At 36.4% G+C, this 120,087-nt stretch overlaps 5 protein-coding genes across 10 annotated transcripts; 3 read left to right on the plus strand and 2 right to left on the minus strand.

Moving 5' to 3' along the window:
- Positions 1-16,259: 16,259 nt before the first annotated feature.
- LOC120412491 (uncharacterized) lies at positions 16,260-17,186 on the plus strand. Its single transcript, XM_039572987.2, has 3 exons — positions 16,260-16,460; positions 16,519-16,884; positions 16,942-17,186. The coding sequence occupies exons 1-3, from the start codon at positions 16,364-16,366 to the stop codon at positions 17,109-17,111; spliced, it is 633 nt and encodes a 210-aa protein (XP_039428921.1). The 5' UTR covers positions 16,260-16,363; the 3' UTR covers positions 17,112-17,186.
- Positions 17,187-19,329: 2,143 nt separating this feature from the next.
- Positions 19,330-24,071, plus strand: LOC120412481 (DNA replication complex GINS protein PSF1-like). The gene is made up of 3 exons (XM_039572972.2): positions 19,330-19,508; positions 19,567-19,631; positions 23,235-24,071. The coding sequence occupies exons 1-3, from the start codon at positions 19,437-19,439 to the stop codon at positions 23,680-23,682; spliced, it is 585 nt and encodes a 194-aa protein (XP_039428906.1). The 5' UTR covers positions 19,330-19,436; the 3' UTR covers positions 23,683-24,071.
- A 5,673-nt stretch (positions 24,072-29,744) lies between these two features.
- On the plus strand, positions 29,745-39,535 carry LOC120412468 (NF-kappa-B inhibitor cactus-like). 2 transcript variants are annotated; one of them, XM_039572945.2, is made up of 5 exons: positions 29,745-30,684; positions 31,173-31,525; positions 37,407-37,495; positions 37,839-38,099; positions 38,238-39,535. In XM_039572945.2, the coding sequence occupies exons 1-5, from the start codon at positions 30,269-30,271 to the stop codon at positions 38,238-38,240; spliced, it is 1,122 nt and encodes a 373-aa protein (XP_039428879.1). In that variant the 5' UTR covers positions 29,745-30,268; the 3' UTR covers positions 38,241-39,535. The 2 variants fall into 2 exon arrangements, with proteins under 2 accessions (XP_039428879.1, XP_039428878.1); XM_039572944.2 differs by having other exon boundaries at positions 38,857-39,535.
- Positions 39,536-50,950: 11,415 nt separating this feature from the next.
- Positions 50,951-68,172, minus strand: LOC120412462 (glycogen phosphorylase). Its single transcript, XM_039572936.2, has 5 exons — positions 67,742-68,172; positions 58,003-58,234; positions 57,644-57,940; positions 55,978-57,584; positions 50,951-52,053 (listed from the first exon to the last, which is right to left on the minus strand). The coding sequence occupies exons 1-5, from the start codon at positions 67,982-67,984 to the stop codon at positions 51,904-51,906; spliced, it is 2,529 nt and encodes an 842-aa protein (XP_039428870.1). The 5' UTR covers positions 67,985-68,172; the 3' UTR covers positions 50,951-51,903.
- A 10,345-nt stretch (positions 68,173-78,517) lies between these two features.
- Positions 78,518-117,464, minus strand: LOC120412448 (reticulon-1-A-like). 5 transcript variants are annotated; one of them, XM_039572906.2, is made up of 6 exons: positions 116,229-117,464; positions 107,862-107,897; positions 79,631-79,838; positions 79,360-79,568; positions 79,189-79,294; positions 78,518-79,114 (listed from the first exon to the last, which is right to left on the minus strand). In XM_039572906.2, exons 1-6 carry the CDS (start codon positions 117,073-117,075, stop codon positions 79,060-79,062), a joined length of 1,461 nt encoding a protein of 486 aa, XP_039428840.1. In that variant the 5' UTR covers positions 117,076-117,464; the 3' UTR covers positions 78,518-79,059. The 5 variants fall into 5 exon arrangements, with proteins under 5 accessions (XP_039428840.1, XP_039428842.1, XP_039428841.1 ...); XM_039572908.2 differs by lacking the exon at positions 116,229-117,464 and adding an exon at positions 110,965-111,470; XM_039572907.2 differs by lacking the exon at positions 107,862-107,897 and having other exon boundaries at positions 116,229-117,463.
- Positions 117,465-120,087: the final 2,623 nt, after the last annotated feature.

Below are 120,087 nucleotides of genomic sequence, written 5' to 3' on the forward strand. Positions count from 1 at the left end.
CATACGACTTGGGGCAATATGGGTATCAAAATTCATGGTTTTTGATACTGGTGATGAAAATGGCCATTTTGACAGGATTGGCCACACTCGGAATGGCCATGGCCCTGAGGGAAGGTTCTACCGGGGGGGACATTTATCGAACCATACGACTTGGGGCAATATGGGTATCAAAATTCATGGTTTTTGGTACCGTCCCAAGTCGTATGGTTCGATAAATGTCCCCGGTAGAACCTTCCCCAGGGCCATGGCCACTTCGGTTGAGGCCAATCCTGCCAAAATGTCCATTTTCATTACCAGTATCAAAAACCATGAATTTTGATACCCATATTGCCCCAATTTATATGGTTCGATAAATATCCCCCCGGTAAAACCTTCCCTCAGGGCATTTGAATAAATTGATTACTCCTTTATTTGACCTCCTAGCCAAATGGTGTCTTGGGAAGAGTTGTTGTACTTGATAAGGGCTATCTTTTAAAGTTATTGACATACAGGGTGACGACCTTCCAGGGTGTCAACCAAAAACTAACTCTGTTGGATGACGTTGTAGGGCTTTGGTGTATTGCGCAAAGTTGTAGAGGAGAAAATTTCATGAAAGTTTGTCAAAGGCGCCAAATTTGTAGCTCTTAATCTACTACGTCATTTTTGCAAAAATGGTAAAAAAGCACTTTTTTGTGATAACTTAAAATGTTAGCATTTTAGCGGCCTACTATGTTCTGAAGAGTTGTTTATGACATAAAATTACACATCTTTGCCCAAGACAGCAAAATGTTGTGAGCCTTTATTGAGGAGTTATAACCATTTGTAAGTGATTTTGAGCATATTTTTAAGTTGCAATGTTTTCGAAATGGCGAATTTTGGCGCAAAACCGAACAATGCACATGAAAGTACACACTTTCAACTACATTTTCTGAAAATATCTCCGTGTCTATCGGTGTCGATTTAGAGATACAGTGGACTCTCTCGTTGTCGATCTTCTCGATATCAATATTACTCCAGCTGTCAATAAATTTTTCAGTCCCTTCAAATAGATTGCTTTGATTTTTTGTTCTATAATTTCATAACTCCTGCTCTCGACGGTCCCTTCAATATCGACAACGAGAGAGTCCACTGTATCTCAATTTGAATTTGACGGTATTTAATCAATTTATTTATAATTTTTAAGCGAAATCTTATTGAAACGTGGTAATAATCGGTAAATTGAAAGGGTAAATTGATCGATTTTAATATTGCTTATTGCGAGATAAAATCACGTTTCTCCTTCGCTGTGAGTGACAGGAGATTATTGCCGCCTTATTACCGCAGTGTAAAAATCAGCAAGTTGAACTGAAATTCTGGTTGATTTGGCTGTCAACTTGGTTTGTTTTCAATATTTTCCAAAAAGTCAGCTCAAAACTCCAGGCAACCTTTGACAACAGCCAATTTGTTCTGCGGTTGTCTTGCGGCTGTCATGTGACCAGTATCTTGCGGTCGTATCACCGCACGTGAACTCTAATTATTGACGCCCGCAGTAAAACATTGTTCATGCTTAAAATTATGGTACACATTTTAAAATTATCAATAAATACATGTTTTTCCCAAAAATAATGTAAGTGAAAATTTTAAATAATTGTTCGTATTTAAAATTAAGTATTTCCTTTTATATGTGGTCACTCTGGAAAGGTTGTCGTATTTTTTCATAGACAATGTAATTTCCATAAAAATCGATCACTCCGGGTGTGGCCAATCCTGTCAAAATTGCCATTTTCATTACCAGTATCAAAAACCATGAATTTTGATACCCATATTGCCCCAAGTCGTATGGTTCGATAAATGTCCCCCCGGTAGAACCTTCCCTCAGGGCCATGGCCACTCCGGGTGTGGCCAATATCCTACCAGTTTGTTCCCAACCAGGGTTACCAGGTCAAAATTTGAAAAATCTGGCAAAATATCGATGAAAAATCTGGAAAAATCTGGCAGACAAAAATTCAACAATTCTGAATGGTAAAGTTGAGGGTGGATATGAATTGATTCAAAAAATTGTAGAATTCAGATGGTTTAACTCAAAATATTGAGTTCACATCTTCTTTAAAAAAAAAACACTTTCTATTTTTATTTGATTTTTAATTAAATACGTTGATTTTAATCAAAAATATGTTTAAAATGGGCAAAAAGTGAAAAATCTGGCAAAATCTGTCAATATCTGGCACAGAGAAGGGTAAATCTTTATTCTGGCTGACACTTGAAAAATCTGGCATTCCCAGATTTATCTGGCAACCTGGCAACCCTGTTCCCAACCCCATTGCCTTGAATCATTCTGGTTTCCGAGTGACCGTTCTAACAATGTCCTTTAGAACAGAATTCCTCCCAAGTTGGTGCACAACCTGTGTCTTTCAATGTGTGTAGGTGTGTGTGAGCAATAAAATTACCACCGTCGATCCATCTCTGACGGATTTTCGGTCAGAACTAACTGTTCAGAGGCTATCTGTTAGCTTATATAGTTCGCATGAAATGTGGCAACAATGGTGCAACATTCTCGCGTGACAGTTCCAAGAAAGCAGGAGACGAGGCAAAATTTGCACCTTGTTGCCACATTTCATGCGGACTATATAAGCTAACAGATAGCCTCTGAACAGTTAGTTTTGACCGAAAATCCGTCAGAGACGGATCGACAGTGGTAATTTTATTGCTCACACACACACATACACACATTGAAAGACACAGGTTGTGCACCACCTTGGGAGGAATTCTGTTCTAAAGAACATTGTTAGAATGGTCACTCGGAAACCAGAATGATTCAAGGCAATGGGGTTGGGACCAAACTGGTAGGATATTGGCCACACCCGGAGTGGCCATGGCCCTGAGGGAAGGTTCTACCGTGGGACATTTATTGAACCATACGACTTGGGGCAATATGGGTTGTACACTGTTTCTGGAAACGGTGTGAAAGTTCACTTTTGCTCGCGCTCCGTTGTTTTCTGTTATTTGACGTGTTAATTGTGCCTTATTGTAGCTTAATTGTGTTCTAAAACTCGTATAACTACGTATAGTAGTGAAATAGAGTGGTTTTAAAACAAATATCGTGGTTTATTGAAGGAAAAAATCGAATTTTGCGTGACCAGTCCAACGCGGTTTAGTTTGTTTTTGTTTTCATTAGGGAGGCACCGGGGAGCTTTTGTGCGATTTCGTTTTCTGCTGTTCCTCGGCGAGAAACGTCAAAAGGGTGTCGTGCGTTACAGGAGAGCTTTTGGGTCAGGGATGCCAGCCAGTGTTTTTGAATATCTGTACATTCGAACTGTTATGTTTGTACAAGCTAGCAATGAGAAAAAGTGAACAAAATAAGAAATTTAATGCAAAAGAAACTTTTCGCGCGCGTTTTTTTGAGTACGAATCACTTTTTTGGACATCTGTGCAAAGGAAGAAAAAATATGCAGCTGCTCTTGTGGATTTGATAAATCAGCCAATGAAGGATGACTCCGGTGAGTTCGTTCCATGTTAATGCCTGGTGTGTGTGTGTGTGTGTGTGTGTGTGTGTGTGTGTGTGTGTGTGTGTGTGTGTGTGTGTGTGTGTGTGTGATTACTTGCGTGATACAAAATATGCTGTTTTCTAGCACCGGCAGAATTCTTCAATATGAATCAGGATACACATGAATCGCGCGTTTACAGCATTATCTCCTGTTGGATTATTAATCTAAATTTTCTTTAAAAATGTTCATGTTCTTTTCAAGAATTGTGTACAGATTAGATTCCGTAGGTTTCGCAATTTCAATTTTTTCTATAAACTTTCTTTAGTAATCTTAAACGGGATAGCAAATGTCGTTATCACTCTGTCAACAGAATTGATTTACTTATAAGATCCTTTATTTCCACAGCCGGCTGTCTAATATTGGATCATAAACAATTATTCGCGTCGGGATTAAACATTTAAAAATATTAACAACAAACTAAATAGAAACTGATTCGACAGCAACATTTAGTTGCTTTAGAATAAACCTTCAATCGTTAAAATTTTGATTCCGCACATTCACTAAACGGGAAATGTCTCAACAGCAGCATCCGATTGCTTGCCTTGAGAATAATAGTTTATCCGTTAATCTCACTTATGCCAATGGTCGTATCGCTTGCTTAGGGCGAATCCCAGACCTTTACCTATCACAACTACCAACTCCCCGCGACACTTACGCAACCTTGTTGTTTAAATTCGATTAAATTTGGTCAAACGGTCAATTTGGTCGAGTTCCACAATAGGGCTGGGAAAAAGAGCCTGCGGTTTCGCTACCTTTTTCTTCACACTAAAAAATTTGGAATATTACATTTTATGGAACCGCTCATTTGACGTAATATTTGTTCATGTAAATGAGAATTTAATGTGAAATTAGGTTTGTTTTGACGTAATCAGCCCAAATTTACACTGTCATGCCTTTGCCAAACATTTCATTATGCGAAATCCAATAAAGCATTAAGTTTAACCTAATATTACATTAAATTTGATGCACATAATTGGAGCGTGTTTTTAGATGTAATCTTACATCAGATAAAACAGAATATCACGCACTTTTTTCATTCCACGTGTGCCGAATGTGTTGTGCAAAAAAGTGACAGCCATATTGAAAATCGTGGAAGTAGCTGTGACTGGAGATTTCCCCCTCAATATTTGCCGGTATTGTGACGGAACTTGCATCAAACGACCAACGGAGGCATTTACAAGCAGTCAGCAAAGGTAAATATACTATATTTCTGTATAAATCGGATCAATTAAACCTCAATTAACTCGGGTTCTCATTACAGGTGGTGCTTTGTTTACTTTCTTTCAGACATCTTCCAGAAAGCCGGTTGACCAGGAACCAAGTTCTGGACGCCGTGGATCTGCAGTTTTTAAAGCGGACTATCCGGTCGAAGAATTTAATGTCTCGCAAAGTGAAAGATTCAGTGAAAAGTGACGATATGGTGAAGCTGCTAGGTAGAAGCAGATTCCCATGAACAGCGGATTCCTTTTAGCAGGGCGACCAACAATATCTGGTGAATGGACGCAATAAAATACAAGGTGATTTCAAACAAATAAGGAAAAAAGCCGGAAAGAATTGTTGTGGTTGTGAATTAACAAAATGTGTATTTAATTATAATGAGGTCAAATAAAACATCGGTTTTGGTCAAGCTAAACATGTGTGTATTCGTCTTATAAGAAACTGTAATTTCCAATAAGAATATCGTCCCACCAAAATTGCGTGAGATGTAATTTTACACGACCTCGATTGGTGGGTTGGATCGTGTAATTTAAAATTTGACGTAATTTTACGTCTCATTTGATGCTCCAGTTATGTGCATCTAATTTAACGGAAAATTACACGATTTTTTCGTAGTGTGTTAGTAAGTCAAGCATCAACATTTCCCGTGCTCCGCATCCTTTTTCCTTCCCGGTGAATGGTGGAGATGGGAGCGGCCGGCAATGGATGGCTTTCATGGTGCTGCCTGTCCTGTTCTGGTAGAATTGGTTTTAATTCCCTTTAATCAATATCTAAGCAACCTGGGCTGGACAATCATCACATATACATGACGAAATCCAGTCTGCAACCCGCTAAGATCACCATCTCCATGCGAATGCGAATGCGAATGCGAATACGACTTGGGGCAATATGGGTATCAAAATTCATGGTTTTTGATACTGGTAATGAAAATGGTTATTTTGACAGGATTGGCCACACCCGGAGTGGCCATGGCCCTGAGGGAAGGTTCTACCGGGGGGACATTAATCGAACCATACGACTTGGGGCAATATGGGTATCAAAATTCATGGTTTTTGATACTGGTGATGAAAATGGCCATTTTGACAGGATTGGCCACACCCGGAGTGGCCATGGCCCTGAGGGAAGGTTCTACCGGGGGGACATTTATCGAACCATACGACTTGGGGCAATATGGGTATCAAAATTCATGGTTTTTGATACTGGTGATGAAAATGGCCATTTTGACAGGATTGGCCACACCCGGAGTGGCCATGGCCCTGAGGGAAGGTTCTACCGGGGGGACATTTATCGAACCATACGACTTGGGGCAATATGGGTATCAAAATTCATGGTTTTTGATACTGGTGATGAAAATGGCCATTTTGACAGGATTGGCCACACCCGGAGTGGCCATGGCCCTGAGGGAAGGTTCTACCGGGGGGACGTTTATCGAACCATACGACTTGGGGCAATATGGGTATCAAAATTCATGGTTTTTGATACTGGTAATGAAAATGGTTATTTTGACAGGATTGGCCACACCCGGAGTGGCCATGGCCCTGAGGGAAGGTTCTACCGGGGGGACATTAATCGAACCATACGACTTGGGGCAATATGGGTATCAAAATTCATGGTTTTTGATACTGGTGATGAAAATGGCCATTTTGACAGGATTGGCCACACCCGGAGTGGCCATGGCCCTGAGGGAAGGTTCTATTGATTGAATGGTGCCATTGATTGAATAAATTTAATTAGAATTAATTATTCAGGATTAAATAAATAGGCAAAGAATTAAAAAATATAAATAAAAATAGCATGATTTTTAGAGTTTTGTACAAAGTTCTTTGTCATATTGGTCATGTAGAACATAACCACCTGCACCTTTTTTGCCCCCCCCCCCCCCCCCTCGGCTTTGGTCAGAGTCGAGGGACATAAACTTTAAAAAATATTTGCAATGGCCTTAGAATGAAATTTCAATAAATTGAATTGATTTATTTTTTACTTTTTAACTCTTCTTCTAGAAAGTTTTCCTCAACCCGATAAAATTTTATCATGCAAGAGTTTTCTTATAGGTTTCAATCCGGGGAACAACTTTGTAGAACATCGCAAAGCGCTAGGAATTGATCCCGAAAAGATACAGGTTAATTTTTTGAGCATATTTTGAAATTTTGCCGAAAAAAGGAAACTCCAAAAACATCCTATATCTTTTCAGGATCAATTCCCAGCACTTCGCGATGTTCTACAAAGTTTTTTCCCGGATCAAAACCCATAAGAAACTTAAGAAAAGGAAAATTTGACAGGGGGTTTGGGAAATTTTCTATTAGAACTTATAAAAAGTTACAATTCTTCTTAGTAAATTGATTAATCTTTCATACTTACTTCAGATCAAAACTGGAGCTAACCTCAAACTAAATCTAACCTAATGGGCTAAAAAAACTAAATGAGGTTAGCTTCTCGGCTCAAAGATCCGGTTGATGCAAACGAAATTGAACATTTTTTATATATATCCGTGAACCACGCTAGTACACAGCAATCAAGGAAGTTGTTATCTTATAATTCCAAAATTGTCGAACTTACGGACTCAATCCTGGAATAATTCGATTGTAAAAATAGCGAACTTTGTTGTACATAATTCTATAAACAGTACTAAAAGGGATGAATTCTCGAAGTTTTCAATATACTCGCATGGTGTAACAGAAATCTCAGTGCTAAAAGCTCTGTCTGTTTGATGTGCTTCGTTAAAGTTTTTTTAAAAAATATATTTTTGCCCTTTTTTCAACCTTTTTAACTTTGAAACTTTTTGCAGGGTTCTTTATTTTCATCGAACGCTATTTCTATCAGTATTTAAACCAAGAAATAAAAAAAAAACCTTTAAAAATATCTTTAAAATCTTAAAATTTATTTTCGGTTACCTTGTTTCCTCATTCCTAAACAGTGCCAGTGCCATCCCGTTTTTGGCAAGACGAATTACTCAAACATTTCTGCTTGGAAAAAAATCAACGTCAATTTTCAAATTTTTCATTATTGTGCGAAGTTTTAGATTACGTTTCGATCAACAATTTAGAACAAAAATTAAGTTAGTCTCATTCATATTCATCAAACATGTTTGGCGAAAAAAAATGTGTCAAAAAGTCAGGTTAACACAAACGTGATGGCACTGTATTCCATTAAAAAAAGATGAATAAACGCAGAATTTTTTTAACAAATTTAAAATTAGTTTTCTTTTGGACATTCAAGTTATTCATATTTCACATTTTTAATTAAATTAATATTTTGTTTTTTGATATCATCTTGCAATCAGATAATTAATTCAAGAAATTATTAAATAGTTTGAATTGAAAAGAATAATTTATAAATGATTTTGGAATTAAAATATTGTGTTGATAAGAGACAAAAACCAAAAAAAAATGTTTATAATTATATTTTCTATGTAAAAAAATCGATCTCATGCTCTTTATTTAAATTCAGACACTCAAATTAAATATTAAATTTTTCATTAAAACGGCCTTCAGGACCAGTAATTGAAGATTTTTTTCAAAAGCTGTCGTAGGTCGAATAGTAAAGCTTCGCGGGACAAGTGTTGTGTACATCATATAAATGTGAAGTAGAAGCATCGAATTATTTTAATCAATTGTATAATATTGATAAGCATTGCAATTGTCGAAACTTGTGTTCCAATATTATTTGCTTGAATTAAGAAAATATGTTATTCATTTCCTTCGGACACACCTAAGAAATTCTGCCCATGCCTGAGCCATCAAAGTAAGTCCTGACGCCACCAAAAGACTAGCAGCAACAACAACACCATCAACACCAGAAAATCCCGTGGCCTGCTTGGATCAGCAGCCTCAGGATGAGCAGCAGCAGCACATGACTCGAAGCCAAAATCAGCAGGAGCCTTTCAGCACGCACCACCAACCGTGTGCTGCTGCTGCTCCCCAAGCATTAAGCATTACCCCCCTACTTCCCCCTCCACCCCCCTCCCCCCGTCACCAATACTCGCGCAAATTTTCTCATGGCGCACTCCGCGTTTGCTGCCGCCGGGAAAAAAAGCTCTCCTCTCGTTGAAAATCACACACAACAAAACCACCGCCAACTTGGATGATGATGGTGGTGTGCTCTCGAGACTTCGGCTCAAGTTCGGTTCGGATCCACCCGTCATGCGCGAAGGCGGAGCAACACGGTCCAAGTAGTCTGTGCCCCCAACTCCCCCCTCTCCTTTGCTTTCCCCCCTTTGGCAGATTGCTTGGATTCGTTTTTATTTCTTTTTCTTCTCTTGTGCTTTATTTCCATTTCTCCCATCGCATCGGAAGAAGAGACCAACCGACCGTCGAAGCTTGCTTGGATTCGCCGCTGCTCAAGAAAAGAAAAACATAAACTCTCTGTGGTTGTGTGCTGCCACTGCCACTGTGCGCTGGGAAGGTGGAAATGGAAATAGTTTCCGTCGTCGTTTTTCATCCGAAGAAAGCAGTAAAAAAAAAAGTAGGAAGAAAGCCAATCAAGAGGTGTGGGTGGGTGGTGTTGGGTCGGAAATGGCGGCGGCAAAAGCACTGTTCGTTTCCAATTTTCATCGCAAATAAAAGTGCGCTGCATGCAAAAACCTTTCCCCCACCCACACCCATCAGAGGATGGCGCCTTCTGTGTTACTCGTTTTCTTATAAATTTCGAGATAAAACTTTTTCGTCGGTACCCACGGAGCAATGTGTGTGCGGTGGGGGGTGAGAGCTCCGTATACAACCCGCGCCATATTTTATGTACCACACGCTACCACCACCGAATGAATTTAATTTCTTTTCAAAATTCCTTTATCTAGGAATACATTTTTCATATAAACTTGGGGGCAAACACACACACTCATACACGCTCGGTGGAAGCAATGGAACGTTCCGAAAAAGTTGTAAATGACTTCTTTCTTTATGTTATTTTGTGCCCTCTAACGAAGAACCAATTTCTGGGATGCTGCACTGGGCGGAATTGCTCCTCACAGCATCAACAAAAAAACTACGTTTTTAATCAGGAACAAAAAAAAACGCGTCCTGCAGATCGTAAATAACACACGCGGAGATAAATGAATTGGACGGGAAAATAACAACTAAGTTTGAGTGTGAAAACTGAATTGAGTTTGTTCTGAAAACATATCAACTTGTAAAGAATTTTAATTGACAAATTTGTTTGAAAATTCAATCCACTGGAAACGTTTTCTTTTCTTACTGATATTCAACGAAATTATGATAAAATGTACTAAATAATTAGGCAGTTGCAAATATTTTTTGAAGTTTATGTCCCTCGACTCTGGTCGAGGTCGAGGGGGGGCCAAAAAATAAAAAAATACCAAAATTTAAATTACAAGCCATGGTCTCAAGATTTGAATGAAAAAAGTGTTTCAAAATGCACTTGCCCCGTTGTTTTCCAATCATTCAAAATATGTTCAAAATATGAAAATATTAAATTGATTTTTTTTTCGCCGAAAAAAAAACTTTTTGCGGTGCTATACATTAGATTTACACCAAAAAAAATGTAAATATTTTTGATCAATCCCAGACAAGCTAAATATGACTTTTAATGCGGGAAAATGCATTTCTAATTGTTTTCAGTTGGTTAGAACTTTATTGCCTTTGAAATTTTGTATGGAGCGTGGACAATCGCCATACCCCCCCCCCCCCCCCTTAATTGTCCACGTGGTTTATGGATGGTCCCTTATTGAGAATATCGAAAAACCCAATACTAAATAAGGAAAGGAGGCAAAATTCCTAAAGTTTTGTATTTCTTTATTTATATCATTAAACAAAATAGAATGTAAAAAAAGTAAAAAAAGGAAGTATGAACTCATTTATGCAATTGTTTGTGGTGTGAATTAAACAAATTCTGAATCGAACTTTAATGCATTTTCTGAATTTTTTATCACTTAAAAAAAATATTATTTTATTAAAGACATGGTTTCAACGTGTTCACTTTAAACTGAATAATTCTATACAGTGTCACAAATTTATCGAGATTTTTTACGCTTTTTATCACTAAAAGATGAGTTCCCAAAAAACGTATTGGGACCATCCATAATCACATGGAAACTTTTTTGGGAATTTGCATATCTTTTCTTTTTTGGGTGGACCCCTGACAACTCCTCCTTCCTTAAAATGTTCACTTACGGAAAACGGAGAAAAAAGAGTTCCCAAAATCGTGAACAAGCATTCATGAAAATGGAAACCACGAACAAAGTGTTCAAATGCCATGGTACGTTTTTCAAAATCGTACCATGGGATTTGAACACTTTGTTTGTGGTTCCCATTTTCATGAACGCTTGTTCACGATTTTGGGAACTCTTTTTTCTCCGTGTTGGTGCATGAATGGCCCCATTTTTTAATTTTCGAAATGTTTTGACTAAAAAAACATCTTTTGCGCTACAGTTTAGGATTGTGCAAAACCTGGTTCCAAAGAAATATTTTTTTGAAAAAATATTTTTGCTTGGGAAAAAAATTAAGAATCGAACTAAATTTTAAATAATAGTTTATACAACAAGTTGCAAAAAGAAGATTTTTTCAGCACGTGTCGTACATTTATCCAACGAGGTTTACCGAGTTGGATAAATACGACAAGTGGTGAAAAAATCAAGGTTTGCAACGAGTTCCATACAATTTTTTTTGCATTTCTGATAACGTTGAAAGTTGAACTTTTCAGCACTTGTTTCGAAAAGTAACACTTTTCAACATTTTTTTGATTTAAATGATTTATGAAAATAAATGATACATGAAAATTTGACTTAAAATTTCACTCAGTGTGTGTTTTTTGGAATTGCAAAAAATGTTGTATGGAACTCGTTGCAAAACTTGATTTTTTCAGCACTTTTCGTATTTATCCAACTCGGTGAACCTCGTTGGATAAATGTACGACTCGTGCTGACAAAATCCTCTTTTTGCAACTTGTTGCATAAACTACTATTTGTAATCGCAATGGCAAAATGCACCGTTTTTTCGTGTGTTAGGCATTTTAATGTAAATTATTTTGAAAAATATTAACTTTTTTGCAATGTAAAAAGACTTCATGAAGGAAACGCACCCCAACAAAAAATATTTTCGAAAAGCTGTGAAAATTTTTTTTGTTAATTTTTCAGACATTGTTGATCGGAATGCAGATTGCTGAGACAAGGGCTCTTAGAATTCTAATGTTATTAAAAATTATTTTTTCTTAGCCGATATTTTTCATCTCAAGTGAATTCGTGAAATTCTGCTCTTTTCGTTAAAAAAATATTTAAAAAATTAAAAAATAGCCAAAAGTTTCCGAGAATTTGAGATGAAAATGAGAACTAATTAGATAACGCTAAGAAAATCTCATCGGGGGAACAAAACACCATCATTTTTAAGGTGAAACAGGACAGTTTATCAACCATGTTTATTCGCCATATTTTACACCTTAAAAGCCTGTATCTCACCAACAAACAGTACGATCAACAATCTCTAACAAAATTTGCAGAAAATTGTCTCAGCTATTCGATTATAATTATTTGTTAATGTAGCGGAGCTAAGTTAAAAAAAAAACAATAAAAATTCATTGTACTAGTTTTGCTACTGACAAAAAATAGAATAATCAATGAATTCATATTAAAAAAGCAGGTGTTTTGTAAATTTCTGATAATGTAAAAATTAAACAAAAAAAAATGTTTATTTGCCAAAAAATGTTCGGGAATATTCTGGAAATGGTTTGAGAAAAAACTTTGAATAAATTTGTATTATTTCTATTTAAAAAAAATATGTTGACATGCTCCACCATGAAGTTTAAAAAAACTAAATTTCTCCTAGCACATCAACATGAAAATTAGGAAATTTAATAAATTGCATGTTTTGATCCGAAAGTCATTACTTGAATCTATTATTTTTTTATTTTTTTAAACAAAAAATGTGCTTATTAAATAAAAATATATTTAAATTATAATTTGAAGTAATAAATAACTTAAAACGATTAACAACTTGTTAGCGTCTTCTTTGAAATAATTCAAATTTGATCAAAGTTAGGCAGTTTAGAGCATTTTTGATTAATCTTTTAAATTGAAAAAGTATTTTAAAATGCATTATACACCATCTCAGTTGTTTTGCTTTCATTAAATTCCAACATTTCAAAATATTGATAAAACATAGCAGAAAGAAAATCCGGTACTGCATATTGTAATTCCTCAAGAATTACCAGTAACGGGCCATTCCTGGTATTATATTCAAGGCAGAAGTTAAGAAGTCAGACCAGTGTTAAAGGCAACGTAAACTTAACATAAAATATTTGCAACGTGCTAACTAAGAAGAAAATATTGGAACAATTTTAAGTTTAAATGTCTAAAGTAGGTATGCAAATTCAAATCCTTGTGCCAATGATTTCAATCCATCAGCAGTAAATCGCAGTATGCTGGCCAGCAAACCATAGCTCAGTGACAACTTCGCGGAGGTCGCGCGTCAGGTATGCACATTATTAGCCGAACCAATTAAAGTCATAAATCAAGATCTGTAGTAATTTGAAGTTTGGCCGGGCAAGTAGGCTATGCAAAAACAAACCTTGTGTAGTAGGCCACCAAGAGATTGATTGCGTGTGCAGTGTGTACAGAGGAAAATGTGATTTTAGCGATCTCGACCTTTATTTATAATAGTTCGATAATGGCAACGCCTACTTGGTTGTACCAAGTAAAAATCAGGCTACTGCGATCATCTGGTTAATGGCTCCCAATTGATGCTTATTAATCAATATAAAAGTGATTATGCTCCGATGCGAACGTGATTTAATTCTCCATCTAAGTGGCTCGACATGGACCAGGAGTCCTTGTTGACTACGTATGTGTAAGAACGATTAAATCGCAAATTGTAAACCTCACTCACAGATATATATATATCTGCGCTCAGAGAGGTCGAAACGACCGCGTCTTCTATGCAAACACTGCACTGACTGCGCGGGCAATCGATCGATTTTCCATCCTCGTGACGGGCGACGGTGATGAGAGGAGATGATTCGATGATGATAACCAGCATGAGCCTGCGAGAAATTACTTCAGAGTCGTCGTCGTCTTCGTCGTAGGCAAAAAGGTCCCTCCCTCCCGGAGGGCACGAAAACCAGTAGCCAGGGCCACCATCGACCGGTCGTCGGTTTTAATTACTATTAATTTTAAGTAGATGCAAGAAACGCCATGGAAAAAGGAAAAAAAATGGCGGCGTTGCGCGATGTTGCATTTCAACGACGAGGAAAGCAAAGGAAATCAATAAGAAACGTTGGGCAGTGTGTGGGCTGTGGGCTTGGATTGGGAAGGAGCACTGTGGCACACACCAGATTGCATGAAAATTAATGAATTATATTTACATGAAGTTTGCACACATGGTGGGAGGGAAAATCTAGTGGCCACTCGGCCATTTTTTTATGGTGACGAAGATTGTTAGTCATTTTTAATACAAAAAATACATGGAAAGAACAATAGACAATCCTTTAACAAAAAGTAAAAAATAAATAAATTAAAAAAGGTGATCACCATGCAACACTAATCTGCGCTACAAGGAATTTTTGTAGCCGACTCGGTCCTAACCAGGTCCCAGTACCGTAAAGGACCTAATAAAAATAATTTTATGAAGAAGGCATTTTTGTAAATTTATAACTTAAGAAACGTATTTTTTAATATTAGTCTATCAATTTTAAATTTTTAGAATTATATAAAATGATCATAGAAATGGAGTCTCAAGGGTATGGAAAAAATGTGCATTAAAAGGAAATAAAAAATATTTAAAATGCCAATTATTCATAAATTGAGATTTTTGCTCAACTTTTTTCTACGATACTCACTTACTTACTTTCTTCAATATTTCGTGTTTTATACGATTGTAATGAATTTGCATGAAACTGTTCAGAACTATATAGAAATATTTAGAAATATTTCGAAATAAATCACTACGTCCAATTTATTTCTATCTATACCTAATAATGTTGGTTGAAATATGGGGCGACAGATAAGTGAAAAAAACACTTCGTTTTTTTTTGTCTACAGTTTCAACATAATGTCCTAGTTTTAGAATGAAGTGCACATTTTTCAACCCTCATGCGAAGACCTGTAACGATTGTAAAATTGATTTAGTGTAAACATATTGCAAAATATCACAATTTGTCCAAGAAATCAAAGTTTTCTCAAATATTTCTTCAATTTCCTACTTTCAAAAAATTTTCAAAAACGTTAATCAATTATTTGAATCATCATAATTTTAAAATGAATTCTGCCATTCTATTGTGTTTGTTTTCAAATAATTTTGTTTTTTGTTATCCGAAGTTTCGATTATTCGAAGGTTTGTATGGAATTTCGGATAATCAAATCAGGATCTTTTTTTTTCGCTATATTTTTTTTTCTTTGATTTTTGAAATTCCAAGTTTCCTTCTTTGGCGCCATCTTGGTTTTTAAACAATCTAAATTAGTTTAGAGTAGTGTAAGGGGGAACACTTATGTTCAACAATCACACATAAGAAAACTAGAAAAAAAATCGATTTTACAAAGTGAAATTTTCCAAAGCCAGTTATTTATATTTTTGAGAGTATATTTCTGGAGTTTTTTTGAAAAGGTCCAATAAACCAAGTTCTCAGTTTTTGCTTTTTGGGTGTTTTTAATACCCCTGACTTAAGGCGGTTTTAAAAACACCCAAAAAGCAAAAACTGAAAATTTGGTTTATTGGACCTTTTAAAAAAAAACTCCAGATTTGACTGTTAAACATGTACAAGATTTAATTTTGTTTTATTTAAGTATCCTACTTTGATAAATCAAACGGATTGATATCCTGTTTTTTTTTTGTTTTTCAATGCTAGATTTTTTAAGCGACAATTTGAAAACAATGATTCTTTATTTCATTCAGATAAAGATAAATTAATTTACATTGTTTATTTGCAGAAGCTCTTATTGATAAAATACACAATTTTTTAACATAATTTTGCAAATGGTCTTAAGGAAAGTGATTTGCCAGATTTTTCCAGATTTTTTGCTGCCGATCACTGTGATTTTTAAATTTTATTGTATCCAATTTTTAGTCCGAAGTGATGATGGCACCAACCACATGAGACGATTAGGTTAGTTTTTTTTTAAATAAATCGATGATGGATAAATTTTCCACCTACAAAAAACTGATTATTAAATAGAAGTTCATACAACAAGTTGCAAAAAGAAGCCTTTTCCACTCAAGTTGTCCATTTATCTCACGAAGTTTAACGAGTTGGATAAATACGACGAGTGCTGAAAAATCAAATTTTGCAACGATTTCTCGGCAGCACTTTGGGCGAAATGCAGAATTTGCGCCAAAATGACGATGATGCGATACCTAACACAGCTACTCTCTCATAGATGGCACTAACATCGTTCGTTTTGTAGTGCCATCTATACATTGAAGCAAACGATCTCCATTCTAGAATAATATTTGGAGAAGGCGTAGAGCCTATAACCTAATTATTTCTACCATTTCTGAAAAAATGAAGAAAACAGCAGAAAAAAACCTAAATAGTTTATAATTGTTATTTTTTGATATTTTTCTTATACGCTCTTTTCAAAACCTACGATTGCCCACGGACATTCAAATACGAAACGTCAACGCCGAAGCAAAACGTAAACAAACGCGACCTTGCCCCTCAGTGTAACGGAACTTTACAAGATTTACGAGTTTATCGATAAAACTATGGCCATTCCTTTGGACGCGCGCGAAATCCTGAGCCACCTGAACCAGCTCGGCTACCGGAACATTACGCCGGAACAGCTGAAGGAGTTCCAGAAGGGTAAGTTGTTTGAGAATCTAGCTGTTTTTGCTGTTTTCATAAGAAAGAATCTTTTTAGACCTGCGAAAACTGATCAAGTTTGACACCCGAACGCTCGACACCCTGGTCCACCCGGAAGCGCTGAAACAGGCAACCCAACATATGAACACCTTCCAGCGACTGCATACACTGACCACAATCAGCTACAATGCGAAAATAAACCGGAAGTCGGCTGGTGGTTCTTCCAGGGGACAAACTGCTCCCGCCAGTTCGACGGCACCACCAGCGGAGAAGGTTTCCCGAGGAGGGACGCCGCTTCCGGATGCGGTGGACAATCATTCACAGAATCGGGAGCAGGAAAAGGAGAACCAGCTTCCAACTGCGACGACGGTGAAAACAAAGAAACATCAAAAAGAGAAAGATACTGATCCGGCGAACAAAATGTGTAAGATTTGCTTTGAAAATGTTTTAAACGGCAGAATTTTAATCACACTTTTTTCAGGGATCCGACCGAGAAGCACCAGTGCGATGGGCTTCCGCAAGAATGATCCGGTGTCGCTGTACCATGCGTACCAGAAAGAGTGGACCAAGTTCAAAAAGCAACTTCCAGGAGAGAACAGTCATTCCGACCTTCGGTGGCAGGTTCGGACGAAGCTGCTTGCGGAGAAGTGATTTTTCTTCTTCCTGAAGTTATTTTGCGTTTTCCGTCCAGAAACTCACTAATTTTAAGTAATTGACTGACTATTAATAAAAATAATTATGCATATCATGAAATATTTGTGTTTTACTCATTTATATATCTTAAATATTTGTCAGTGGAGAACACAAATATCGACCAAATTTTAGTGTGAAATTTAGTTTTTATTGTAAATATATTCAGTTCTTGGCTCTAAATCAACTTTAACGACAAAAATCATAAATTAAATAAATTATTTTAAGAGGCAGTATTTGTAAATACTGCTCGGTTTGTTCTGGAGGTCGTATCGAGGTGCTCCGATTTGGATGAAACTTACAGCGTTTATTTGTCTATGCATGAGATGAACTCATGCCAAATATGAGCCCTCTTCGACAAATGAGAGTGGGGTAAAACGGGCTTTGAAGTTTGAGGTGACAAAATTGAGACCAAAAAATGCCGCTATGGCGGCCTACAGGGCAAAAACTAACGTTGTAAATTGTTTGTTCTAGAAAAATTGATAAACTATGAGAAAAGCTGCGATTGGCCAAAAAGTTAATACCATAGGCTTTTAGTCCATGAAATTACCTATCTTTTGACCTATAAGCGGTTTACACACTTCGGAAGGAACCGGTCAAGAAAAAAATCAAATGGACAGCAGCGGCAGCGCAAGCAAGTCAGAGAGGGTGAAGAAAAGCCCCAAGAAATCGCTCCGTCTCCTTTGTTCTGCCGTTCGTAAAGCTGTTTCTTGACCCCTTTCCTTCCGATCTGCATACTAGCCTATAGGAGTATGGGTGTTGGAGGCTGTTGCAAAAAGATATTAGGGTTTTAAAAAAATCAATTTTGACAGTAATTTGCAGAGGCTAAAAGAAAAAGTCAAACCAATCCTGGATGGGGCAGCGAATGACCGAAAGGTTAAAGCTGCCGGAAATAAAGTAATTAACAACAACAACAATCCTGGATGTCTATGACACATTTTGAAGTGCTTCATAAGACCTTTCGAATGCATCAAAGAGAGCTTTACGGAAATGCGAGCAATTTTCAGATTTTTTTATGTTTTTTTGACCTCAAACTTCAAAGCTCGTTTTACCCACGCAGAAAAATGTTTTGTAGAATCAGCCTGTACGAGGTTTGTTTCAACAAAAATTTTGTTGAATATAAACAACGCCGATTTTGCGTTGAAACAAACCTTGATTTTCTCAATTCAACAATAATATTTTGTTGTTTTGAAAAAGTTGCTTTGACGTTCTGCGTTGATTCAACAAAAATCTTGATTTTCAAATCAACAAAATGTTTTGTTGATTCAAATATGCCTTATTTTTCTGCGTGCCCCACTTCCCTTTGTCGTAGAGGGCTCATAATTGGCATGAGTTCATCTCATGTATAAAGGAGAAAAGCTCGGAACTTAACCTCAAAGGTAAACAACCGAATGAACTTTTTTGACAGGTGTCAGTTCCGGGACTTAGCATTTAAAATTATAATTTTGCTCCGGTTGTTCCGTTTCACATGGACACAAACACGGCCAGGAACACGGCAAGGACACGGCCACGGGAATGGCCAGAAACAGGCACCTACACGGCCAGGGACACGAAAACGGCAGGAAGCACGGGCACGAACACGGGCAGAAGTCCGGACAAGGACACGGCTTTGAGCACGGCCACGGGAACGACCAGGAACAGGTACCTACGTGGTCAGGTACACGTATACGAACACGGACAAGCACAAGGACACTGATACGAAAAAAAATGGGTTATGACGTTTCGCGCAATCGGAAGCAAATTCAAATTCTAAAAATTCTAAGTCTCGATTTGACACCTGTCAAACCACTCAAAAGGCACTCACAAAATGAATACTGAGTTCTTTGAGTTCATTTGCTACGTCACGATTTTCTTGCCTTATAGACAAACAAACGCTGAAAGTTTCATCCAAATCGGAGCACCTCGATACGATCTGTTACACATTGGTGAAAAACTCGCTCTTAATTCATGATATTGGAAAAAATCATAAAAAAAACTGTGACTGTGATAAAAATAAAACACCACAGAGAAAAATATATCAATAAAAAATAAAATATATTCGGGTTAAAAAGTTCCCATCTTACCCTATCCAATTCCCACCATCATTTTATCAACCTTGTGCACGCTGCTTGACGTTTTGACGCAAAGAAAAGACAAACAAAATAAAGAAAGCGCGCGAATTATTCAAAACAAACTAAAATTAAATTAATGCAGTTGCGAATTTTAGCAAGTGGACTGATGTATTTCGCGGTGATTAAAGTGATATTACTTTGTTGATTAATGTTAAATAAGTAAAGAGAAGGCAGAATGACCACCGACAAAGGTTTCGAACTGGTGCGGGAGTTGACGCGGTCCACCGAAACGATTCCTCCGTTTAATGTAAGTTAATAGATTAAGTTTGAAAGATTGTTCCCAGAATAAATAATAATTGTTTTAGGATGATGGCGTTCGTTCCGTTTTGGAGATCATAACAGAAACTTACGATAGCAACTACACCCTTGCGTAAGTACAACCCTTGCGTAAATAATTTTTTTTTTGCAGAATGGTCCGCCAAAGTAAAATGCACCGAAAACCATAGAAAAACATATAAGTTTATAAATTTAGTGAAGTAGGTAGGTATACCATGTACATTCGGCGAAGAAAAGCGAATAATAACAAAGCTATCTCTCTATTGACATCAGGGTGATATAGACGTTCGTGATTTCAAAAGAAGTTATGCTTGTTTTTCTTAAATTTAATGACAGAAATAATGTTTTATTGAATGTGGATGATTAAGTATCATTAAAAGCAACGTTTTTCATCGTTTGTTATCATTAGAACATGATCTTTTGCTTTTATATTAATATATCAACATTCAAATGCGTTTTTCTCAAAACGCATGGTTTGCACTTGATGCTTTTTTTGAAATATTGGCGTCGAATTGTGACTTGAAATTAAATAAAAGTTTGAAATAAGTTTTTTTTTTTGTTTATTGAATAGGCTTTTGGCATCCATTAACCCCTCGGTCATTTCGGTTTGTTTTGGTTTTTTGACGTTTGTCTGAATTTTAACTGGTCTACGTTATGGAGCGCCCAATTATAAATCAGCCCAGTTAAACAACGCCCAGTTTCCGAACAACTACTGGAATGCCGTACAGATAAACTGAATTTTTGTGGTTATAAAAAGAAATTAATATTTTAGCACATAATTCAAACAATACAGAGTAATTCCAGCTCAAATCAGGATGTTTTCTGGTACTTTTGTACCCGACCCTCTCCGATTTCAATGAAACTTTGTAGACATGTTATCCTAGGCCTATATAAGCCATTTTTGTGCATATGGAGCAAATAGTACTCGAGAATAACATTTGAGAAGGGCGTAAGGTATTTAAATATTTTTGTATTCTGTAATTAAAAAATTACTGTATCTCGAAGCCGTTGCATCGTATCAAAAAGTGGTCAAAGACAAACTTGTAGGAAATTGGACGGGCTTTCTGAAAAAAATACACTGAAACAAAAATACACGCCACTTTTATGTCATTTTTTCAATTTTTAAGTTTTAAAGTTAAATTTGAAGGTGATGTCACGATTTTTTTCGCTCAAAATTTTTGAGGAAATACCCTAAGATGTTACCAAAAGACTGACGAAAAATGCAGGATGGTATGTCTCTCCTAAAAAAATACAAAAATCATTTACTAAAACTGTTTTATTTTTGAAAAGTGGTCTAAACGTCAAAATTTTTAAAAACCGGTAGTGGGAATCGATTCCCCAGATAATTTTACATAAAAGTCTCCGTATTGACCATTGTCCTATGTCCAGTCCTTAGGAAGATACAGCGGTTTTAAAAATAAAAATGTTGAAAAAACGGGATTTTTTGTGGTTTTTGGCATTTTCTATATGACAGACTTGGTTTTTCAGTCTCGTAAATATTTTTACCGGAAAGCTCGTCCAATTTCCCATAAGTTTGCCTTTGACAGCTTTGACAATTACCTTCAAATTTAAGTTTTAGACTTAGGCCGATGCAAATATTTAAAAAAGTTTTTGTCCCTCGGCCCTGGCCGAGGTCAAGGGGGGGGGGGCAAAAAAATAAAAAAATATAAAATTTAAATAACAAGCCATAATCTTCATATTTAAATGAAAAAAGTGTTTTAAAATGCTTTTTACACTAGTTCAGTTGTTTTGCAATCATTAGTTTAGAAAAAATCTAAGATCTGACAAAAACAAAAATTTTATCGAAAAAAAAGATTTTGCATCGAAAATTTTCAAAAAATCTTATGATGTTTTAATAAACCCAAACATGCTAAAAATGATTTTAAACGCAGGAGAATGTATTTTAATTTGATTTCAGTTGGTTGCACTTGAATTTTCATTGAAATTTTGAAGTTTATTGTAAAAATATTTTTTTTGCCCCCTGATTTTTCGGACCAATTTTGAAGGGGGGGGGTGACAAAAACTTTTAAAAATATTTGTACCAGCCTTAAAAATCAAAAAATCTCATAGATAAGGCGTGTATTTTTGTTTCAGTGTATTTTTTTTCAGAAAGCCCGTCAAATTTCCTACAAGTTTGTCTTTGACCACTTTTTGATACGACGCAACGGCTTCGAGATACAGTAATTTTTAAATTACAGAATACAAAAATATTTAAATACCTTACGCCCTTCTCAAATGTTATTCTCGAGTACTATTTGCTCCATATGCACAAAAATGGCTTATATAGGCCTAGGATAACATGTCTACAAAGTTTCATTGAAATCGGAGAGGGTCGGGTACAAAAGTATCAGAAAAATTCCTGATTTGAGCTGGAATTGCTCTACAATGAATTCAAACGTCGTTTTCGGAATGGAGATGTTCCCAAAACCAAGGGTTGCCCATTCTGCCCCTTGTCTATTCTGAATGTTCATAAATATTCCCCGGCAATCAGAACAGATATATTCTGATCGTAATTAGGCCCCAAAACAACCCCCTTAAATTTGAGCGCAATCGGTGCATACCCGGCTTTCTGCAAAGCATTTAAATTTTGTATGGAAATTTGGATGGAAAACCTTTTGTTTGTTAATTCATTTTTGTATTTTTCCTTTTTCTACCGAGTGAAAAACTAACACAAAAGCGTTCAAGTTGAGAAAATTTGCTATAAATTTGTCGAAGAAAGTATGATGCTGTCTTGCTCAGAACGGTACACAATTTTAGAATTTTAGAAGGTAGTTGAGACCAGAAAATTGATGTTCTGTTGGAGATAAGTGAAAAATAAGATTGAAAAATGACGTCCTTAATAGTAGTTTATGCAACAAGTTGCAAAAAGAAGATTTTTTCAGCACGAGTCGTACATTTATCCAACCAGGTTCACCGAGTTGGATAAATACGAAGAGTGCTGAAAAAATCAAGTTTTGCAACGAGTTCCATACAACATTTTTTGCAATTCCAAAAAACACACACTTAGTGAAATTTTATGTCAAATTTTCATGTATTTTGTCAATAAATCGTTTAAATAAAAAAAAATGTTGAAAAGTGTTACTTTTCGAGACAAGTGCTGAAAAGTTCAACTTTTCAGCACCCATTTGAGTGCTGAAAAGTAGAACATTTCAGCATTTATTTTGAAAAGTGTTGCTATTCGATTCTGTTATTTTTGGTACAGAAAAATAGGCTATTTCGTCGTTCAAGAATGACAGGAAAAGTAAGTAGTTTCACGACGGAATTGCAAAAACGGTATTTTGATACGGTTTAGACCGAATTCAAAAGTTCAGTAAATTAACGTTCAACTTGAACAATTTCGGTTTTTGAATGAGATCTAAAATAACGAATGGTTTTTTTTAGAACTAACAGGTAATTTATATGCATATTCATTCTAATAATTTAAGCAATTTTATTTGCGTTGCGTAAAACAATCATTCATCAGTTGAATCTCATTGAGAAGAACCAACCCACCAAGTGGATCAACTTTGCTCACATTACGGCGCATGCAAAACGATCATCATTCTGAGAAAGTAGTGACGCATTTTTTCGCGATCACAACTGGGACAGACGGGTTTTCCGTTGTTTGATCGCGCTGATTGATGCTGTTCCGGCGTGAGTGATTTAATGTTTAGTGGGGGTTTTAAATTTTTCTTTTTCTCCGGCCTTTTTTTTGCAGGACAACCTACAACCAGTCGGGCGAGCGCAGGTTCTATCCGCTGATTCTGTACCGGCACAAGCTGATCGGTCGCCAGAAGCGCTGCCTGATGGCCTATCTGTACAACCGGCTGCAAAAGCTGAAGAAGGTCCGGTGGCATCTGGGGGCGACCCTGCCCCAGGACATCAAGGCCAACCTCACGGAACCGGAGCTGCAGTGGTTCAACAACTATTCCAAGATTCTCGCCAGCTACATGATGACGATCGGGGACGGCCAAGGGCTGAATCTGACCAACGACATCAAACCGCCAAAGTCCCTGTTTATCGAGGTTCGCTGTTTGACCGATTACGGGAAATTCGAGCTGGAAAGTGGCGAGATCGTGCTGCTGAAAAAGAACAGTCAGCATTACTTGCCAAAGCTGCAGTGCGAGTCGCTCATTCGGCAGGGAATTCTGCAGCACATCGTTTGATAAGGAGGTAAATTAAAGGATAAATATAATTTTATTGGTAAAAAAACGAATGGTAATTTGGCTGAGAAATTCCTATGGGAAAACAACAACTGCTTACCATATGCGGGAAGTTCGCCGAGGATTTCCACGGTTCGAGAGAGACAGATAGAGAGACAAAGAGGTGGGCAATAAATTATTTAAAGAGGCAAACAAACCCAAAACCGAAGAAAAGAAATCCCAAAGTCATAAACATAAACGGCACAAATCATCTGGCCAGCTTCTGCTTGGCTGGGTAGAAAATCTCCCCCCGAAGATCATCCCTCCCTGGCGCCAGTATCTCTGGTCAACGAGGGAAAATTTAGAAATTATTTTATTTACTTAATAACTACGAATAGGATTACCTATTCTTCCCGTGAAAACATCAACACAGCTCTGTTTGTCCATGTGTGTGCCGCTCTGCTTTCCTGCGTGCGAAAGCGGAAATAATTAGGGAATTTCCGCCGAGGAAAACCATCCGGGCTGGAATTCCGGCCGGCCGGGGCAACCCTTTTCTCCGGGGAACCCCTCACTCACAAGGAAAAGAGAGAGAAAATCCAGGGAAGAAAGTGCGAACGAGCGAGATGGGCATAGTTTTATGGTAATTATGTATTTAGCATAGGAAGAGGCGCCTAGCAAACAAAAGGAGCCCATTTTGGAGAGCTGGGATTCCTCTTCCGCATAAAAGTTAATCAACATAACCGTGTGCCGCATGCGCCTACATCTGGAATTCTGGGTAGAGGATGTTGGGCTTTGGTGGGGAGATTTGTGTTTGGATTCATGTCACTGTTGTCATTTATTTGATGGAACTGTTTTGTTTCAAAATAAAAAAAAAATGAAATTTCAGGCCAACGTTTCAACATTTGGATGAAAAAAGGTGTTTGAAAATGCATTTTACACCAGTCAAGTTGTTTTTCAATCATTAGCGTTTAAAATATCTAGGTAAAAAATCAAAATGAAAAAAATACATTTTTTATGGACTCAACTTTAGATAATAAAAAAGTTAAATAAAACATCAATTTTTTTTAGTGTAACCTTTTTTTAAAAAAATGCTCTACAGCATTGCCTTGGTGTTCTCGATTGCGAGATTCCTACTCGAAACAAGGTGCCGAAGGCTTGATTGTTAAGGCAATTGCAAACCTCTTTTTACACCTTAGCTTCCATCCAACCCGGGATTCGAACTGATTTATATATTTGTATTTCACAACGAAAAAAAAAGAAATTTCGCGGCATGTCAATTTAAAAGCATTGGAATTTTACGGTTTACGGTACTGTAAAATTTGCTTTTAATAAATGCAACTATTTGTTATTTTAAAGTTATTCAATTCAATTACGTTTATTTCTGTAGTTTATCAACTAAGAGGATTGTTGAGTTCCGAGCAGACGGAAATAACTTGGGAATAACATTTTGTGTTATATGAAAATACTAGGCCAATAACATTATATGGCATTTATAACAAGATTTGTTATTCGTCGCTATGATTTTTTTTGTTATTGGATTGTTATTGTAATAACAGACAAATAACATGTTTAGTTATTCTTTGAACAAATCTTTGTTATTATTTTTTGTTATTTTATCAACTAATCCGATCATCCCAATAACATTTGTAGATATTCTTCCATAACAAGAAATGTTATTCCAAAGTTGTTTTGGAGTTCAACCAATATCAGACCAATAACAAATTTTGTTATGATATCATAAACGGTTATTATACCCTTATGCAAAAAAGGATTTTTTAAGAAGATTCCATGACAATTTCTGTTATTTTAACAGTATTTGTTATTAAAATGGCATGAATTTTGTTATTACCGTCTGCCCGGGATATAATTAGAGTTTGTCACAAAATTGTCAACTTTGAAAAAATATTGACATTCACTTAACCCTTTCAGGCCTGAATTTATTTGAAAAAAATTAGGTTATGAAATATAGGTTAGTTTTGGAAATTTTAGATTTTGAATCATATATCAGGCCTGAAAGGGTTAAATGGTTAAATTTGTTGTAGGAATAACCCGGGCAGATGGCTATAACAAAATTCATGCCCTTTGAATAACAAATACTGTTAAATTAACAGAAAGTGTTTTGGAATCTTCTTGAAAAAAACATTTTTACATAAGATGTTGATAACAGTTTACGTTATCATAACAAAATTTGGTACTGGTTGAAATAACATTTTTTGTTATGAAAGAATACCTTCAACTGTTATTGGGATGATCGAATTAGTTGCTAAAATAAGAAAAAATAATAACAAAGATTTGTTTGAAGAATAACGAAAATACAAGTCTATTATTACAACAACAATCCAATAACGAAAAAAATAATAACGGCGAACAACCAATCTTGTTATAAATATCATAAAATGTTATTGGCCTAATATTTTCAAATATCAAAAAATGTTATTCCCCAGTTATATCCGTCTGCTCGGGAAGCGATAAACAGGAAATAAAAAATTAGCAGTAGTTCAAGATACAAATTATAAACCCTGACACAAAATATTCATTGTAAAAGCAGAAGCAAAACTCCATTTATAGCAGTTTTTTACATTAGATATTTATAACTCCAGAAAATTTAATAAAATATTAAAAAAAGTTATCAAATTTTCCTTCAAGATGTATTGATTGTATTTTAAACCAAGTCAAAAAAAAAAAAATACTCACGTTGCATGAAATTTGCTCATTTTTTTTCTATTTTTTTTTTAAGTTTGCCATGCATTTTTATACCACTGCTTCGAAAATGTTAGTTTATGATCTTGAGGAGTGCTTGAATTTGAAAATCATATAGTTTAAATACACCGGGGATCAATTTGACAATATATTCATTCGAATTTCGTGGTACATATTTCACAGTATTTACCAAATTTCACGGATTACGCGGCTGCCGCAAAATCGCGAATAATCACTAGCCCTACCCATTTTGTTTGACCAGCCCGTAAAATTTTATGGAGCCTTGTATGAGAAAAACAATGTCTTTTTACGGGTTAAATCCAATCAAAAATTGAAATCCACAGCGCCAAACAAGCACCGGAACAAGTCCCTGAATTCCCGCAAAAAGTCATTTTTGCTACTCTTTAATAAAAACATCATCAACATTTTTAAATCGTTTTTTTAAATAACATCTTATAAGAAACATTTTTGAGATTATTTGTAGAATTTGGTCATGTAAACAAAAAGTTAGCAAGTGATTGAATAAAGATAGGTATTATTCAAAAACTTCGGAATATTTTCTAAACCAAAAAAAAAGAAAAAAAAACTGTTCTTTTGATTTTAAAATGATTGCAAATTTATGAAAATAAACATAATTGTATAAATTAAAATGATTCGTCTTTTGATAGAGACATTATCCAATTTCCTCCTCAATGCCAAAACAAAAATTATTGCATGCTTTGAAATTGATAGTCATAATCACGTTGTTATTTTAGGACAACAATGAAATTTTTTGCAAATTTGTCATCGAAGAATGTTGATATCATGTAAATTACTCGTTTCAACGCATAGAAATATGTTAAATAAAATAGCCACAATTCTTGAATGATGCGAACATCATGTGCGCCAAGTATAATTTGAAGAACTCTTTTCATAATTCATATATGTATATTTATTTCAACAAAATTGTCAACTTCGAAAAAATATTGACATTCACTTGACCCTTTCAGGTCTGAATTTATTAAACATATTTTTTTAGTTAATGAAATATAGGCTAGTTTTGGAAATTTTGGTGTTTGGGTCATATATCAGGCCTGAAAGGGTTAAATGTATTTAAAAAATCTTGGTTGCAAACTAAATAAATATGTGAACTGAAATAAATTCTAGTTACATTTACCTGCTTTTTAATTTCTACAATCAAATGAATTCATTGACATACCCCTCTCAGAGGTACCACCAAACGGCCACCATCCCCTACATTACATCTGTTTATTACAACCTGGGTTTTTTTTTCGGAAGACGCTCGAGCCGGAATCGGAAATACCATCACGGTGCGGAAAAACAGCAGATGGCCCTCCAAAATCCAATATCCAATTGCTTATGCTAAAATTTTCCCAGCCAAGAGCTGCTGCGTGCGCTTGCTAGCTTTTACCTAAACCTAATTCATAAAAACCGGCGCAAGGTAGACTTAAATTTGCAGTGGGTGTGTTTGTGTGTGGTCCCTAGTCTTGAGAAAAAGTGAAGAACGATGTGGGGAAAGCGGAGAAGATTCTTTCTTTCTTCGGTGCGTCGGAGGTTTCGTCCTTGCCAAGATATTTGAGATAGATTACTTTGTGTCTTGCCGCTGTACTCAACGCATCGTGTGCGATATCTAAGAGAAAATTGTTTTTATTTTGCTGGAATTGCATTTCGAAGTGACAAGAAAGTGAAAAGTTGAATTTGTTTTGTTACAATTTATAGTTGGAGATACTTTTAAAAAGTGAAGTTATTTAAAAAGTGTTAATAATTGTGAAAGCTGCTCAATTTGGATTATTCGCAAGGTAAGTTCTCAAATGATTCGCGACGCTCTTCAAATGATTCGATCTCTCTGCACAAAACGGTTTCATTGCACAGCAAAGCTTAGCCACGACGACTTCCCAACATTATTCACATCGGTCAATACGTGTTACGAGTTTTCCCTAACGAGATTGGCTCGAACAGTATCAGTTACAGTTAGTTTTTTTTCTGTTTTTGCACAGAAAAGAACGCTCGGATTATCCCACCAAGTGTTCTTTTAATGGCTACGTGGTTTGAGATAGTACTTTGGGATTTATGTTACGAAATATGTGGAATTTTCAGATGGAAATTTGACCTGACAATTAGACTTTGGTCGGTGAAGATTTCATAATAGGGAATACCACTTTATGTATTGATTTGTCCTTTTAAAATGATTTCACAACCAACTTGTTCCCCATGAATAAAAGGGTTCCCCATGTAAATTGTCTTCAATTCAGACAGACAACTTTTTAAGAGTTACGTAAATGGGTAAATTTCAGTTTCTTAAGACTGATGCAATTCCAAGCGATTCATCTTCATTTTTCGGAACCACAATTTCTACTGGTTAAATAGGGTGATTCATATTTGAAACGTGATGGAAATTCCTTAAAGCTAGGCCCATTTTACCGCTCCGCATCTGCGCAACAGTTGGAACTGAATTCGTTTCAAAAACTACGACTTATTCATCAAAACTAATATTTACTCAATCACCAGCATCGGTTTGCATTCACGCGTGTGTTCAGTACCACCCGCGAGAAAGCACGTGCTGGCGTTGACGCGTGTAGAGCGCGCGCAACGCCAGCTAAAATCAAGGCAAGCTTTGATCTAAATTTTGTTTTTATGACCGTGTCGTGTTATTTTTAAGAAGTTTGATTCCTGTTTTATGTTTTTTTATGTTCAACAAATTATATTTTTATTTTTTTTTTAAAAAAAAAGCTTGTACAAAACTTGATTCATACAATAATGCGTATTTGACACCATATCGAAGAAACTTTGAAAAAGAGTGTATCCTGCGCACTTCATTGGATGTTTACATTAGGAGTGAACTCTTTGTTTACCAACTAATACTCATTTACATTGTTTTGATAGAGATGCGTTTTTACACAAAAGATGATGTAATAATGCAGATAACATGATTTTCTACAGTTCAAAAGGAATAAACCTTGTTTAAAAAAAATCATTTAAAACTTAAATTTCCAATACATAATTATATTCATCTTCATTGCAAGTTCAGAGAAAATTGAAGGAAAAAGTACGTTTCAAATCTTCTTACTTCAAATCTAGTGCAACTTTTCAAAACGTCACGTGCATTCTTCCCGCACTGCGGGACACACCTTCCCCCAAACGGACCCACATGGTCTCAATATCAGTCGCAAATCGCGCAATAATTCTCTCAAACTCAGGATTTCCCTGCTTTTTACGCTCTTTACTCACACACAATATCTCGCAGCCAGCTTGGATTGTTTTCATTCCCTCGTGATTCCGCGCGGGGGTTTTCTCACCACACCGCATCGCATACTTTGTTGGGCCTTCATTCTCGCGGCCCGTGCACACTCGACGTTAGTTTCGATCGGTCTTTCGCCAGGTTTGGACGTGCTCGTTTTACGCTGCCGCCCCTAAGGGAAAATCTCCGCATGTGCTCTTCACCTTAAACTTGCGTGTGTACGCGGTACGGTTGTGTTTGTAGCTGCGTTGGCGCGTGTTTGTATTGGTGTATTGGGCACTTGACAGCAGCAGCACACTGTTGATTGTGTCATTCTTGCAGCCAAGTTGGGTCTGATTTGACACGGGAAGTGAATGTATCGAGGAAGAAGAGATATATTTTGGGCTAATCGGTGGAATTTGAGGATTTTTGGAGGGTGATATATCGGATTATTGAGGTTGACTGTGGTTGATAACATGCGGAGTGCGTTAAATTGGTGGAAAATTACTTAAGGGAAAACCAGCCTGCTACGCCATTTTGTGTTTGTGACAGTCGAGCGCCCATAGGGTCAGATACCAAAACAGCTGTCTATTGTTTTATTGGGGGCCCTTTAAACGCTATTGGAGTGTTGATTGTGTGCGTGTGCAGCACAAGAGATCGAATCATTTGAGTAACGCTTGCGAAGAAGAAAAGATGTATCCCGCAAGAGGAGGAGCAGGAGGACCAGCAGCTGCCGCCGGAGGTTTCATGCCCCATTCCCTTGCAGAACAACAGGACAAGGACAAGCTTAACACCGACAGCGGCGCGGTCGATTCCGGGTTCCACTCCGGGTACAACCTGAGCTCGGACAACTTTACGTCGTCCTCGTCGGTGGCCGCGGAACCTGCGATCCAGCAGAGCAGCGCCTCCCAGCAGCAGCAGCACAAGCAGGTCGTCGAGGAAGACTCGCAGACGTTCGACTCCGGCGTAGCGCTAGACTCGAGCGACAAGATGCGGATGAGCGACATGACCGACCTGTGCAAGAGTCTGCTCCAGCTGCAGATGTCCCGGAAAGAGGCCAAGTCCAACCCGTGGGAGCCGTACTTCCTCCAGAACGACGATGGTGATACGTAAGTGTATTGACTCTCTCACTCTTCTTTCTAATTACCCAACAACAATGGCCTCTTTTGTAACTCCTTGAAGATGGTGTTGTTGGAACAACACTGCCTTAAGCACGTACGCCACACACTTAGAGGCTGGAATTCCCATTATTGGAGCAATCTGCTCCAATAGATTGAGGGATTTCCCCGCGCGCGGTTTAAAGTTTGTTTTCTCTCGAACGTTTGATCAGCCTCTTTTTGCTGCTGCTGCTGCGCGAAGCGATTAGCATTCCTTCAAGCTGTGGAGAACCTTCCAGCAATGATAAGTCATCCCCTCGCATTTAATGCCGTCATTCGATCCCAAGGACGAGCTAATTGCCGCGCAAATCCGAGAAAATCACACTCGATTCTCCGTATCGAGCACCCTTTAGAAACGGGTTTGCCTCTGACGACAGCGGCGCGCTCCCCGTAACGGGTGAAAGGTTCTAACGATGAGTTGTTCTCCCCATCCCCTCCAGGTACCTCCATCTGGCCATCATCCACGAAAACGTAGAGGTCGCGGCCAAGCTGATCCGCGGCGCGACCCGCACCTGGCTCGACATCCAGAACGACATCGGCCAGACGGCACTGCACCTGGCCGTGCTGACCGAACAGGCCCGCATCGTGCGCTGGCTGCTGGTCGCCGGAGCCAAGCCCGGTGTCCGCGACATCGAGGGCAACACCGCCCTTCACCTGGCCTGCCTGCACCGGCGGAACGAGTGCGCTAAGCAGCTGCTGACCCCCCTAAGCCTGGCCGAACTCCAGACCAGCCCTGCCGTTCAACAGAGCCCAACCAAACTTCCACAAGATCTCGAACAGTGGAACTACAATGGTAAGTGTGCCTTCTTCCTTTTCCCCCGTTCCAACAATCCCACGCGCGATCAGTTCAATGGATTCAAGCTGCTGGAATTTCCAACTCCAGTTTGCGCAAAAAAAAACAAGCCTTTGTCTCTATGCCTCAACCCCCGCGCTTACCACCCAACTCTCGTTGAGTCGAGCTGGGAAAATACATAATTTCGCATGACGCCGATCGTAATGATCTCATCTGAGACGCGCTGCGCGCGGTTGGTCATCCAATTGTCTCACCACCACGACGCTCCGCGATGAATGAAACTGGGAAACAGGACTTTTTATGGTCAAAAGTTGGTTCCCAAGCTTCCCTCTTGCGCTCATCTTCCCCTTCAAGTTGCTGGTAAAAATAGAAAATCGCTCTGTGCGCGAGCGCGCGCTGTCTCGAAAAAACCCAAATTACGCTGCTGCTGCTACCGGTCGTCAATCGTGGGCAGGGGTGTCCGAGCTCGAACACTTTTGTTTCTCAATAAATTTTAAATCCATTCGGAATGGTGTGAACTGACCTTAACGACGGGTTGGATGCGGGTAGGTGCGAGTCGACCATAGCCGAACCCAACCGCAACTGGAACGTTTGTTTTGACAAAGAACTTTGACCTACGGGGTTAGCAATCCAAAATTTCACGAAGCGAAAGCAAAATTTACGAATTCTAGCATTTTCACGTTAAAATTGTGCAAAATTGAACCTCACTTCAAACACACTTGACACTTGCAACGAAAAGCCTGCTGTTGGGCTCGCTGCGCGAGCCTCCTCTGTGACGCAATCTGTCAAACGCACCTACACTGCGCTAAAAGTCCACCCATATTTCTTGTTCGATTCAAGATGAATTAAATTTCGCAAACCTCAAATTTGACAACCCCTGACAACGCCTTCACGATGACGATGGCGATATTTTGCCAACATTTTTCCCCCTCTCTCGCACAAGAAAAATAACCCGTCGGTGGAATTTTCGCATCACGCGCGCCGCAGCGCGCTCTAAAATTAGGTTTTCCCGACGATTTAAAATTAGGAAATTTTTGCACTTCTTCAACTTAATCTAAAAATTCACCCCACTAAAAGATGGAAAGAGGAGGAAATAAGTGGGACGATGACACTCTCGCCACTCCGGTTTTGTGTGTGTTGTGGTAAAATTAGCTGGGAAGTTTGCGGATCTTAAGAAATACCCAAGAGTGCGACGCTCGCGCGAACGCGCTCAGGTATCAATAGTAAAGTCATGTGAATCACGAGCATCGCAGCCCGGTAAAACCGCCTTTGCCGCGGCGGCGATGGGAAAATTCCAGCTTCGTGCTGAATTATATTCGCGCTGGAAAGAAAGGAAAGGCAAGGCGGAAGGCGCTTCTCGCGTGACGACTCTTTCACCTGGCGGTTGTGGTCTCTCTCTTAATGGTTGGCTTTTCCCAGCCCGCAACCCTAAAATAACTGGCTGGCGTGAGATGCAATCGAGGTCAATCGTCCCGGGGTCTCGCTCTGTCTCTTTTGGGAATTCCCTGAAATTGCAGCTGCTTGCATAATGCGTCCAGTTTGGACGACCGACGTCGCGGTTCACGTCGAGATTCGCCTGGTCGTCTGTCCCCGCGCGCGCTCGCCTTTAAAACCGTTAAATCGCATTCAAACAGACCTCGACTTCGTCGTCGTCAATTGTTGGGTTTTCCCCAATGTCGTCGCCTCTCTATCTCCCACGTGGGAGTGTGTGTGAACGACCCACACCACCTCAGCAGGCCATCATTGCGGTAGGAAACGCACACAGAGAAGCAGACATCGTTGAGCAAGTATTTGCTATTTTTGTTTTGATTACCTCGGTTCGCTGGGGCGAGCATAGTGAGGGGGAGGTTTCCCCCCTTTTCCATCGGAACAACCCCCCCTTCGGGTGTAAAAATACCGACATCAATGAGGGCGAGAGAGTGAGCAAGCGCTGTTCGAAATAGAAAGATATTTATTATCGAGCGAAGGAAAAGCGTCCAACATTGGAAGGTGGTTGTGCCTAAATACTTACCTTTCTTCTTTGTACCTGAAGGAGAGCACACACTTACACAAATGAAAAAAAAATACACCTCTGTATAAATAGATTGATTGGCGCAAGTCTGGGGGTGATAAAAAGTGGTTTTTCCTGACACAATCACTTTGTGCGGTTCGGTTGATTGGGTTTTTGGGCACCGACCAGCGTTGCATCACGGAATCGCGCACACAAATCATCGTAAATTCACGTGTTCACGATTTAGTTCGTGGTCGTGATCCGATTTCTGGTGCGATTTGTAGCTAGGCCAGATTAGAGCCGGTATCGATTTTCTATCGTAGTAGGCTGCTTCAAGTTGGAACTTGTCACGCCTAGTGAAATGTGTAAAAGACGAAGCATAAACAAACAAAGTATCATTCTTTTGTCAGTTGATATTTACACTTGGACGAGCTATTTGTTGATATTTCATCTTTGACATTTAGCATTATTTTGTTAGAAAGGACCAAAATCGATTTGCAAGACGTGATTGACATTTCGGGGAAAGAACGATTGAAAAACATCCAACTCGAAGTTTTTGAAATTTGGAGTTCCAAATACTAGCCTTTTAAATTCACTGATCACTTTTTGTCCAGTGTAGTCTCAAACTGACATTTCTCACGACCTTTCTATAGACCATTCTACATGCGTATGTATTGCGTGTACGTACACGAAAATAAAGTGAGGTTAAATTTTGTCAGCCGGCAAAACCAAATGGTGCGCTAGTGTGCGTACGCGAAACGTCATAAAGCTCTATCGAGAAATTAAAAGTGAGAATGTGTGCGTGCAACATGGAGTTAAACTTTTCAAAGTGCCATTGTAATCTTCACTGCAACTTCACAGAAAGTTTAACTCCATGTTGCATACACTCTCACTTTTAATTTCTCGATAATTTGGAGAGGTTTGGAGCGATCCGTGAAGTCCGTACTAGCTGTCAGTCGTCAAAGTTGTAACTAGTTACAACATCATTAAGCTAAACATTGTAAATTGGCCAATGTTATTTTGCAAACAATGATTTTCTACTGCTCACACATAATGTCGATTTTTTTTAACTTTTTTTGTTGTTTTTTTTTCATTTCAATATTTTTTTTCGTAAAATTAAAAAAAGTGACATTTTTTTCTTTTTTTCTATCCGGAAAACGTATTATTATTGTGATTTCGGAAATAAATCGAAATAACAGCGCGAGTTATTTCCGTCTTGCGAAGCTATTTTATGTTGTTTCTTTTCTGAGTGTATCTCAAATGTCACTCTCGAAACCAAAACAAAATTTCGCCGCGGCACCAAACTGAATTGTCGCGAGTGGAGTAGCGAAGCGACTAGCGCCGCGACCAACAAGAATCACAGAACCGACCCCAAGTATTGCCGGAATTTGCTCTATGGATGTGGATTGGATGGACCATGGCATGAAATGCAGCCTGAGAAGGATGTGCAAGGTGCTTTTAGGATTAATAAGGGTGACTTGGCATCCGGATCAGCTCATTTCTGACGGGACGTAACGAACCAAATTGACGACGAATTTCGAGGCCAGATAGCACTCTTCGTATTCTGCCTCTCCTTCTGAATCTGGGAATCAATTGAAATTCAATATATAACCCCACTAAACGATTCGTGTGGTAGTTTAAGCTCCTAATTTATCGGAACATGAGATTCTACTCAATAATTTTAATTTTTTGTTTTCATTTCTCCTTTATTTCGCTGATATCAGCGTAAAATCTCCAATTTATACTTCAATAATTCAAGCAATGCCAAGCAATCAAAACAAAACAACCTACCACACTGATTCAAAACCGCTTAAACGTGTATGACAGATATTTCGCGACAAAAAATCGTCGCGAGAGTTAAACTCGCTCAATTCGGTTTAGTGCTGCGGCGACAATAGTTCTTTTTCACATCATTTACTCACTTAACACAAATAAACACTTTTGTTTATTTTGGTGTTTAGCGCCAGCCTGCCGTGACTAAATGTATCGCGAACTAAGAATAGTGTGTCGAGAGTTCTCAAATATCTCGAACTTGTCCGATAGCATTTTTATAAACAAAAAGCACTTGCATTCCTCAGAGTCGGATCAAAACTCTTAAAAACCACAACTTCGTTATCGCTCATTCTTTCCCCGTGTCAGTATTTTGGGATTTTTTCTCGTTATCATCCCCCAAGATTGGCTGCAGCTCAGCTGTTGTTCATTTCAATTTCCTCGAATCGGCTTATTATTAGCGAAAACTTCGCGCAATCTCTTCTCAGAAAGTTGAAAAATCTCAAAGAATGTCCGCGTTGTAATGACCAACCCTTCTTTTCAAAATTCCAATGAGTCTCGCGCAGCAAGTTAACAGTCATCATCCCCTTATGACTAATGCAAGTGACTGCTTAGAGCGTGGGATCTTTTACCCAACCCGACAGCATAAACAACAACAACAACAACAACATAGTTCTTGTCTTTGTGCTGCAACGTTCTTATCAGAACAGTGGTTGACTGAAGTGCCTTGCCTCTCTGGAAAGTTCTTCACTTGTCTGATTAGAACGGAAATTGCGAGATTACTAAAGTGGCCTCATGACCTCGCAGAGCGTGCGAGTCATTATATGGCAGGGAATCCCTCGAATTTTTGTTCGGTAGATCGGTTTGTGCTGTGTCATTTTTCAAGATTTGGTTGAACTTTGCTGTAAGAATTTCTTGGCAAGCTATGCTTTGCTACTTAGGACGAGAATGCATATATACGCCCTTGTTTACTTTAACTCAAGCAAGAAATCAGCAAGAACGATGTGTTTTATCGGTAAACAAGGGCGTCTATGCGTACTCCCAATCAATTTCATCCTTTGAATGTGACGATCGTGATGAGAATTTTAATTTCAAAGATTCTACTAACTTGCGTCAGGAGTAGAACTAAGCCGTTTTAGCAAACACTCCTTCCCAACCGGCAAGTCTGCGTTTCATCAATATTCATAACCCTCGAGATTTGCGTATTTACGCTCGGCTTAACTTGCATCAATCCTAACAGCTGCGTTTGAAATCAACACTCTCTCGCGCGCGCTGTATTGCTCAAAAACGAGTATGTTTTAAATATAGCGTGATCGAGCGCTCTTTCGAGGTTGATTTTTCAAAAATATCCCGCACATTCCACAGTGACAGCGTAATCGACTCTGCGTCGTAGTCGTCGCCGCGCGACGATGATGAATTTGGGGATATTCCTTTTGGTCGACCTTACTTGGAAGTAATCAGCGCAACAATGAGGATGTTTCTTGAGTACCATCAGCCACCTCGTGTGGAAGTGCTTGACTCCCTGCGAGGTTGAGCGCCGCCAGCACACGTGAACACGTAGTGGCGGCGGGTCTGGGAAATCCCGGAGGGTTTTCACGTCGTTCGACCACTGTTGTTGTTGTCTCTGTTTCGCTCCTGCCTCACTCTGATCAACTGGTTTGAGTTTCGCAAAGCTCAGGTATCGTCGCACACAATGGCACCTGGAACCGAGCGCGCGAGCGCGATAGACAAAACCGGGCCTTAGATAAGACCGGCTGGCTGGCTTGTGTTCCGTCAATCAGTACATGATTGAGCGATTTATTTATGATTTTTTTGTTTGTTGTGCGAAGAAGAGAAGCAAAAAACCGTGGGCCTGTCCCAAAACCGGTCGCGAACCGGTTCTTGCGTACGTGCATCTCCGTCGCCTACGTTTCCCAATCATCAAGCGATCAATTTGCGTTGTACCACTTTGCACCGGGGCTTATCTAACCGCTCGCTTAGCCAATTCTACTTAAAATTTCGCTGATTGTTGCGGCACATTCCGGAGGGGGGAAATTTCGGGTGACCACCTGCGTGACGAGTCACGCCGCGGATTAGTGTGAACGGACTGTTACTAATTGGGCTTCTTGTTTCTTTTTGCAGGAAAACGATGTGTTCATATTGCCGCGGAAACGTCCAACATTGAGCTGCTGCGGTATCTGGTCAGCGCCGGAGCCGATGTCAACTCGCGGGTAAGTTTCACACAAAATCACACGGATTTTGGGAAATCTTGACGTTTGATTACAATTTTGGACTTTGAACCTTTTGAATTGCAACGCTCGAGTTTGGTTGAAATCAAAGCAGGCTACCTTGCTTTGATGGATCTTGCCAGAGTGATTTTTGACAGTTGGCGAGAGAAGGTAAACAATGGCACGTGTTGGATCCGTTGGATCCAAATCCGGCAGACTTTTGGTCAGTTGGAAGTGTGTTCATGTTGTAATCAAGCAGTAGGGTGTTCCCTTGGTCGTTCGCTGTGAATATTTCAAAAAAATGGGAAACCGGCATCTAAGATATCTGTTTCTTTTCCGCATTCAGGAAGGCAAAGCCGGCCTCACGCCGCTGCACATTGCGATCGAGAACGGCAACGAGCCGCTGGTCAACTTCCTGCTGGACGAGTGCCCCAAGCTGCGCCTGGAGGCGGTAACGTACGCCGGCCTGACCGCGTACCAGCTGGCCGTCATCCAGCACAACCAGACGCTCCAGAACGGACTGAAACGGCGCGGCGCGGAACCGCTGAGCCCGCCAGAAAGCGACGAGGAGACGGACGAGAGCGACGACAGCATGGATGATGAACAGGTAAATTGGGCGGGAGATCAGCTGAGGGTCGATCTAAGCGAGGAATGAATCGTTTAAGACTTAAGGGCAGGGCATCTTCTAGGGAACACGGGAATGTTGTTACTAACGCTTATGTTTTATTTTCTCCTTTCTCTTCAGTAATCGCTGTGTGTCTCTGTGTACTAAAGAATAGTCGTTATCACTTCTGTATGCCTCTTCTGTCTGCGTGTGAATGTGAACTCTGTCGTATGTGTCCACGCGAAAGATTCCAAATGGTGGCGGCATCTCTTTATCGTCGGTGGTGTTGGTCGTCGTCGTCGTCGGAACTGGGAATGCGTTCATCTCTGTGTTGTTAACTAGTTGTTAAGGGATTCTTTGTGTGGAGGATCAGCTAGGTTTCTATTCCACTTGTAAATACAAAAAACAGTAGTTTAATGCAATGCTAGCAAGCTAAGCAGTCATGTTCAAATATAGTCTATCTAAAATAGGAAATTATTTATGTTAATAAGTACTAAAATCACACACACAACACGCACAAATTTCTCGCTAGGCTAGGTAAATGGTTTAAACACTTAAAACAAGCAGAGTGCGCGTGTGCGAGCAACAGCAAACTAACTTATCTGTAATAAGGACAGTCGTTTTGTTTTCTTAAACGATTCATTTCCACTACCCACTGATTGTAATCTACTGTCGAAAGCGGATTGTTGTGTTTTAAAAATGCGATTCCACAAAATCAAACTAAACGAACTGTGTGTCTGCTTGTTTCTATTCACCACAGATATCATCGTATTACGGATCCAATGCATTTGGTAGCAATTTCGCAGGACTTTCCACAATCAATGTAGCGTAATTTTGTTCTCCCTCTCCCCCACTTTCTGTCAAACCTTTCTAACCGTTTTGTTCAGTGACAGACAAACAGAAACTATGTAATCACAGCGGAAGAGATTGGCCCCAACTACAAAGCGCTGACCCTTCTCCACTGAAGAGTTCTGGTAAACGGAATTTTCCGTGTCAATTTCCACAAAAAAAAAACTCGCTGGAGTTGGGGGCAATCCTGGACGAAACACACACAAAAAAAAACTTTTTATTGTACCAAACAATATACAACAAAACAGTTAATAAAAAATACTAGCAAAAAGAGATGATTCAAGAGCATCTAGAACGAGCGAGATTTTGCGTCTAATCTGTAAGTTTCCTGTTTTTATGTTATCCACCCCCAACCCCTCACTTCCCTCTTCGTATTTATATAAACATACCCTAATTTAAAAGTAAGACAGTGAAAATCTTAAAACAGTTAAACAAAACAACTATACACAGTAGCTATGTAAATTAACACAAATACACACACACAAAATTAAAAACAAACCCAAAATAAGGCGGTGTGACTCGTTAGGGGGTCCGCGCGCGCATCAATGTTTTAAGCTGTAATAAAAAATAGTTTATTTTTCGAAAAAAAACAACAATCTTCCTCACTGATTAAGAAGCGAAAGAACTGTCCCTTTAACCTGCTGACCTGGATTCCCACAGAGAGACGAAAAATGTGACTCAAGGTTGACCGCACCTCAGGTTGATTTGAAGTTGAAGCCGTTATCAAAATTGACTGATTGAGATATTTCGAATAAATTTTATGATCGCTTAAGCGAAGATTATTCGCTCTGAGTCATCGCGATTTTGGGTTTATCGCAGCAGGCGCTGATTGATTTCGATTGTAGATATAAGATGATCTGACAGAAAGGCTTTGGGGTGAATTACAGATTTATGCACATCAATTTAAATTTAGCATTCAGCATGCTGCTCATAATCGCGTATCAGTCTCATGTGCAGTAGGCCGTGAAATCTTGGACACGTTTTTTAACTGTCTTCATTTCCGAAACAGTTAAGGCTCTAAAGGCTATAAAATTACTTCAAATGTAAAAAAAAAGATTTTTAAAATTTAAATGGGACCACAATGCAATTATGGCATACACGTACCGAAAGGCAAAACTGCCGAGTCATCGTGACTTGCTGAACCAACAGATTTGGGAAGCCGCTCTAACCGGTTTACATCGTTTTTTTTCGATTTTTATTTGGTTTTCATCGCTTTTTAAGCATAACTTTTTGGAATGGAAAAGACCTTGGCAGCAGCGCTGCGGCTGGATCGGCTGGGCATTAAAATATGAACGTTTTTGGTTAGAGAGACCTCATTGGGAAGAGGAAATTTGAAGTGTCTCTTTTCACATAAGCGTCCGATTTGAACTTGGAGGTGATAACGCTGTTTGGGTTTTGTTAAAAGGTTAAAAAGATAAACATTAAAATTGCATTTTCTTTCTAGTAAAAAATCACTTAAATTAAACCAGGGTCTTGAAATTTGAAAATAAATTATTTTTCGTTGTTCTCATTCCAGCTGAACCGCAAACGCTTTTAGTTGAATTTCATTTTTCCAAAATATATGTGTGTTTCAAAAGTGCTCAATTTGGCATGCACAAACCCTCATCAGAAAAAGCAGGTGAAATTTGCATGGAAAATGATCAAGTATACACTTTTCTGAAAATCTCCATATAAAATCCGGCTAACTATTTCGTCATTATGGTCCAAAATGAGTTAATGATGACGTTTTGTTAAACTTAACAAAACCTACAAGATACTTAAATCCGATTTTAGAAATTCGCTTCCGTTTCCTGGATATTGCAATAAACATTTGACTTTTTCACAAATTTATGCTGATATACTTTTTCAAAAGCAATGTCATCTTTTGTTTTTAAATATAAATTGGGTACTAAAGCCCTATGTAAATTTTTATGTACAACGGTAAAAAACACGATTAAAAACCATTTCTGATCACTTTTTTCATTTTAATGCAAAAAAAAAAAATATATATATTGACAAGACAACATTTTTTCGATGGATCAACTATGGTCCCCTTGGAACGAGCTGTCAAGTAGGAACTTTTCTGTCAAGAAGGACCTCGAGGTTAATTTTTCAAAATTGATTTAAAAATCCATTTTAAACTCTTTGTGGACGTACAAATGGTCATTGTACTCAGAAAAATAAGCTTTATCGCTGTAAACAATAATATCTGCAATCTATGCTTCATTTTAGGACCCAATTGTTTACGTCGGTTAAACTATTGATTTAAGCTTATCTTAGTTTGTATGGGAATTCTGTGCACTCTTGTGACTGACACGTTGTACATTTTCACTTTCAAGATCCGCTTGTGGCACGTGCTTTTCTGTTTTTATTTTCATAATTTACTGTATCTTTTAACAAATGTAACTAAATTAGTAGAAACTTGGAGTGTTTGTTGAGCGATAGTATACGAATATACAATTGGTTCAAAAAGCTTGACTGCATCGTTCATTGTTGTTAAAAAAATATTATCAAACTATAAAAATCGTTTTTCTTGTAAAGAACTACATGGTCGTTGTCAAAAGATGGCACACAACAGACGATTTTTTGACAAAGTTTTACTACCGAGCTGCAATATTGTTTTTTATGTCCCAAGAATGATTATATCTTTAAAAATTGAGCCTTTTTTAATATGACAGAAGTCAACTCGAGAACGAACACTAATGAAGTTCTGCAAGTAGGTAGTAGACGAAATATGTATTTGTCAAGATATTAAAATATATAGCGAAACTAAAAGGAACGCTACCAAACTTCTCCAAGAAACTCAATCTGCTGATGATTTTTTGTGAATTTCCTTGTCAGCACCACTTAAAATTATGTAATTCTCTTTGTTTACACACATTGTCCATCCACAGAAAGTGACAGGTCATTTTTCGACGTGTGACGTTACACTTGCAAGTTTAGTAGTGAAAAAGATGTTCCGCCGAATAATCAAGGTGACGATTTTTGTAGATTCCTTTTACCGATCTTTCGTGCGCGAGAGAGGAGAGCCATGCTCCCTTCGGATTTTTTCTCTTGATAAACGTTCAAAGATTTTCTTTTGATGATGATTATTCCATCGCTGATCCATAGTAATGCATTCAGCTAAAATGCTCAACCAAACCACAACTATAAAATCACTCGAAAAATGAACTTACCAATTTGACCTCGTAGACCCATTTTCATTTATAATTAACGTCATAATTCGAATTCCCGGACGCTTCGAAACCCGGACACCTCATCTTGTTTTATCAATTATTTGGATATAAGTTCGCATCGTGAATGTCCAAACTGTGTTATTTGATGAATTCTAACGTCAACATTCATTTAAAGTTTGTTTGAACGTTGTAGTTAGTGTCAAAACAATTTAATAAAAATAAAATTACAAGATTACCAAAAATGTGAAACATTTCACTGAAATCTTTCATATGCGTTCGAAGCACCGGGAAGGCAAAGCAGAAATTTATGGTTTTGATTTCCTTAAATTCTAGCAAATTTTTATATAAAATATCGATTGTTTTGATGTTAACAGCTTGTTTGAGACCTAAAGATTGCCATTCACTAACATTTCAATCCAAATTTGTGCAATTCAATAGCAAAATCGAGTGTCCGGAAATCGAAGCAAAAGTGTTCGGATTTCGAATCAGTTTTTATCAGTGTCTGGGATTCGAAGCACAACAAGTCATTTTAATTTTCAAATTCTGATGAACAATTGTTAGAAAAAAAAACATATTTTGCATGCATTCTCTTATAACTCACTGTTCATACTACATCCTGATGCACGGCGTGTTTTGTAGAACAACCTTATCATGAAAAAATAGTCATCGCCACTTTCAAATATGTCTTAAAGGAAATTTCCTCAGCTTTCCAATGCTTCTAAAAGCGAAATGTTTCATCGGAAAATTTCTGAGATAACTCTATTTTAAGTTTTTTGGCTTTAAATTCCTTTATTTTTTATTGTAAACCTTATACTAACAGTTCAGAAAACTTATCAAATGATGTGTTTCTTGAGTCATTTACTCATCAAAATGTTTTGAACTTTGTAGAAGTTTGCAAACCGCTAAATATTTTGAAAATTATGTATTTTTCTAAGTTTTTGAATATGTGGGATTTATTCAGAAATTTAAATCATTAAACAGTGTAAAAATGTATTTTTTACAAGAATTATTCGATAATTACATATTTTTTGTGTACAAATATCACGTGTCTACTCTGATTTAGCTTGTTCAACTGAAACTTTGGCAGGTTTATGATTGTTAATGGTATTATTGAATTTTAATGAATAAATTAGAAATTTTCTTAAGCAAACATTAACCAGGAACATAAATACAAATATGATTTGAAATCGAAAATGTACTACATATTACTGTAGCAAGCTTCAAAAGTCATATTGTCATGAGTATAAAATAAAGATAAAATTTTATAGAATGTTTTCTGTAGAAAATGCACTTAAAAGTAGCAATAAAACTCGAGTCCTCCAATTCAGAATTCTGAAAACACCGTCACAAACATTTATTTTTGTTTAAACAAAAATTAAATAGTATTTTAACAAATAAAATCTAACAGAAACTTTCTTTCCAAACTATTTGATCAAAAATCAAGACATATATATATTTTTTAAGATGAGATTGAAGATGAGAGTCTTATAAACTTCTAAAATATTGCTGATTCCTTGATCATTTAATACAAAAAAAAAACTGAAACATTCATGTCATACTAATGAAAAGTATTTCTCCTAAAGCTGGCAACAGTAATTTACAGTATAATTTCGAGTTTAAAACATTTTTTGTATCCATGCAACTAGTTAGTGTTTGATTAAGGAAATATGATATTTATTCTTAAAAATCTTGTAATACCCTATCAATCTCAAATCTGTAGAAATTTCGGTTGTATCAGCTAATTCCAAGCTGAATCAGAGCAGACCGGTGTTATCTGTACACAACAATTATGTAATAATCTATTTGTTCTTGTAAAAATAAGATTTCAATACGGTTTTATTATTTTATTATTTGAATAAATCCCACATATTCAAAAATTCGGTTAAAACTTAATTTTCAAAATGTTTAGCAGTTTGCAACCTTCTACAAAGTTGTTTCTTGTCTTATTTTGCACATTTTGGTCAGTAAAATACACATGAAACACATCATTTGACAAGTTTCCTGGACTGTTATTTAAATGTTTCCAATAAATGATCAAGGATTTTAAAAGAAAAAACTTAAAATAGAGATATCTCAGAAATTTCCCGATGAAACATTTCGCTCTTAGAAGCATTGGAAAGCTAAGAAAATTTCCTATAAGACACTTTTGAAAGTAGTGATGACTATTTTTTCTCCTTAAGGTTGCCCAGAAAACACGCCGTGGATGATATTCCTACATTTCCAACTTATTACATAATTTTTGCCAGCTATAACAAAAATGATATGCTACTAAGTGTCCAGATTTCGAATCATGACGTTATCGATTTGGAATCTTGAGCCGAGCAAATGTCTGTGCGTGTGTTTGTCTGTAAGTCCGTGCTCCAAAAAACATGCACCGTAAACTGGGGTCAATCGGGACACATGGGGCGAATTGGGACAGCAGTTATAACCATGTTGGAGCACAATATTTTGATTTTTCTGGTTGGTTTCGGTTAGAACAGACTCAGACCAATAAAATGTGTACATCCATTTCCAAATTTAAAAGCTTTAAGTGCTCTAAAAACTGCTGTCCCTATTCAGACTGTAGTCCCGATTCGCCCCAGATTACGGCACTCGATTATCTCCGGGCTGGCTGAACCGATTTGGTCCGTTTTGGGCTCATTCGATCCGTCTTTGGGTCACATAAGACCCTTGTTAATATTATGAAGTTTAGAAAAGTACTTCAAAAGTTATGCGATTTTGACTCAAGTTCGGAAGATTGTAAAAAGGGTGGTTTAAAAAAAACAGTCTTGTTATTTATTTTTAGAAAGGTATTTATAAAAGACCTTTCCAATGAGTCGACGAATACATTGAAGATCTGAAAACCCTATCATAAGTTCTTAGTACTTAAGTGATATTTATACACTTTATAGAGGGCGGATTTCAGATACATATTATGATGAAGATGATATCCAGGTCTATCATGCGACTAGTCGTCAGTTAGATAATTGAAAAACCTTTCAAATGAGCCTAAACATCGAAGATCTGATCACAGTTAGGAGCACTTAAGTCTCAAAAACATATCAAATTTGAGTTTTCGTGATAACCTATTGTATCGAAATCACAAAATTGATCAAAAAATCCTTTCTGTCACTATCACTATGGTGTATGAGCTCCGTATAAAGAGATTGTCGATCTCAAAATGGACTCCGATGTTTTGACAACAATTGTTGTCAAAACATCGGGGGTTTGCTGTATAGTTCGACTCTCCAAAATGTACAGAACTGCTCAGTACTGTCATCCAAAAAAATTAGAAATAGGTATCTAAGAACTAGCAAACATATTTTTATGTGAAATTTAACATTCTCGTGTGAGTGAAAACCGTTTTTCAAGTAAGTATAACTAAACCATAACCTTTTATAGGACGTTTTTCCCTTACAATTTTGGGACCATCATGTCTTCATCCACTAACATCACATGCGGTTATTTAACCCGGGAGAGGTTATTTCTAAATTTAACATTTTGCGATTCTGAAATCACCATTTTATTACTGTCAAATCAAGTTTAAAAGACCAGTTGATCAGAACGAAACCAAAGCGAGACATAAAAAGAATTGCCATTTGACTCAGAAGGATATTCTTGGGCGTGGAACCTGCCTCCACCTTGAATGTTGGGGATTTTTGGGTTTATAACTAGTTTTTTTTAGATCGGAAGATCGTTGAATTTTTATGGATTTTTTATTTATTTCAACACCTGACGAAAACTAATCAATTATCTAAAAAAAACTATGTTATCAAAACGGATAAATCGTAATTGTCCACGAAAAATGTCCAGCATTCTGTTAAGATTAATTTCACTCAATTTACTTCGCTTGGAAAAAAAAGTCCGTAAGCCGTTATCAAAGATGCGTTGTCAGCATTTCTGCCGAGTCATCGTGAGTTTGCCAAAAAATGCGAAATCGGGAATCACCCAGTCGGGAAGCCGGGGAAATTCCAAAACCGGTTCCGCACGCCTTTGTGAATGGTCGAGTTTAACCCTTTGTCGTCTTCCAGTGGAGTGGTGGAGTTGGTAAATATTTGAACTGCATCCTGTCTGTGAATAATAATTTTAGCTCGGTGTAGACTATAAAACATGGCTTCTTGACTAACAATTAACATTCAGGGTTTGATCCTTATTTATAAATCAAATGTTACTAAGAGAAAGATATAATTTTACGATACTAACAGTTTTTATTGAAATCAAGCATTCGTAACAGAAATATGTTATTTACACTAACTAAAAATATTTCAAAGGTTAATTTCAAAAGTCTTTTTCGCTCTTTCACCCAAGAGCATGATAAGAACCACAATCTACATGGCAGACAAGATTAATTAGGCATATTTGAGATATATTTTTGTGTGACACGTGTTTTAAAGTCATGCTTTATAAAATAAGTATAAATTAGATGCCGTTTCTGTGCATTATTTCAAGTGCTTTGCCTGTTCTGGTTTTGCCTCCGTAATTACCCAACCACCGGTAAATGCACCGAACCCGGAGCTCTGGAAAGTACTGCACCTGATGATGGCTTTTAAGTGCAGTTCTTTCCTTGCAAATACACTAACAAACGTCGAATACGCATCTTTTTCTTTGTGAACTGTACCTATATTTGCACCCCGAGCCCCGGCCGGCCCTGAGTGTCACGTTAAACCCGTCCGTGGTAAAAACCACCAGCCCTCAGCGAGTGCTTCTTGTCCATTCGTGAAATGTATAAATATAACAAGTATCGCTGGAAACCCAAGTGCATCACTTATCAGTTTGGGGCAGCCAAACCACAAAGTGGTTGTTGGTTTGTAATTGATGGTTTGTTTTCGATTTTATACACTTCTTGTTTTTGTTGTAAATAACATCTATTCTATAAACTTTTTTATTATAATAGGATTATTCCTATTCAACATAGTTCAAAACACTTTATTTAAAGTGTCATCCATAAAGTACGGATCCATACGGAACACAATCAGCAGAATTTGCAATACCTAAATTTAATAAATATAAATGTAAAATATATTAGGACGTAGTAAAAAGTGGCTCACTCTAATCAGGAAGTACCAACTGACTATCACCCTCTTTTTACTAATAGTTTGCTAATCCCACTTAGTGTCATCCTCAAGTGCAATCGTACGATTAGAGTACAAACAATTGAATCATATTGTTGCACCCACCCTTGCTTACGACTTATTTATCACCGGTAAAAACCGGTTTCACAAACGTTACCGTTATGACTTCACTGACAGTACGACGTTGACGTCCAAGTGCTAATAATCGTACGCGGATATTGACCACGACCACGTGTGTGAACACGGAATTTCCAGGATTCGGCTTGCAGCCTTTATTGTCTACTGTCTGTGGAAGTCTCTAGATTTGGAGGAGCGTGATGGGTCGTTGTTTATTATGATTATTGCTATTAGCAGTAATTGGTGCTAATTTCATATACATTAACTTAGCATTTCAAGTAACAATGGTTATTTTTGTAAGAGTTATTTATGGACAAAAATTGTTTGATACTTGAAAAGAAAAATCCAGCAATTTAATTTTGCCATATTTTTTGTTTATAATCAAATCCAGGAATTTAAGCGAAGATGGCGTTCGAATGGTGAACTCCCGAAATGTCAAAATCGCGCAGTGGTACCAACATTGCGAAAAAAGTGTGCAATGGCATGATCGGCAGATTTTTTTTTCTAATGTTGGTGCTACTGTGCGATTTTGACATTTCGGACGTTCACCTTTCGAACGCCATCTTCGCTTAAAAACCTGGATAGTCTATCCTGCCCGTTCCTCATGTTGACAGCAACTGACGTGAGCAGGATAGATTCTTTGTTTACAAGGTAAGCTCTACGGAAAAAAATAACCGCAATCCGATCAAATTTGAAAGAACCAGTAATAAAACCCTTTAATCCAGAAGTAATTTCCCCTGCCTGGTATTTCTGTTTAACTATAAGAAGGGACAATCCATAAACCACGGTGACACCTTAGGGAGAAAGGGGGGGGGAGGGGGGTTTGCGATTGTCCACGCTCCATACAAAAAGGTTTTTTTTTGCATAGACAATTGTCCCCGAAGGATTTGAGATTCCCAAAAAAAAAGTGTCCACGTGGTCTACGGTTGGTCCCAAACCCGCCAGATTTGGTGATTTTGTAAAGCAACATGTACTTTTCTATATATTTTTTATATAAAAAATGTAATGTTTTGCCGAAAATCACAAAAAAAAATCTTCATTTTGTTCTTCAATATTGCAAAAACCTGCATCAATTTCACAGGCAATTTTCACATATATGTTTTGAGCCCCAAACATGCCTACTTTGATTGAAAATTAAGAAAACCTCAGTTTCATACAAGATCCATCATGATATTTCATGATTTAACTGTGTTAGAGACGATTTAAACTCAGAATTTGTAATATGTGGAACCCCTAGGGCGATGGATTCCCCTGAATGGATTGGTCTAAAATTTCGGCCATCGGCCTATTTTTGCATGCAGAATCGACCACAAAGTGTACAGGACGATCCGTGAAGTTTTTTTTTTGCGAAGCGGATCACCCAAATATGTAACTGCAACATTTTTGGAATATTTCCCAACTGGTAAGTGTTTTCTCAAGACTATTATTTTTTAAACATTTAATAGGGTAGGCCACACAAGGTCCATGCACTATTTTTGGAAAAAAGTTTTTTAATAGTGTTTAAAAAAAAGTTGATTTTTTTTTATTTTGAATACCGGGGTGACTTTGATAGTCATACTTTTGGTTGTTTAAATCAGGTAAAATGTGTTCAAATTTTATTTTTGCGTCGAATGTAACATCGCTAAGGTTGCTGATAAAGTTTTTAACAAAAAAATCAATGTTTACATTTAGTTAACTAAGTTTACAAGCTTTTTAACAAAATACATATAAATTGTAGGTAAAATTGTTAAAAAGTCAAGATTTTGCACGAATTTTGTTAAAAATGGTTTGTAAAATAATTGATTCATTTTGTATGAAATTTGTTCTACTGAAAATGCCTTCAAATTTTGAAATTTTATTGAATAATGTTTCAAAAACAAACAATTTTTATTATTTACTAACATTCTTTTACCTTCTCCTAGTGGAAAATTGTCCGAAGAATCCGAAAATGCATTCCGTTTTACGATTTGAAATTATGTTCATGGAGAAAATCATGACACTTTGAGAACATGAAATTAATGCTATTGATCAACGTTTTATTAACTATGGTTAACTAACATTTTAAACTTTTCAAAATTTAATTAAAACTTAATCTAGAAGTACCTTGAACCTTTCTCTACTCCGGTCAGTATGGTTCCATGCAATTCCGTACGTATTTTATTTGTACTCTTCATTTTGCGAAAGAATCTCAAATCTATCAAAGTCACCCCGTTTTACGGTACCTAAAAATTGACGAAATTACATATGGGACGAACTAGCTTGGAGCGGCAGATACCTCTGCACTATGCCACTTCACTAAACAAATTTGACTTGACAGACTAAATATAAAGTGTTATGCTAACAAGTGCCCAATAAAACAACAAATTACAAAAATACAACCATTGTTTCATATTTTCAGAAAAACACTGCTGAGATGAAAATGACCACTGTCACTTCTGCAACGGGACCATCCATAAATCACGTGGACACTTTTTTAAAAAACCTAGATTTTTTTTAATGTTTTAGAAGACTAAGACATTTTTTTTACCACAGCGCACGATGTTTCCAGACACGAGATTTAAAAAAAAAATGTGATTGTTAAAAATATCTAAAATTTGGTCAGCAAAAGTAACAATTTATACAGTTATACATTCCAGATTCGATAATCCGAAGGCCTTGGATAAAATTAACTTCGGATAATCGAATATGCTTTGTAATCAACTATTCAAATTTGACTGAAACCGATTCGTAGAAATCATTTTTTCGTTAATCGATTATCCGAAACCTTCGGACAATCAAAACATTGGATAATCGAGTCTGGGCTGTAGTTACTTTTATGTTATAGTTTTCTGGAATTTTAACATTACTGCCCACCATTGAAAAATCGATTAATGTCCACTTTTGGCAAACACGAGTAATTAGCACCAGGTGGTAGAGGATGTTCCAACGCATCTGCTGAAACTTGAATTATACTAAAATAATGTTTAGATTTAGCTGCCGATGCGAAAAACCAAACGACTACATATGCCACTCTTATGGGAAATTGCCTTGACGAAGATTTGGTGACAAACACTAAAACGCGTTGCCGAATTTTCAATTATGGGCAGATTACTTTTTTAATACTTTATGAAGGAAAGCCACCCATGAAAAAAACATGTTTTATTTGCGGATGAAATTTCATAGAAAAACTCTGTGAGAATTGAAAATGGAAATGATTTTTTTCAAATGTCACTGTTGAAAACTGTTGATTCGATTTAAATGTTTAAAAAATGAGTATAATCAAAAAATCAAAATAATTTTAAAATTTTGAAATCTGGTATAAAATATGAAATAAGGAAAATTATCTTTTGTAAACCTTTTCAATAGCTATGCATGATTTATAAATTTGGAAATTATTTTGATTGAAAAGAAAAGAAAATGTAACTACAGATTACTTTTTAAACATTGAAAATCGAACCAACAGTTTTCGAAATATCGTCAGTTGAAAATTATATATTTTGTATTTTTTTCTAAAAAAAAATAATGTGTAAAAAGTGATATTCCTCAGAAATTGATGAGAATCATCCAGTTCTTCTTCAAAAATTACAGGTTGTTTGACACAAAATCGCACAAAAAGGAGGGATTTTAAACCTTCTTTTGTAAATTACATATTATTGTTTCAAAAACTGGTAATTTTGCTGGATTGGGATGTGTATCATCATTTCAAGTAGTAATAGTAAAACGCTTCATTTTTGGTAACTCCAATTTATTTATTTATTTCGTAAAAAATAAAGGAAATAATATTATTAACAGTAAGATGCTCCAATTTTGCAACAGAATATTATGGGTTAGTTTCTTTTGTTTTCGTCTTCTTCTTTTCTCTATGATTTCGGCTTTGCTCGTAGCTCACCTATTTAGTCACATGGAGTGCGTTAGTAAACAATTTGTTTTTTTTTTCTTTTCATCGAACCTAGTTTTGCTGCATTTTTCCTCTATTATAGTCTCAAATATCATTGTTTTGTATGCTGCGGTTTGTTTTTTTTCTATTTTTTTTCTCTCTCTCTTTTTGCATAGCCGTTTGCAGTAAACAGGTAAAAAGGAAAAAAAAGCATTTATAATATCTAGATAAAATGGCACCCTAATCTCAATGTTTCCGCCGTGATTATTACATAATCGAGTGATTTTTCTTCTTCTTTTATTATGTGTGTTATTATTGTGTGTGTGTTCTTCACTATGTGTTGTTTGTTTCATTTTTCATGCATTTTACTACATCTAGGGGACATATTTAATAACAATTTTCACTTCTTCTTCTCCTAACATTTTTTCTCATTGCATTTTTTTTTGTAAGGATTTCAATTAACTAGTGTTTTTGTTTTGTTTTGCGTTCGTGCTTTAACGATTACAAACATATTCGAGAACATTGCAGCTGCAAGGTTGCGAATGTTTTCCCGCACAATTAGAGGTGTAAGCCCGATACAGACACACAATTTAGATTTTTTTTTGTTTTAAAAATGAGAAACAACACAACTAGAACGCGGTTTGGACGCCGAATTTTGTAGTATGTAGATGTTTTTGAAGTAGATTTGTTTTTTGTTTTTCTTTAGTGTTTTTTGAGTGTTAAATTTGTTTGCACGGTGGCAGTGGCAGTTTTAAGCTGCACGTGGACACGACGATACACGACGACGATAGGGACGACGTTTACTTGTACTCGCCCGGGTTGGGCAGCTTCTCCCACGACGGCTCGACGCCCCAGATTTCGCGCGCGTACTCGGCGATTGTGCGATCACTGGAGAACTTGCCGCTGGACGCGATGTTGTTGATCGACATCTCGAGCCACTTGGACTGGTTCTGTGGTTTGGAGAGGGATTCAAGAAAAAAAATGTTAGTGGATAGTTCTCAATTTCATATAGTTTTGTAATCAAACTCAATTTTTGTATTTATTTATTTAAAACAGTGTTAATGACCGGTCAAAATCTCAGAATATTTTGAAACCAAACTAACTATATTGCTCATCAACATTCTTATTTCCAACTAAATTGTCCAATTAAATTATCGGATTTCGGTAAGTACGATGCTGATCCATCAAAATAAATTCCAAGTACATATTGATGGTGACGCGCGGTGCTTTATGTTCAATTCATATTCCAAAACGTCCGAAATTCGATATTTTCTTTTAAAACATCATCCCTCGGAATCTTGTGGAAATACACCATTTTTGGATATGCCAATAAAAATCATAAAAAAATATTTTCAGCTGTGAGCGTTTAGTTCCTGAGACCTTTGAATCAGTAAATAAGGTTTTCATTTGATCTATAAGTCAGCATGGTCACTCCGAGAAAAAAGCGGGAAAAATATTTTAGATTTTTTTCAAGCCTGATCATGACCTCTACTCGCAAAAAAAATCACATTTAGGTGAATACCCCATGAAGAGAAACAAAAAAAATGTTGCTTTTAGATTTGGTTCTTCAACTGAATGAAAAAAAAAATGGGTTTACTACATTTAGCCAATTTGGAAGATAACAATTTGCTCAAAAACTTGAAACACTGCCAAATGATTAATAACCATGTTGTTATTTAACTCAAAAGATGATAATTTCAGTAATTAAAACAATATTTTTCAATTTTGGTTACATGCTAAAACTTTAAATTATGTGTTTAAGGCTTTTTTTAAATACAAACTCAATCGACCCTCTCCGATTTCAATGAAACTTTGTAGACATGTTATCCTAGGCATATATAAGCCATTTTTGTGTTTATGGAGCCAGTTAAACTCGAAAATGACATTTGAGAAGGGCGTAAGTGTTTTAAATATTTTTGTATTTTGTAATTTAAATATTGCTGTATCTCGAAGCCGTTGCATCGTATCGAAAAGTCGTCAAAGACAAACTTGTAGGAAATTTGACGGGCTTTCCGAAAAAAAATACACTGAAATAAAAAAACACTCCACTTTTATGAGATTTTTTAATTTTGAAGTTTAAAAGTCTAATTTGAGGGTGAGCCCACGATTTTTCTTCGTTCAAAATTTTTGTTAAGATAGCCTAAGATGTTACAAAAAGACTCACGAAAAATGCAGGATGGAGCAACTCACCTAAAAAAATACAAAAATCATTTACTGAAACTGTGTTTTTTTTTTTTGATAAGTGCTCTAAACGTCATAATTTTCAAAAACTGAACACGAGAGTCGATTTTCCAGACAATTTTACATAAATGTCTCCATATTGACCATTGTCCTAAGTCCAATCCATGTGAAGTTACAGCGGTTTTAAAAATAAAAATGTTGAAAAAATAGGTTTTTTGATGGTTTTTCGCAATTTCTATATGACAGACTTGATTTTTCAGTCTTAAAAATATTAATCGGAAAGCTCGTCCAATTTCCCATAAGTTTGTCTTTGACCACATTTCAATTGGATGTATGGGCTTGATATAAGCTAATTACATTGCTCATAAATGAAAACATAATATTTATTCAGTGTAGTATAATAACCTAGATAGTAAATTAGCTTATATCTGTAAGCCCATGCATCCAATTGAAAAGTGTTTAAAGACAAATTTATGGAAAATTGGAGAGCTTTCCGGTAAAAATATTTTCGAGACTGAAAAATCAAGTCTGTCATATAGAAATTGCGAAAAACCATCAAAAAACCTATATTTTCAACATTTTTATTTTTGAAACCGCTGTAACTTACAAGGATTGGACTTAGGACAATGGTCAATATGGAGACTTTTATGTAAAATTGTCTGGAAAATCGACTCTCGTGTTCGGTTTTTGAAAATTTTGACGTTTAGAGCACTTTTCAAAAAAACAGTTTCAGTAAATGATTTTTGTATTTTTTTAGGTGAGTTGCTCCATCCTGCATTTTTCGTGAGTCTTTTTGTAACATCTTAGGCTATTTTCACAAAAATTTTGAACGAAGAAAAATCGTGGGCTCACCCTCAAATTGGACTTTTAAACTTCAAAATTAAAAAATCTCATAAAAGTGGAGTGTTTTTTTATTTCAGTGTATTTTTTTTCGGAAAGCCCGTCAAATTTCCTACAAGTTTGTCTTTGACCACTTTTCGATACGATGCAACGGCTTCGAGATACAGCAATATTTAAATTACAAAATACAAAAATATTTAAAACACTTACGCCCTTCTCAAATGTCATTTTCGAGTTTAACTGGCTCCATAAACACAAAAATGGCTTATATATGCCTAGGATAACATGTCTACAAAGTTTCATTGAAATCGGAGAGGGTCGGGTACAACCGATTCCCTATTTGACATGGAATTGCTCTTATGTGCTCTAAACACTGCTGTCCCTATTCAGACTGTAATCCCGATTCGCCCAGATGGCGGTACCAATTTTTGAATTGTTTTTTTTTTTTGGCTTTTTTGTACGGAACAAAATTGTATGTAGGTTAGTATGAACGTAATAATGATGCAAAATTACTCTTTTGGTCAAAGCAAAAGTACAAATTTTAGCTAGTAAACATATTCTAACTAATGTTAATTCTTTTAAAAATTACTCTTCTTTCATTTATATGAGATTTTTTTTTCAAAAATGAAGGCACAAACATTGTATAATATTTGCATACATGTTGTTAATTATTTTTGCTTTATCCAAGTTTTAAATTTAGATGATAGCCATTTCCAGCTATTTTCAATTCTCTGAAAAAACGATTTTTTATTGATTTTGAATTTGGAAAATTTAGAAAGCATGTTGATACTCGACTCAGATTATAAAGCTTTGTAATCAAATGTATCTAATATCTGGGAAAATTCGTTCTGGTCCCTGGAAAAATTTTAAATTCAAAATAAAAAAAACAGCATTACTTCACTTTACTTGAAAATGACATCTGTAAAAAGCTGAGAAATCGATTGTAAACTTTTTGCTTTGTGATGGTTTCATATAATGGCGACTTTTTAATGGGAAAGGACACGAATTCGTTTCCTAGAACCTAAAATAATAATTTCTAACGTGTTGTAAATTATGTTTATATTGTGTTACCCTGTAATTGTATTTTTTACCAAACCAAATCATGTAGACCACCTAAACCACTCTAACGTTTAGGACATTTTATAAGAAATCTATTTATTTTAAATTGCTTTGAAAACAAGTTCCGGGTATCAGACAGCGGCCGAATTGTTATTAATAGCAGTAAAAAGCCTATTGAACCATATCTGGCTACTCCAGGACCGATTATGGATACCTGGGAAGAGGCCAATTTGCCATTCTCGGCTGCAAACTTCGACGTTGGACCGAAACCGGTGTTGGAGTAGCCAGATATGGTCCCGTTTTATTTTTACTTTTTTCAGATGGCGCATGGTTTCATGAGGTTTGATATGCCACATGATAGGCTTGTACCAACATGGCTATTAAGCTTCTTCTAGGATACCTGGATCCGGATTCGAAGTGCCCAATTATGATCCAATTGGTTTTTAACCGGCTCCGGAGAGAATAACTGGTATTTCCAGAGAATTTATTAGTTTATAAAGAATTTATCAATATCAAAATATAACAAAACTTATGGAACCACGTTTACCAGAAACCTTGTTCCTTTGGAAACGATTCCCAGGGCCCAACGTGGCTAAATTGGAGTCCTCGCAACATAGATGCTTTTCTAGCCATCGTTACCTTTCATTTGCGCCCAAAAGAGCGAAAATCAGTTGGCATTGTTTTCAGACTCTGTTATTACCACCTTCTCAGGATGACAAAAAGCAGACTAGCAAAAGCTAACCTCAAAATAACCCGGCGAATCACCGATTAACTGCACCGTACTCCGCACTTACCTGATACACAGCGGACACCTCATCCTGGGTCTTGAGGTACGATTCGTAGTCGGCAAACAGATAGTAACGGTCGTACTTCATCAGCACGTTGGCAATGTCCTGGAACTCGTGCGGGTTGCCCGGGCTGAAGAATCCACCCTGGATCTGGTCGACGCACTGCTTAATGTCCTGGTTCGTGTTGTAGTAGTGCGTGGCGTCGTAGCCCTTCTTCTTCAGCTCCTCGACCTCGTCGACGGTCATACCGAAGATGAAGATGTTGTCGTTGCCCATTTCCTCGGCCATCTCGACGTTGGCGCCGTCCAGCGTTCCCACGGTCAAGGCACCGTTCAGCATGAACTTCATGTTTCCGGTTCCGGAAGCTTCGGTACCGGCGGTCGAGATCTGCTCGGACAGATCGGCGGCCGGCATGATCTTTTCGGCCAGGGTCACGCGGTAGTTCTCGAGGAAGATGACCTTCAGCTTGTCGCCGACGATCGGATCGTTGTTGACGACGTTTCCGACGGAGCAGATCAGCTTGATGATCTGCTTGGCGATGTAGTATCCTGGGGCGGCCTTGCCACCGATCATGATCGTACGCGGGGTGAAGTTGGCGGTCGGATCGCGCTTGATGCGGTTGTACAGGGTGATGATGTGCAGACAGTTGAGCAGCTGACGTTTGTACTCGTGGATACGCTTGACCTGGATGTCGAACATCGAAGCCGGGTTCACCTTGACTCCGTAGTCCTTCTCCAGCAGCTGGGCCAGCTTCAGTTTGTTCTCCTGCTTGACCTTGGCGACGGCGCGCTGGAATGTGGGATCCTTGGCGAAGGCCTTCAGCTTGGTCAGCTGCTCCAGATGGACGGGCCATTCGTCACCGATCTTCTCGGCGATCAGATCGGACAGACCGGGGTTGCACAGCAGCAGCCAACGACGCGGCGTGATACCGTTGGTCTTGTTCTGGAACTTTTCCGGGCACATGGCGAAGAAGTCACGGAAGATGTCCTTCTTGATGATCTCCGAGTGGATGGCGGCGACACCGTTGACGGCGTGCGAACCCACGATCGACAAGTTGGCCATGTTGATGCGCTTGTCTCCGTCCTCCTCAACGAGCGACAGGGAACGCATTTTGTCCCAGTCTCCGGGGAAGTGCTTCTCCACATTTTGTAAATGCAAAAAGTTGATGTGGTAGATGATCTCCAGGTGACGAGGCAGAATCGACTGCAGCAGCGAAACCGGCCAACGCTCGAGGGCTTCCGGAAGAACGGTGTGGTTGGTGTAGGCACACGTGCGAGTGACCACATCCCAGGCCTGTTCCCAGGACAGCTTCTCGTCGTCAACGAGAATGCGCATCAACTCGGGGATCGCCAACGAGGGATGGGTATCGTTCAGCTGGATGGCAACCTTGTTCGGGAAGTCATCGAACGAGGTGCGCACGGCGGCACGCGATCCGAACTTGGACGCCTTGTAACGGCGCACGATGTCTTGCAGAGTGGCAGCGCACATGAAGTACTCCTGCTTCAGACGCAGTTCCTTGCCCTCGAAGAAGTTATCGTTCGGGTACAAAACTCGCGAGATGTTCTCCGCCAAGTTACGGTCCAGCACGGCCTGGATGTAGTCACCATCGTTGACTGTAAAACCAAAACATTAGTAAACAAAATCTTCAACTGAACGTCAACTCAGCACTCACAGAACTTCAGGTTGAAGTCAACCGGCGACTTGGCCGACCACAGACGCAGCGTGTTGACCACGTTGTTGCCGTATCCGGGGATCGGGTTGTCGTACGGCATCGCGAACACGGTCTGCGTATCGACCCACTTCTTGCCCTCGGGCGTGTCGATCACGCGGCCGTAAAAGTGAATCGGAATCATGTACTCCGGGCGGGCCTTCTCCCACGGGTTTCCGTAACGCAGCCAATCGTCGGGCTCCTCAACCTGCTCGCCGTTCTTTATCTTCTGGGCGAAGATACCGTACTCGTAGCGGATACCTACAAACATGAAAAACAATTAGGCTTCAATGTATTCGCTAACAATCATTAAGCGACATTACCATAACCATAAGCGGGCATGCCAAGGGTGGCCATCGAGTCGAGGAAGCACGCGGCCAACCGACCCAAACCGCCGTTTCCGAGACCGGCGTCCTCCTCGAGGTCCTCCAGCTCCTCAATGTCCAGACCCATCTGGTACATGGCCTCGTCGCAGGACGTCTGGATGCCCAGGTTGATCATGGTGTTTTGCAGCGAACGACCCATGTAGTACTCCAGCGAGAGGTAGTACACGCGCTAATGGACCAAGGGAAAAAGAAAAATCGAATTAATTAACACAATTTATTTAACTTCTTTTGCATAATGAGCGTGGTGGTGGAGATTGTGTAACAGAGATTCTGATCCCAAAAAGAAAAATGGAAAGCTTTGACCTTTTTCTTGCCCTTGAAGCGAATTGTTACAGTTTCACGCAAGAGCTCTGGCGCGTATCGGGCAAACCTGGCGGCAAAGGTGTCCCATTTCAAACCGTAGGCAAATCTTCAATAGAACACGTGATTCCAGAATTTCGCAGAAGCTAGCGGACTTTTGTATAACAAAAAAAATACAAAATTGGCCGGCGTACTGAACCCAAATCCCAATTATGAGCTTAATAGGACGAAACAAGAGCATTTGAATTTTCAATAGCGATTTTTCCGTAAGTTTCGATTTTTATTTAATGTTCTGAGTAATCATGAGCTTGGTACAGTCCTACAAAGTTTGTTTTTATTTTTTTTCCAAAAAATCGGTCCTAAAATCCAGAAATCAAAAATTCTGGATTAAAGCCACCATATACAACGGGATTTAATTCAAACTTGATCACTTTTATTCGATTTTCGTCTACGTTTATATTGCGGTTGCTGGCAGTACGGGAAAGATCAAACGACACTTCTTTAGCGAGATTAGACCCTTTGGGAGAGTATTCTACAATTGCCAAACGTCTAACCCGCTAGAGAAACATGGGAAAAGGAAAACAAACAAATACCGGAGACACATAGACATTAAAAGTGGATTCCAGATAAACGTTGATTAATTTAATTAATCCTGATGTGCTCAAACAAGTGATCCTCAAAAAGCAATTTAATAACAATACTTGTGTGATAGGGCAAACCAGCACCAGCAGCAATTGTTGTGGTCGAACGATAAGGATTGCACCTACAGAGGAAGACTTAATGTGAGAATTTGATTATTAACCTATTTTGCTCTACAATAATAACAATAAATTGTTTCAGCTTTGAGCTGCGGCTAAGAACAGAATCGATGTAGCTGCTGCAAAAACTTTCTTTAGTTGATCCGAAATTCGTCGTCACAACAGTCTGAGTTAAAAAAATATATTGTGGTTCAAAAAGTTACAAGATTTTACCAAGTTTCTGTTCCCCCTCCCCTTCAAAATTTCCTCAAAAAATCAGTGGGAAAAAAAGTTGTTTGAATAAAACTGAAATATTCATGGAAAACACTTGTTAAATCGATTGTAAACTCTCCAGAATAGATAAGAAAAGCTTTTTTATACACTTTTAATAAAAAGTATATATTTTTACAAATTATTAATTTCATCATAGATCGGTATGAAATGTAAAAGTTTTCATAAAATATATTTCAAAGAATTTATTGATATTTTACAAATATTTGATTGCATAACCGTTATGTTTTATGAAGCATTATGCGATAATTTTTGTTTCAAAATTCCGATGTACAGTACCCCAAAAAGTTTTTTTTTTCGCTAAATTTTATGTTGTCGTCAAATCTTAATTTTTTTAAACTAATGATAGCAAAACAACTGAACTAGTGTAGAATGCATTTATTTTGCCTTAACTTTATTGCAATACACAATACACTGAACTAATTCTTACTTTATCATGAACTTTCATGTACCCAATATTAATAATACATTTTTTTGCAGATGTTAGAGTACCGTGAAATTGCGAAGAAAATCCGATAATTTTTTTTTATGCCAAGAAAAATTACTAGCTCTAGCCAAGTGACTACTCTAGAATTCTAGATTACTTTTTAAAAACAACCAATAAGTAAGTGAGAATTGATTGTTGATACTTTTTCGAGAAATTTTTAAGGGGTATGGGGGGAGGGGGTTTACAAAAAACTTGAAATAAAATTTGCTATGGCATCAAATTTAATAAAATAAAAGTTTTTTTTTTTTTAAGTTGAACAGTACAGACTACAGAGGAAATGCGTTCTGACATAAACTTTGTAAAATATTTGCAAAGGCCTAGTTTATATAAAAGTAAAGCGATAAAAAAATTAATTATTTACTTCTTCTCAAATTCCAATCGAAAGAATTAATTTTATTTCGATTTTGTAAACCTAGCTTTAATGCAAGATATGAAAAAATATGTAAAAATAAAAAAAAAACTAATTTAAATGATTTTAAAATCATGTAATTTTTCAAAAATTGTAAAGGTCCAAATTTAAATGCTGATAATTAGTAGATGTCATGGTTTTTATTTCCAAATTTTTTTTAATAATATGGTGACGAATGTTTACATTCCGGTTTAAGACACCTTAATTTAGGCCGTTGCAAATATCTTTTAAAGTTTTTGTCCCTCGCCTCTGACCAAAGTCGAGGGGGAAGGGGGTAAAAGAAAAAGTTGAAAAATTGATTTTACGAGCCATGGTTTCAACATTTGAATTAAAAAAGTGTTTTAAAATGCATTATACACCTGTCCAGTTGATTTGCAATCATTAGTTTCCAAAATATCAAAGTGTTAACGGAAATTTTATTTTTTGTGAAATTTTTTTTTTTGCGGTGCTGCGGTCATACAGTCATCCCACATATTCGGAACACCCACAAATTCGGCACACTTTTATGATAATTTGTCAATAGCATGTCAAAAGTAGCTTTTCTATCGACCTTACTATTTTTAGAACCTTCATTTGGACATTATCTTGCTATTTCACTAGTAAAAGTAGTACTTTTTGAACAAAAAACTTCATTCCAAGACTATTTTGTCCAGAGCAGCAAAACACTGCCTCCAAATGGCCTGTTTCATAATTGTGGGATGTTATTGTGCCTCCCACAATTGTGGAACACCTAAATTTAACTGATATTTTCACAAAAAAAAGTTATCAAACCATGTATAAAACATCACTGAGCTTGAGTTTCATTGGTTTCAGTGTGTGAAGTAATTATTTGTTAATAAATATGTACTCCTGGAGAAAAAAGTAAGAAAAAAGTGTTCCAAATTTGTGGATTTCAAGGGTCAAAGTAATTCTTCAAAAACTTCATATAAAAGTTAAAAATTGCAGATGTTCGATACAGCATTCGAAAAATCGCCAGAAAAGCTTTCAAATGAAGGTAAAGCAAATCATTAAGTTCAATTCTCGATTTGCTATGATTTTTTGAACATTGGCCGATCTGGAAACCGTTCCGAATATGTGGGATGACTGTAACAATTCCAAATATTTATAATCCAGTCAAAACATGCTAAATATGATTATCAATGCATTTTAGATTGTTTTCAGCTTTGACTTCTATTTTAATTAAAATTTTGAAGTTTTTTGAAAAAATCTGTTTTTGCCCCCTGATTTTTCGCACAAATTTTGAAGGGAGGGGGCGACATAAACTTTGAAAAATATTTGCAACGGCCTAAATTAAAAAAAAAAATACAACTGTGACAAAGTTATTTTTGGATTGATTTTCATTTCTGTAAAAGTTTGTGGGGGCTGTTAATTCGAATTTCGTTCTTCCTTGTTCCCAAAATCTATCTAGAAAATTTGAGCCCATTTGATTAAGGTTTAGTGGTTATGGTTTTGATTCGAAATTTGTATTGTATTTTGAATTAATTACTACATTTTACATCTTGTTAGGACATAAATCTTAAAACTCAAATAAATGATTTTATTCTTAAGTTAAATTATAGGTTTTGATCCGGGAAACAAATTTGTAGACCATATCAAAACGCTGGGAATCGATCCTTCAAAGAAACAGTCTGGCTTTCGTAAATTGAAATTACGAGCCATGGTTTCAACATTTGAATTAAAAAAGTGTTTTAAATGCATTATACACCTGTCCAGTTGTTTTGCAATCATTAGTTTCCAAAATATCAAAGTGTTAACGGAAATTTTATTTTTTGTGATTTTTTTTTTTGCGTTGCTGCGGTCATAACAATTCCAAATATTTATAATCCAGTCTAAACATGCTAAATATGATTATCAATGCCTTTTAGATTGTTGCTTTGACTTCTATTTTAATTAAAATTATGAAGTTTTTTGAAAAAATCTGTTTTTGCCCCCTGATTTTTCGAACAAATTTTGAAGGGAGGGGGCGACATAAACTTTGAAAAATATTTGCAACGGCCTAAATTAAAAAAAAAATACAACTGTGACAAAGTTATTTTTGGATGGATTTTCATTTCTGTAAAAGTTTGTGGGGGCTGTTTATTCGAATTTCGTTCTTCCTTGTTCCCAAAATCTACCTAGAAAATTTGAGCCCATTTGGTTAAGGTTTAGTGGTTATGATTTTAATTCGAAATTTGTATTGTATTTTGAATTAATTACTACATTTTACATCTTGTTAGGACATAAATCTTAAAACTCAAATAAATGATCTTATTCTCAAGTTAAATTATAGGTTTTGATCCGAGAAACAAATTTGTAGACCATATCAAAGCGCTGGGAATCGATCCTTCAAAGAAACAGTCTGGCTTTCGAATACTATATTTTAATAAATATGATTATTATCGCCCGATTTTTTACTATAATTTTAAATTGTTTATAAAGGAAATCGAATTGAAAAAAATAATATAAAAATTTAAATATTTACATTTGTGGTAAAAAACTCCACATTAAATGTTTTTTTTTTTTTTCATGTAAAACATAATTGGGATCTTTGTTATATTTATTTTGAGCTGTATTTAAATCTTTATCACAGCACAACAAGTGTTTGGACATATCTAAAGTTATGTTAAAGCATTAATAATTAAATTTAGTTTTGTTCAAATTCAGCAGACTAGTGAGTCAGCACTACAACTTGCAATTGCACAATCTTAACAGGATTATCAGCCTTCCAATTCGATCAAAACAAGTTTATTTCTAGAAGTTTAATTTTCCATGACGGCATGGCAATAATCCTTCGACAGCTGTTTTCTGTTTAGTTTCAGCCAAGAGCAAAACAATGGACGCCACTGATTACGGCGTTTCCAACTATATATTCTGTAATTATCGTGCGATGTCTATATTCTAGAAAGTAGAAATTAAAACATCCCGGTTCCAACCTAACCTCAAACCGCTCGGCTTATCAGTTGATTCGCATAATTAATGCACAGTGTGTGTTTATAGTTTTCGAAACTGGCGCGCGCGCGTCGTCCCTTTTGACATGGTGTCAACCCAGCGCTTCTAATCACTTCCCGGCGCATCCAAGAAGGCCGCGCGACTCATTGAGAATAATCTCGTCGCAAAGGGGTTTATCAATTGACCTTTCGGCGTCTGGGGTTGTCGGCGCGACCATTGTTTGGTCAATTGTGTCCTCATTTCGCCACCATATTGTTGTTGTCGCGCCCGGCTATTAGTCTTCTTCTTGTCGTCAGTAACGCGCTTTTTTCCACTCGCTTTAATTCAAACGGTTGATCCCGAACGCGCCCGCCTCAAATTTCGCCGTAGAGGACTTTTGAAAGGCATTCTCCAACGGGGCAATATCACTACGGGCGCTATTAATAGGCCCGAATTTGGGGTGCGTGTGTTGGCGGGCGGCAAACTGTCAGCACGTCTCACGCCGTGCTCACGTGGTCGCCGGGTGGTCGCCACCATGCAGTTGAGGGTTTATGTTTTTGCAGCGCAAAAAACAATCACGCTTGGTGCATTTTAAAAACCTGTTTTCAGTGGAGCACCTCCAAACTTGTGCAGAAATCCAAGCAACCCGCCTGAAGCGTCGCGACGACGCCTCATACCAGGTCGAACTTGTCAAGCAGAGCCGATCACGTGACGCAAAACACATGATCTTGGCAGGCGATGCGCAGCGTCGCGTTCTACCCTTGCAATTCTAAAGTGTTCCAATTTAGGCCGAATAGGGTAAAGTGGGATCGCTTATCGCAATGTTTGTCGATTTTAGATGCCAACAAAATTAAATATTTTCAAATGTCGCGACGAAGAATTCGCAAACAAAAATATTTTCGCCAAAAAAAAAATGACTAAGCTGTGATTATTTCAACCCGTCACTTCAAGTGGTGACATCATTGACATGCTCACGCTGAACGCAGCAGGCGCTGTGACTGGTTCTAGAGCACACTGCACACAGGAACAGGTGGTTGGCATTGTTTTGCAAAAAAAAAGAAGGCTAAGAGAGTGACTATATCTGGATTACATTGGATTGGCGCGCAGCGCCACTTGTTGGTTTTGTTTGGAAAAAGGCCGGCTCAAGTGTGGGGACGACAGTGTTTGGCGCGTAGAGGTGACCTTTGGGGGTTTGTTTTCATTGTTGGAAACGTGGTTTCAGAGCCTTCGCGCCGCTCGTGTGAAGTGCGGGGGTGAAATGTGTTTTATGAATATTAATGGCATGATAATGTGGTAATTGGACCTTGTTATAAATAGATTGTTATCAAACTTTCATGTCAGCAAATCAAAATATTTGCAGCGAATAATGGTAACAAGTAATACCTCTCCTTGGAAACAAGTACAATTTCATTGAGCTGGCACCAAATGTCACCATCTATTGAAATTAGCATTTTAATTTTTGGAGCTTATTTTTGTTGAAAATGTCCAATAAACAAACTTTTTTTTTGCTTTTTGGGTGTTCTTAAAACAGTCCAGACTCGATTATCTGAAGGTTATTCTTTGTACTTTGGATTTACGAATCATGAACCGCAATATATTTTTTTTCTTTTCTTAGTTTTAACAACAAATCTGCGACCCCATTTTAGTCAAGTTTAAATGGTTGATTCCCTATTAAATCACTTAATATTTCACCATCGCCATTTTGGCCGCCATCTTGGCTTTCAAAACTCTAAATCCCCTTAGAGTAGTTTAGTGGTCATACTTCGTCAACTTCGATAACCAGAAATAAAAGTTTTTTTTCGTGATCGTCTTCGGATAATTGAGTCTGAACTGTACCCCTGACTCAAGGCGGTTTCAACAACATCCAAAAAGCAAAAATAAGAAAAAGTTTATTGAACCTTTTAAAACACTCCAGATTTTATTTTTAGTCCTTTTAGTCAAATTCGAATTCGACCCCATTTTAGTCAAATTTAAACGGTTTATTGCCTATCAAGTTGAAAAATGCATTTTTTCAACATTTCATCACGCCATTTTGGCCACCATCTTGAATTTAAAAATCCTAAATCACTTTAGAGTAGTTTAGGGGACATATTTAAGCAAGACAATCAAAAATGTGATTTATTTTTTTTTTGTTATGCGATTATCCGAAGTTTTCATTATCCGAAGTGAAATTTTGCCAAAGCTATCGGATAATCGAGTCTGGACTGTATAATAAATCAACACTTTTTTTTGAAAATCTATTGAAATCGATTCAACACATTTCCAATCGATTTATCAATTTAATATACATACTAGCTCGCTTTCTTGTAATCATTGACAATTAACAGAAATTACAATATATTGATAAGCAATTTTTCATGAGCAAAAATATTTCATTGTATGATATTGGTTATCAATTTGTGTTCATAAGGTTAACTTTTTAATTTTTTTAGATTAATCAACTTCAAAACCTGATTATCCGTAAAATAACATATTTTAGATCAGAGACCCAAATTTTGTTTAAAAAAATCGTGATTTGATTATTCGAAGTGAAATTTTGGGAGAGCGGACTGTACAAATTTGTCCGTCAATCTTAATTTCTTAAGATGAAGAATTAATATAAAATGCACACTTCCTTTACTCACAAAATAAATGCAAAACATCCTAAGTTATGTTTGTAATAAACTAAGATTTTTTTTGTTTTTTTTTGTTTCCTACCTTAATTTTGAAAATTACTTGAAGAATGAAATTTTGTTTTACTCATAGAGAAAAAAAATATTTCAAAGCATGAGAAAGGTAACTATTAATCAAAAATAAATGGTGCTACCATAAGAGCTAAAGATTTGAAAATAGTTACAGATTCTAAAGAAAAATAACTGGACAAGCATTTCCTGGAATTAATATATTTAAAGCAAAGTGCAAAGCAAGGCTTAATTAATATTTAAATTCGTTAAGAAATTCAAAGCATCCTGGAAAAAATATGAATAAATTTTCCAAAACCTCAAAATAATTGAATTGATTTTCAAGTCAAATTCACCAAGGAAAATATTTCATTTAACTTCTAACAGCAATAAAAAGATTGTTCGTTTAAAAGGAATACACGAAGGAAAAAAACATTAACTGTTCTTCTATAAATATTCGATCACAAAACATGAACGTAAATTATAATCATTTGAAAATAACTGTTTGCTCTTGTACGAAGTCAAACAAAAATCTTTTCTGTATGTAGCAGAAAGGTTGAGCAATGAAATGTTACAATTCACCATGCGATCACAGATATCATTAAAATATTGTAAATTGTGAACGAATGTCTTCGATTATTGTACAAAAACATACAATTAAATGTCTTGACATATGTTTGACGACCCAGTAAAAGCAAACAGTAACTTCCCATTAATAGCCAGTAATGACATCCATAAATTCCAAGGACACCTCTCTTCATCAAAACCCTTCCAGTTTTGGAAAAAAAAACACGCGTGCCGGGTCGGCTTCAAGTTACGCAACGTGTCCCCTTCCCTTCCAGCCGGGGCCATATCAGATGACTACAACTTCATCGCTTTGTCCTTTTGCCCTTCCCAAATTCCCCGCTCCGCAATTCTGGGGGTGGTGCGTTGACCTTGAATTTTACGCGATTGTTCCCGATATTTTTTTTTTTCGCAAACTCAAAAAAGATGACTTGCTAAAAGCGACTGTGTTGGTGGGACAGATGAGGAGCGATTATCGCGTGCCGAACCGCCAGACAAAATGTGTCACTCGGACGGAGTTAGACGGAATTCACACCCGGTTTGGGACTCTTCACCCGAGTACGGCGACATCGACAACGTGAGGGTAAAAATAGAGCCGTTGAGGTGTCGGGATTGAAAACAACTTGTTTTTTTTTTTGGATTGCTTGAACGGCTGATTTACATGCGCCACTTGTTTGTTCTGCAAAAAGATTTTCTTGTTTTATTTTCTGTTCTAATTTTGATCGGGTTGGTCGCAGTAGGCACGGCTTGGGGCCAGCATCTTTTATTGGAAAATTATTTCCTTCCGCCCCCTCCCCGTTTGGCTGGATGACAGAAGCATCGCGCAGCCAGCATAGGGTCAACGAATTCTGCGACCGGCATGCTTGGATACATGACGTTCTTTTTTTTTCGCTACTCTTGGTGAAGGAAAGATGGCCGGTGTGGCACGAAGGTACTAGTAGGCGTAGTCTCTTCGTGAAACGGTTTCGATTCTCTCACTCTCGTGAGCACGAACGTGGTCAAAGTCGTGTGGATTCTCGACAGTTCACCGCACAGGGAGTGTGAAAGGGAGATTGGGCGAGAAGGAGAAAAAAAAAACCCAGAGAAATTAGGTAATGTTAGAAGATTTTAAGCTTTCACTTTCCTTTCGGTGATAATTTTATGCCTTCTTGTTCCAGAAATGGCGAATGGCGGTCAATCCCTTATCAAAATGGGTTAAGCCGGTTAAGAAATCAAGAAGAGCAAAACTGTGTCAAGTCATTATCGCTCCGACAAGAAGACAATTAAAGGTCAAACCCCAACCGATGATTATGATGATGGCCGGTTGTCCGAGCTGACTTACCTTGGGGTCCCGTTCGTAGTAGTGCTGCTGAGTTCGGATCCAGCGAGACACCAGGTGGTCCTTGACGGTGTGCGCCAGGGCAAAGTAGTAGTCACGCGTGGTGGCCACATTGCGATCCTTGACCAGGGTGTAATGGAGATGGCGGTTGAAACCCTTCTTGATCTCGTTCACATCCTCCAGCACCGAAATGCCCCGCACACTGATCTGTTTGCGCTTCTGCTCGTCCGACTGTGGCTTCGACATCTTGGCCACTTACAGTACCTTCACTCACTTAAAGAATCAGAATCGAACAAAGTGTCCCACCAGGAAAGACCAACTGTTCAATAAAAGCGCAGGAGAGAACCACTCAAAGTGCGACCCGATCGGAACCACGGTTGCACTACAAGTGAAAACAGCGATTCTCCACCAGCGATGCGGTCACCTTGGTGGAAGGTCAAACATGCGCCGTTTGTGTTGTTTCTCTGCCTTCAAGCTCAGATGGATGGATGGTGGGATTCGGCTTTTGACGGGAGTCCGCTTGCTGTCGCCAGCGAGTGCACGGTTAGCGAGAGTTCGGAGCAAATGAGACTTATGCGGTGAAATGTTCGCGAGGCGAAATTATTGCGAGGAGGAGATAAGGAAATGTTTCAATATTTTCTTGCTTATTTGTCATTTCATTTCCATTACATCTCCATTAGGTTGCTTTACTTCATTACCTCATATTATAACCAATTTCTAAAATTAACATATCAAATACCATGCGTCTCCATTAAAGCAAACTATATCCAACGTAAAAATGGAGACGCATGATCTGTGATTTGAGATTTATTTATTTTACGTTTTAGGCACAGTGTAGATAACATGATTCATAAGTCGTAAACTTTTCAACTGGTAATAAGGCCACTGCAAATTTTATTGCACGTTTCCCATGTTTAATTCGAGGGGAAGCATGAACGTAAAGTATGCACTTTTTATCAAAAATTGAGTCAGGGGGAATGATTACTAGGGTGCCCAGAAAAAAAATGACTCCCTGCTCCACAAGCGGAAAACGGATTTTTGGGTTATTTTAAGCATCTGTGCTAATTTTGAGCGAAATTGGTTGAGCTTAACCCATTGATACCCGAGCCTAAAGTTGATGAAAAAAATGTTATTCATACAAAAATGACTTTTTTAAATCACTAATAACTTTTCAAGATCACGTTTTACAGCTTCGGTTTGTTCTACAAAGTTGTAAAGCATTAAATTTTCAATAAGAATCTCACTTATGGGAATATTTGGATGGAAATTGCGCACCGTGCTGATCAAACCATAAAAAAGTTGAGTTTTACATACCTTTTTCCAATTTTTCCCATACAAACTCCACTTTCGAGTATCAATGGGTAAATGTTGACCAATTTTGCTCATATTTGGCCCAGTGTCCTAAAATAGCTCAAAGAACAATAATCAGCTCGTGGCGCGAGGCTTTGAGAAAAATCCCATATTCTGAGCACCCTAATGGTTACTTATCAAAGCTAGTATGAGCAACTCTCTTGAAAAAACGAAAATGGTTTTCCAATTTTCATGTTTTTATTTGACTAAAGGTTTGTATTTTTTACCATAAAACTATAAATTTTCTTTAAGAAACATCGAACAAGTAACTTTTATAAAATGGGAGACATTCAATCATTTTGATCACATTCCAGACTCGATTATCCGAAGCCTTGATTATCCGAAGTTTTGTATGGGACTTCGGATAATCGAATCACGAACCGATTTTTATCGTATGTTTTTATTTTCTTACTTTTAACTTCAAATTCGAGTTCTTTATTAATATCATTATATTATTATTTATTAATATCTCCGCCATTTTGGCCGCCATCTTGAATTTGAAAATTTTAAATCACTTCAGAGTAGTAAGTAGTACTTAAGCTCAACAATCAAAAATAAGACAACTTTTTTTTCTTGATTCGATTATCCGAAGTTTCGATAATCCGAAGTGAAATTTTGCCAAGGCCTTAGAATAACCGAGACTGGACTGTACAGTGGATTCTCTCATCGTCGATATTGAAGGGACCGTCGAGAGTGGGAGGTATCGAAATATAGAACGAAAAATCTAAGTTCCATTTTAAAATCAACAAATGATCTTTTTTTTACTTTTAATTTTTGTATTTTTCAATCCGGCTGAAACTTTTATTATGCTTTAGGTATGCCCAAAGAAGCCATTTTTGCATCATTAGTTTGTCCTTACAATTTTCCATACAAAAATAATGTACGAAAATTCAAAAATCTATATCTTTTGAAGGATTTTTTTTGATCGATTTGGTGTCTTCGGCAAAGTTGTAGGTATGGATACGGACTACACTGGAAAAAAAATGATACACGGTAAAACAAAATTTGGTGATTTTTAATTTAACTTTTTGTCACTTAAACTTGATTTGCAACAAAACACTTTTTTAATTTTTTTATTTTTGGATATGTTTAGAGGACATCAAATGCTAACTTTTCAGAAATTTCCAGGTTGTACATAAAATCATTAACCGAGTTATGAATTTTTGAATCAATACTGATTTTTTCAAAAAATCCAAATATCGGTCGCAAAAATTTTTCAACTTAACTTTTCGATGTGAAATCGAATTTGCAATAGTGAAATTTGCATAAAGTGCACCGTTTTCAAGTTATAGCAATTTTTAGGTAACTTTTTTAAAAATTGTCGCAGTTTTTCATTTTTTTTCAACAGGTGCACATGTTTGCCCACCTTTGACAAAAATATTTTTGAAAAGCTGAGAAATTTCTCTATATTTTGCTTTTTTGAACTTTGTTGATACGACCTTTAGTTGCTGAGATATTGCCATACAAAGATTTGAAAACAGGAAAATTGATGTTTTCCAAGTCTCACCCAAACAACCCACCATTTTCTAACGTCGAAATCTCAGCAACTAATGGTCCGATTTACAATGTTAAAATATAGAACATTCGTGAAATTTTCCGATCTTTTCGAAAACAATATTAAAAAAAAAATCAAGACTAACATTTCAAAAGAGCGAAATATTTAATATTCTTAAAGTGCAAACTTATGATCAATAGTGTTTGACAGTCGATTTTTTTGCCATTGCTATGTACTTTTCTGAAACTGTCAAAAATACATTTATAAAGATTTCCAATATAAATAAAATTGTCATCAATAAGAACTTGTGATATTTAAATAAAGTGTTTAATTTAATTTAATTAAGGGAATGACGAACCTTTTTTACTCTGAAAATTTGAATTTCATTGCTGAGGAACAGGCGACGATTTTTTTAGTAAAATACTTGATTTCTAAATTTTAAAAATATTTACACATAAGCATGAGAAAATTTCACTGCACTGTTGTTGACGTAAAAACAAGAAATATTATCAAAATTCAAACAATTTTGTTGGGTTGGCCTCATTTTTTTTTAATTTTAGAAATTTTGGATACTATTTTTTGATGTTACGTAAACAACAAAGCAGAGAAATTTCCTTATATTTTTGTAAATATCAAAATTTGTGGCCTTAGAAAAAAGCATGTTTCGTAAATTTATTTTTTAACAAAACTTATATTTAAACAACGAAAGGTTGGATAAACAATGTTCAAAATAGGAAACAAAAGAAATCGGCACTGTTCACATATTTGAAACAACACCCAAAGTTAAAGAACGAGGGGAACTTAGTCACCGAACCATGGTGGCCCATACGGAAAAGGCAAGGTTCAATATGTCGAAAGTCTTGGGTTCGAGTCTCGGTACCGGTACTTTTTTTTTGATAGATGAACTTTTTTTGAAGATGAACCCATGAGTAAAGTACTCTCGGTAATTTCTGGATTTACCCTCTTCGTCCGCCACAGTACCATTTTACTACCAAATCGTGCTCTTTATCCTCTCGTATGCCGATGCCCAGTTCTGGGTGCACAAATAATAGAAAAAAAAATCTAAAATTTCGAAAAAAAGTGAAAATTACAAAAATATTGTTTGGAAAAGACCGAACGATTGCATATTATTATTTTTTTGCAAAAAATGTTTAAAACAAATCTGAGGGGATACCAAAAAAAGTTTTTAAACATAGCATGGCCAGCAACTATTCGTCCGTCATTCACTGCAGACAACTACCTCAAATGGTATATGACTCTTAAGGAACCATCCATCCTGCACAATCCCCCTTCCTTTCCCACGCCTTGTCTTTTAACATCAATCAATCCTATCCCTTCCCTAGGCCGCGGGTAATCGGCTCCCCTCCTTCTAACATTTACACAAGATCCTCTGTAATTACTCTTAGTTTTAAAAAAATGTAATTACAAAACCCGACTCGTTCCTAACCAGGTCCCAGTACCGAAAAGGACCTAATAAAAATAATTTTATGAAAAAAAGGGACCATCCACAAACCACGTGGACACTTTTTTGGAAATCTTTTTCTTATATGGAGCGTGGACAATCGCCTGAATAAATGCTAAAATTATTTGCTACAATTTGTCAGATTCTTGTTTTTGGCTAGAAAGTTCAGGAAGATGTTAATAATCATGTATGTCGAATTATTTAGACTTAATTTTCGATGCAGAGTAATATTTAAAAAAGCGGATTCAGGGATTTCTTTGGATTTCATTCCAATAAAGACAACATTTAAATTCAATATGATTCTGTATTTTCAATCAATTTAAAAAAAACCAAATGTAAGATTTCGAAGAATTCATAAATTGGACATCTCTGCTTTTGTTGAGGTTTAAAAATTAGTTCAGCAAACTTATTATATCTAATTATACTAGATTCGATTTTTTTTATTTGAGTTAATTCCACTGGAGATAAAAGGATCTCCGAAACACTATACATTATTTGTTACCGTCATCAGGGGTGACATTTGGTCTGGGGTGTGAGATTGGGTCATACAATTTTCAGCATTTTTGCATGACCTAATCTCACCCCAGACCAAACGTCACCTCTGATGACGGTATGTGAACAAATTGTAACATGCTTAGTACATAAATAAACATTAATTGTTGATTATAATAATGACATTGAAAAGATTTCATCGATTTATATGTTTATTATTTATTGTGTATAATTTGAACATTTCTGTGACATTTTAGTTCTTTAATAACTTCAACCGGTACTTCACCGTAAAGTGTGATTTTTTCTATCTTATCACAATACTTGGCAATGTTCCGAACTGAAACTGGCGTCAAATGTGACGTTATGAAGAATTTCAAAGATGGACCAGATTTTTGGAAAAGTTTCAAAAGCACCTCATCGTTGACATTCGCCATGTGCACCAAACTAACTTCCTCCAAGTTTGGGCAAAGAGTGAACGTTGTTTTAAGGAAATTTGTCGACATTTTGCATCCTGATAACTTTAAACATTTCAAGTGGGGTAATTGTTTAAAGAAACAGGTGCTTTTATTTTCTTCTGAAACATTGCTTAATTCTAAACTATGAAGAGTCTTCAGCGTTGCGCATTGAGTGAAGAAATCCGTTAAACTATATATCTTGCATGAACGCAGTATTATACTGTTGAGGTTTGGGTTGCCCCAAAGCAAATATAAATAGCTGTTATGATTTATTAATTCGATACTTTTTAGTTTGGTAAGTGATCGTGTATAGTGAAATCCTCCCTTTACCTTTAAATGTTGCAGCTCTTGAAGATTATCAAAATATAAACCCGAAGGCTGGTCTGAACTTATTTCAACTTCTAGTTCTTTAAGCATTTGAAGTTTTTTTCCAAATGGGTTTATCACAAACTGAAAAATAAAAAATATATATTACTTGAAAATCATTTATATGAGAAGATGCAACTTACTGAGAATAGACTGTTAGTCACACATAGTGCTTCGATATTTAACTCATTGAGTTCATTGAGGATGTTTTGGTCTTTTATTGAAGGCAACGGGCTAGTTAAGCGCTTCAGCGGAATATTTTTGATAGTAGAAATGATGCTTCTCCAAAAATCTTCCTGACCTCCTTGCACTGTGAGATCTTGCAATGTATTTTTGACAGATAGAATGAATTGTATGCATAATTCTAAAACTTCTTTATCTAAGCTTTTGCCTGTATTTCCAATGTAAGGTAGTTTTAGTGTCATTATTTTCGGACACATATCGATGAGTGTCTGTAACACTGTAGGATGAGCGGCGCCACAAATGTTTAGTTTTTCCAACGATTTTAACTGAAATTTTATCTCAGGCACATTTTTAAGATCACCAAAATCAACAGTTAAATCTTTAAGATTTTTCGATAGCTCCAGCATTCTAAGCAGCTCCTCTAAAAGCACATTGCAGTTAATTACAGTTAGCGTGTGAAGATTTTCACAACACATCGGCCACCAAGAACTCGGTTCAAGTAAAGTTACTCTATCAAGAACAATTCGGTTGTAATGCGTTAACTTCAGAGCACCAAACTCTTCACTGTCACTGCATAAAATGGTTTCGGGAGGAAAATGAAGTATCATCTTTTTCAAGATTGATCCGCTTGTTCTAACGATTTGATTCCAGTGACGGCACGTCAAACGAATTTGGAACAGTTGATACACGCTCAAATTCTGGAAGACCTTCTGCCAGAGTTCATCTGGTAATGACATCCACTGTTTACATTCATCTTTTTCAAATTTCTCAGTTGACGGAGGTATAACCGACGGATGGCTTAACACTGAATTCCCTGAATAGCTACTCTCCAGCGCTTGAGCCACATCTCTTTTTTCGCTCGTCTCCGATTTCAGCTGATCGTGGCACTTGGCGCACCTTGAATCTACCTTCGCCTCCAACCGATCAATCCGCAACAAAATGTCCTTCAAAGTAACTTCAGCCGACTTCTGCTTGGGAGTTTCCACATGCCTACGACAATCGGCACAGAACCACCTCAACCCGTCGTCCGAAGCCAACGCGGTCCACACGGTCAGGTTCAGATCGGCACAGAACGAATGGAAGCACCTGCCACAGCCCGGTCTTCCGCTGCAGGTTACGGTTTTATCCGTAACCGGATTTGCCGGTTGGCGGCAAATTCCACACGACGCAACGATATCCTTGGAGGTTTGAGACATTTTTGAACACTATCTTAGGCGAATGCTAGCGTTATACTGAATAAGAATTGAAGCGAAATTGCCTGCTTTGACAAATTTAGGTAGTAAGAGTAACAGATAAAGGTGTGTTTACATGCTAGGTGGTGCGAGATGTCAGTTATGGTCAAGGTGTATAGCAAATTTTGGTATGCTTGATATACTACAATATAACATTAAATTTATGTAGTAACAAATATTTTTTTATACAAAGTATGTTATCGAGCAGAATTAGTTCATTTTTAATTTATTTTTCCTCGAGTGTAAATGTTTTAATTATTTGACACATTTACAACTGTTGAGTTTAACTTGACAAAAAAAAAAACGTTACTTAATCCACCTTTAGGTGGTTGGTGCCTTCCTCACATTCATAAAGTAAAGACACTACACATCCTCCAAAAAATGTATAAATAACACTTATTTTTTATCAAATTATCGGAGATCCGGCCTTAAAAAAGTGTATCAAAAACACTAAAGTACTTATAACTTTTGATAGGGTTGTCAGATCTTCAATCTTTTGGGCTTGTTGGAAAGATCTTTTGATTACCTATCCAACGATGGGTCGCATGATAGATCCGGACAACTTTTTCATCAGAATATTTGAGATACGGCTACAAAAAAGTCTATAAATAAGCATAAGCATAAGCATAAGCATAGGTGCCCACCCGCAGTTGCTACTCCGTTATTGACCAGGACCTCCAGAAGTTACATCCACGAGCCGTGGAAGATGAGTGGGCGCTATCTTTCCTCGCTTCGCAACTTCTCAAAGGCCCCTATCATGCTGATCAATACCGGCGCCGGCCACGACCAGTGGTAGGGTCACGGGGAAGTGGATGGGAATGTTAGTCCGATACTTGAGTGATAGAGACCGCCAAATCGACTGCTTCTCCGACAAAGTATCACATGAGTTTTGAGGGGGTTAGTAGATGGGTATGAGGTCAGGATTCACGAGTGGCAGTGATGTGACCATGAGCATTTTGTTTATCGGTTGAAATTTTAAATCTTAGGCAGCCGGCTGCGGAAAGATAAATAATTGATTATTTAAAAAGTTTGTTTTAATCGAGCGCGTGCCAACCGAGCGGTAGTGCTATGGGCTGGACTAATCAGTATATTTTTACTGTTGGTACAATTAAGATAACGCGAGCAAATGTCAAAAATAGTATATGAGTTAATACTAAAGATGCCAGTTGGAATAAATTATTACGATCAACGAATATAAACGAAAAGAAAACAGGACACCACGTAACCGATTGTAATGAAATTAAAACAATAACTTAAACGAACTTAACCGGCGGCGTGCCTTCCTATCAACGATGATAAAAGAAGGACTTATAAATTTAAAATATAAAAAGACTCCAAAAAACACGTTGCATAGTAACCGCGAAGTCCCGCTACTCACAATCGAATCCGAAAAATAGCTATCTAGAATTTAAAATATAGTATTAATTCGACCGCGATCCTCCAGAAATTCTTCGTCGGCGTGCCTTCCGATCAACGGTGATGTAAGAAGGGCTTTATTCATTAAAATTATTTTATATCATAAGCCTTAAAACATATTCGTCGGCGTGCCTTCCGATCATCGATGATATAGAAAGGATTTAATCCAGCAATACGACTTGCTTGTCTCGGAAAAAAAAGAATTCGGATCGTTTCTATCGAAAACTATGTAAAGAGAACAAAAAAAACTCATTGGCCAACGAACGCGCGAACTAAAAATAAAGAAAAAAAAGAAGAAGAAGAAGACCAATCACCCCATGCACACAAACAACGACACAAAAGAGATGAAAACAACACGAATCAGAAGAAATCCAATCACCCCATGTACACAAATAGCGACAAAAAACAAAAACAAAAACTTCTTTTAGAAAAAAACTTTTGTGTTCGAAAATCTGGTATACCATTAGTTTTAAGAGCCTTGACGCTGGTGCTTTTGTGACAGTTCGAGCTGGTGTGAATCCAGCGGCAGAACTCGCACCACTCAAGTTCTCACTCAATTTTCAAATGCAAATGTCTCAGGAACTAATGGTCTGATGTCGAATTCGTGAAATGTTGGATGTTTTTTATTCAAGACTTTAAATGAAAAATTTGTTCGACTTTCAAAGTCCTAAAATGAAAATAGTAGAGATTCTTCTAAATCGTACAGTTCAAATTTTGTAAGCAAAACTGAAAAAAAACTGTAGAAAATGTAACTAGATATAGCTCTTTTTTACTAACTTTTTGTTACTAAAAAGTTAATTTTTCAAAAACCGATTTTCGATTCGAAATCAAAAATAGTGTTTATAGGTACTTTTTAGTGACAAGAAGTAAATGAAAAAATGAGCAACTTTTTTTCTCTTATAAAATCATAGAAACACAGTGCTATTATTTAGCAGTGTAGAGAGATTGTGCTGAAACTCAGTTGCTCATTTCTTTTCAAACCGTTCTCTCGCAGAGAGCGAGCGTATTTCGGGCGAGAAACGAGCTGAAAATGAAACCCCATTTCGCCTCGTCAGCCTGAAAGTATGTATGCTTTTTTAAATATTTCACGAAACCGTTTGCAACTCTAGTTTATTCAAACTTTCCAATTTGTTTCTTCGTTTCTAATGTTTCGGAAAGAAATGAAAACATTATTTTTTTTATTTTCTGTTTTGTTGTTATCATTCCACTTTATTATTTCAAGTTCAAGTTCATTGCATTGATGACAATTTGTTGTGGTTGTTTGTTTGTCTTGCGTTCGCACTTTTGTCTTGGTTTGATTTTTTTGTTTTCATTTATTTGCATCAATAATGAATCGTAATAATTATAAAGTTTTTTGTTTGTATCAAGCAATCTTTTATTTTTCTTCTTCTTCGTGTATGTGCTCTGCTGGTATGCTGATGATGTATTCTCTCTCTCCTTTCTCTACAATGGATTTTTTTCTGTTTCTGTTTCTCCAAATTACTTCTAGAAAAAGGTGAATCGAAAAATGTCTCTTCGCTCAATCAATAAGGCTAAAACAAATGGCTTACGATAACGAGTAACGAAAAAGATCTTCGATAGGACTTTTTTTTTGTTTTGTTTTTTTAATCTTTATGTTTTCTTATTGGCTTAAATAATGCACAATGTTCAACAGAATAATTAGCTTAGGAGATTCGGTGACGCGCACACGCTTTTTTTTTCTTGCAAAACAAGCCTAACACTCTTACGAATACAATATATAATATGAATATAGAGCGATTTGTTTGTTCTGTTACTTTCTTTTTTAATTTATCAACTTTACACAGATGCCCTTCAAAAAGCGGTTTCGGTTTACACGTTGCTGTCGAGAGTGCGCGCTGGCAACAGCGCGACAACAAAAAAAATCATAAAATAATTGCGAATCCAAACGCCAATCCAGCCGGCCTGCTGGGATTGGGACGACAAATTCGGTTTGGTGCACGGTGAGAAAAACAACACACGCAAATCAGGTAAAAATAAATTGTGATTTCAAAAAGAAAAAAGACAACAACATTCGCACGAGACGGAGAAAAAGGCAATTAAAAAGCGAATTACACAATTAAAATCCGACCTATTCGATGAGATTGAAAAATGTAATCTCTACTGTTTTTGTAGTACTTATTTTTTGGATTTTGTTTTGTTTTCTCCAGTAATACTTAAGACTTGTTTTATTTTCATTTAATAACGTACAAACTTAGCTTCGTGAGTGATTTTAGGTGATTTTGGGGTGAAAATGGTTGATTTCGACTGATGTGGGTGATTTCTTTTTCTAGTTTTATCAGACAAAACGAAGATTCTGAAGGGTTTACTTTGTTGAAGTTTGTTTTTTCTTCTAACTTTCTGTTTCTTTTCAGTGGTTCGTTTTATGTGTGAGTGTTTTAATCTCATCTATGCAAAGAGTTTTTTGTTGTTTTGAATTATTACAACTATTTTTACTACGCATGTTTTTGTTTGCTGTGTGTTTGTGTTGTGTATTGTTTTGTTGTGATCCATTCAATAATCACGAGGATAAAATCAAAGGCAACGGAAATAGAACATTATGTTGAGTGTTTGTTTTAATATCATTATCCATTTATTCTTCTGTTTTCTTTTCTTCTTTTTGCATTGTCGATCTGCTGCGCTTCTCAACTAGAAATCGAATTGGGATTCCATCGTTCAATAGGGGATTTGTTTTGTGTACTTGCTATTAAAACGGTTACATTGTTTTTAATTACAATTTTCTTGGAAAAAAATATTATCGATATTTCGTCTTTGCTTCACATCTCATTTGTTTGTGGTAGTTTAATCATCAAATCGAATAATAAATAAGGAAATTAAAAAGAAAAACTTTCAGAAATACAATCTACATCAACTTATTTCTCCTTGTCAGCTTCGACCTTCTTGCCCAGAGGAACAGCCGCTTTTACTCTGAAAGAAACAAAAAAAGCAACAAAATTATTATCATTTGAATCCAAGCAGGCTTCCCTCTTTGAAGTCCTTACTTTTCGGTGATTTCCAAAATTTTGCTTCTGACCAGCTCCAAGTAGGCGTCGATGGACTGCTTGTTGTTTTCGTAAACCTTTGGCAAGGTGAAGAGTGCGATGAATGCTGAAATAATAAACACAATATTTTAAAACTGCTCCGAAATCGATTGAGTGAAAAATCAAACTCACCAATGATGACGCACGTCATTCCGTTGAAGATGGCACCGACGTAGGTTAAGCAGTACAGGACGACGCCAAACTTGATCGAATCGACGAGATCCTCGACCAGAAAGAGACGGCGCAGCTCCGAAAGCAGGGCGTTAAAGTGCGCCACCGCGACCGTGGTCAGCTGCTGGACCTTCTCCTGGGACAGAGTCAGATCAAAGTCCAGATATTCCCTAAAGCGTGTCAAACCATGAAAACCAGTTCCGAAAAAGCAAGGGAAAGCAGAAAAACTCACTTGAAGGGGTGGCCCTCGGCCGTCTTTTGCACTGCCTGCAGCACATTTTTGTAGATCCGGAACGACACCGTACCGAACAGGACCAGCAGCGAGACGTACGAGAAGACGCTGATGAGCGAGAACAGCGACATGGCGATCAGGACCGAGAGGCCGGCGCCGAACACGATGCCCGACTTCTTGACATCGCGCCAGTAGATCAGCGATTCCACTGGAAATAGAAGTGAAAGAAATGTTCCACTGTTAGGTTATGTTTGTTGGTGGTGATATTTTCAAAGTGGATAATTTGAGATAATCTCTCAGTAAAATTCTATATTCTTTAAAATTGTAGAGTAAAAATAACCAACTTGTTTTCACGGTTTTTTTTATTTTCTTCAAAATCACGTTTAATTGTGCAACTAAAATTTCTTTTTCTTTACGGCTTACCTCGATTTTAGACATGCATGAGAATAAATATGTCGAAACAGCCACCGGAACTCTTGCACAATTTTTTCCACCAAAAACAATTTTTAACGGAAAATCAATATAAACTTGCAAATTTTTTTATAGTTAAGAGATACAGGTACATACTCAGTGGTTTTACAATAACAATTTAAAACATGGCTTTCAGATTTTTACAGCAAACGTGTAACAAGATAGCACACAAGCGATGATTTATTTTGAATAATGATCAAATGAATTTCGAATCTAATCTAATATCATGATAATGATCAAATGAATTTAAAAAAAATTTAAATAAATAATATTTTTTAATGTCTGGACAGTGTAAACATTCAGTTTAAACAATGTTGTGTATAAATGTTTCCAAGTAAGAAGTAAGAAAAAGTCCAAAGTTAAAATGATGTTGATTTGGAGGTAAAGTTTGCAATTTGATCAGACAATTTCATGATAATATTAAAGCTGTGTAATAATCGTATATCCATTCGCAACAGCTTTTACTCTCGGGTTCAGTTCCAAAAAAGTTCACCAGAAAAAAAAAGCAAAACGTGTCAGCAATCATACATGGTGAAATCCAGTCTGCAATCCGCTAAAATCATCATCTTTATGTGAATGCGAATTGATATTATAAATAAATAATTTTTGGGCTCGTACATAAATCATGTAGTCTTAAATTTGTAAATCATAACCCACCGACCACCAACAACTTTGACCTCTTAGGGTTGAAAAATAAAAAAAAAAGTTAAAAAATTTAAATGACAAGCCACAAGATTTCAAAATTTCAATTCAACTCAGTTTATTTCTTTAGTTTATCGACTAACAGTAGTTTTGTAAGTGCAGTACAGAGTTTTGGGGGATCCCTTCAGCTGTTTATAAGACATTTATCACAATGGATGCAAATAAAGTTGATTGTAAATAAGGGAAACAGAAAACAGGAAAACAACTCGCATAAAACCTGTCACTATAGATTTCAACATTTGAATGGAAAAAGTGTTTTAAAATGCACTATACATCTTTGACGAAGTTTCTTTTGTCAGACAAAAAAAAAATCCTAAAAATTAAAAAAAAAAATATAAACGTACCCAAACTTGCAAAATATGATTATTAATGCAGAAAACCGCTTTAAATTTGTTATTTTAAGTTTTCAGTTGATTAGACTTCAGTCTATTTCTTCTATTTCCATTGGAATTTTTAAGTGTTTTGAGAAATTTTTTTTTTGTGAAGGAGGGGGCAGGCAAGCATAAACTTTGAAAAATATTTGCAACGACCGCATTAACTTTTGATAAAATTAAGGTATATAAATTTTAGGGGTTGGTAAAAATGTACAAAGAGTTATAAAAATTAAAAAAAAATTATTTATACATAAAAAAATGTGGCAATAATAGAAAAAATCCAAATTCACAAAAAACTTGTTCTATTAAAAATGCGTATTAATCGAAAGATATTTTTGAATTCTGTTTCAACAACACTCAAAACTTGTAACTTAGACACTAATTATAATTGTTATAAGAGCAAAATTGTCCAAAGAATCCGATAATGCTGTCCGTTTTCCGATTCAACTTTATTTTCATTGCGAAAAATTTATAAATGTTTCCAAAATATTATTAAAACATCTTTAAATTTTTCAAAACCGATCAAAATGGTACAAAACTGAAACCGAAAAAGGATCTAGCAACGAATGACGAAACGGACTACTTTTTAAATAACAGTAGTGCAATTTTCTACGAAATCGACCGATTTCGACCATTTTTATTTTTTGTTTTTCTTGATTTGGCTTTCCTAAGCTTTTTTTGTCATTGGTTCACTCATACAAGTCTCCATACAATTTTGGCAGCTGTCCATACAAAAAATGTTTCAAATATTTTAGAAAATCTGTAACTTTTGAATAAATTTTCTGGTCAATTTGGTGTCTTCGGCAAAGTTGTAGGTATTGTTAAGGAATAATCAGATAAACGGATTTTATTACGGATAACATTACGCAATTTTGAAATGTTAGTCTTGATTTAAAAAAAATCAAATTAGTTGCTGAGATATCGACATTAGAAAATTGAGGAAAAAAATGTTTGCATGTTCGTTTTCTTCCAAAAATCCCTTTAATTCAAAAATTCATAACTCGGTGGCAGAATTTTCGACCACCTCCTAAACCATATCGAAAAATCTCGAAAATAAAAAAAACATAATTTGGGAAATTGAGTTTTGTGAAAAAAAAACTCAAAAAAAACAATACCTAAAGCTTTGCTGAAGACACCAAACTGATCAGAAAATTCCTTCAAATGTTATACATTTTCGAATATTTACATTTTTGTATGGACAGCTGACGAAATTATATGGAGACTGGTATGAGTGAACCAATGACACAAAATGGCTTTTTTGGCTATAGGGAAGGCCCCCACAAAGTTTGAGCCAAATAAAAAAATGCAAAATTTGTATGGTCGAAATCGGCCACCTCATAGCATAAATGTACGACTCCGGCTGAAAAATCAAAAAATGGCCCAAAAATAATGGGGCAGAAAATTGCAATATTTAAACTTACTTAGAAATATAATGCATAAGGGTTGAACAGAAAGGTAAATTTTCGTTTTATGATTTTCTATTGGTGCTTAACATAAGAATACAAGGCAACTGTAATCTCTATTTCTTTAAAATTAAAATTCAATAAAAATCTCTTATTTTAAGGCAACCTTTTGGATTGGTTATCTTACTAAGTTAAAAATAGATTGCAGTATCAACATGAATAATTGATTATTAATTAATTAACCATTCAAATAACTTTTACGGAAAGCAGATTGCAACTCTCTTCCCCAGTTATCTAACCAAACCAAAGCTAACCTAAATTAATTCACAAATCCGAGAGACAACCATCTAATCCACCTTTCCGCCGAGACAAGACAACCACCACCATATGATTGACTGTGGCATTTGCGGCAAGATAGAGAGTGAGAGGAAATCGTAAAAATCTCAAGAACAGGTTCACGCAGCAAGATTAAGTGAGAGCGAACGCGAGTGGGACCAAAAACAGGATCACCAACTTGGCAAACGCCGACCACTGTTGTCAAGGTCCTTGCCTGCTCGATTCGTAGTAGCAGCAGCAGTGGGTTCCACGTTGGCAGCCAGAATCTGCCAACGCGCAACGCCACCACACCGCGAACGAGCAGTAACAACAACAACAATCCAAAATCGATCCCAATTTGCCTCCCTGTAAGAGCGTTATTCGTTCAATGTTGATGATGAAGGGAAGCGTAAAACGGTTATGTGCTCTACGAATTAGAAAGGTGCGGAGTAGAGACGACTGCAAATGCGAACTTTTCGGCGAAAGGAAAACTAGAGAAGGAAGAAGAAGAAGTGATGGAGAAAAACACTTTTCTCTTTGCATTTTTTTTTACGAATAAAACAGTTGCCCACGATGGATGGGCGCAGTTTAGCTTGGTGCAATACCACCGTTTGAAGATAAAACTACAGAAGAAGCAGCGATAAATTGGGTTAGCTGCACACGTCTCGAAGAAGTAACTGAAGAAGAGTAATGTCTGCTTTTCGCTTTTTATATTGTATTACATGTTTGACCGTCGATTTAATTTTCATTATTTCTCTCCTCCTTCAGTTTATGTCATCGTGGCAGCGCATTCAAGCAGAGCACGTGGAGCCTATCATTTGCGCCACTCTCAACACTCTTCTTCTTCTTCAAACTGACACTGCTGCAGGGCCGTAGCCAGGATTTTTGTTCGGGGGGGGCTTGGGTGCAAAAATTCAAGGAGTATAAAAATCAGCAAATCATTTATACCATCACTTGGTTTGTGGTATAATTATTGAGATGAATTGTAAAATTTTAATGTAATGTATGCAAAAAAGTTTTCCAAGATTTTCATATTAAGTTATCAATGTATTTATTGTAGAAACTCGTTCGTCATTTTTTTCTTTATTTTACCAGCTAGTTTGTATTAAAGGAGTAGAGAAAGTGTTTTTTTTAACATTTTCTTGAATTGTTTAATTGTAATCCAATTTCGTGATAAACGTCGCTAAATTTAAAATATACTTAACTTGAATCAAATTTTTGAAAGCATAATTTTTTTTTAAAAGAAATATCGATTTATCTAACCATAAGTATTATGTTTTCTGTATTTTATACTGAGAGAAATTTTAAACCGTCTGGATTTACATTTTCAGCTGTGTGATAATTGTGATGGTTTATTTAACATTTTTCATTTTTTCTAGCACAACATAAAATTTTATAAACAAACTTAAACAATGTTTTATTTTAATTTTTCTAAGCTATTGAAGCCATTTCATATTTTGCGAAGCTCCTGGTGCTCTCAAAAATAAATAATTTTAATGAAATACAAAAAAATATAATCGTTGAAATTTCAGCTTCTGAAGTGTCTCCATGGCAACAAAAAAAAAAATTACGTCGAATCTCAAGTTTACATCAACTGAGTTTACATGTGATTCATTTTTTTCCGTGTCGAGTAAATTCACATTTTTTTCTGTGTAGGCCTATAATAAATATATATTTGAAGAAAAAAAATCAGTGCCTGTGTTTAATTTTAATGTGTTAAAAAATTTAGATAAAATGTATTAAATCAATTTTTAACGCCAAAATATTCACTGGAAGAGTTGTTAATAATGCATATGTAACCATTTTTAAATGCATATGTAACCGTTAAAATTTTCCTCGTTCCTCGTTAAAACGAATCATGTTTAATTTTAATATTCCGACTAAACGCCATTTTCAAATTCATTACTCATTGTATTCTGAAAATTGGTCCAGAATTTGAGCAAAAATAAAATTTTAAAACATGACAAAATAATTTAATCAGATCTCAATTCTAAAGATAATTTTTTAATAAAATTTTAATCTATACACATGTTTAATAATTTAGGATTGTAACCATTTATTAAAATCGATGTTTGTTCAAGCAATATCTTGACTCTAGGAACAAAACATTTTATGGTTTGGAAATTTTATATTCTAATCTAATCAGACCCTAGCGCAGCCAATCTTTCGAAGGGATCCTGGAGAGTGCCTTAGGTTAGATGATGCCTAGCACTCTTCTTGTCATTTATTAACACTTGTAGTGCGCCATTGCATTAGAATGCATTGAAACATCACAAGCGTTAAAGCGGCCAGGCCTACTGCGTAAAGCCGTATCGCAGAGATGACTCGTAATTGGGTTGAGTTTGAGCACTGAGTGTTCGAACAACAACACAATTCTGAATCGACAGGGGAGGAAGAAGCGTGGGGACACACCACCATACGCTCCGAAATTTGGTTGTATTCGTTGGGAGCACCATGCTAAGAAGGTTTGGTACTCCGAGACCCTCTGGGATGGGACATTGTATTTCCACGAATGCCCTGGACACTATTTGCCGTGGTTATAGCGCCACAACTCACTCTCTGTAACAGTATTCCTAATTCCAGTCCACGCTCACCAAGTCGTTATGGCCTAGTGGTTAGCATTTTTGCTTACCAATCCAAAGGACGGGGGTTCGAACCCCGTAACGAGCGACTTTTGATTTTTCGTTCATATTCATCATTTCAAATGTGTTCTTAACTTTCTCGTTGGGAGCAGATGGGCATCGAACCCAGAACCATTCGCTTACAAAGCGAACACCGTAACCAGTCAGCCACGGCCGCTCCTTAAGGTTTTATATTTACGAAACGTTGCTAAATTAAAAATAAATTAAACTTTATGTAAGAATTCATAAATTGATTAGTTTTATCCTGTAAATCTAATCTTAGTCTGCACTTGAATTCAAACATACCAATATTCGAAGCATCAAAAAAATAAGATTATTAAAACATAATTTATTGAAATGATTGAAAATTATTTTTTTAATTACTTTATTTAAAAATGATAAAAAATGTTTTTTATAATTTAAGGATTTTTTTAGTTGTAATTATTTTATATTTTTTTTATGTATTTGATTTTTTTCATTTTTGGAATTTCAGATTTTTTTGAAATTAACATGTGTAATTATTATCTTATTTTTTTTTTTAAATAAAGAATACTTTATGTAAGAATTATTAAATCAATTACATTTTTCCTGTAAATAAAATCTTAGTCTGAATTTTGCTACAAGAACTATATTTTACTTTCAAACGAAAATTTTAAAAAATGTCCTGTAGTACGGAGGCTCTTAAAACTCCAATCTCAAGGAACGGTCAAGAAAAGGTTTACGAAAAGACTTCTCTTAAGCGGTACGCAGCTGAAAAGGAACAGAAACAAAAAGCGTCGTTTGATATTTCTTCGGGAGCAATATGTGTTGATGAGATTTTGATTTGTTTATTTGGATGCGACTGAAAATAACGTTTGAAAATAATGTATTCGCTTAAATAATATTGAAGAATTGCCTCATGAAGCTGACTATCAAAACGCTGAATCTTAAAATGCTGAAATAAGGGAAAAGCCATTACACTCACTTAATTTTCTGGTAAATATAAATTAATTTAGGAATACTAGAATTCAAACATAAAAATATTTAAAGCACCCAAAAATTAAGATTGAAAAAACATAATTTATTGGATTTTGAATAACTTAATTTTGAAATGATATTTTTTTTAGTTTAGGATTTCTTAAGTATCAATTATTTTATTAATTTTTCAGTTTTAGATTTTTTAATTTTTGGAATTTCAGATTTTTTGATATTATTCTGTTGAATTGTTATCTTAAATTTTTTATGTTTTTATTATTTTTATTTTTGATTTCTGGCATTTCTTTGTCTTATACCAAAAAAAATTAAATCAAAAATTATGAAAATTTAGAGATTTGAAAGTGTAAAATTTTTAAATCTTCAATTAGCCGTTGCGAATATTATTCTGAAGTTTATGTCACTAATTTCTGACCAAAGTTGAGAGGGTTACAAATCAAAACTACAAGCTATGGTTTTATTATTTTAAAAGTGTTCAAAACACACTTTAAATCAGTAAAGTTGTTTTGCATCATTAGTTTTCAAAATATCTAGCTGATGGCGAAATCCTTTTTTCGTGAGAAAAAACTTTCCGCGGTTCCGCGACATGTTACAAAAATTCTAAATATTTTTAAACGAGCCCAAACATGTCGTATATGATTATCAAAGCAGGAAAAACATTTCAAATTTGTTTTCCGGACCGACCTGGTCGCTGGTCCTAAAAAGACTTAATCGAAATAAGTTATTTCCATTAAAATTGTGAAGCTATTTTTTTTAATATTGTATTTGCTCTCTGTTTTTTGGTCCATTTTGAAAAGGTGGCAACATAAACTTTGGAAAATATTTACAAATGATATTCAGAAATAAGAAATTATAAAAAAATAATAAAGAAATTTTAAAATTTTCAAAATGCAAATTCTAATCTGTAAAATCAAAAAAATAGAAATTAAATAGTTTAAAAATGAATTATTGATCAGAAATTATATAATTTGAAAGTGATGTTTAATTAATTTAATTTCAGAGTTTTTGAATCCAAGCTTAAATTTTTTTAACGTTTTGAATATTTTTATCATTTTATTTCTTCCTTTAAAAATCGCAAGCTCATGCACAAAGTGAAAATTAGTTGATAATAAGTATTCACTTAGTTGATCTTCCGATTTTTGATATATTAAATAAAAATTGGAGATTGGCCACGGTGGAAACTAAAAAATGTGACCAAAAGAAAGAATTTTGGACGAGTGGTTTCGGAAAAAAGGTTTACGAAAAAGTAATAAAAAAATACACACAGATATTTCTCAAGCATTTTTCTCTAAGGTCTTAGATATGTAACTAACCATATTCTTAAAACCAAAACGATAAAATTAGAATTGTATTTCTGATAATAGTCAAAATTCACTCAAATGTTTTTCATATTAAATGCTTTCGTTTTTGAAAACAAAATCTAAATATTTTTGAGAAATTATGATAAATTTTGAAAAATGTAGAGAAAAAACATGTATTAACAGTTTAAAGGTTTTAATGCAAATAAAGGAGGGCTATTAATTTTACAATCCAAATTCGACTAGCCGAAGCCTCGATTATCCAAAGTTTCGATTATCCGAAGTTCGAAGGACTTGGGATAACCGAATCAGGAACAAATGAAATCGGCATGTTTTATTTGCTTGTTTTTAACATCAAATTCGGCATCTGTTTTTTTAATGGTCCAATACACCAAGTTTTTGCTTTTTGGGTGTTTTTTAATACCCCTGACGGTTTCAAAAGCACCCAAAAAGCAAAAACTGGAAATTTGGTTTATTAGACCTTTAAAAAAAACACCAGAAATATTTCTTGACCTCCATTTTGACCGCCACATTGAATCCAAAAATTCTAAATTATTTTATGGTTCTTCAGGGGTCATACTTAAGTTCTACAATCAAAAATAAGACAACAAGATCTAAGGATTTTTGCTGTCCCTATTCACCCCAGATGACGGTAATTATTTCTATGTAGCCCCTTAGAGCAGTCCACTCGGAAATTGCTATTTTCGAAGGTTAATAACTTTTTAGCAAAAAACCCAAAAAAATAAGGTGTCTTCGGGAAAGTTTTTCCAAATTTAAAGAAGATATTAGTTCTGAAAATTGATAAGAACTGGATAGTTATTGCGCCTTCCATTGGTCAAAAACTGAAACAGTTGCTTTTCTCCATACAATTTGACGATTTTGCCCAAACTTGGTGGTCAGTGGTCAGAAAAAGCTCAAATTTTGGAACTTAGGCTAGTGATGCGTAAATCTTTGATTTCAGGGGATAGCCCCAAGTAAGCCCAGATTTGGACCATCCTAACCAATGTAATGCTAAAACTACAAGATAAATGAGATGTTACTGAATGGAACAATGTTCAAATCTGCAGCTCAATTTTTAAATATCCAAATTTTGGATCCATAATCTACAAAAACTGAGCCCGGCAATGGACAGGCAAATTACTTAGTTTGATCAATCAATTCTTGATTCTCTATCTTACAAATTATTTCTGGGAAGAGAATACACAATCATTGATTTAAGATTTTTTTAAAGTAGTTCAATTTAAAAAAAAATTGGAAAAAATTTCGGGGGGTCTGCAGCCCGGAAGCCCCCCCCCTGGCTACGGGCCTGCACTGCTGCATCGTTGGCAGCGATGAAAGTGAAGTGCATTCACTTTTCGACTAGAGTCAGCAACGCGCTTATCTATCTCGCTGCCAAACAAGGTTGATAAGAAGGGAGATGAGTCGTGCCCACAACTACTAATCAGTTGTGCAGAAATAGAATTTTGAAGATGCCAACCCTCGTTGGCAACATTGGCATTGTTCAGCAAATAAAAACAACGACATTATCGGCGAAACTTGCTCCAAAATATCGGCAAAAGTTGCGTAACGTCATCGCCAGTGCAGTGTGTCCTATTTGTGGGTCATTTGGTGCGGCCAAAGGGAAAAACCGGTATACGAATTTCTTTTGGTGACCGGTAAAATCGGTTTTACTCTTTTTTTTGGCAGAAAAGAGAAAATTACGCAACGCGGCGTCACACAACAACACAATAAACGATGCCAGAAACGAGCCTTGCAGGGCAGCTCTTTATTGGCAATAAAAACTGGGAAAGTGCATAAATGTGATTGCTAAGAATTTTCCATTAAAGATTAACCTTTCTTTAAATAAAAATACAAATTTTAACATTCTTGAAAGAATGGTTGACCAAATAATAGTACTGAAAAGTTCAACTTGATAATTTTCGATACTGTTTCGAAGTTTGACACTTATCTTGACGGCAAATAACATTCAAGCTGGGAAACAATACAAAGGGTGTTTGCCGGAAATAGAAAAATAAATCGTATTCAGTCAAATCGGTAAACCTCATTGGATAAATGTACGATTCGTGCAGATTTGTTTCTTTTTAATATTTGTTGCCTTACCTATATTATGAATAAATGTAATGAAGTTTACCATATCCATAATCTGAGAAGATTCTATAAAAGGAAGGTCCAAAATTATTTAAAAAAATATCAATCCTAATTATTTAAAAAATTAAGGGTTGGAAGTTTCACTTGTTTTATGTGACCAATGTTTTAAAAAATGTTTTTTTTTTTCAGGGGTCAGCTTTAGCTGTGTTTTTTCCTAACATATCCTATATTTTAAGGAAAAATAAGTATGCTGTAAACTTTTAAATGCCCCAGACTATAGTATATATACCTCGACGCATTTAAAAACAATTTAGTAGAAAATATGAAAAATAAGCAAACGAAAAAGCTACCGTATAAACATGAAAAACTAAATCAGGAAAGTGGTAGATTGAGCCAAACAGAAACAAACATAAAGTACACAGAAAAAATGGTAGAATGAGACACAATTTTGTGTAAAATAAGGGTAATTTTAACCCTTACAGTCCGAACGTCTGATGCGAGATACCGAAAAAACCTTAAAAATGCTGTATCTTTGGCCTCTTTTGACCAAATAAGTTCGTTCACCCCTCAAAAGAACCGGACAAACCTCTATTTTCAGAATCTACAAAGAAATCCGGAATCGGTCACTTGGCCACGGAGATATTCCGGAACCTAGTGGGGTAGGTTTTTGTCCGGGTATGCAACCCAATCTACAAATCATGATTATTATCATAAATTCTTCAAAAAAACCATCCCAATTTGCTCCAAGACCTGTTCTGGACATATAAGGCATATTCCTTTGATCCCGGACCATCGGATATGAATTGGCCACCCTTCCGGAACCGACTACACAGGAACGGATGTCGAATTCTACATCAAGTCTAATATGGCTTCCGACATGTCAAACGGCACTAAATTTGGCTCAGGAAATCAAATTAGACATCCTCAGTACGTTCTGGTGCCATTTGGCCACCCTTCCACCAACCCGGAATATCCGTAACATGGTTCCGGTGGACCAATTTCGGTAATTTCACGAGCACACTTTCCGACATGTCAAACAACACTGATTTTGGCTCAGGAACTCAAATTTGACATCCTCATTACGATCTGGTGCCATTTGGCCAGCCTGCCATCAACCCGGAATATCCGTAACATGGTTCCGATGGACCAATTTCGGTAATTTCACGAGCACGCTTTCCGACATGTCAAACAACACTGATTTTTGCTCAGGAACTCAAATTTGACATCCTCATGACGATTTGGTGCCATTTGGCCACTCTGCCACCAAACCGGAATATCCGTAACATGGTTCCGGTGGACCAATTTCGGTAATTTTACGAGCATACTTTCCGACATGTCAAACAACACTGATTTTTGCTCAGGAACTCAAATTTGACATCCTCATTACGATCTGGTGCCATTTGGCCACCCTGCCATCAACCCGGAATATCCGTAACATGGTTCCGATGGACCAATTTCGGTAATTTTACAAGTACACTTTCCGACATGTCAAACAACACTGAATTCGGCTCAGGAACTCAAATTTGACATCCTCAGTACGTTTTGGTGCCATTTGGCCACCCTGCCACCAACCCGGATTGTCCGTAACAAGGTTCTAATGGACCAATTTACGGATACTTTCCGATTTGTCAATTACCGAAATTGGTCCACCGGAACCATTTTTTCCGGATATTCCGGGTTGATGGCAGGGTGGCCAAATGGCACCAGATCGTAATGAGGATGTCAAATTTGAGTTCCTGAGCAAAAAACAGTGTTGTTTGACATATCGGAAAGTACCCTTGTGAAATTATCGAAATTGGTCCATCGGAACCATGTTACGGATATTCCGGGTTGGTGACAGGGTGGCCAAATGGCACCAGATCGTAATGAGGATGTCAAATTTGAGTTCCTGAGCAAAAATCAGTGTTGTTTGACATGTCGGAAAGTGTGCTCGTGAAATTACCGAAATTGGTCCACCGGAACCATGTTACGGATATTCCGGTTTGGTGGCAGAGTGGCCAAATGGCACCAAATCGTAATGAGGATGTCAAATTTGAGTTCCTGAGCAAAAATCAGTGTTGTTTGACATGTCGGAAAGTGTACTTGTGAAATTACCGAAATTGATCCACCGGAACCATGTTACGGATATTCCGGGTTGATGGCAGGCTGGCCAAATGGCACCAGATCGTAATGAGGATGTCAAATTTGAGTTCCTGAGCCAAAATCAGTGTTGTTTTTACATGTCGGAAAGTGTGCTCGTGAAATTACCGAAATTGGTCCACCGGAACCATGTTACGGATATTCCGGTTTGGTGGCAGAGTGGCCAAATGGCACCAAATCGTCATGAGGATGTCAAATTTGAGTTCCTGAGCAAAAATCAGTGTTGTTTGACATGTCGGAAAGCGTGCTCGTGAAATTACCGAAATTGGTCCATCGGAACCATGTTACGGATATTCCGGGTTGATGGCAGGCTGGCCAAATGGCACCAGATCGTAATGAGGATGTCAAATTTGAGTTCCTGAGCCAAAATCAGTGTTGTTTGACATGTCGGAAAGTGTGCTCGTGAAATTACCGAAATTGGTCCATCGGAACCATGTTACGGATATTCCGGGTTGATGGCAGGCTGGCCAAATGGCACCAGATCGTAATGAGGATGTCAAATTTGAGTTCCTGAGCCAAAATCAGTGTTGTTTGACATGTCGGAAAGTGTGCTCGTGAAATTACCGAAATTGGTCCACCGGAACCATGTTACGGATATTCCGGGTTGGTGGAAGGGTGGCCAAATGGCACCAGAACGTACTGAGGATGTCTAATTTGATTTCCTGAGCCAAATTTAGTGCCGTTTGACATGTCGGAAGCCATATTAGACTTGATGTAGAATTCGACATCCGTTCCTGTGTAGTCGGTTCCGGAAGGGTGGCCAATTCATATCCGATGGTCCGGGATCAAAGGAATATGCCTTATATGTCCAGAACAGGTCTTGGAGCAAATTGGGATGGTTTTTTTGAAGAATTTATGATAATAATCATGATTTGTAGATTGGGTTGCATACCCGGACAAAAACCTACCCCACTAGGTTCCGGAATATCTCCGTGGCCAAGTGACCGATTCCGGATTCTTTGTAGATTCTGAAAATAGAGATTTGTCCGGTTCTTTTGAGGGGTGAACGAACTTATTTGGTCAAAAGAGGCCAAAGATACAGCATTTTTAATGTTTTTTCGGTATCTCGCATCAGACGTTCGGACTGTAAGGGTTAAATTCGTTATAAACAGTTTCTGATGAACTCACATTTTTACTTATTATTTTGATAAAATTACTCTAAAAAGAAGTAATATTCAACGAATCAAAATTTCAACCTAACAAATTTAAAGTGTTTGTCTTCCAAAATTTTCCCAAATAACTGATCTGAAGGGAACCATCCATAAACCACGTGGACACTTTTTTAAGAATCTGTTACCCCCCTCCCCCCCCCCTCTCTCGTGGACAATTGTCCATACAAAAAAAAAAAACTTTTTTGTATGGATCGTGGACTTTCGCCATAATTCTAATTCTATTGCTCTCTGCTTTAGATAGTTTTGATTCTTGTGTCGTTTTGAGCATCTTTTGATCATCGATTTTATTTCTTGTTTGTTTTTTTTTTTTAATTTTTACTTTCAGCAGAGTTTTTAACATTCTATAACCTTTCGTTGTTGGAAATGAGGACTTTTGCCTTATGATATTTTAAAAAACAAAAAAGATTTAAAAATTTATGCTGAGCCATTATTTGTATTTACCTCCTTTAGGGGCATGGTTGGCTTTTCAACAATTCTGGAGTTTTTTTTTTTTTTTTTTTTGAAAAGGTCCTATAAACCACATTTTATTTTTTAGCTCTTTGGGTGTTTTTATAACCGCCTTGAGTCAGGGGTATTCAAAAACACCCAAAAAGCAAAAAATTAAAATTTGGTTTATAGGACCTTTTCAAAAAAAAACTCCAGAATTGTATGTTTGAGGGAGGGAGATTTTACTCTCACCAAGATTGAGCTGAACTTACCAATGAAAAAAAAGAGAATGAAAAGGAAATAACTTCTTGAGAAATGCCTGTTGAACATTTTTCCATCAAATGAAAAGGGTTTTCACATAACGATGAAAGCTTCAAACATCTTCTAAAAATTGTTTTTAATTATGTGTATTAAATTAAACTTTTTAAAAAATTCTAGATATTTTCTTTAGAAAAAAATATCTCCTTTTATAAAAAAGCAGATATTTGAATACTTGTAGAAGCTTGCGTTTGAACAGTAGTTAAACTGTTAGATAACCACACGCCGAAAAGAAAAAACGATTCAATTTTAACTTTCTTGTTTAAAATTTTTCATTCAGAATCAAAAACCCTTAAAAAATTTCTTAACCCATTTTTTATGTATAAAACATTTTTTTACGATTCATCTTCTAAAAATCATACAAACTTGCAAATATTTGCTCTGTATAAAAAAAAGATGATTGACAATGATTATTTTAAACATTAAGCAATGTTTCAATCAAGGATCAACATTTGTCGTCACTGAAAAAAAAAAACAGTTTGAAAACAAAATATATCAAGTGTAAATTCATAAACCTTTTGCCCAGATTTCATTAAAACACAACAAAGGAAATAAATAATTTAAAGCTTTGAAAGTGTAATTCAACCCAAAAATAAACTTATCCACCAAATTGTGCCCGCTTATGTCACTACTTTCCACCATTGTTCCAAATCGTAAAAACTGCCAACGTGATGCCAAATTGGTCCACGCTGCTGCGACTGGAAGTGATGCTGGGTGCAAATCAGCCGGTCTTCTTCCACTGCAGCAGACTCCGCACCGTATGATGATAAGTGATTGCCAAATACACAGTTAAAGAAGATGAAATAGAAGAAGTGTGGATGCCACTCTGTGCCAAGTTGCATCGATTTACTCTCTTCACAGACTTTAGAACTTGGCTACCAACCAGCTTGACAAACAAACGATTGGACGCATTTTTCCAACTACAAAATTTGAGAAATTTCCTCTCACTTTTGAGAAACACGAATTAGTTCAAATTGACTGATGATGATCATGATGAATGATGAAGGCTCAAAATGAGTCCCAAAAACGCACAAATTTCCATCAAATATTAAAATGAAATGCAAAAGCCACAGATTGCAATCGCTGGGAAAATTGTAAGTAAAAGGCACCCGTGGAATTAATAAAAAACGAAAACTGGTTCACATCAATCCACAAACCGTGACACGTTGCCAATTAGAGCACGGCACTGGCTGGTAACACAACAACCGTGAGTAACCGTAACACTGCAGGACAGACAGACAGCTAGGTTGTGCGTTGGCACCTCTGGCGAGCGAATCAACCAAGATCAAGAAGTGAATGAAAAATACCTGGTCCTCGCGGGGGCAGTTCCTGGCGCTGGTAACCGTTTCCGTTGGCCGTTCCGTTGCCGTTGGTATAGCGAGAGTTTTGTCGTTTCACCATTTTGATTTTAAGAGAATTTTTTTAACTACTACAAACTTATCAAAATCAGTCTTCCACGCGTCGCGAGCGTCTTGAGTCGAGTGGCCACGCAAAAGAACTGAGTCTGTCCAGCGGGGCTCAGGTTTATGGAGTATGAATGGAAATGGGCAACAAGCCAGACAAGACAAGCCAACAGGAGACTTGAGCTCTAAGCCAGCCAGACAAAACCACCTGAAGAGAGTATGAACGAATAGAAGAGAGAAAAAGGGAGAGAGAGGTGTGGATGTGGCGTAGCAGCAGCAAAAAAAAACTGGAAAAAGAAGGCTACAGAAGACAGCGCCGAACCGCCAACCAAACAAGACGTGTAAACTGAGCCAACGCGCATCGTGGTCACACTTTCACCAATACAAAAACCGGGCGTCAGGTATTAATGCTCAGCTAAGTAGCTCAGTTCGACCTGTTGGCAGTGTTGGCAGCAATTAAGTGGTTTAATTCGGCGCATTTTAATCAATTTATGTTTCTATTCAAATGCAAAAAGAATAAATATCAATAATAATAAAAATAAATTCTGATATCAAAACCATCACAGTTAAAACAAGAAAAAAACGATTAAACAAAGTGGTAGTGTATAACACAACTAACAAAAAAATAAAAATAAGCTCAGAAAAACCATTTAATTACAACCTACATAATTTAATAGAATCGTTCCCCATAATTCAATATGAAATCATTAAGGGGTTACAAACATGTAGAAAATCTCAAAATTCCATAAATACATTAAATCCTTGCAAAAGATGATTTCCGTTCAATGCTGAAAGTTTCATGAAGATATTCCATGATTATGAGATATTGACGATTTAAGTTTAAAGTTTTGCCATGCGCAAAGCGAACTGTCAAACTTTCAGAGCGTTTTTCTCGAAACACTGAGTTGATTTTCGGATGCCACGATATCTCGAGATTGCATGGATCAAATTGGCTGAAATTTTGGATGAAGACCCTCAAGACATATCCCGTGTGCATGACGAAGCCCGATTTTGAAAATCTATTTTTATAAAAAATACAAAAATCAAAAGCTGACGATTTTTTACATGAAAAACACAAACATATTTTTATCTTTTTTTTAAATACACTTTTTGAGAATCGGCCGAATCATGAACACAGAAACAGTTTAACGAGTTTTCACCAAAATTTTGAGCCGGTTTGGTTAAAGCAGTGTTGAGAGATATCGTGGCACCCGTGCCTTGAAAACAGATTAAAAAAAAAAGATTAAGTGTGTGTTCATACTAATCCTTGACATTTTTGTTGAATTACATTTATTTAACCCTTTAACCCAAAAACTGTCTTATTTAGTCTAAACGGGCTTCGATCTAAAAAAAATGTAAAAAATCCATCTTTGAACCAATTTTTGATTTTCAAAAGGGTTGGAAAGAAGAACTCATATTTTTTAGTCAATCAAACAAGTGAGAAAAACAGAAAAAAATAAAAAGTAAATAAGAATCTTCATCACAATAAAAGTTTTGAAGCTCATCAAGAGAAAAAAAATCAGAAGGGAACATGGCCCACCGCTCTCACGCACGAAAGATCGATAAAAACAAACTAAAAAAAATTTTTTGAGCAGATTTTATTTTATGAAAAAAATAACTTATATTTTTCTTTATATTTTATTTATGTTTTATATTTTTCTTCTATCATTGTCAATGTTCAGCGAAACACCGATCTCAAAAAATGTCTTTTTCGTTGATGACCAATTTATGTAAACAAAACCATATCAATTTAATTGGTGCTAAGAAAAATATAAAACAAGATAAGTAAATTTTTTCATAGAATAAAATTCACTCAAAATAAAAAATCTAAAACGAGAAAATGGAAATTTTAGAAAAAAATGGGAAGGGATGATTTGACTTCAAATTTACCTTCCTTATAATAGGAAACACTTTAAAAAAAACTATCAATTAGCAAACACTTGAAAAAACTATCAAGCACGAGCATGGTTGATTGCCATTGAGCTGCTACACCGTTATTGACGGATCAGCTGAATCAAACTTTTCAAAAAAAAATCAATTAAAAAGTACACGATTGAGTATGAGGGGTTAAAAATTCGAAAAACTGGTCAGAGCTGGTCAAATAAACCCTTAGAAAAACTTTTTTAGTAAAATTTTGATAACTCGTGAAGAACACATACAAACCTTTTATTTTTATATATTCAAATTTTTGTTTTCGTCTGCTCAACAACTTTATAGAACATTGCTACACTCTAAAAAATAACCCTGCAAAAACACGTAATTTTAAAATAACAAATTTTGTTCTTATTGAAAAAATGACCGTTTTCAGATTCAAAAAGTACATAAAATTTCCCATAAAATGACATGTCTCATGATATTAATATTGTGATTTAAAAACTATGTTTTAAATTTATTTTTTTTTGCGAAAAATACGCTTTTTCGTAACCCCCCCCCCCCCCTCCCTCTTCCAAAAATGCCTCAAAAGATCAGGAGCTAAAATAATATTATTGAAAATTTAAATTTTAATTGAAAAAACTTGTATCAGAGATTGTGAACTATTTTTAATACATTGTATAACATTTAGTTTTGCATTTTCAATCAAATAGGGCACTTTTAAATTTTGAATTTCCAGACCACAGATAGGAAAAATATATAATACTTAAGATTTTTTTTCATAAATTCATTGATATTTTGCAAATTTTCTGCATTCTCGTTATCATGTAAGTTTTAGCTTAGCACTTTTAGCTTCAAAATAAAGTTGGGCTTGAAATTCGAAATTTATTTTTTTTAAGTCTGAATTTAAACATTTTAATTATAAAAAAAATATTTGATAAAAAGGTTCAATTTTGCACGTCACTCAAAAATCCGATACCATATAAAAGCTGATCCTGCGCAGCAACAGTAGCAAACAGTCAGTGGCTGAACAAATGTCTTCATTCATCATCATTATCACATTCGTCACATAAAAAAAAAGTCTGTGGCGTCACCGCTGCTACCAGAAGAAAAATACGTAGGTGCGATTGTTATTTTTCTTTCCAACGAGAGAAGATCATCATTTAGCGTGAATTCGCCCTGAGACACAAACACACACATGTTTGCTGGGTGCCAAATTTTCACAGCAAAATCGTGGCCAAAACGTCGTCCCCACGTGATTTTATTTTACTTTCACCGCATGGAAAGAAAAAAGCAAGAATAATTTGAATAGTTTTGGGCACATTTTGACCGATGGAAGACGAAATGCAACCAATTAGAAGCTTAAAGCATCCGCCACGAAAAGGAAAAAAAAACCTATAAATCTCTTCGCTAATTAATCGCAGATTAGTGCATCAGCTGTAAATCACACACACCATCAAGCGCGCAAAGTGTAAAGATTCACTCTCGCGCAACTGGTGTGGCACCAAAATGGTCGTTTCAACGAAATTGAAATCTTCTTTTTTCCCCCGACATGTTTCTTTCTTTTTCGCAAATGGGATTATTTTGCACCTGTACAAATTCTGTTCCCGGTGGAATATGCGGTCGCGAAGCGTGAAGAAAAATCACACTTTTGAAGAAAGAAAAAAAGTAAAGAGGAAGAATATCAAATATGTGCTCTCAAAGGTGGCGTCGTCGTCGTCGTCATTCCGCTCTAAAGTGAGCTTTGACGAAGTCGTTAACCTTCGACATACCGTCATTATTTTTGATGTAAAAAAACGCAAACAATTAGTAGATATTTTTCACTGTTTATTTATGTTGAAATCATTCATTGACCAGACAAAAAAAATATACGGAGTCACTAAAATAAAATTAAATTACGGAAATAGTAGTTTATGCAACAAGTTGCAAAAAGAGGATTTTTTCAGCACGAGTCGTACATTTATCCAACGAGGTTCACCGAGTTGGATAAATACGAAGAGTGCTGAAAAAATCAAGTTTTGCAACGAGTTCTATACAACATTTTTTGCAATTCCAAAAAACACACACCGAGTGAAATTCCATGTCAAATTTTCATGTATTTTGTCAATAAATCGCTTAAATCAAATTTTTTTTCAAAAGTGTTACTTTTCGAAACAAGTGCTGAAAAGTTCAACTTTTCAGCACCCCTTTGAGTGCTGAAAAGTAGAACTTTTCAGCATTTATTTTGAAAAGTGTTGCTATTCGATTCTGTTATTTTTGGTACAGAAAAGTAGGCTATTTCGTCGTTCAAGAATGACAGGAAAAGTAAGTAGTTTCACGACGGAATTTCAAAAAAAACTTTCTCTATTTATTCGTAATTCTAAAATAATCTTAAAATACTGATGATGAATTTAAAAGAAGGATCAAAATTGTAAGTTGTAAGGTTTTATCGAAAAAAAAAAATGATTTCATTCTGACAGGTTAATTCCAGGACACACTGAAAAAATAAAACAGTTTCCGTAATCGTGAATTGTTGTTTATAAATGTGAGAACCATAAAGGAATTCAATTTTTTATTTTTAGTTTATCAAAAAAGACATCTTTTGTGCTTGAACTTAGTATAGTGCAAAATCTGGTAGCGGAGATTTGAATTTTTGAAAAAAACAGTTATTTTGTGGGGGGGGGGGGGAAACGAAAACACTATCATCCATTATTTAAGATGCTAAATCAAATTGCAGTCGAAAATTACTATTTTTTGTGTTTTTTTTTTGAGAGGAAGTGGAACAACATTTTTAAGTAAGTGACATTTTTCGATGTTTTGTTTTCTATGAATTATCATTTTTTGAAATTTTAAAATACTGTGTAAAGACTTTTGCTAAACATATTTTTGAAAAGCTGAACAAAATATACCAGCAATTTTCATCATTTGACTTTGTTAATCAGACTGATGGTTGTTGAGATACAGCTTCTTAATGTTTAAATTTAAAATGACAAATAAAAATTAGTTTTTTTAGTGTTACATAAGTAGCCCTAAATTTCTCAACTCACAAAATCTTGGCAACTATTGGTTGATAAAAATGAAATAATTGGAAAATTTTCTGCTCTTTTCAACCATAATAAATTTGAAAATTTAAACCGAACCCAAGATTTAAAAATGTCCAAAACAAAAGATTAACCACTCTTCAATGGTTTTTGTCGATTTAAAAATTTCTTCATTATTTTTATAGAGATTAGATTATTTTTACAAGAATATTTTTTACATTGAAAATCAGCCGATAGTTTCGAGATACAGTCCAGACTCGCTTATCCGAAGTTTCGATTATCCAGAGCTTCGGATAATCGAATCACGGACAAACAATTTTTTTTTCGTTTTCAATTTTTATTTTCTTGCTTTAAACATCAAATTCGAGTTCTGCGACCCCATTTTAGTAAATGTGAATGGTTGATTACCTGTAAAATTAAAACATGCATTTTTGGATTCAGCAATTCTAAATCACTTTAGAGTAGTTGAAGGGCCATACTAAAGCTCAACAAACAAAAATAAGACAGCAAAAAAAAACAAATTTGTCGTGATTCGATTATCCGAAATTAAATTTTGCCAAGGCCTTCGGATAATCGAATCTGGACTGTATCGCGTTTGGCAGGTTTGTTTGGCAGGTTAAAGTATCAGTCCAAGTTACAAATTCCGATAGTTTTGCAAAAGTTCTGATATAAACTTGCTTGCACACTTCCCATTAAGCTTTTTTATTTCCTTAATATGGAATGAAAACGCTTTTTGGATGCTGCAATCGCCAAAGCGCTGATATGTCATTCATTAGGCACCTGATAGAAATAAATGCCGTTCCCCTAGATGACAATGAGGAAAACTAATTTTTCACAAATTTTAAACAATAAGAGATTCGTATGCAAAAACACCATAAAAGCAAAAAAAATAAACCAAATTTGGGCCATTAAAAAATAAATTTAGGTATACAGTTTTAGTATTGTTTTTTAAATTAAAGTACAAAAATAATAGCTTCTTCATGCAAAACGAAAAAAAAAATGATGTTGGATTGTTGAAAAAAGTGATGGTTGAATATCACCCCTTTTTAATAAAAATTTAGGTTGAATAAGTGTAATTAGTGGTAAATAGTTGGGAAAAAGTTGAATTTTGGAAGGGTGAAAATTTGGTAGGTAGAATATTACCTCTTTTTTGAGTAATATTACATAAAAAATGTAAAAAATCTAAGCCTGATGAAAATTCATCAAAATTTGATGAAAATTCACCAGTTCCTAATGCAACATTACACTTTTTTTTGACACAAAATCTGTCATCTTTCCCTGAGGAATATTACCATCATTTTTATCCTTGTATCACTCATTTTTTCCGGACACAAATCTGTCCATTTTTCCAATTGAAATATTATCATGACTTTTTTACTGGTTGTTTACTGGGTTTAAGAGAGATTTAAGATTTAATTCATTATTTTTGAAGAAATTTTAATGCGCCAAAAATTTTGAATTCGATAAACGATCTTTATGAGTGAAACCTAAATTAACAAAACTTCGTGGCCACACAGGGGTTAACCACCAGCCAAAGCGACAGTTGCACTTTAGCTGAGACTGTCTGAAAAACGGCAGCGCGTAGCGTGTGCTGTAAAGCACAACCACGTTTCCACCAGCTTGACCAGCTAGAACTTCGTACCGTGTAGCACACCTATAAAAATGCGAAATGTGTATTTTTATAAAAAGAATCCTGCTGATGATCTGCGCTGAACTAGACGCCGGTGCGGTCATTCGGTCAGTCCGTGGTGGTCGCCGATTGATTCAATGCCACTGCTTCTCTTTTGTCACATTTCAGGCGAATGATTTTGTTTTACGTAACCAAAGTGACAGCGGCGAGAATCTTCTCCTCGTTCTGCTCTCTGCGTTTCAGCAGCAGTTTGAAATCCCCTCGCTGTCCATCCATGTGTGTTGTGCAGCAGCGCAACGCCGCAGTCCACTTTAGTATTTATTCACACACTGCACATTTTGTAAAATACACACAAACACACACGGCTTCTTCTTCCCCTTTTGATTCCCGTGTCCCCCCTAAACAGGGGGTAGGGGGGTTGTCACAGATTTAAATATCATCCACACCGCACTCACTGCACCATTGAATATTACACAAATGCAGCGCTCAAATGAACAACGTAATAAGTCGATCCGATCGATTGACCAAACCGGATCCGATTTCGATTCTGGGCCACAGGAGGCGCAGAGTTCTGGGTGAATTGCCACCGGAAAGTCACCCCCAGTGACTGTCCAACACACACACACACTTACATCCCTCCTTGCTGAACTCGATCTCCCGCAGCAGCTTCAAATCTTCCAGCGAAAAAGACATCGTGCAGCAGTGAGCAGTTTTCCGTGCAACGATCTTCACTTGAACCACTCGATATTATCTGGAAAAGAAGACGATTTTCCAGAAGCCCTCACACTCCCACACACGCACACTCGCCGTCGATTTTTCCCGCACGCCGATCCCGAAACGATCCGTTCGCGAATAAAACAATGATGATGTTCGCTCTCGAGAGTTCGAGTTGAGATCGCGACGACGACCACGGCCTTTCTTCTTCTTGGCCTGGGCCTTAATATAGAATAAATTACAATTTATCCCTGTAAAGGGGGAAAAACAACAGAAAAAAATCCGTCACTCCGTGCTCCGTGTGAGAAAAGCTGCCGCGAAGAAAATCCGATTTTATTAATAACTTTTCTCCTTATTCTCCTCTCGCGCTGTCCTCTCCTTAATGGCTATTTTCGACTAAGACTAAAATTACGTTCAAACGACGACGAATATCACGACGCTCACTCACGAATATCCGCGCGCGTTCTCTCTCTCAAATGAGTGAGCCAAAAGATATAGTCAAGTGCATGCGCGCGCGACACAAACTGACTAAGCCGCTGCTAATACACCGAGACTAGGATTGCAGTAGGCGACGGCGGCGGCGGCAAAGTAGACACATGAACCGCGGGAAACCGCAATGACGATTTTTTTTTGTGTGGATTTCGACTCATCTGGATGGCATCAGGTGAAGAGTTTGGCGCGTTCGAAAAAATAATACGCGACGTCGGCGTCGTTGTGCGGTGTGCGATTTCACAAATACAGATGATGCGGTTGTTGCGGTACCATTCATTGAGCAAAAAACGGGGTTTCGGACGTGTGCGTGTGTGGGATGGTGTGGTGAGGGCGCGCGCGACTTAAAACAGAGATTTAATTGAGTTAGCGCTAAAATGCAATGTGATTTGAGTGGAGAGGTGTACGATTTCACGCAGATCAGGCGTTAAAAAATTTCTCGTCTAATTTGGTTTATTTTTTGTTTTTTGTTTTTTTTATAATTTTTATTATGTTCAAAAAGATTTGTAGGTCTTTTTTTTGGCAATAAAACATAAAAAATCGGTAGGTTTGATATTTGGCACCATGAAGGAAAGACTCGTCGGAGTCTCAAATAACTTTTTTAAAGATATAAATCTTCAATCTTATTAAAAAAAGGTAACTGAAAATCGATAAATTTATGTAAATATCCCTCAAATTTCTTCTAAATATGCCTTGGAAGACTCTTACTACATATTTGACCAATATTTTACCTTTGATAAAAAGTATCCGTACAAAATTTTCCAGATTTCTAGTTTTCTTTTAAATAAACCCAAAATCCAAGCTGGAAACTCCAATACGACTAAACAAAAATCTTTTTTTTTGTACAATGTGTTACACAGTAAAAAATAATGTAAATTTGGAAGCTGTAATTTTGGGAGGTTGAATATTACCTCTTTTATGTTGTAATTTTACTTCAATTTAGACTGAAAAAATGACATTACACCAGAAAAGAGGTAAAATTACATATTTCCATAGGTAAAATTACACATTACCATAGGTAAAATTACACATTTTTGCTGACATAAAAGATGTACCCCTTCCCAGATGTAATATCACCATGATTTTTTTTTCTGTGTATGCAAATACTGCAACAGATTGCTTGGATACAAATTTTAGCAACAGTGCTAAACTTAGGCGTCATCCATAAGTATCAAAGTTTATCAAACTATTCTTAATATATTTTAAGACTGAATTTTCAGTATTCAACAAATATCCTAGCGTGACGTCACACTCTCACGGACCCCCCTCCCACCGTTGTCACACTTTGTCACGCTTGCGACAACTCCCCCCCCCCCCTAAACCGTGACTTACTTTATGGATGACGCCTTAGAGTGTTTCATTGAAAAACTATTTATTATCCAAAAGACTAAAGGCCCTTTCGAATTATGAATACCGCATACTCAGTTTTTGTAATGATGATGATTTTTTAAGAAACATGAAAATTTTACAAGAAAATTATGAAATCCATTTAAATTATTTATCTGAATCATAAAAAATGAATCAGTAGGCGGTGTTCATCTCCTGAATGGGAATTAAATTCAGAAATTTAAGAGATAATCACTTTTTATTTAAAGAAATTACATCTGCTTATATTGAAGCCAAAATAAACATTTTTTAGGGAAACCGCTCTTGAAACTGTTTTCTACAATCTGATTGATCCGAAAATGTTTAAGCATGTCATGGTGTAATATGGTAGGGGATTGAAATTGCAGTTTATGCAACAAGTTTCAAAATGAAGACATTTTAATTTAAGGTTTATCCCTCGGTCGCGGAGAGAGTAAATAATAATATTTAAAAAAATATTTTGCAAGCTGAATTTTCAATACTTGACCACACAAGATACTTTTTGCAATTCCGTCGTGAAACTACTTACTTTTCCTGTCATTCTTGAACGACGAAATAGCCTACTTTTCTGTACCAAAAATAACAGAATCTAATAGCAACACTTTTCAAAATAAATGCTGAAAAGTTCTACTTTTCAGCACTGAAATGGGTGCTGAAAAGTTGAACTTTTCAGCACTTGTTTCGAAAAGTAACACTTTTCAACATTTTTTTGATTTAAACGATTTATTGACAAAATGCATGAAAATTCGACTTAAAATTTCACTCAATGGGTGTTTTTCGAAATTGCAAAAAATGTTGTATGGAACTCGTTGCAAAACTTGATTTTTTCAGCACTCGTCGTATTTATCCAACTCGGTGAACCTCGTTGGATAAATGTACTACTCGTGCTGAAAAAATCCTCTTTTTGCAACTTGTTGCATAAACTACTATTATACATAGAAACACATATGCTTTTACGGGAAATAATACAATAGTTCCATGAATTCATAAAAAAAAATATTTTTTTTTTCAGTTTGCATAATCTGAGATCACAAAGGTCAGAATTTGTAAATTGTTGTTCCTTTGAAAATTTGAATTTTAAGAAATAATTATTTTTTAATTTTATAATTTTTACACGAAACCAGAAGTCATGATTTAAATTATTTAATTATAAGTTATATAAAACTAATGCCCCGGAAAAAAAATGCAAAAGGAGGATCTTTGCAATTCCGTTTCACAAAAAAAAACTACTTTTTGCAATTATAGTGCTGCAAAGTTCTACTTTTGTTGATCTTTTCAACACTTGAATCGAAAAGTAACATTTTTCAATATTTTTCTGTTTTGAACGGTGAAATTACAAAAAAATGAATGTTTGACATAAAATTCTATTCTAGAAGCATTTTTCGAAATGGCAAAAAAATTTGTAAGCGACTCGTTGCAAAACTTGTTTTTATTTCAGCACTCGTCGTATTTATCCAACTCGGTAAAACTCGTAGGATAACTTTACGATTCGTGCTGAAAAAATCTTCTTTTTGCAACTAGTTGCATAAACTACTATTAATGTCATTCTACAGGGACAAATTGATCAACTTTTCAACACTTGTATCGAAAAGTAATACTTTTCGACACTTTATTAGTTTTGAGTTGGTCAAACACTCGGTCGACGAACCAAAGCGGGAAACAAACGTTTCACTGATTAATCGATTCGACCGATCGATCGATTTCCGATGGTTTTTGAAAATTATGCAATTTAATTCAAACTATTTTCTTAAAATTAGAAGTAATAAACTAGACATTTGTATTCTTATTTAAAGTGTTTACAATTGTTTCAAAAACCTTTTTTTTTACTAACTCAAAGGTTATGTACTTTTTAAACTAATTTGAAATTAAAATATGAAAATTGAAAAAAAATATGTCAAAAACTGCAAAGAATTTAAACAAAACTTGTTAAATTTGTGATTTAATCATTTTTTTACTGTTGTTTTTAAAAGCCTTTTTACACAAATCCAGTTAATTTTTTTATAAAAACATAAATTGAGGTTTATTTATTTATTTCAATTCATGTTAATTTGTTGTACTAATCAAAATACAATTGGCTATTGACAACATGCAGAGTTTTGGAGATCCACAATTTAATTAAAATACAGTCAACTCTCTGGTTGTCAATATCCAAGGGACCGTCGAGGAAGAGAATCATCAGTTTACAGAAAGATGCAAAATGAAGACTCGATTGAAAATATTTTTTTCTTGATGCCCAGCTATGGGAGAGAATCATGGCAACGTCCATCAAACAAAAACAAACTAATGTCAAACACCCTTCAAAGCTTCGTTTCGCCAAGAAAAATGTCTATGCAAGCCATGAGAAAGTGAAATTATTGACAACCGGAAGAGATTTTTAAAGCAAACAGAATCCAAGGGACCGTCGAGGAAGAGATCCTTCAAGCAAGGGAAAATATCGAGGAATGAAGATAATTGAAGTATGCAGATTGAAGGGACTGAAGAATTCATCGATAGATGGAGAATTATTGATATTGAGAAGATCGACAGCCAGAGAGTCGACTGTACAATCATTGGATGAAACAAATTATGTAAGTCGACTAAGCGAGAGCTGAAACCCCTGTCTAAAAACACTTATCAAAAAATGAATAAACTCCAAATTAACAGACTCTTTAAAATGACTAAATCTCGCAAAAAAAGTATGACTCAACATTATTTTTAGAAGCAGATCTTAGGCAACACCTTTCTGTACTTTGTTTTTAGAAATATAATAAAGCAGATATTTCTCTAAATGACAGCAAAAGTGAAAAAAAAAATGTCTCTTTATTGATTTTTGCATTCGACATTGTATATCACATTGGACACAAGCAAAGCAGGAGAGAAAAAAAGCTCACTATTTCTTGTTTTTTTTTTTCAAATCAAAGGGTATTTTCTTTCCGAGATTATGCATGTCGAATTACAAATTGACCTTCAAAAAAGCAACATTAACGCGATGAATCCAGCAAAAAGAAAAGCATGAACTGTAGTGTTCTTCGAGTGCACCGCCGACACTTGATCAGCGTGTGGAAAATCGCTCGGCAATAAAGACAAGAAAATAAGCACATTTTCCTCCCTGCAGAAGCCGGCCGGCCGGGTCAATATCGATCCAAATGGTTCGAAACTCGAAGAAAACCCCGTTCAACGGGGCCCATAAAAATTGACAGTGAATGCGAAACGGAATAATCTGGTCTCGCCGTCCTTACCCAGATTTGATTAGCTGTCATGTTATCGTGTTAGGACATTAGTAAGATTGCAATAAAGAGCACGAGGGAGAAAGAAAAAAAGGTGTGTCACCTTTTACCGGCAAACGTGCGAAATTTTTGACGCTTTTTTTTACTTGTTCGCTCTCTTTTGGGAAATTCCGCATTACATGCAGCACTTAGTTATAACTACCTACATCTAGTTAGTACAAAGCAGCACTTACCTCTAGGATGAAGTTTTTCCGGCTTGAACCAGGCATCTGCAAAGGAAGCGAAAAAAACACGATAAAGGAAAAGAGGAACATTTTAATATGGGAATTTCGAGCTCGGGATAGCGGTGAATTTATGCGAAAGACGTGTGTGAGTGTGGGTTTGTGTGTGTGCAGAGAACATGTGTTAGTGGTGCGAATCCCTGTCTACTAGACATTAAGTGTCTAGCCGGATTGGCTCCAGCAGGATTAGCAATTATTGGGCATTATGTTGAATTTGTGGCAATGCGGGTTTATTAGTTTGATTATAAGGTGACGAACAAAAAATATTTTACATATTTTTTTTAGTTCAGTTTAAAACAACTCATTAAAATTATTCTTTATTATTTATTTAATATTTAATATTTAATATTTTTAACTCATTAAAATTATTCCTTCCTTCGTCGTTGTTCGTCGTTTGCGTGCCTTCTGACAACGATCATTTTGGTCTAAAATGAGTTCATGTATTAGTAGAAGATTTTTTGTGATTCTCATTGTTAGCACCACTTAAATCAGTTTATTTCGTTTTGTTTACAAACATTGTTCATCTGCGAACAGTGGAGAAATCGACTTCCCGACGAATAGTTTCCTTTTACCGTTTTTTTGCGCGCGAGAGAGGAAGGAGAGTTCCCTTCCGATTTTTTCTCTGGATGATATATTTATAATCCAAACTAAATGGTCATTGTCATATGATAGCACACAAGCGACGTAATCTTATCAGCATTTGTTTTAAATAATATAACAAAACAAATCATAATTTTAAAGAGCAGACTATTTTGTATTGCGATATTCACAAAAATAAATAAGTATAACTGTATAAGTTTTTTTGCAATTCCGTCGTGAAACTACTCACTTTTCCTGTCATTCTTGAACGACGAAAAAGCCTACTTTTCTGTACCAAAAATAATAGAATCGAATAGCAACACTTTTTAAAATAAATGCTGAAAAGTTGAACTTTTCAGCACTTGTTTCGAAAAGTAACACTTTTCAACATTTTTTTGATTCAAACGATTTATTGACAAAATACATGAAAATTTGACTTAAAATTTCACTCAGTGTGTGTTTTTTGGAATTGCAAAAAATGTTGTATTGAACTCGTTGGAAAACTTGATTTTTTCAGCACTCTTCGTATTTATCCAACTCGGTGAACCTCGTTGGATAAATGTACGACTCGTGCTGAAAAAATCCTCTTTTTTCAACATAAACTACTATTTCCAAACCGAAAATGGTTGCTTTTCAGAGATTTAAAAGTGCCCACAACAACATTTTTCTTTATAACATAACCCAGAATTGCCACGTATAAAAATATTTTTGAGAGTTTGCTGTGATGATATTGATAATATTAATCATAGAAGGCGTAGATTGAGAGATTCATTTTTGTGGCTTAGAATATCAATACGGTAAGAAGAGCAGCTGTATTTGGGGTGTGAGTATTCTAGATTGATAATTGTAACCGCTGAGAGCTAATAGTTTGATATTTTTACAACACTGATGGAAAGTTAGATTTTCGAAAACACCCTAATCGTGAACCACCCTAATTTTCAACCAAGCCAAAAAATTGCTTCTTCCCATTAAAAAAAAAATGTTGAAGACATAAAAGCTACAAACTTTACTTTTTTGCGATTTGGACCACAAATTGAAAAGTTGGCTAAATTTCTGTTTGCATAATTAAAATTACGAATCGAATAAAAACGGAATGGTTGAAACCCAATTGGAATTTGGAAGAGAAGTGTTCAAAATTTTTTAAAGGTGGATTTCAAAGTTCCAGAAATCAAAATATTAATTTTATTATGTTAGTACTCTCAAAGTTTTTATTTATTTTTCAATAAAAATGAGTTCGAATCAGTATCAGACTTACAGGACAATTTTACACAAAGAACAGTAAAAAATTGTTTAAAATTTATGCATTTAAGGTGTTATTGAAACAAAATTCAAAAATATCTTCAGATTTAAAGGCATTTTCTGTAGAATAAGTTTTTCAGTAAAATTCTGATTTATGCAACAAATTTTGATTTTTTTTATGCTTCCACAATAGAAACCTAAAAACTATGAAAAGTATAAACAAATATCAATGTCAAGATATGTGCTCTTGGAAACATATTTACTATCATTTACTGTTTTATCTATATTTTGCAAAATGATATTAGACCGATTCTAAAGGAATGATTTAATTTTAATTAAAATTCAATAATCTCAAAATGATCAAAATGTGTTTCCTTACCTCAATTGTCAGACAGTTCAACAAAATTAAAAAAAAACTTATTGATAATACTTGAAAATCTATCCAACTATTCGATTTCAAAACAGGTAAAACATATCCGCATTTCAAAGCCTGTCTATTTCAGCAGACAACATTGATCGAAATGAATTTAATTTTCCAATAAATCTCTAGCATCCACAGTCCAAAGTCTGGACGAGGACGAAGAAAAAGAACGGGAAAACTAGGAAGTGGGTGGGTTGGTGGGGCCAATGGACTATGGACTACCATGAACGTGGAAGTGCAAGTGCAGCTAGCACACACACTCACACCCAAATACCAAGTTGCACAGACATTGCGACTGCACCGAAATGGACTGGACTGAACTCTGTGCTATGTTGCGCCCTACGAGGTTCGATACCAACACTCGAAAGATAGTCGGTACAGATAACATAATGTACAATATTCTCGATTATAGCACACCACTACCGATGTAACCAACAACAAAAACAACAAAACAATTCAATCGAACTTTTTTTTCTCTCTTTTCTGGCCAGAAGGACTTTCAAGCAGATTCATACACGCAGAGTTCTACTTTTAAACTGCTGAATAATGAATAGGCCCTCGTGATGAGCTCGAAACAAAGGACGTAGTTTTTCCACTTTTCCACGAACCAATTTCCCGTGACAACAACAAGATCGTGGAAACGTGCGGTCCCCACCCAAAAGTTTTTCGCATTGCCCGTGGCCTCGCGGGGCCACATTTGGGTCACTAATCCAAGAATTTAGGGTAGAGTGTCAGATTTCGGTGCATCGGGAGCAAATACGCAGCAGCAGCAGGAGTACAAAGGAATTCCCCGACCACACGAAAAAAAAAACTTACAAGGATTCATCACGCTGCAGATCATGAGCTGGTTGGATGCTTTCGAACCTTCCAATCCGTTCATGGTTTCGGGGTGGAGGTCTCGGGAGCGCGAGAGAGTCACTACTTTTTTTCCGGAAATGAACCGACCGCAGGTTCCGCTGAACAAACTCACAGGAAAGGGACGACAGCACTCGATATCCGTTCCAGAGTAGGTCACTTTTTTTTCGAGGAAAGGTTAGACCGTACCAAATTTCACAACTAGCAATTTCGACAGATTCGCGGACGATTCTTCCTGGTCCTGCTGTGGCGTGTATGAACAACACTTTAGTGCGAATATCGATTTTTCCCTGAACGAAACGTCGTCGCCGTCGTCGTGTCTCCTACTCTTTCTCTCTGCAATCACAGCTCCCGTCTCGCTCTCGCACTCTGCTCAACAACCTGACCTAACCGACTCTTCCTTCTCCGACGATGTATGATACTCCGACTGGCGACTGTCATGCGAATCCGACCGGACAACTACTGAAGTGGATCCTCGTACGGCCTCACCAGGATATCTTGGCAGATTCGCTACTCTCTCACTCTCTCGCGAAACCCAAAAAAGGATAACTCTCTCCTCTCTCAACCACTGCAACAACCCACATATCTTGTTCGCTCTTTGTACGAGACTCTCTCTCTGAGGCAGCTTAGCCCTCAACTTGGTGTTGGTGAGCCTTGCTCTGAACAACCTACAAAAAAGGATATTCTACAAAACTGTTTTGCGACTTGTGCGTGTTGTTCTCTGTGCCTAACTGCGCATGATCGCAGTCGGCGGTGAGTCAGAGATGAGTCCGACTGTAGTAGACAAAATCAGGAACAAGAAAACATCATTTTCCAAAACGAGCACACAACTGTATTGTGCTGCATCAGGTAGATGAAACAATCTGCTCGCGGTAGGACCTGATCGATGCTGCGTATCATTTCAATCATTTGCATGCAAATCACAAATGTTCGACAAGCGGCGGACACATGACACCTATCGAGTAGGTCCATCATCATCAGAATTGCTAAAACCAGGCGGCGCAGTTGTCTCACCCTCTTTCAACTCTGAGTCACAAACATTGAAAAAAAAAAAACAATAAATACAAACTCTGGCTTATCTGCCTGCATGTTCTGTGCATCATTTGCCCACACAGAGACGGAGATTTCAGGACACCCCCATGTCTCAGCACCCTCCGAAAAGGGAGGGGTCACAATGAGTCACAAACCCTTAATGTTAGTATTACTCGTGTGTTATTTTGTACACGTATGTAGATGAGTCGAAGGGGTCGACCCTCCAGGTTCAGAGTAATTGCGACTTGTTGAATGGATTTCGTGCACGCGAAAAATGTTTTCCCCTGCCTCTTCTCGCATTACTGGGGACTAGGAACTGGGACAGTCAATGAGGGCAAACGCAGTTAGTGGATTATTGATTCCTTTGGTGATGCATGGATGAAACCAGTTATGATTTTGTGTGCAGATATGAGTGTAATGTGGAAAGTTTTGATGTGAAAGCAAAACAGAAGAGTAATAAATACTTACCAATGAAAGAATTTGTACCAAATAAAAAAAACTAACAAGAACAAGAACGAGGAAACAATGCTAGTAAAAATGCAAATACTTACTCAGGACAATTAAATAGATCGAATAACAAACTTGCACGAAAATGTAGATTGTGATAAATAAAATGGATATAAAATTTTAAGAAATGAATATAAGATCAAACAAATTCAGTTTGAAGATAATTAAATGAACGCAAAGAAAGTAGCAGAGTGGAAAATGTATTGATAAAATTGTGTGTTTAAGATGCAGATTTCTATAATAAATACGATGCTAACAACAATTTGGTAGGGCAATATGTTAAACTTCTCGTTATGTAAATGAGATTTTATGTTTGAACCATGCATTTGATTTTTTAAGTAATATAGTTCTATAATCTATATTATTCTGTATTTAATACAATTTAACGAACATTTTAATGATGCTATGAAGTGGGATAATCATATTGATATATATTTGGCTTAATTTCTCATTAATAGACAGTCCAAAAAAATACGGGTCACATAACGGATCTAGAAAAAAAATCTTTAAAATAAATAGCGGGCTTTTTAAAAGTAGATAAATATCGCTTGAGTCCTTTCGAGAGGTTTATCTGATCTTTTGGCCATTGCAAATTTCATTAGAAGTTTTCATAAATTCATAGAAATTTAGCAAATTTACGATTGTTTGAATTTTGTGATACATTTAAATTTTAATTTTTTTCAAAGTTGGGCTTGAAATTAGATTTTTTTTAGATGCCGCGATTTGCGAAAGAATCAACTCAAACATGCTTTTCATTGCTTTCAAAATAAAATAATTTCAACAATAATTTTGGAAGCATATTTAAAATGTTATAAGGACATTCAGGTACACCCACAATACAGAGTCGAGAGAATCGTTCCCTCCAAGTTCATTAAAGCAAAGTGAACACAATTTTAAAACTTAAAAAAATAAAACAATGTGTAGTAAATATGTAGTGTCAAAGGTTATAATTCTGTGTTCTGGACTCATTTCATTGATTGTTCACATTTGTTTTTACAAACTTAAAAAATCACACATTTTTGCATACATTTCTACATGATTTCAGAGAGCCGTGAGATTGCCGTGAAGATGTTTTGAGATTTGCATGTCCATCACCAAATCTTCAATATTTTAGTGAAATTCAAGTTTTAAAAAATGCTTTAAACCAGGAGCAAAAATCTAGATTTTAACAAAAGTGTATATTAGCCGTTTCTTCAATTATGGTCAGTATAAGGCATAATATGAAAGTTTAATTTTCGTGATTTTTGGAGTTGTTTACTTCAGTGAAGAAGGCAAATTTACCAATTGAGGAGTACTCTACAACTTCGCAATACATTTGACGATTTTTTTTTATTTAGATTAAACTTTGGGGTGGGGGGGAGGTCGAAGACTTTGTTACGCTTCATATCAAACATCATACATTTAAAAAAAATATGGAAATTTTGTTACGAGGGGGAGGGGGTAAAAGATCCCAAAAATGCGTTACGTAATTGAAGAACGCTCCCTTAGGACTATTCAGCAAAAATGGTACACGTATAAAATCCCATTTTTTATACACCGAAATTTTAAGACTAAAAATTGAATTCCCAAAATGAGTATTTTAAATTTTCGAAATTTTTAGATATGTTTAATTCCCATTATCCTTGGCATTGGTCCAAAATCTGGCTTAAGAGCTATGATTTTTAGAAAAAAAAAGAAACCTTTTTGAGCAAATAATGCAAATGTGGACAATGGGTGGATTTTTTGATTTATTAAGCAACATCGAATTAGAATTTTTGATAAATGTTATCATCATTTTCGATAATTCCGCATTTTTTAATAAGCTCATATTTCCTAGACCAGATTTTGCACAATCACTACACTGAGAAAAAAGGGTTCTAAAAATCGTGAAAATGCGTTAATAAAAATTGGAACCACGAACATAGTGTTGAAATTGCATGGTACGTTTTTCAAAACGTTCACGATTTGGTAACTCCTTTTTCTCCGTGTAGGGTGACAAGAAAAAATGAAAATTTTGGAAAATCTTAAGAAATACCCCCTGGCTCGATTCTTTAGGTAAGCAAAAGTAATTGTGTCAATTTTGAGGCAAATCGGTTATGGTTTAAGGGTCACTATTGATCGTTTTTGATGGGAAAAATTAAAAAAAAATGGAGAAAAGCAATAATTTTAAAATTCTATCAATAAGATGGCGTTAAATTTTTCGGATCATTGTTAAGTGTAAGATTCTTATGTACATTTTTATGACAGACAACTTTGTCGAAGACTGCAAAATGATCCAAGTTATTAGCGATTTAAAGAAGACGATCTATAGCGTTCCTTGAACCTTTACCTTGGCTTAAAATTGGCACTTTTATTGTGACTCTTACCATCACTCACTATGGCTCAGAAGATGCCTTTTTTATTCCACTAAAATAAAAAACAAATTTCAATAATTCTAAAATACATACTTTGGAAATTAAACTTTTTGGCATAGAAAATATAAAAAAGTTGTTTTTTTTTTGTTTCCGTGTACCTATTTATTTGAAAAGTCCTAATCATAACCAACAACTTTGCGGAAGACACCAAATCGATCAGATAATCCCATCTCAAGGTATAGAATTCCATACATTAAAATACCGACTTTTAATGATCAATCTCCAAAATTGTATGGAAAAACTAATGATGCAAAATTACTTCAAATGACAAAGTTTAATCAAAATCAAAAAAATAAAAAGAAAATCCTATTTGCTAAATTGTAGAGAACAACTCTATTAGGAACAGGTTTTCTTTCCAAACAATAGCATGCACAGAAAAAAAAATGATGGTAATATTCATCAGGAAATGGTGACAGATTTTGTGTCAAAAAGAATGATTGATTTTACCCCAGAAAATGATGAATTTTCATCAGTTTTTGATGAATATTCATCAGGTTCACATTTTTACACATTTTTTATGTAATATTACTCAAAGAAAGAGGTAATATTAAACCTACCAAATTTTCAATATTCCAAAATTCAACTTTTTTTTTCTGTGTATGCTATTGTAATATTGCAAAGTTTTCGATAGAAATCTGCAGGAAAGAGAGTTTTTCTCTTACTCACCGTCTTGCCTCGAGATCTTGAATAATCTAGACAGACTTTAATTCGAGTGTTGAGTTGCGTGGTGGTTCTGATGTAAAACCACGAAATAGATTGTGGAACGCGGATTATATTTCAAATTAAATTACATCTTATTTACAAAAGATGTCGACCAAATGAAGCTCATTCCTTTGCGTTTATTTAGCGAAACGCTAAAATCTGCGCTTATCTGTGCAAGCTCAAATTGTCGCACATCCCACACAAACACACAAAAACGGCGCAATGGATAAACATTTGCTGTCCCCTCTTTCTGCATGTTCCAAGCTCTGGCAGCGTTATCAGTTCTGTTCTATTCCAGAACAGCAGCACTTCCACCACAGAGGTCACACTAATGCGATGTACCCACCAGCAGCAGGAGCAGCAGTGCAGTGCAGTGTGTGACTCATTGTTATTTCATTAGTGTGATGAGTGCCTCTACTCGACACTTCTTTCCAGCTCTTCTTCTGCGAGGCTTATCCACTTCACTCTCTCTCTCTCTCTGTCTCATGCCCAAATGGAATTAAACTGACGTATTTTTTTCAATTATCTCTGCACCGTCTGGTTCGCAGCACACAGAACTTGGCTGGTTGACTTTATATGGTGGGTACTTACCTAAACCAAACTGCTTGAAGATCTTCTCGGCCTGGATTTGCTCGGCGACGACGACCGGGGTTGGGGCCGGTTTGGGCTTCTCCTTGGGCGGATCAGCTGACTTCGGGGTAGCCGGGGTGATGACCACCGGTTCGGGGGCCGGAGCAGGAGCAGGGGCTGGAGCTGCTTTGGGGATCACGATCGGCGGAGTTGGCGGTGAGTCATCGAACATTGGCTCGGAAAATTGGTCGAGTTTGGCGGCCTGATGACTAGAGAAATCGTTGAAGATGTCGTCGTCCTTTGTGGAAGCAGCTGGAGGGTCGGCGGCGACGAGCGGTGGTTCTTCGACCTTTTTGGCCGGGTTGGACCGCACTTCGGCGTACGGGTTCATGTAGTCACTCTCGATTGTGTCCTTGGCTTTGGTGAGATCATCGGCCTGGTTGGCGTCTTCAAAGTCATCCACCACGGAGGCGGTTGGCTGCTTCTGTGCACCGAAAAAGTCTGGCTCGCCGCCGATGTCAATCAGGGAGCTCGGTGCAAACGCGGCAGGTTCCGGATTTTTCTTCTCTTCCACTGATTTCATGAAGAAGTCGTCAAAGTTATCCTTCTCGTGGAAGAGATCCCGATTGTCGTGGGCTGCGGTTGCGGGCGGGGGCACGGGAACCGGGTTGGACATGGCGAACGAATCCCCGAGCAGGTCCGTGACCTCCGAAGGGAATTTCTTCGAACTGTCCGATTTTTCCGCGGCCATAAAACGGGAGTGGCTGTCGTCGTCATTCGCAATGAGGTCAAACTTTTGCTGCTCCTTTGGCATGTCGCCCAAATCCTTCGGGATGACCGGATCGGAATCTACCAGAAAACTGTCCATAACTTCCGTTGAATTTAGAGCACTCTCACTTCACAATTATTCACGACACACTTTGGAAGGACGCGATTGTTGGTTCCTGGTTCCGAAGGACGATTTCACAACTGATAGCTGGTGGCACTTTGTACTTGTGGCTTTCGGATCAACTTCTCTCCGGAGGATGAAAATAATTTTCATCTGTTTCCAGCGCCGCCGTTCGACAAGTGAGGAAGAGTGAGCTTGTGTGAGTCGTCAGTTTATTTCCAGCCAAAACGCCAGTCTCCAGTCCAGGCCTGCTGTGGTTGTGTGAGGGCTCCGAGTACGTACATGCGCGCGCGTTCAACTTGCTTCAACGCACACTACGCTCCCGCTCCGCGATGTTCAGGACTCTCTTCTGGATACAAATTGCGTGTGTTTTAGTGCCATCTATCAAAAAAGGATGCAATTTTGGATGCACCGTCGCCCATCGGTCTTCTGTCAGAACGTCAAAATTATCTTGAACGCCAGGGTTGAATTCAACTTCCTCTAAACTTGACATTGAAACAATCTTAAAATAGCTGCAACTTCCCCACCCCAACCGACCACACAACACACATGTGACTCATTAGCGCATAGTTCACAATTGCCAGAACACCCGCCGTAGAAGAGTGTTGTGTAATGGCCTATCTACAATCACTTAACTTAGAAAATTTCACTTAGCTTAGGAGTTTGAATCAATGGAAATGAATCTGATCTTCTACAATGAAAAGGAATAAAATTAGAAACTTGACGTATGGTTTGGAAAATTTCAAAATCTACGGTAAGTTGACGTTTCCATATCAAAGGTAAACAAACAACTGCATAGCAACGTATATCAGCCCAGCAAATTTTCTAAGTTGATTGTGGATGACGGCCGTAAGTTGTGTACATTTTCTAAGTTTTACTTTACTTAACTATTCTAAGCTAAGTGATTGTAGATAGGCCATAATGCGAAATGTGCATCGATCGGGAACACCAAGCTTCAAAGCAAGTCCAAACGGACGGATGCTACGTAATTTGCGCGCCGGCGACTCACTCACCCGCGGTTTGGGTCAGTTGGAAACCCATACAGTCACACAAAGGTTTTGTTTCATTCAAACCGCGCACGGCGAGAGGGTGTGCAAAAAAGGCGCGAAATGGGATTAAAAAAAGGGAAACAATAAATAAACGGTGTGTGTACTTATTCGGAATTATACATTGCGCGTGCGGATGGACGGTTATGGAAGATGTCTAACAAAGTCAGTGAATGAAGTGGACGTTGGGTTGAATATAAGTTGGGTTACCGTAACATGCAGTGCAAATGCAGTAGCTGCTGGCAGAGCAGAACGAATTCTTTTCGCATGAATGTGGTAAGCTGATATCGATCGGAGATTCTAACAACTGACCCATTTGCTCCTGGATTTTCTTGTTTAACGATTTTATGTATACGATTTTTCTTGGGTTCATTATTGACTTTTTTTTTAAACAAACATCCAATCTTTACGATACTATTATAATAATAGTTTATGCAACAAGTTGCAAAAGAAGAAAATCGAGTTTTGCAACGAGTTGCGTACAACATTTATTTTACAATTTTATGAAAAATAAGGCTGGTACAAATTTTATTTAAAGTTTTTGTCCACCCCCCCCCCCCCCCCCCCTTCCTTTGAAAACATTTATTGCAAAACAACTAAACTAGTGTAAAATACATTGTAAAACACTTTTTCCATGCAAATGTTGAAACTATGGCATGTTATTTCAATATTTACATTTTTTTATTTTTTCGTACATGGCCGTGGCAGTGCGTGGCCGAATGGTTACGCTGTCCGCTTTGTAAGCTTGGCCTGAATAATCAGGGGGCAAAAAAAAATGTTTCGAAAAACTTCAAAATTTTAATGAAAATCAAAGTTTAATCAACTGAAAACCAGTTAAAATGCATTTTTCCGCGTTTATAATCATATTTAGCATGTTTGAACTCCTTTGAAAACATTTTGAATTTTCATAAAACACAGTGCCGTCCCACGAAAAGTTTTTTTTTGCGAAAAAAAAATTCTGTCAATACGTCCATATTTTCAAAACTAATGATTGGAAAGCAACTGTACCCCTGTAAAATGCATTTTAAAACACTTTTTTCATCCAAATGTTGAAACCTAGGCTTGTAATTTCAATTTTTGTATTTTTTATGTTTTGCCCCCCTTTCCCGCGACTTTGGTCAGAGCCGAGGGACATAAACTTCAAAAAATATTTGCAACGGCCTAAGGCAAATATTTTTCAAAGTTTATGTCTAATGAAACCTAATGATTGCAAAAAAAAACTGGGCTGGTGAAAATACATTTAAAAACACTTTTTTTATTCAAATGTTGGGACCATGGCTTGTCATTTAATTTATTTTTATTTATTTATTGTTGCCTCTTTAATTTTACCTCTGAAAATGTGTAGTTTTACCACTTTTCTGGTATAATGTCACTTTTTCAGTCTATATGGAGGCAAAATTACATAATAAAAGAGGTAATTTTTATTTATTTTTTTGCCTCTTTAATTTTACCTCTGAAAATGTGTAGTTTTACCACTTTTCTGGTGTAATGTCACTTTTTCAGTATAAATTGAGGTAAAATTACATAATAAAAGAGGTAATATTCAACCTTCCAAAATCACACCTTTAAAATTTACATATTTTTTTACTGTGATTTAGCTAAAAGTTGTATTCCTAAAATATGTACTTTTTAGTTTTATGAACTATCTTAATAAAAAGAAAATCTTTTGACGTTCATCAAGAGAAAACATCGGAAGGGAACTTGACGCTCTTCTCTCGCGCACGAAAAATCGTCAAAAGGAAACTGACAAAATCATCCTTTTTTGAAAATTTAAATATTTTATATTATTTTGGAAAAGCGGTAAAAATAGTAGTTTATGCAACAAGTTACAAAAAGAAGATTTTTTCAGCGCGAGTTGTACATTTTCCAAAAAAAAGCTCTTTGAATGGAATTTTATGTCAAACATTCATGTGTTTAGTAAATTAACCGTCCAAAACAAAAAAAT

Source organism: Culex pipiens, chromosome 2, assembly GCF_016801865.2.
Source record: "Culex pipiens pallens isolate TS chromosome 2, TS_CPP_V2, whole genome shotgun sequence".
NCBI classification, from domain to species: Eukaryota; Metazoa; Arthropoda; class Insecta; order Diptera; family Culicidae; genus Culex; species Culex pipiens.

Excerpts from the sequence above, each read along its gene's own strand:
- LOC120412468 (XM_039572944.2), top strand. The coding sequence starts at position 30,269 with ATGTATCCCGCAAGAGGAGGAGCAGGAGGACCAGCAGCTGCCGCCGGA. Across the intron at positions 37,496-37,838 it reads GAGCCGATGTCAACTCGCGG|GAAGGCAAAGCCGGCCTCAC; the intron begins GTAAGTTTCACA and ends TTCCGCATTCAG. Across the intron at positions 38,100-38,856 it reads ACAGCATGGATGATGAACAG|ATATCATCGTATTACGGATC; the intron begins GTAAATTGGGCG and ends TATTCACCACAG.
- LOC120412481 (XM_039572972.2), top strand. The coding sequence starts at position 19,437 with ATGACCACCGACAAAGGTTTCGAACTGGTGCGGGAGTTGACGCGGTCC. Across the intron at positions 19,509-19,566 it reads AAACGATTCCTCCGTTTAAT|GATGATGGCGTTCGTTCCGT; the intron begins GTAAGTTAATAG and ends TAATTGTTTTAG. Across the intron at positions 19,632-23,234 it reads GATAGCAACTACACCCTTGC|GACAACCTACAACCAGTCGG; the intron begins GTAAGTACAACC and ends TTTTTTTTGCAG.
- LOC120412448 (XM_039572906.2), bottom strand. The coding sequence starts at position 117,075 with ATGGACAGTTTTCTGGTAGATTCCGATCCGGTCATCCCGAAGGATTTG. Across the intron at positions 79,569-79,630 it reads GCCGAGGGCCACCCCTTCAA|GGAATATCTGGACTTTGATC; the intron begins GTGAGTTTTTCT and ends GACACGCTTTAG. Across the intron at positions 79,115-79,188 it reads ATTTTGGAAATCACCGAAAA|AGTAAAAGCGGCTGTTCCTC; the intron begins GTAAGGACTTCA and ends TGTTTCTTTCAG.
- LOC120412491 (XM_039572987.2), top strand. The coding sequence starts at position 16,364 with ATGGCCATTCCTTTGGACGCGCGCGAAATCCTGAGCCACCTGAACCAG. Across the intron at positions 16,461-16,518 it reads GCTGAAGGAGTTCCAGAAGG|ACCTGCGAAAACTGATCAAG; the intron begins GTAAGTTGTTTG and ends GAATCTTTTTAG. Across the intron at positions 16,885-16,941 it reads TGATCCGGCGAACAAAATGT|GGATCCGACCGAGAAGCACC; the intron begins GTAAGATTTGCT and ends CACTTTTTTCAG.
- LOC120412462 (XM_039572936.2), bottom strand. The coding sequence starts at position 67,984 with ATGTCGAAGCCACAGTCGGACGAGCAGAAGCGCAAACAGATCAGTGTG. Across the intron at positions 58,235-67,741 it reads ACTACGAACGGGACCCCAAG|CGCGTGTACTACCTCTCGCT; the intron begins GTAAGTCAGCTC and ends TTGGTCCATTAG. Across the intron at positions 57,585-57,643 it reads TGACTTCAACCTGAAGTTCT|TCAACGATGGTGACTACATC; the intron begins GTGAGTGCTGAG and ends TTGGTTTTACAG.